General features: G+C 51.5%; 2 protein-coding genes across 2 annotated transcripts; one reads left to right on the forward strand and one right to left on the reverse strand.

Annotated features, from left to right (window-relative positions):
* Window positions 1–10,824: 10,824 nt before the first annotated feature.
* On the reverse strand, window positions 10,825–72,094 carry USP31 (ubiquitin specific peptidase 31). The gene is made up of 16 exons (XM_056138773.1): window positions 71,435–72,094; window positions 41,711–41,848; window positions 39,744–39,832; window positions 39,564–39,656; window positions 38,541–38,676; window positions 35,086–35,230; window positions 28,060–28,240; window positions 26,879–26,990; window positions 26,388–26,482; window positions 25,870–25,947; window positions 25,184–25,313; window positions 23,038–23,157; window positions 21,730–21,955; window positions 15,906–16,064; window positions 13,538–13,690; window positions 10,825–12,383 (listed from the first exon to the last, which is right to left on the reverse strand). Exons 1-16 carry the CDS (start codon window positions 72,059–72,061, stop codon window positions 10,840–10,842), a joined length of 4,026 nt encoding a protein of 1,341 aa, XP_055994748.1. The 5' UTR covers window positions 72,062–72,094; the 3' UTR covers window positions 10,825–10,839.
* Window positions 72,095–106,489: 34,395 nt separating this feature from the next.
* Window positions 106,490–130,925, forward strand: SCNN1G (sodium channel epithelial 1 subunit gamma). The gene is made up of 12 exons (XM_056138909.1): window positions 106,490–106,806; window positions 108,509–108,806; window positions 110,942–111,132; window positions 112,244–112,347; window positions 116,003–116,166; window positions 126,096–126,194; window positions 127,088–127,205; window positions 127,692–127,770; window positions 127,848–127,905; window positions 128,060–128,121; window positions 130,196–130,271; window positions 130,545–130,925. Exons 1-12 carry the CDS (start codon window positions 106,490–106,492, stop codon window positions 130,923–130,925), a joined length of 1,947 nt encoding a protein of 648 aa, XP_055994884.1.
* Window positions 130,926–143,134: the final 12,209 nt, after the last annotated feature.

Here is a 143,134-nt window from a genome sequence, read left to right on the forward strand (position 1 = left end):
ACGTCACGGGTAGCTTGCCAGGCTTTGCCGTGCAGGCGAGATACTCTCAGTAGGTTGCCGGGCTCTCCGAGAGGGGCGGAGGAATCGAACCTGGCTCGGCCGGGCTGGCTGCGCGCAAGGCAAACGCCCTACCACTGTGCTATCACTCCAGCCCACCACTAGAATAGGCTAGGAAAATAAAAACACTAAAGTAATACTTCAGGTAGACGGGAAAATGGCCGTAGAGAGAAACACTGACATGCAGGAAGAACGAGAGACAATGTGAATACCACAAAATTGAACATGCTGCTATCATCAAAGCTATGTCATATGCATTTGATATTACTTTCCCTTCTGTAACTACATACAATGTAACTCACAGATAACATTTTACTATATGTACACACAAAGGAATGTACAGATGCATGTATGCATATATACACAGAGTTAAAATGCCCTGCATTAGCAAATGAGGCAGGGGAATAGAATCGGAGCTTCTTAGGGCCCAGGAAGGGTAACATTTACTCTTTTTCCCTTCCGTTCTTTGGTGCCAGGAACTGAACCCAGGGCTCCACACATACAACACAAGTGCTCTAGTCACTGAACTACATCTCCAGCCCTTCCTTCTGTTCTCATCAATCAAGAAGATACGCTGAAATCCCCAGGACTCCCTCCCCATTAACCCTGTCTGCAAACGAACCGCAAGGGTCGGGACTGGGGCTCCGTGAGGGAAAACAACCCAGCTAACACACACGGAAAGCTAGACTTGGTAAGTGCTTAATTGGTCGGAAAGGAAAGTCGGAAGAGAAAAAAGAAACACGAAGCAGCCGGCCTCCATGTCAGAGCAGCAGTCAGATCGCAAAGTCAAATGCATGCGTAATTACGCTCAATGTAAATAAACCAGCTGCCCCAATTAAGCTCCCAACTCCCCAGAGAAATGGAGAAGAGAAACGGAGAAGAGAAACGGAGAAATGGTCTCGGCAGGAGCAGCCTGCTGGAGCCAGAGCCGAGCCCGGCACGCCCTCAGCCTGCCGCTCCCCAGCTCCTCTCCTCTCTGCCCCCAACACAGTTCCAGGTCAGCCCCCTCTGCCCAGGCCGCCCCCAGGTCCCTGCACCCGCTGTTGCCATGGAGACCAGGTGAAGGCACAGACTGCCCGGATGAAACATCCCCTCTAGGTTCCCAGTCAGTCACTCCAGGACAAGCGACACAGACCACTCACAGAGGATCTCTCTCGATGAGGCCTCTGAGGGGTCTCCCCACCCTCCCCTTCCCACCCCTCCCCTTCCCTCCTCTCCAACCCTGGAACCAGCTTGACTGCTCTGCACCCCAGGAGAGTTCTAGAGAGCAGCAGCTGTCTTCCTGCCTGGGACCTGGGTTCTAGGCTCCGGTAGCCCCTTGCCATCCCCACGCCCTGTGCATTCTCTGAGCACCAGTTCTGACCTGGCCCCCATGTTCTGCAGTTCATGTACCCCCCACCACTACCACCAACACCCTCCCCCTCTGCGCTGCAGCTTCTAGGTAGAAAGTTGAAACCAGGCTGGTGGCAGGTTACCCAGGAGCTGAGACGGGGCAAAGCAGGCCGATGCCCCTACACCCCTGTCAGCTGCCTGGGTGGAAGCTGAAGCCAGGGGGCAGGAAAGAAGGGGAGGGAGTGTGAGAGTGGGGGATCAAGGGTCGGAGGATGGTCAGGAAGGGCTTGCAGAGATGATCTCGGAGTCAAGCGTGTGGGCAGTGGCTGGAGCGATAGTACAGCAGGCAGGACGTTTGCCTTGCACGTGGCCGACCCAGGTTCGATTCCCAGCATCCCATAGGGTCCCCTGAGCACCGCCAGGAGTAATTCCTGAGTACAGAGCCAGGAGTAACCCCTGTGCATCACCGGATGTGACCCCAAAAAAGCAAAAAAACAAAAAACAAAAAAAAACGAGATGTGGGCAGCGACGGGAGCAACAGGACAGTGGGGAATACGTTTGCCTTGCATGGAGCAGCCCGGGTAGATCCCCGGCACTCCATCTGGTGCCCTGAGCCCAGAGCCAGGAGGAAGCCCTAAGCATGGCCAGGTGTGGCCCCCAAATAAAAACAAATTAAAAAGACGTGTGGCCAGGAAGGGTGCGACCAGGGGGCGTCTCAGAGCCAGATCCCCAGGAAGTCCTCCAGCAGTGGGGCAGTGGGGCCTGAGGGAAGGACGCGAGTGACAGGTGTGTCCTGAGCAGCTCAAGGTGTATCCGACAGCCTGATTCCACACGATCAGCCACACCCTGGCATTCACACATGCATGCCAAGTGGGCTTCAGTTCCGGACAAACAGGGTCTTCCCTGTCCCACTCTGGGGCACCGTCTCGGGCCTGCACCGCACCACGTCCCTGGCTTCCCTTCCTCGTGCAAAGGTGTTGAATCCAAGGCCATCCCCACATCTTGAGAACCAGACTGGTAGCCTGTGGGCCTCTGGAATCTTCCAGAAGCTAGTGGCTGGCCACGGCACTGGGGTCTCATGCACACCATCTTCCACGTCCCCAGAAAACGGGCGGCTATAAATCTGGTCAGCGCCCATCCCACCTGAGGGCACCGAGGACGGCCGTGTGTGGCTGCAGGTCCCCAGCGGGCCATCTGCCTGTGGTAAACATTTGGCAGGGGTGCGAGACACACATGAAGGCCAGACAGAGTCGATACAAACCACCAGAGAATGCTTTTCATTATTTAGGGTTTTTTTTTCGGCAGGGGCGTGTCACAGCCGGCAATGCTCAGGGGTTACCCCTGGCTCTGCACTCAGGAAACTCTCCTGGAGTTGCTCGGGCACCAATGCCAGGGATCAAGCCCAGGTTGGCCACGGGTGAGGCAAATGCTGTCTCCTCTTCTGTACTATTGCTCCAGTCCCTGCCAGCGAATTTTTTTAAAATTTTATTTACTTATTTTGCTTTTTTGGTCACACCCAGCGATGCTCAGGTGCTACTCCTGGCTCTGCACTCAGAAATCACTCCTGGCAGTGCTCGGGGAGTCCTATGAGATGCCAGGGATCTCAAACCCAGGTCGGCCTCGAGCAGGGCAAACGGCCTCCCCGCTGTACTATCACTCTGGATCCTCGCCAGGGAATTCTTGACGTTGCCACAGCCCCACCAGAGGTGAAAGCTGTGTGGGGCTGCCGGAATCACAAACACACAAAAAATGGAAAAGCTAAGCCCGGGCCTGGGAGGGGAAGTTCCATTCACCAGCTGTGGGCCGGAGGGCCAGAGTCTTTCCTGGGCACCCAGGAGAGGGCACGTCAGAACAGGGGGACTCATGCTACCTGCTCCCTTCCCAGGATGCCGGCACTGAATCAGTCTTAAAAGCTCCAAGGGAAAAGGCAAAGTGGCCCGTCTCTGGCTTCGAGTAGCTGTAGGAGAAAAGCGTCCTCCCGGGCGGGCAGACACGGAAGTCCCGTCCTTTGCAGTGAGGGGGATCTGTAAGTGCCGTCGCCCGGGGTTTGTGGCACGTGGGTCCCTCCGCCCTGGGTGAGGAAGAATCTCTGTCACCACTCCTGATGCTTTAGGTCTGGCCTGTGACAGGGAGTCACGCGTGGGTTAGGGGTGTCTGCTCTGCACCCACAGCCCCGTATTCAGGGGAGGCTGAGGGCGTGCACGCCGGGAGCTGACAGTTGGTAATTTGGTCTCTGGTGCCACCCAGTGGTCCTTGTATGATATGACACCCCTCAATAGGAAGCCCTGTCCAGCACCTGGAGAAGAGAGGTCAGACCAGGGTGGGTTTAAACATGCCAAAGTAAAAATAGGGGGCAAAAGGGAGGAGAGAGGGCTACAAAGAATGGCTCCTTCCACAGAAGAAACAGCACTGACTACGAAATGCACACTGGGACCAAGTCAGAATCTGAATTTTTGTTTTGGGGCCACACCCAGCGATACTCAGGGCTTATTCCAGACTCTGCACTCGGGGGTCACTCCCGGAAGGCTCGGACAACAAAGAGGGTGCTGGGGATCAATCCTGGGATGACTGCAAGCGTCCTCCTCGCTGTACTGTCACTATGGCCCAGACAATGAGACCTTGGACAGCTCATAGTCCCACGCAAATTGCTTTTTTTTTTTCTTTTTGGGTCTCACTGGCATGCTCAGGGGTTAAGTCCTGGCTCTGCACTCAGGAATTACTCCTGGCGGTGCTCAGGGGACCATATGGGATGCCAGAGATTGAACCCAGGTCGGCTTCATGCAAGGCAAGTGCCTTACCCACTGTACTATCGCGCCAGCCCAGCAAATTGCTTCTTGAAGAGTTGAGGCCAATGTTTAGTTGTGGAAAGTTCACATTGCTTGACTGCAAATTAAATAAAGATGTGATTTTTTTGTTCTGAAAAGTCAGCAACTGTATCTCTCACTGCTTTTTTTACAGGTGGGGGTAGGTGGGATGGTAGGGCTATACCAGATAGTGCCCAGGGGTTACTCCTGACTCTACTCAGGGATCACTCCTGTAGGGCTTAGAGCAGTGCTGGGCATAGAACCCAGATCTGCCACCGAGAAGACAAGCAGCCTACCCGCTGTACTAAACTCCAGTCCCTTTCTCTCTCTCTCTCTCTCTCTCTCTCTCTCTCTCTCTCTCTCTCTCTCTCTCTCTCTCTCTCTCTCTCTCACACACACACACACACAATACAGGCTGGTAAGAGGAAGAAGGAGAAGCATGTCTTGAAGAGGGCAGCAAGTAATAAATTTATTATATTTAGTTACATTTTCCACTTTTCTCTTAATTCCAACGGTAGACTATAATAATCAGCTGCTGTTCCAGAAATAAAATGTTCTCAACATAAAAATATAAATTCTGCTTCGTAAAAGTGCATACACCTGGAATAATAAAACATACAAATAAATAACCAAAAAGTCTGTGACGCGCCTCATGCACTTGTTCTGAAACCATTTGACCCCCTTTCCTTCCAGCCCCTGGAGACATCCTGGTCTCACCGCACAAAGGAAAGAGAACGCGAGACCAGAGCAGGCAGTGTGAGCAAGGCCCGAGCACTTGGGGGACAGCGGCGGGACGGGCAGCTTTCAAGACGCTTCTAAGACGACAGAAATTCCAGTGTGAAACCTGAGGTTTCCAGCAAGCGGTTGTTTTTGTCACGAGCCTCAAATCCCCTTCTGAACCACCAGTGAGGCAGCGTTGGCAAACCTCCAGCAAACCTCCTGGGATCAGCCGATGGACATCCCAACGCTCCAGCCTCAGAAGCGCTGTGACCCCCCTTCCCGAACAGGTGCCCCCACGCGCACCCCTCCCCACGACTGAAACCCAGACCGAGGATAGCACCTAGAAAGTTCATATTGCATTTTCACGGCCACGGGTGGCCATGGCCGGGGTGGCCCCACCCAGAGCATTTCCGACTCAGATTCTTCCAACCCTGCTCGGCTTCTCCGTGTAGGCCTGACGCCACCCTGGGAGCATGGCGACAGGCTGTTCTGTCCACGTGCTCTTGGACAGTGGGGCAGAACAAGCCGCCCCGGGTGACCAGTGTCTGCCAACGCTCTGGGTCTCACTGAAGTTTTTCAATGACATGATAAAATACTGTTACCCAAAACAATCAGAAACAAAGAAACACACACACACACACACACACACACACACACACACATACATACACACACAAAAAAACAAAACCCACAACTCCCAACTGAATTGCTCCCATTCATGCTAACACGAAACCACAAAGGGTGTGAGCGAAGAACGAGGTCACGAGGCTGTTCTCCCGTGCCCGGGCTCCTGGCATCGCTGCCCCCCAGGGCGAGATCCCCAGTGGCAGCTGGGGAACACAGAGGCAAGGAGACCACCTCCCCACCAGCCCGTGGGGCCCTCCCTGAGCTCCCCTCTGGCAGGTGTTGGGCCAGTCCCCACGACACAGAACTCCCAAGAGAGTGGGACCCCGATCCCAGAGGTTGACATGGGTGTTTCCCCATGGGGGAGGGGGTCATTCCCTGCTCGCTCCCCCATCGCAGAGGACCGGGGTGCCCCTGAGCACTTGGGAGACAAGAATTCTGGCCACAGTGCTCAACCAAGTCGGAGGTGCTCCAGAAGGCCCGGCCACCCCAGGAAGTCACCCTTGCCCAGACTGGACCAGAAGCCGAGGAGTAGAGCCCGGAAGTTTCTGGAACTTCTCCTGATGTGCCTGGAGCACTCACTCAGCAGAGGATGAACAGAATATAAAAAACAAAATAAAGTGTGGGGGCGAGCGGATGTGTGAGACCTGGAGTCCCCCTCAAATGGGCCTCTGGGTCCCCCGGGCCCCCCAAACAGGAAACGCCCGCCTTAAAGGAACATGGGGCAGATGTACGAGCCAGCCACTACTGCTACCCCCAAGCCCACCGCTGAGTCTCCCCACAGAGGCTGGAAGGCTCCCGAGACTTCCCAAACAGCGCGATCGCTACAAAAGCATCTTAAAATCGTGAGCACTAATTAGAAGCCACATTCTTGTCTTGTGACCACGATAGAACCCCTAGGAGATATAAAAAATTAAAATCTATAGAAAATGGCAGGTTATTTTTAGAACAAAATACTTTAAGAAAGTCTTCAGGCTAAATACAGTATATAAACCCGTGTGCCCCCCACATAATTCATTCCACTCCTGCTCGAAAAAATACCTATTGTACATACACTCCTGCCACAAAGGGGGGAGGGGGGAACTGACAGAGAAACATGTGCCAGGCAAAACAAGAAAGCACAGTCATGTTTTTCTACAGATGATTAAGCCACATTTTAAAAATTACAAGTTCAAAAATAGAGCTCCGTAATAGAAGTAGCTTTTTTTTTTTAAGAAAAACTTGCATTTAGTGTCGTCTATCTCTTTTATCAGTTGCTTGCATAGGTAGTGAGCATGCTTTCTGGGTTAGAGAGAGGCCATGCAAAAAATTGCTTTCATAACTTGGCAGGGAGGAAAAAAAATCTGGTCACGCTCAAAATGCAGCTGCAAAAACAATACTTTGGGGGTTGATCAGAAGGCAGAAGGAGACATCGGGTATTTACTGAAAGTTTAGGATTTCCCCCCAAAAATATGTGGCCCGGTTTGGCTATACAACACCCATGAAGAAATGAAAACCAGCCTGCGGAGGACCTGCCACATTTTTGCGTTTGCGTCTGAGGCAGGCCCAAGGCAGCCGCAAACGCAGCCCTGCATGGCCCCCGACACAAAGGGCAGCATGCGTCACAATTCAACTGTGCTTAGGATTTGCAGACGATCTCAAAAATCCAACCCAGAAAGACGAGTTTCGTTTTGTTTGTTTTTAACCCAGGAACAACAACCACTTACATGAAGATAAAAAGAAGTTCTACTGTGTAGCCAAGTGTCAGAACGGAAGGTCAGGTCGGAAATCCAGCTCCTTTGGAAACGTTTATTTGAAATGGATGAATGTTGCTCGGGGCTCCTCTCCGCTCCCTCTCCCTGGAAGGCTGCTGCCGTCTCCATCAGTCTCCATCACACGTGGCTCTTTCCCACCCCCACCCCCCGTACTTCTGTTAGCGGGATGGCAATTCCCCTCTCATCCCTCCCCCAGGTCGCCACCTCCAACTCTGCAGAAAGCCTGTTCCAGTGCCGTGATCTCATCGTGGATTCCTAGCCCCCATGCAGTGAGCAAGACGGCCCTGTCCGGGAAAGTGGGTGTGAGAGCGAGATGTCTCCAAAGATGAAGAAGGGCACTTTTGGTTTCCAGGACTGACGCACTCGGAGAGAGCCGCAGGCCTTAGCCCATCCACCAGCATCCGGGAGCTGGCGCTCCTTGGAATGGCCGCGGCCTCCCGGGTCCCTTAGCGATTCTCCCAGGGGGCTCTGTGTGGATGTAGCAGACTCCGAGAGCAGGTGACGGGTCCAGAGTAGCAGCCTCCACTCAGCCTCGCAGGATGGAGGGAGGGGTGGCAGAACGTTCACCCATGTGGGGTGCATGGAGGCGGACCCCCACCCCACCCCATCCAGGGCTCACGTCCCCAGGGCCAGGGCAGCACTGCTGGGGGGGAGGGGGGTGATGAGGCTTTGGGGGGGCAGGGGACATGGTCTCCGGGAGAACAGGAGCTTACAGTTTCTTTGTGCTTCCACCGCCTGAGAGGCGAGGTGTCGGGCTGTCTTGGGGAATGAGACCGAATGTTCCCAAGGAAAGAAAGGGGTCAAGAACAGGACATACGTCACTGGTGCAACACGACTGCTCTAAGGACTGCTTCGGTCAATTCCAGAAACCCAAGCCTTGCTTGCCTCCTCTTAGCAGACAAACGGACGGACAGACAGATGGTCACAAGGACAAACGGCCTTCACCAAAGGCCAGCAGGAGAGTCTCGAGAACACACACCACGTTTCTGGCTCAACCAGAGAACGGACTTGACCCGGGTAACCATTTCCCCCTCAGGTGCTTGGTACTTCCACTGCGGGGCATACCGCCGCTTCCTCAGCTCAGCACTAACGCGATGTGGAGCGGCTGGGGACAAAGGAAGGACTTGGTGTGTTTTCCCAGGCACAGAACAGAAACGTCCCAAGGTCGGTGACAAGGCTCGCAGTGCGGCCTGATTATTTCTTCATCCCATTTACACATGAAACAAGGAATGGATCCCCTACACAGGCAGCTTACAGATACTGGAACTTGATTTCTAGATCCCGTGGGAAATGGACAGGATCGGTGAGAGTTGATTTTTAAAAACACCAGACATAATGGGGGAGGGGGTGGAACCATTCCTGGAGGACTCGTGAATTAAAGAAAAAATTAACCACTGCAGAAAGAAAATCAAACTAGTTTCTACCAATGATTAACTGACCACAGGGTCCCCTGCCCCTCACAATGGTCCTGTGACCCTTTGTATAGTCAAATTACAATTCTAAAGATGGCTCCTGAGAGATTTCAAATGAGATACACCTATTAAAGAAAAAGAAGTAGTCCAACTCAAATGTTCACTTCCTGATATTGATATTCCCATAACCCAGTACCACTCCCCCCCCCACCCCCCACCCCCCAGGAAATAAAAGTGACACAAGAAAACTAGCAGTGGCTAAACACTGACAGGGCCCTTAGAAGTCACTGTGCCAGCCCAGCAGAGGGGCGGGGTCACTGCTTTGGGCCACCAGAGGCTGGAGAGGGGACGAGGACAGACACCCAGCGATGTGAGCACCGATCCGAATGCCAGGGGCCGGCGGCTCAGGGTCCACGAGTTCTACAGAGCACTGCAGGAACGTTGGCAAGACTGAGAAGTTAAGTCTCCAATGTTGCAAGGGTCGAAAATTCCAGCTACCCTCAACATAAACGGTCTCCAGGCTTGCTAGTTACCTGCTAACGCTCCAATTAGCAGCAAAATTAAATTAAGTAACTACACTACTGAAAACATTTCCCCACAGGAAGGGAGGGAGATGGGAAGAAGGATGAAAGACCGGAGGGAGGGAGGGAAGGAGGGAGGAAGGGAGGGAGGGAGGGAGCAGGCAGGGAGGGGGGGGAGGGCAGGCGAGGCGGAAGGGGGTGCCAGGCAGTGCAGAATTCAGAGCAGTGCGCGTTCCAGTTACTCCCCAGCCAGCAACACTGCCAAGGGAGAGGACAAATGGATTTGTGCACCAAGAATTCAGGAAGGACTTGCAGTCTATGATCAAAAAAAAGTCATTATTTACAAACATACAAACTTAACATGCTGTTATTTCATGGCAAAGTGACAAATGCTACCCTAAGACAATCAGGACTGTCCTGACATCCAAAAGAAAAGAAAAAAAGGGAGGGGGGAAAGAACCAAGAAAGGAAACGAAACACTTAAAACGTGTTGGGACACCTGCAACAAGCTCAGAAAACGACGGGACTTCTCTGTGAGGTTTGTGGGGACGCCCCTGCTCTCCACCCCCAGGCCCGGTTCTTTCTCCCGTGATGCAGTTGCAGGAGCAGCTCCAGGGGGAGCGTGCGCACCCGGGGTGCCCGGTGAGTTCGGGGTCAGAGAGTCGCTGCTCGGAGGGAGGGTCGCGGCAGGGTCCCCCAAGGCCCAGCAGCCTTGGAGGGGGGGTGCCCCATGCCCCTCCTCTTCGGATTACACCTTGCAAGCTCCCCACGGCGCTGCCTACCAGACGGAGAGGCGGACTTGACCGCTTAGAGTCGGGTCCTGCCCCGAGGAATCTTCCGGGGGTGCCCCCCCCGTGCCTCCCCGGTCAGGTTAGGAGCCACGCCTGCCCTCACGATGGGTCAGCTCCTGAGCTCTCCAACCTGCCACCCGGGGAAGGCAGCTTAGGGGACGCGCCTCTCCGGAGACTGAGAAGGGTCTTGAAAGACTCGGACCGCCCAGGAATGCCAGGAGTGGGGGGAGGCGGGAGTGGCTCACGGCCCCCACCGCCCGCCCCACTCCCCTGACCCACACCCCCCGCCCGAGACTAGCTGAGTAGATATACCTGAGAAACGTTAGTGTGAAAATATTGCCCTTTACAAAGACTGGTAGGAGGGGCCAAAGTGCAGAAAGCAGAGTTTTTCCCTCGGTTTTTCACGTCGAGCGGCCACAGGTGTCGGGGGCTCCTGCCAGCGGGGGAGGCGCTGCCGCGTGGGGCGGGGACGCACCGAGTGGGTGCGCTTCACCGGGTCCCCCAGCCCCCGCGTCGGCAGGAGGCCTCGGGGAGTGCGGGACAGACCCTGCTCGGGGCCCTCCTGCCCGGGGTGCGCCGCCCGCAGGGGCTCCCGTCCACTGGGCCGTGGTGCTCTCGCCGATGGCTGTGATTTTGGTTCAGAGACGGAATAAGGCCACACTTGGACCAACCTGCACTCAGACTCCGCGCGCCCCCCTGCGCGCACACAGACTCGGGCACGCGACCCCGAGAGAATACAAAAGCGGGGAGCGGGGGGCGGGGGTGCGGGGCTCTAAATAAATAAACCAGCGTCTTCACGGAGCAAGTCCCGGGCCGCGGGGGGCTCACTGAGGTTTCTGAGAGGAGGACCGTGCAGAGGGTGGCATGCTCTTCGAAGACACCTTGGCGGCCGGCTTCTCGGCCGCCACCGCCCCCGGCCGGGCGCCGGGAGCCGAGGGCGCACCCGCCTCCAGCGGGGAAGACCTGGACCTGCGGCTGGACAGCAGGGAGTGTCTGCTGGGCGTGGGGTCCTTGGGGGCGGGCTGCTCCCTCCCGCCGGCGTGCGGGGGCTGGGAGGCGGGGGCCGGGGACCCCCGCTCGGCCTTGTCCTCCCCGGCGCCCTTGCCCGCCTTCCTGGACAGCAGGGCCGTCTTGCCCAGGTCGGTGGAGCGGCGCGTCTCCTTCTGCCGCAGGGCCGACTTGAAGAAGGACAGCCCCTTGTCCTCGGACTTGCTGTCCCGCTTGAGGCCCGCGCGCGTGCCGGTGCCGGGGGAGCGCAGGCTGGCCATGGAGCTGCTGCGCACGTGCCGGCCGTCGGGGCGGCCCTCGCCGGCGCGCGCCTGGCTCCCGCGGGGCGAGCCGGGCTTGGAGCCGGGCGGAAGGCTGCCCCGCTCGGAGGCCAGGCTCTGGCGGGAGCCCTCCCGGCTCAGGGTCCGCTCGGAGGCCCGGCCCTTGCCCGGCGGAAAGGGGCCCCTGGGCGCCGGGCCAGCGCCCTTTCTGGCCGCGGAGGCGGACGGCGCGTGCGCCAGGGACGACGCGGACCTGGGCTTCTGTGGGGACGGGGAGGACGCGGGGTCCGGGGTTCTGGCGGAGGGCTCCTTGCGGGGGTGGGCGGCGGCGGGAGCTGGGTGCCGGCCCCCGGCCTCCTTCCTGGAGGCGGCGTCGGCTCTGCTCCGGGGGCGGGAGGGCTTCAGGGAGGCCTTCACGGGGACCGGCGAGGACGGGGAGGTGCTGGAGAGGGACGAGTCCTGGCTGGCCAGCACTGGCCGCCCCTTGCGCAAGCTTCTCTCGGGCTCCGACGCCCGCTTGGCGCCGGGGGACCTCTTGGCGGTGCTCTCGGGCTTCTTGGCCGGGGGGGTCGCCTCTTTGACCGGAGAGCTGTCCACGGAGTCGCTCTGATCCACATAGGCGATCTGGTTGTTGTTGTCAAAGGGGTCCGAGTCAGCGGGTGAGCAGCCCCCCGGGGCTGGGTTCCCGCTAGGCGCATCCAGGGCGCCGGGGTGCCCCGGGCGCGGGCCCGCCTCGTCCTTGAACACGCCGTCCATGACCGCCAGCGGGGCCCGGCCCCCCGCCCGTGGCTCCCGCCGCCCATGGCTCTCGCCCGCGTCCTGGAAGCTGCTGGAAAGGTTCCTCAGGCTCCCGAAGCAAGAGATGGAGACCTTGTCGTCGGCCGCCTCCCCGATCTTCTCCAGGGTGGAGGCGGACGTGTGCAGCGGTGAGTCCCCAGGGAAGCGTGATGGGGAATTGGAACGCATCTGCAGCTTGGCCGACAGGGACCAGGATGGCCGGATGCAGCTCTCGGGGACGGCCAGGGGACTGGTGACCGACGACCTGGACGACAGGCTCTGACGCTGAACACTTCTCACAAAGGGCCGAGTGGAGAAGCCACCTGGACACAGCAGAGAGAACCGTGTTATGCTGGTCCCACGTGAGGGCGAAGGCAGGACAAGAAGGGGGTGGGGCCCAGAGGCCAGCAGGCGTGACTGCAGGGCCTCTCCGTGGGACATCAGGGCGAGTTACATGCCCACCCCCAGCACCACCCGGGAGCCCACCCTCACATGGATGGAGCCATGGAAACAACGCAAGAGACAACACTCTGCTGCTGAGCAGCCCACAACTCCCACGGAAAAGTCTGCAGAAAATCAAAACGTTTTCAGAATGTTCTAGACCGGGTTTAGAAGCGTCTGCAGCAAGTATTCCAAAAAGGCTCGTGGAAAACAGTCGGTGGCGTTCTCTACAGAATGCACGGTGTTCCTGAAATCCCAGCCCAGATGCCAAGAGGGGCTCAGTGGGTACCACCCAGCCCCGCAGGGGGCTTGGAACTCACCAACTTCCCTGCTTGAAGCGGGAGGCCCAGTTGTGCAGTCTGGGCTGCACAAGCCAGGGCCTGGGGCGGCTTCACACAGAACGCCGGGAGCAGGCAGGCGGGCACCGGGATGCCCACAGCAGGGCTGGCACTGCTCTCTGGCGGCCCTCGTCCATCCGAGAAGCAGCCCCAGGCGCCCTGCAGCCCAGAGCAGCTCTCCCAGAGGCTGAGGCGGGGCTCACGTTCCTCCTGTCCCTTCGGCCACTCCTCCTCACCCTCCAGCTGCCTTACCCCATCAAAGACCAGAGAAATGGGGCTGTGCACCCCCGGGTTCAGCTGGGACAAGGTCAGTGCATGGGGCTGGGGCTTCCTCAGAACCTCAGAACCTGGCGTTTCGCAGCCCCTAATGCAGAGGCAGTGGGGTGCCCACAGGGGAGAGAAGGGAGCACGCCAGGGAAAAGGGTGTGCGGGAGGGGCCGCACTGAGAGCTGGGAGACATCCCCCGGCCGGGCCGGCCCAGCAAACTCCTCACCAGCTGCCCCGCGCTGGCCACAACCTCACAACTGTGTCCTTTTCAGCCCCGCAATTGGAAAGGGAAAGGAGGCGTCCTGATGACCATGCCTAGAGCCCAGCACGCAGCCTGGTCTTGGGATGGGGAAAGCCCCTGCTGGGGGGAACGTCCTGGACACACCCGCTGCTGCCTGGGACCCACCCTCAGAGCACCCAAGGGTACACACCGTCATCTTCGCTCCTCTCCCCCGTCATCTCCACCGACTCGGAGAGCGAGGCCAGGGAGGTGCGCCGGGACGAGGCGGCAGAGGTCACGCTAGCCTGCTTGCTGCCCGGGAGCCGGCTCACCCAGTGCTCACACAGGGAGGAGCTCGTGGAGCCTGCAGAGAGGGGAGCGGGCGCTGGAGTGAGGCCAGACCGGAACCCGCGCCCCCAGCCCCGCCCCACACCTGCTATCCACACCCACCCTCCCATGGGCCCACGCCACGCCAGGTCAGGGCGGGTACCGCAGTTTCCATGTCCCGACGCCAAATACAAGTCCGAAGCCAGAGCAACAGAGGTGACTCCGGGCCACAAGCTCACTCACACACTCACTGGGGGTGCCTCCATGCCACAAGGCATTCTGACACACACACACGCACACACACACACACACAGCACTGCTCCTCTTCTTGGGCGGCTCTTCTTAGACACAGACAGACAGACAGACAGACAGACAAACACACACACACACACACACACTGCTCCTCTTCCAGGGCAGCTCTTAAGACACACACACAGATACACAAAGATACACACACACGCACACACACACACACACTGCTCTACACACAGATACACACACACGCACACACACACACTGCTCCTCTTCCAGGGCAGCTCTTAAGACACACACACAGATACACAAAGACACACACACGCACACACACACACACACTGCTCTACACACAGATACACACACGCACACACACACACTGCTCCTCTTCCAGGGCGGCTCTTCTCTTAAGACACACACAGATACACACAGATACACACAGATACTCAGATACATACACACACACACACACACACACACACACACACACACACTGCTCCTCTTCCAGGGCAGCTCTTCTCTTAAGACACACACACAGATACACACACACACACACACACACACACGCTCTGCTCCTTTTCCCTGAGGTCTGACGGCGTGAAGCGGCGGTCAAGGCTCAAGGCGGCCTCAAACAGTGGGATTCCTCGGCAGGGTGGGACACCAGAGGACCATGAGCTGCCAGGGATGGAACCAGCCCGAAGTGAGATTCCACGTGTGTGACAGGGATCAAAGGCAGGTCCTGCAGATAAGCGGCCCCTAGGGAGCTCTGTCCAGGAGGGGCCCCTCCGGGCCTAGCTGGGCTCTGGGAAGCAGCGAGGCAAGGTAGGAGGGCTGGAGGGTCCACTTAGGGAGGCTGGAGGACCCACCTTAGGTAAGAGGGCTGGAGGACCCACTTAGGGAGGCTGGAGGACCCACCTTAGGGGAGCTCCAGGCAGAGGCCGCCCACTCCAGGCTGGGCTGCGGCTCCCAGGAGTGACTCCGCAAGGTGCTGCCAAATAGCCCCCTTGCAGACTCCGAGGGGAGCAGGGGTGAATACCGCCTTCGCTGGCCGGGGAGACAAGACAGCAGCCAAGGGGCCAGGCTAGACCTGTACCCCACCCAGGTTCAAGCTCCAGGCACCTCGTGGTTCTCCAGGCTCGCCGGGAGCGACTCCAGAGACCCCCAGCACTACTGGGGTGATTCTGGCAGGGGCATCGTGGCATCGCTGAACCCAGGTGATGAGAACTGCTGGTGGGGTCCAAAACTTCCTGGACTGCGAGGCCCAAAGGCAGGGAAAAACACCCCAATCTAATCCCAGGTTACCAAAAGTTGGCCCTGAGAAGCACGCACGTCCTTGTCTGGCACATGTGGCTCTCCCCACCAAGGATGGACACCAGCTCTAACATTTCCCACACACAGCAGACCCCCTGTCGTCCCCCCACAGCACGTTTCTTTTTTTTGCTTTTTGGGTCACACCTGGTGATGCACAGGAGTTACTCGTGGCTCATGCACTCAGGAATTACTCCTGGCAGTGCTTGGGGGACCATATGGGATGCTGGGAATCGAACCAGGTCAGTCGCATGCAAGGCATATGCCCTACCCACTGTGTTATCACTCCAGCCCCCCCCAAAGCATGTCTTTACCCTTTAGGGAAGACATCGAGGAGCGAACTCCCACCCGGAAGGGGAGGGGCTCACTCCACCCAAGCCACAGCTGCGCTCCCCAGGGACACGCTCGGGTCAGCCCACCAAATGTGGCAGCCCAATCTCCATCCTGTGTCCATACCCCACACCCCTGCACCCACTGCACTCACTCGTCCATTCCGTCCGTGGGCAACCAGCACACGCAGCCTCACACTTGCACACCCCTGCCCCCCACTTCCCAATTTCCCTGACCGCAGCAAACTCTGACTCCTGGAGAGAAGACAAAGGTGGGGATTGATCAGATCCAACTACCCGGCATCCCCAGCCATCCCTCACAGCCGCTGGCCCCGGAGCTCCCCAGAGCAGAGTGGCCCTTACCCGCCACGGAGCTGTTGGCCGACCAGGACGGGATTGCCGTGCGCCGCTGGTAAAAGAGGATGTATGCTGTCTGCGTGCACACCTCATCCTCCGAGAGCTGCTGCACGTCGCTGTCATCGAAGCAGTACCACAGCCCGTCCACTGAGTTTTTGCAGTAGGCTGTGGGGGTGGGGGTGGGGGGGGACAGAGTGAGTGGCGGGCACTCGGCCAGCTGCCCCTGCCCATCAAGACACCACCACGCATGCTCCCAGGACTAAGCCAGGAGCTTAAGGGGCGTGTAGTAAGACGAAGGGGGGGGGGGGGGTCTGGGGGAAGGAGGAAGGGTCTGGCTTCCAAAAGACACGGGCACAGTGTTTCAGGAAATTCTCAACTAGCTCTGATGGATGAAATGCAAGTTAACCTTAGGAAGCACAGCTAGCCCATCTACTCGGGGGGCAGGGAATGGGAGGGTCTCAACTGGGTGTGATGTGAGCCCGTGGGCAGCTGGCCAGGACTGGAAACATTTCTGATCCTCAGCGTGATGAGGGGACACAGACTCCAGGCATGCACGGGAGAGCCCCCATCCCGGTGATCCTGCCACCTAACAGTGCTGTGTTCAGAAACCCTGGCTGAAGCATGTCCCAACGCATCTGGCAGACAGGAAATCACAGAACCAGAAAACAATGGTTTCCACACCAGTGGCAGCCAGGATCGGTGTGCACATGTGTGGCCAAGCATCTGATTTAATCCTGGGATTGCATCTATCATGATCCCTGTCTCACAGGGGCTCAGAGAGATGAAGCGGCTGGCCCAGGGTCAGTGTTTTGAAGGGCAAGGCCTGGCTCCATTCAGGCTGCTCGAGACCCGGCATGTGCACTGCCCCTGGGAAGCCCCCCAGGAAGGCCCCTGGACACTGAGAACATAGTGAAGGCTGAGAGGGAAAGAGCGCCTTGAGCACAGACAAGAATCTGTGCCAGAGGCCACCAGCCCTGTGGGACAAGATAAACTGAACCCAGGACAGCACAGTCTTATCGTCCTTTCTAGAAACACTCCCTTACAGAGGGCAGACAACATCAGAGCCCTTCGCTGACTGCTGGAACAGACTCTGGATGACCAGAGGGGCAGGGAACATGAGGCGAGAGATCCCGAGAACACAGTGCCACTCACTCTTGTCAGGATGGAGACCCAAGACATAAAAAGCAGACAGAGGCACTACTAAGAAAGAAAATTTCAGGGGCTGGAGCGATAGCACAGGGGGTAGGGCATTTGCCTTGCACGCGGCCGACCCAGGTTTGATTCCCAGCATCCCATATGGTCCCCTGAGCTCTGCAAGGGGTAATTCCTGAGTGCAAAACCAGGAGTAACCCCTGTGCACCACCAGGTGTGACCCAAAAAGGAAAAAAAAAATTCCCTGATGTCCACAGACACAAAAATCCTCAACATCTTAGCACACCAAAAACAAAATCCTATTAAAAAAAAAAAAAAACAACACCATAACCAGGTGAGACACATTCCTGGAATGCCCGGGTAGTTTAACATATACAAATCAAGTCTACCACATAAATACATGGAAAGACTAAAATCATATAATCATATCCATCAGTGAAGAGGAAACTACTGACAAGATGCAAAATCAGGGGGCTGGAGTGATAGTACAGTGGGTAGAGCATTTGCCTTGCTTGTGGCAGACCCGGGTTTGATCCCCAGCGTCCCATATGGTCCCCTGAGCACCACCAGGAGTAATTCCTGAGTGCAGAGCCAGGAGTAACCCCTGAGTATCACTGGGAGTGACCCAAAAAGAAAAAGAAAAACAGATGCAAAATCACTCATGATAAAAACCCTCAACAAAACAGGAGTGCAAAGAACCTTTCTCAGGACAGTCAAAACCATCTATAACAAGCCCTCGGAGAGTTTCATTGTTGGCGAGGACCTGAAAGTACTCCCTCTAAGATTAGTCCCAGGCAAGGATGTACACAGTCTCCACTTCTATTTAGTACAATATTAGAAGTCCTTGCTACAGCAATCAGACTAGGAAAAAAAAAAATGAAAGGAGTTCAAATTGGGAAAGAAGTCAAATTATCACTAACTTCGGATGTCACGAAAATATATATGGAAGAGCCTAAGGAGTCCACTAAAAGCTCCTAGAAACAATGAATACAGCAAAGTGGCCAGCTGCAAAGCCAAACACAAAATCTTGTTGTACTCCTATATGCAAACAATGAATCTGAAGAGAAAGCAACCCAAGAGTCTATCCCATTCAAAATAGTGTACACAATCATCAAGCATCTAGGAATCAACTTAACAAAAAGAGGCAGGAGTTAACATTATGAAAATTTTATGTCACTTAAGACAAAGAGAAGGCCTTAGGAAATGGAAAAATATTCCATGTTCCTGGAATTCACAATATCAAAGTGACTGTCTTTCCTAAATTATATAAACAGGTTCAACGTATCCCTATCCAAATTCAGATGGCATTCGTCAAGGACTTAGAACCATCAGTAATTGTTTGGTACCATAAAACACCCCAAATTGCCAAAGCTATGTTGAGAAACAGGAAAGTGAGAGGTACTGCACTACCTAACTTCAAACTACATCGTAAAGCTATAGTGATCAAAACAGCACAGCACTGGAATAAGGGCAGACTCTCTGATCAAGGGGTTAGAACTGAGTACCCAAAGGCAACCCCAAAGATCTATGGTTAACTAATTTTCAACAAAGGAGTTGGGTGCATTGAAGTGAAGACATCTCTTCAACAAATGGCACTGGGAAAACTGGGTAACCAGACGTTAAAAAAAATAAAGCTAGATCCATATCTCATACCTTACACAAAAGTCAATTCAAAGTGGATCAAAGACTGAGATCAGACCAGAATCCCTAAGGTACACTCTGGAAAATATAGGCAGAATACTTCATGACTCAGACCTTGGTGTTTTCAATGGTATGATTCCATTCACAAAGGCAACTGAATAAAATATATAAAAATGAGACTATATTAAATCAAAGAGTTTCTGCATGGTAAAAGAAACATGGGCTGGGGTTGGAGAGACAGTAGGGTGGATAGGACATTTGCCTTGCACGCAACTGACTGGGGTTCAATCGCCAGCATTCCATACAGTCCCCTGAGCACCGCCAAGAGTTAATCTAACTGAGCGCAGAGCCAGGAAGCCTTGAGCATTGCCCAGTGTGGTCAAAACAAAAAACTATCACTATCACTACCCTCCCGTTGTTCATCGATTTGCTCGAGCGGGCCCAGTAACATTGTGAAACTTGTTACTGTGTTTGACATATCGAATACTTCTTGGGTAGTTTGCCAGGCTTTGCCGTGCGGGCGAGATACTCTCAGTAGCTTGCCAGGATCTCCAAGAGGGGCGGAGGAATCGAACTCGGCTCGGCCATGTTGGCTGTGTGCAAGGCCCTACCTGTTGTGCTATCACTCCAAAAACAAAAAACAAAAAATAAAGACCAGATAAAAGGAGGAAAAGACACATAAGCTAAAAGTATGGGATATCCAACTTAATGGGAGAAAATATTCGCATCCAACACACCAACTACAGGGTTGATAACCACACTACATAAAGTACTCACTGAGTTCAACAATAATCAAAACCCTATCAAAAAATGGAGAGAGAAAATGAGCAGAAACTTCTGAAGAAGACAAAAGCTAAGAGACACAAGAAGAAGTGCCCATCATCTCTTACAATCAGGGAAATGCAAATCAAGATGACAATGAGACGCCATCTCACACAGTAAGAATGACACACATCCAAAAAACTGAGAACAATCTATGTTGGTGGGGATGTAGGAACTCTCAACCCACTGCTGGTAGGAATACATCTCATTCAACCTGGTATGGAGATTTCTCAAAAAAGTAAGAACTGAGCTGCCATACGACCCAGCGAGTCAACTTCTGGGTATCTAGCCCAGGACAGAAAAATGTCCATTCACAAGGGCACGTGTACACCATTATTCATTGCAGCACAACACCTGAGCTATGGAATCTGCAAGGCGTCCAACGGCAGAAGGGTGGATTTTGAAGGCACGGGGTGAACACAATGCAGCTGCAAAAATACTGAGCTCATGCATTTCACTGCAACTAGTATGGAACTGAACCAGAGACTATTTATGTGAAGTAAGAAAAAGGACAAACACAGCATAACCTCACGTATCTGTGGTACCCAGAATAACAAGTCCAGAGAGTACAAGGTTATTAAAGAGGATACACCTAGAGCATCCGTGACCCTACAGTACAGGAAGAAGGACAAGAAAGGAGAGAAACCACGGATGGAAGTAATAAGAGGCAGGTGGGATAGACAAGGGCAGGGGTCTGGGGTGGTGGAGCGGTGAAGTATATGAGTGTGTCGAAAGCACAGCAACAACACAGAGAGGAGGCACCCAAACTACAACCACCACACTTAAAAATGTGCCTGTCAGAGAGGCCTCTGTGCATGTGTATGTGTGTGTGTTTGTGTTAGAGGGAAACTGACATGGGAGGCAGGATCAGCACTAGACACCAAACACCTGAAACTCAACTATGTATGACTTTGTAAATCACAGCACCTTAAGAAAAAAAATTTAAATAGAAATAAAATAAAATAAAAAATAGTCACTGAAGTTAAAAAAAAACAGGAAAGAAAACCTAAGTTGACTGTGTTGGGGGTGTGGAGATGGGTCGCTGGGACATTAGTGAAGGGAAGGGGACACTGGGGGTGGGTGTGATATCGGGACAATGCACACATGAAAGTGTGGTTAACAGTACATTAATCACAGATCCTCAATAAAGATGGGGGCGTGCATCAAGGAGACCCCAGCAGCCCGGGATCTTGCTGATGGGAGGCAGTCCATGGACCTGCTCGGAGGAAGCCTACAGAAACCAAGCTGGTGCCATTCACCGGAAGACGAGACAAGCAACCAACACCCAGACACCCGCTCCCAAACTGAAGTCCGAGCAAGAAGGCACACAATCCACGGGTCTCTCCAATAACCACGAACATCCTCAAGACGGGCAGAAGAGGTAAGCATGCAGAAAGTGACAGGCAAAGACTAAAGTGGAGGACAGGAGAGACAGCAGAGCCTCTGAAAGAGGCACTTTTACAAATGAAAAGGCCAAGTTAACCTTTATACAAAAAAGAAAAGCCCTTCAGTTACTTAGAGGTTCCTTCTCTACCCCAGCTGCCTTTTCCCCCAGCACATGAGAACCGCTTCCAAGCCAGGATGGGAGATGCGTGCTGAAAGTAGACTATGGACCAAACATGATGGCCACTTGGTACAAGCTTGGTACAATATTGCAAACATTAACACCCCAAAGGAGAAAGAGATAAGAGGGAATGTGCCTGCCACAGAGGCAGGGTGTGGGGAGCGGTAGGTGGGGGTGGTGGGAGAGATACTGGGAACATTGATGGTGGAGAATGGGCACTGGTGAAAGGATGGGTACTCAAACATTGTATGACTGAAACGTAATCATAAAAGTTTGCAAGTCTAAGTGTATCTCACAGTGATTCATTAAAATAAATTTTTTTAAGAAAAAGCGCTTTCCAGTCACACTTTGGAGGTGCACTGAAAAAGCGACTCCTTTTCCCAGAGTGGGGAGCAGGCCCTGAAATATAGGGGGTGCAGGAAGTGGGCAAAGAATGCAGCATAAACCACCCCCCACCCCAGTTCGACAACCACACAGTGACCTGAGGCAGGAAAAGGGGGAGGGGGGGCCAGAATTCTCCATTCTCCACTCCTGGCCAGAGGCGCAGGGGTAAGGCCCACCCTGGCAGCCGGCCGGGCGGAGGAAGGAAGCGCCTAGCAGCCTGCCCCTAGCACGGCAGTCAGCACACACGCGGCCCCGCGCGCTGCAGACCTGTGTAGTGCCCCCCTTGCATGGTGCCGTGGTGATTGCACACAGCATACAGGTCATAGACGCAGTCCTCGGGGTCCCTGCCGAGGCCGTAGGGCCGTCTCCACGGAGACCAGTGTGAGGGCAGGCTCCAGCTGCTCTGGCTCCTCTTGACCACGTGAGGGGTCATGTCCAGGCCGGTCAGGGGGAACTTGACCATGTTCTGGAGTTTCAGTCGCCGGTCTCCTTCCTGCCGCGAGAAGACAAACGACGAGGACATTTTCATGCTAGCCGATGGCCCATCTGAGTAAGGTGGGGCCCCCTCGGCTAGAGTGGCTGGTGTTGCCTTAACGCAAGTGCCCAAGACACTGACTCAAGGGCGGGAACCACCTGCAGGAACGGGCCTTCACGTCCCGTCCCTGCACCGGGACCCGGTGAGGGAGGAACTGTCGGAGTCTCGCCGTTCCCCTTCTTTCCCCCAGCTGAGTACACACAGACGAAGACAGCACACAGCCCTGGCCCGGAGCACAAAGCCCTCACTGAGCCGCTTCTGGCCCGGCCCCGGCCACCAAGCCCATCACAAGGTTTCTGTTTGGGGGCCACACCCGGCGAAGCTCAGGGGTGACCCCTGGCTGGCCGCAGACACCACCGCACAGCTGCCGGCACACACCACGAGTTGCAGGTGACAGTGACAGCACTGCCTGCGCAAACACTGCCGTGACTCCAGGCCCTTCACAGCTCCAGAGCCACTGGGGCGGGCTGGGGCCCCACAGAAGCCTGTCCCCGGGCACTGCCCACCCACTCCCCCTAACCCCGACTCCCGGGTCTACACAGACACCTGCACACACCTGCACGCGGAGCCCAGGGGGAGCCCGGGGGCTCTCACTGGCCCACCTGACACCAGGGCTGCAAGGGACAGCGCTGGCCCTCGTGTCAGGCCGGGAAGCCACAGCCTTTCCAGAAGCATGACTGGAAGGAGTTTGTCTTTGTATTTCCGACTCAGCTATCCCCCTCCACACCCAACACAACACACCTCAAGGGACGTCACCCCCCCCCCCCCCAAAGTCCTAATTTCCCTTCCCGGTTCCCAAGCACACACACCAACATCTGAAGGCATTTTCCTACCACAGCAAATCCCAAGAACCAAGTCCAGCTTCTGGGCTAAGAACTGAAACATGGAGGGGCCAAAAGGCCCCAGGAAGCGCAAGGACAAGACCTCACTGGGCACACGGGGCAGAGGTAGACGGGCCCTGACACGGGAGACTCGTCCAGCCAGCAGGGTCCCCCCCCAGCGCACCCACCGCCACGCCATTCCCCCCAGGGCATCCTGACCTGTCGGAAGCGCTTCAGGTGGATGATGAGTACATCGGGCAGCGTCCAGAGGCTCAGGGTGATGCTGCCCTGCTGCAGTTGCTTGCAGTGTGGGCAGCGCCAGGCGTCATCCGGGGCGAGCTGAAACACGGGCATGCTTCCGCTCAGCGTCACTCAGGCTAAGACCTCAGTTTCCCGAGGCAGGAGGTCCCACGCGGAGCTCCCGAGGCCTCGGCCCACTCCCAGCAGGACTCGCCCACCAGGCTGGCAGGCCCGGGCCAGGGCCGAGAACCCAGGGCAGCGGAGACACTGGTGCTGGGGGCCTCTGGAGCTCCAGCCCGTGGTGCTCAGGACAGCCACCTGGTGCTGGGGACTGAATCCTGGCCCACTGGCATGGGAGGCCTGTTCCCAGAGGCCAGCGGACATGGCATGGCAGAAGCCCACAGAAAGACACGGTGACAGGCTGGAGAGATAGCACAGCGGGTAGGGCGTTTGCCTTGCCCACGGCCAACCCGGGTTCGATTCCCAGCATCCCATAGGGTCCCCCGAGCACCACCAGGAGTAATTCCTGAGTGCAGAGCCAGGAGTAACCCCTGTGCATCGCCGGGTGTGACCCAAAAAGAAGGAAAAAAAAAAAAGACACAGTGAGAGCGGCTCCCGGCAGGGGCTGACACCCACATGCCCAGAAAGGAACAAGGAGAGGCACAATGCACGCAGAAAAGCAGCTACCGCATGACCCCTCTGCCTCTCCTGGGGGGTCACTCGCCAGCACCCCCAGAGCCAGCACATGGAGGTTCCCCCAAATCCTCAAACCTTCCCATCTTCTTCCTGCTCCCTGCCTCTGCCGAGGACACTATTCTCCCCCCGACCCCCGCTGCCCCTCCCTCCTCTCAGGTCTATCACCACCTCACCCCAATACGGTACAGGCGCTAAGCCATCGGGAAAGATGGGACATGAACGGTCCCCTCCAGCCACAGAATGGCATTATTCCCTGAACACAAGTGAGCGGTTAAAACTATGACCCTACACGTCAGTTGATTCAGAATGAAGTGGCCTCCAGAAATCTGAAACTGAAGAGGTGCCAGGTGAGGCCACAGGTCAGAGACAGAGCAAAGGATTCACATACAAGAGGTGCTGGGTCACACACAAACTCGCACGCAAGCTCAGGGTTTCCTCCTGGCACCACACACATACACACATGCTCAGGGCTTCTTCCTCCTGGCACACACACACGCGCGCACGCACACACGCTCTCCGGGCTTCCTCCTGGCTCAGTGCTTAGGGACTTCTCCTGGCGGGGCACTAAGAACCATGTAGTGATGAGGATCAAACCCGGCTCTGCTGCATGGAAGGCAAAAGCCTTCACCCTTGCACTATCTCTCCAGACCCAACTGGAGAAATCTCAAGCCACACAGGACTGGAAGCCAGAACTTACTCATCTATCTGCTCAATTATATCCTAGGTCCTACTGCCTGCTGCCGCGTGTGAAGCAGATGGCCTGAGAGAATTTCTGTATCGGCAGCACTGTGCAGGCAAGAACCACAAATCATGCACAGGGCGGTTACCCAAAACCTGCCTAACGCAACTGAGACACTGATTCTTCATTGATTTTCATTAAGTCCAAGGGTTTCTAGGACCTAGACCCTTAGCACCAATACCTGGCAATCACTGTTCTAGCTACTAAGAGAAATTATTAAAATTTTCTAATTAGAAGAGTCCCGTTAACTGTTAGAAATAATTAACCATGGAGCTTGAGAGCTAGTATAGTAGGGAGGACGCTTGCCCTGCACTCAGCTGACTTGGGTTTGGTCCCTAGTATACCATACGGTCCTCCGAGCACCATCAGGAATAATTCCTGAGCGCAGAGTCAGGAGTAAGCCCTGAGCATTGTCAGGTGTAGTCCCAAAACACCAAAGGAAATAAACAACCGCAGGAGTTCATTTCTTCCTCAATCCAGTTTTTCTAGAATTTTAAATGAATTTTTTTTAATTTATAAAATATCTTCACTAAGCTGCTCATTACTGAGTACACAGAACATTAATGAAGACGCCAAGACTCGTGGGAGCTCACCAGGGCTCACTTTGCTTGCAAACACCCGACCGCCCCTCAACCATGCCCTGGCCCCCTCTCCTCCTCCCCCCTTCACCCCGCATCCCCAGCCACCTACCCGCTCCTCCTTGGTGTAGAGCTGGAAGCACTGGGACAGGGTGCAGGTCTGCGGCTGGTGGTGGCGTTCCTTCTGCAGACGCACGCTCTCAGCATCGGGGATGTACTCCTCCTCGGTGCTCGCGAACAAGCTGGGGCGGGGAAAGCGAGCACTGATCAGAATGAGGGGGTCACATGGACGCCAAAGTCTCCAGGAGGCAAGCTATGAGTCTACCAGCGATGGCAAACATGAGACGACAGTGTTGGCCAACCTTTCCCAACCCAAACTCTTCTTCAGACGCTCTCAAGGAAAGATAGAAGGAGCAGGTGTCTCGGAAGCTGGCACAGGCACGCCAGTTAAGCCCCACCATCCCGTTACCTACGGGCATATGTCTGTCCAGACAGCTTTCTGGGGGCTGGTGGGCTTGGGACAAAAATCAAAGCCAGCACAGCTCCACTCCGTCAACCACGGCAGCCAGTGACTATTCTGGGGTCTCAGGGCTGCCCCACAGTGCACAGGAAAGGAACTGTTTAAGTGGAGGATGCGTGGCTACACACCTGATTATTTAGTTGAGAGAAGGGAGACCGCTATTTCGGCTAGCTGGGAAGATCAAAGGGACACGACCAGAAGAGAGAGAAAGAAGACAGAAGGATACACGACTAAAGAGAATCAAAGCAGCGCCTCGCCAGCACGCATCAGGTACTCACAAATCTTTTGTCTCCTTGTCCCATTCCACCACCAACTTCACATGCGCACTGCCACCCGGTCCGCAGGATTTTAATGCCCTGTGAAGCGGGGAGGGAAGTCACGGATTAGTCTCTGTTCTGCCTTCAATACCACCGTGTCCTGCCTGAAGCAGAAACCTGGTGGCCTTGAACCCACATCACTGCCCTCCGGGCGGCTTCCGGCAGTGCCCACCTTCCTGCACTGTAACTGACATGACTAACACGAGTCACTGTGCAGCACTTAATAATCAGACTGACAGACTCTTAACCCAAATGTCCTACCCAGAGAACAAATGTCCTCAGAGGGGACAGAACCCTCTGGAAGGCTGCCTGGTCACTCTGGCGTGCCTGAAGACAGTGGGCGATTCTGTCCAGTTTCCCAGACACAGCGACCAGATGGCAGCCGGCCTGGGGCCTGAGTCTACTCCTGTACCTTGTGACCCTGACATATCTATAAAATATAAATATATATATTTTTAAAAATCCACGTATTTTTTTACCTTTCCACTGTCGGGTGGCACAGGGGCTGCTCCTCCTGCGGCAGCAGGTACGTGATTCCCACCACGCTGACCACGCGCAGGCTGAAGGGGCACACCTGCGTGGATGGGGGAGGAGGGCCGGGCTGCGTCTGTCCGGAAGGGCACGGCCACGCGCAACCCCACGCAGCAGAGGGTCTGCAGGCTACAGCACGGCTGGACACGCTTCCCACGAGCCTGAGCACGTAGCTAAACAGCCTCTTCCCAGAGCGGGGATCTTGAACTCAGGCTCACTGCCCCCCTGGATGCACCTCCCTGGGCGGATCACATGGGAGGCAGGGGTGGGGGCCGGAGGGGCCAAGGGGGAGCCTCCTGGGGGTCTGAGACACAGGCGCTCCTCGACACTCGACGGCTTCGCGGGACAGTGCCGAGCAGGGCCTCCCCGGGGATCCAGAGGGCGGGGCAGGGTGATGGGCCCGTCTACCCGCAGCATGTGGAGCCGGAACACCCCCCACCTGAATGCAGACGGTGGGCCGCAGGAAGTACTTCATCTTCTCCAGGATCTCCTTCTGCAGCAGGTCCCAGGCGATGGTCTTCTCCAGGTGCAGCACAAAGGGCAGCCCGAACCTACGACACAGGCACACCGCAGTGGCAGGACGGCAACGCCCCGACTCCCCAACTCCCCAGACGGGGGCGGGGAGTAGGAGAGGGGGGAGCTGGCACTTGGGATGAAACTGGGACTTCGAGAGCGACTGTGGGGAGCGGAGGCTACTGCGGCGTCAACAGAGCGGCCTGGGGTTTCTGGGTGGGACTGCAAGGCTCGGACACCAGACGGCCTTCCTGGAAAGCCTGACACCGGCACAGGGTGGTGACCAGGGCACCAGGGACGGGGGGATCTGGGGAAGTGGCCCCTCTGACCGGCATTCAGCTGGGTCATGCGGGTGAGGGGCGAGTGCCGGGGGAACAGAAAGAGAGCACGGGAGGGCGGGCAGGCAGCCTCCTCCTGGCGGGACAGCAATGGGGAAGGAGTGGCAGCAGGGGCCGGCGGGCGTGAGTGCCGGGACGGCAGGAGGTGGAGGTTCTGTGGCGGGAAGTACCCTCGTTCTCAGCTGGTACTCCGGATGCCTGCTCAGTGGCCTGAGCACTGAGAGCTGCTTTATAGGGCTCTGCAGCCAAGTGGCTCTAGTGGGCAAGACCACAGCCCCACCTGCTGCTGACCCGACCGGCCCCTCGGAGCTCTCCATGCCCAGGGGGCCCTGCTCAGAGCTGAGTCTGTGCCGGCAGCACCCCCAACCCTGGAAGCCCCTCCCGCCCCTCATCCTTCCCGAGTGGATGCCGCCATCCCCAGTGATACACTTCCTGTTTGCTTAAAGGAGCTAAACTTGGAAGAGGGGGGATTCAGGGGGGGTCACAGAGTGACTTTTTTTCCAAATGGGGGGGAGCAGTAGGACAAGCGAGGCGGGGAGCGTCAGTTCTGAGACATCAAGACCCCATGGAGGGTTCTTCCCTGGGGAAGATGCTGGGGGCTGTCCCCCGATGCCTCTAAACACGTCCCCGGGTCTGTAAGTCCCCACCCCCAAATATCAGACCCGAAGTTAACTGCTGGGAATAAGGACCTGGCACCCCTATTTTTCAAGGCCACTTACAAAGAGCGACATGAAAGCCAGGGCACTGGCGGGCGAGCAGCTGGCCTTACCTCTTGCCCTGCTGCCCGCTGCAGGCTCGGTTGCACACCAGCAGGACAATCTTGCTGCTGCCTGCCCGGGCAGGGGGCACGTCTGCCTTCCCCTGCTTGGCGGCTGTCTGGTTCACAGAAGAGAGCCGAGGGTGATCCAGGTCGAACTTCAAGTGGTTCAGATTGTTGTTTAAGTGGATTCCTGATGGCAGAACAGAAACCTTCTTTTTATCTCTGGGGTCAGATTCTTTTCACTCATTTATTAAAAAGCAATGCATTCAACAGAAATAGGGAGAGGTTGCCCTGACGCTAACTGCGATCAGAAGAGGCAACAGATGACATTCTTGGAGATTTCTCACCAGCATTTCTCTGGCGACCATTATTTCCTTTGCCTTACCCACCTGAAAACTCAGAACTGAATGTCTACACTTCGGTGAATACTAAATACAGGAGAGAAACTTGCAGAGGTGATGCCCCAAGAAAGATGTGACGTGTGCCCACACATCCAGCAACCAAATACCTATTTCTTTTTTTAAATACTCAATATTCCTCTAGAAGCTTCTTCTCCTTGATCAAGTTTATAAGAAACAGAAGAGAAGCGACACTCACTAGACTCAGACCGTGACAGAATATGTTCACTTCATTCCAGCCAGCGAGCCTGGAGCCACCTTCATTGAGGGAAGCAAACCCTACATTTGACAGAACCGGCCGCTGAAAAGCTGGTCCTGACGGGTCACGAAAGCTCAGCTGCGCATCAGCCACAGCAACTAGACAGCCCAGCAGAGGCCTGTGAAATGCCGAGTCCCTTGGAATGGCGCAGAGCTAAGGGCCAAGAAAACGAGAGAACCAAAGACTCCCCTCCGCTACCATCACCGCCGCCAAGCACAGAGAGAACACGGCCAGAAGGAGGACAGAGAAGCCCTTTACACAGAAGTATTCCAGGAATTCTGACAATAACCTGAAACTCCTGAGAGATGAAAAACCAACCAAGGTACAGCTGCGTGACAGCAGTTCAAAAGAACAAGCGTGGACTTAAGTCCCAAATGAATTCCAGATGAGCCGAGTTTTAAAAAGCACACAGCAACTAAAAATTAGGAGCAACTAAAAATTAGGAACAAAATCCTTAGTGAGACAAAAAGTTTTTATTGAAAAAAAAATTTAGAGATGAGGGAGGGAGCGAGAGAGAGGAGAAATTGTGAGAGGGAGAGATGAAGGGGGGGAGAGAGAGAGAAAGAGAGAGAGAGAAAGTTAGTTCAAGAGAACACGAATTTCTCCAGAGTAGAAAAAGCCATAATAAAGTAGTTCATTGTTTGGGGGCCACACCCAGTTGTGCTCAGGGTCTACTCCTGGCTCTGTGCTCAGGAATCACTTTGTTTTCTTTTTAAGATGTTTAAGCACAAAACAAAACAAAAAAATCACACACACACACACACACACACACACACACACACACACACACACCCAAAAAACCCAAAAGCAGAGGAGAGTACATGAGGCCTGAACCTGATTTGTGGCAACCATCCAGAAATCAAACTAAAAATGGAGAAAGGATTTAGATGGACATTCCTCTCTGAAGGTCAGACAAATGACGGACATCATTTATTAGGAGGGAAACATATGAACAACACGTGACAAACTACTGGCACCAGACCTGGATAGCAACAGTCAAGGTCAGGGGGCCGGGGGAAAACGAATGTTGTCAGGGATGTGCCAAAACCAAACCACTTGCTGGTAGGAACAAAAAATAAAGCAGCCACTCTGGGAAAGTTCGGCGTTTCCTCGCACAGCTACACAGAGCATCACCCTGCCATCCAGCATTCCAACTCCGAGGACAATATCCCACCACAGACCTGCCAACGGGAATTACAAATTATGTGTCCCTTAACACCCACAGCAGTGCAGCCTCCTTAACACGCCCAAGGCAAAGCCAGGGATGAAGGGCTCAGGGAAATCCTCCACAGGGACCCTGTCGCTCTGGAAGTAGAATAGTCCTATCTGGTCTGACCTGGGAGGACTGTGCGCACAGCAACTTTTTCCAAGTAATGAATGGCCAGAGGAAGGAATCCCAGGACTCAGAACTACGAACTTAACTGGCCCTAACGCGGCTTCTGTCTTTCCAGCTTTTCCGGAGATTCCGCTGTGCTGTCTCGACCAGCGGCTGTCCTCCACAGAAGGCTCCCAGCCACCATGGATGATTGGCCACTCGAGATTGAGTAAGACGGGGACAATTAAAGAACTCCCAAATCCAATCAGCAACTTCCGAGGGCCTGGGTCCTGTCAGCCCTACTTTCCGCCCCTGATCAATGGTCTGCAGGCGGCTCTGAAACCCTGTTTACTCTCAAGGGCCTTGTCTGCTTCATGTCTGAAAATAAGACTGGGGCTGGAGCACAGCGGGGAGGGTTTTTGCCTTACACGCGGCCGACCCGGGTTCGATTCCCAGCATCCCACAGGGTCCCCCGAGCACCGTCAGGAGTAATTCCTGAGTGCATGAGTCAGGAGTAACCCCTGTGCATCACCGGGTGTGACCCCAAAAGCAAAAAAATAAATAAAAATAAATTAAAAATATAAGACCCACCTCCCAAGTGCAGGTCTGCGGGGGGGAGTCAGTCCTCACTGTCCCCATCACTGCATCCATCAGAACAGCCCCAGCAACGTCACGCGAAGGGGAGACCATCAGAAGTCTTCCTCTGCAGGCCTGATTTTTAAGCAATCTTCAGGCACACCCTCTAAGTACATGGACTTACATCTTTATATAATCTACATTTTCTAGCTCATAATGTCCTGTGTGTCATACTAAAATATCCTTGTGTTTATTTGGGGGCTACACTGGCAGTGCTCGGGGCTTTCTCCTGGCCCGGCACTCAGGTATCACCCCTCGGGGAACCATATGGGGGAGTCGAACCCTGGCTGGCCACATGCAAGACTAGTGGCCTTCCTGCTGTCTCTCCAGCACACCATGCTGGAGAGACATTTCTAAATCTCAGAATGTAAGGCATAGCCTCCCCTCAGAAAAACCATCGTTTTTATCTTTGCATTCTTTCAAGTTTTCTGACTCCCTTCATTGTAGTTTTTTTCCTCCTTCAAAGGACTTTGCCGTTTATCCGTTCTAGTTTTCTTTTCTTATCTTAAATCCATTTTGGAATGCCACACTCATCATGGGACACCTGGCCAGAATATGCAAACTTTAGAAGGGGCTTAAGCGGTCTTCGAAGAGGAGGGAGCAACTGAGCTCTCTGCCCTCTCCCTCCCCCTCCCCCTCCCACTCCCTCTCCCTCTCCCTGTGTCACTAGATAGGTGAACAGTCACCACACCTGCACCGGAAGGGCCTCAGCGCCATGTCCAGGCAGTGAGGAGTTACCACCTGGGGTCCTTCAGCAACCAGGGAAAAGGAGACATGAGTGAAAGCAGGAAGCAGAGAAGATGACAAGGATCGGAACTGACAGAACCAAGACCCAGCAGCGGCTTGCCACTGCGAAGTGAGGGGAGGAACCCGGGGACACCACTGTGAAGCGAGGGCCCGGGAACGGGCTCAGGGATGGGGCCTCTGTCTTGCAGGCCTGAGGCCCTGCGTTCCATCCCCGGCCACAGCCCACAGGCGAGGTGCGACCCAACAGCTCCGCTATTTGTGACCCCTGGTGTCATGACAAAGCACGGGGTCGCCAGTGCCCCACAAGCTCGTGACAGCCCCCGACAAGCACCACAACCAAGGGCGCCACTGGGGTCCTCAGGGCGGCAACAGCAACAGGAGGGACAGGAAGAAAACCCACCCCAGGGCCTCTCACCTTTACTCTCCCTCTCCTCCTCCTCTTTGTGCGGGGTAGAAGGCAGCTTTTCTCCCAGTAAATGCTTAAGGGGGTTTCTCCTTTATTAGTTTGATTAAAAAAAATGTTTATTTTCTGGTTTGTGGTGGCAGACCTGGCGATGCTGAGGGGTCCAAGTGTGATGTCGGAGATCAAACCGGGTCAACTGCATGAAGCCCTTTGCTACCTCTCCAGTCCGAGACACAAATATCTAGGCTCTGCCGTCATCTCAAGCATCAGCCTGGCTGTCATCGTGAGGATTTTATTGTATGCACTTTTAATTTCTCTTGTTATCTAAAATAACTTTCTTGGATCTTTATTTAGTCTTAGTTTTGGTTTTCTGTGGGTTATTTATTTATTTCTTTTTTGGTTGGCAAATCGATGAACAACGAGAGGACAGTGCAGTACAGTGCAGTTGGTTTGGCTGGGGTTTTTTAAAATTTTGTTTCGGGGTCACACCCAAGAAGTGCTCAAGGTTTACTCCTGGTTCTGCACTCAGGAATCACTCCTGGCAGGGCTCAGGGGATGGGGTAAACCGGGATCTAACCTGGGTTGGCCACATGCCAGGCAAGCACCCTGCCACTGTACTATCACCCTAGCCCTGCTTAGAATCACTTTAAAATTTTATTTTCACTTTCCCTTATTTGGTCTTTAATCTATTTATCCTAACTTTATTCAAATATTTTTTAATTAACTTACCCTAGCCACTAAAACTAGTATCTGTATTGATCTATTTTAATTGTCTCATTCATATCCTGTCTTTAATTTTAATCTAACAGTAAGCAAGGGCAAATTTAAGAAAATAAGAACTACTTCCACCCAGACCATTTTGTTACAATTTCTGATTTTTTTCTGAATCATGCATTTTTCTGTTGTTATTAAATTTAGAAATTATTTTATAACCATTATGAATATATATCGCATAAACCCCAAATCCTCCTTTGGATTCCTAGGCATGACAGCAAAAACAAAGCCAAGGAAAAACTAGAGAAATTGAAAGTTTATCCAAATTCAGTCTTTTTGTGTTCAAAAGACATTACAAGAGAGAGAAGGCAACGCAGCGAGCAAGCGAGACAGTCATCTGATAAGGTCAGGTATGCAGCCTGCATGAAGACATCTCAAACTCGAGAGCGAAAAGACAAAAGCCGCAACTTGAAAATGGACAAAGGACTTAAGACATTTCTCCAAAGAAGATTTAAAATGGCCAACACACATATAATAAAATGATCATCATTTTATATTGGCAAAATATAAATCAAAGCCACAGTGAGATATCTCTCCCCATTCACCAGAACAGTTAAAATGTTTCAAAAGGGGGGGGGGGATAAAAAAGGTTGGCGAGGATGAAGAGAAATCAGAACTCTTATAAAAATGCTGGCAGAGGAGACTTGAAAAGTACAGGGGCTATTTTTTATTTTTTTTATTGATTTTAGAGGCCACACCTGGTGGTGCACAGGGCTTACCCCGGCTCTGCACTCAGGGATCAATCCTGGTGGGCTCAGAGGACCCTCTCAGGTGCTGGGGACCCAGCCTGGGCCAACCATGTCCAAGGCGGGTGTATTACCCACTGTTTTATCTCTTGATCCCCAGCCCAGGGCGTTAGGTGCTTGTCTTGCATCTGACCAGCCCTGGCTCCATCCCCAGCACCGGATATGATCCCCTGAGCACCTCCAGAAGTGAGCTGAGTGACAGCAGAGTCAGAAGTAAGCCCTGAGCACTGCTGGGTGTAACTCCCCTAAAAACAACAACAAAAGCACTGCTGGCAGAACTATAAAGTGCGATGTATAGACCCTCAGGCAGTTTGATCGCTCATCAAATGATTAAATACACTATCACCTAACCCAGCAGCTCTACCCTGAGACATACATGTATCCAGGAAGTGAAACATGCCAACCGAAAACCTGATGGGAACAAGCAGGAAACGCCCTGGGAGAATGGACGCACCCCACGGGCCTCCCTAGGGCAGACTTCCTTCCAGTGCTGTCTCACTGCTCCCTGTGCAAGCTTCCACAGGGGGGACTCGAGAGAGACAGAAAGTGGCGCCTTAGGACTGAGAGGGATGGAAGAACCTGGGAGCGACTCAGGGAAGCACAAGGCGGGACCTAACGAGACAGGAGCTTGCCAGGTGAGTTCTCAGCCGGAGCAAACCCACGGAAAGCATGCGAAAGGAAGAGCAACTAGGAACGGGGTCTGCGAAGGAGGAGCAAGACAGAAAACTTCCTGAAAGGCACAGATCCTGTCCTGAAAGGCCACACACTCTCCCGAGGGCTCAGGGTTCATTTCTGACACAGCAGCCACCGGCAGATCCAGGCTGGTGGGGCGTGGACAGACCGGGTCAGGCCGAGCCTGGCCTGGCCGTGGGGAAACAGCACACGCAGAGAACGGCAAGACTCCAAGGCAGGAGGCAAGAAGCTCCAGCCACGGGCAGCAGCAGCAGGCGGGAGAAACGCACTGTGCCCACACTCTTCGTGAACTCCGAGAAGGGACCCAATAGCCGACGGGGAAGAGCTGGATCCAGCCCGGGCAGGAAAACGGCTGGCAGTGTTCCCACTCCAGAGAGCACACAGGGGAGGGCAGCATCTCAGGGGGAAGGCTGAGAGCACAAAGCCCTGGCATCCCCAGGGCAGCACAAAGCGCTGCCCCCTCCCCCAGGCTCTCGGGGGCTCCTAGGACTGGCCTTTCTCGCCAGTTCCCAGGGGCCAGGGAAATTCTGATTGTGGCCGAAGAGGCTGGCCAAGCCCGTGAGGTGCACTGCAGCCAGAAGCCATCTCAGAATGAGACGCGGCCGCAGGGCACGACCGGGAGGGAGGCACAGCCCGGTCCGACGCCATCACATCACTCGGTCCCACGTCACATCGCTGAAGCGATTTCCAGAAAATGGCAGGGACAATCTCTGAATCCTGAGATCACCCGTCAGAGGTAAGGAAAGGAAACGGAAAGGAGAGCAAGGTAGGCCAACCCAAGGTCACCTCCTAATACCACACAGGCCACGCAAGAGCAGACACGTCCACCCGCGGCCTCAGGAAGGAGGTCCAAGTGTGCACCAAAGCATTCAGGGAGTGAAGAGCCTCGTCTCCAGCCGCACCTGCTCCCAGGGCTCAGGGTCCCAGCAAACGTGGAGCACAGTCCCAGATGGAAAGGCAAGGCTGCTACCAGGATTTTAAAAGCACGGCCCCATCCCTCTGCTAGGGTGTCAACCCACAAACCCAGGTGGAATTATGAAAACCGATTCCAGATACTCCTTTACCTCTCTGACTGAGAATTCCTTCGGGCCGAAATATTTCTGGAGTCTCAAAGGCAAAGATGCAGTCACTTTCATGGACGGTCTCCAGGTCGTCTGTGTCACAAAAGGAACGATGGAACCCATCGTAGTACATTTCCGTTAACACGATCTAAAAATAGGAAAGACGGAAGGCAAGCAGTTGGATCACTGAAGGGTCAATGCAGATCGATCTCCCGACTAGAGCAGGAAGTGCTCTGGGACACAGAGCCCATGGGGACCAAGAAGGCTCACAGATGCCTCTCTGAAGCCTCCACTGCTTGTGATGAGAGAGTCTTGGAGCAGGACCCCTCGGGACTCGCGGAATGCCCACTCTGAATCTGGAAGCTTACGGCACTAGACCCAGAGCTCCTCTAAGCCCTGGCAAAGCGTCTCAGGCCATTTTAAAACCTAGACCCTTTGGTTCCACTAGGGACAGAAACTAGGAGAGCCACAGGGACTCTGACATACACCACTACTGGGGCTCCTTGAGGATGAAGTCCTCATCAGGCTCCAACACGAGCCCCTACAGCACTGCAGTTTCTTCTTTCTGGGCTAACACTGGATGGCCACACATACTTTCACTGCAAGAAAATTAAATCAACTCAATGTTCAACATGAAGAAATAAATTATATTACGGCCCTACTGGAATTACAAAGCTATTAACGATAAATGTACAAATATTTGCATTAACATGAAAAAATCCTGAGTAAATGAAAGACATGGTGGGTGGTGAATCCCATTTTTATAAAATAACGAATGTAGAGTATGCACAGGAAAAAGTAAATTAATACATAGCCTAGTTCTGAAACTAGTAACCCTCACTAGAAAGATATTCCACACAGTCTTTGTGGGGTTTTTTTAGGGGGGGAGGGCTGGAGGTTTTTGTTTTCTTTTCTGTGAAAGCAGTGCTCAGGGCTTATTCCTGGTTCTGTGCTCAGGAATCACTCCTGGCAGGGCTCAGGGGACCATATGGGGGTGCCAGGGATGAAACCTGGGCAGGCCATGTGCAGGCCCAGCACCCTGCCAGCGGCTGTGCTACGACTGCTCCAGCCTCCGAGTTACTTTCATTTTCTAAGTCATGTGGAAACTAGTTGAGTACTTGACAAAGAAAAACAAAAGATGGGGAGAAAACGTTCAAAGCCGGCAGGCCCCAGGCCCCACCTGTCACCAAGCCATCGTCTGCCCAGAACAACACCCACAGCTGTGCTGGGCCTCCTTCAGGCTGCGGGGCTGGCCCGGACATGGCTACAGCAAACACACAGTGAGTCTGTGAGGTCAAAGGGCCCGGTGGCATGCTCCACGGGATGACTAGGAAAAGCATTTTCGGCACAACCCCACGCCACCGCTAACGAACGTGATGACCACACTGCATCCCAAACTTTCGATCCATCAGTTTGATATCAGCCTCCACTTAAACCACAGGAAAAAGAACCCCTGGGGACTAGGGACCGGCAAGGTGGCTCAAACGTGTCTGCCTGCTCCGCATGGCCAGGCTGAGAGTTCAGCCCCGGCCCACCCCCGGCTCTGCTGTCGGGGCACCCTGGACAGCCCCACAGTGTGTGTGCAAGCGTGTGCGCAAGCACAAGGAGCCATGTGCTGGCAACGGTGCCGGGAACACAGCCCAGCACAGTGAGTCCAGCAAGCACTACAAGGAAGCCACTGCCCCCCCGCCCCCCCCCACACACGCCCCAGGTGCCAGCACCACAGCAAAGTGCAGAGTACCAGCACACACCATGGCCAAGCACGCAAGCACATCCAGCCAAGCGCCCCCCAGGTGTGCAGGGAAACAGTCATCACGGACAGGGGAGAGAAGGAGAGGGGGAGGAGGGAGAAAAGGGAAGGGAAAGGAGGGAGGAGAGGGGAGGGGCAGAGGCAGGCCGCACCAGAAACCTGGAACATACAACCAGGTTTGCCTCCTCTCCCTCCCCTTGTGTTCTTCCCCTGATCCCAAAGCAGGTAAGAAGAATCCCTGAGGTCTTCCGAGTCCGAAAGAATGTGAACACGTTCCAGGCGCGCCAGCACTTGGCCCGTGACAACGTGAGATGCTGCTGCCTGCCTTCAGGTATCGCTGCCGGCTGCAACTGGTTTGCTGTGGCAGCTCCCAAACGAGGCCGCATGAGGACAACGCACAAAACACCGTATTATTCAAGTGATTACACAGCAGCTCCCAGAGAAGAGGACTATCTAGGGACAAGTTATTCAGCCACTGAATCACCCTGCCTCAAGTCTACCCTGACTAGGGAACACTTGTTCAAACAAAACTGCAATGGTGAATGGAAAGTGTGTGTGTGTGTGTGTGTGTGTGTGTGTGTGCATGTGTGTGTGTATACACACACATATGTATGTATGTACATACATACACACACACACACATATATATATACAGGTAATACAGATACAACAATATATTTAAGTCACAATAGGCCAAGAGCGTTTAATTATAACTGGAAATATAACTACTTATCAAAAATGTGCCCAAAAAAGAAGGGTGATGCTCTAGAGACACAACTTTCTTCTGTCATTTCAATAATGCAAGAAACTGTCCAGATTTCATTAGAAAACAAACCCTTTTTTTTTCCTGGGGGAGATAGCGGTGGTGGTGGTGGGAAGCCCGCGGTGATGTTCAGGGTGTTACTCCTGGCTCTGCACTCAAGAATTACTCCTGGCAGGACTATATGAGGGATCAAGGAGCAAATCTGGGTTGGCAGTTTGCAGGGCAAGCACCCTACCTGCTGTACCAGCGCTCCGGCCCTCCTTAGAAAGCAAACTTAATTGCGCATTTATTACGTGCTGTTCTAGCAAGAAGCTCATCTTTATCACCATAATGGGATGGGCTTTTCAAAAGCCACCGGCTTAGTTTTCTGAACTTCAAAGCCTCTCTGAACTTCAAATCCTATGGGGCGCTCTTCCTCCTCCTGACACAGGAATCCATAAGGGTGATTTAAGAGATGTAAAGCAATTACACTTTATAAACAAAGCTTACGAGAGAACACTGGTGTCAAGTCATAGCTTCCGTTTTTGGGGTTTATTTTATGCTTTTTGGGTCACACCCAGCGATGCACAGGAGTTACTCCTGGCTCTGCACTCAAGAATTACTCCTGGCGGTGCTCAGGGGACCATATGGGATGCTGGGAATCGAATCCGGGTCAGCCACGTGCAAGGCAAACACCCCACCCACTGTGCTATCACTCCAGCCCCATAGCTTCCATTTTTAACTACACATACACAATGAAATTGAAAAAAAAACATTATTTTTTCAATGACAGGAACCAAGAGCAGGCCTCATACTTACCCCAGCCTGCATCTCCTCTTGGTACTGAAAGCCGTGAAATATTTAGGTCTACCCACCCATTGTGGGCAGAGAAGCGTTAAGCGGTTCCAGAGGAAACCGAAGCAACATGGTCACAGCGCGTGCGTGATGGGCCGCACAGCCTCTCACCTGCTCAGTGGGGATTTTTGTCTCCATGGATACTGCTTCCCGGAGCCTAGCGACGGTCCCCGACAGAGGCACGGCCACCCCGATCCTCATGCAATGCGAGCATTTCCCTTGATACACTACGGTGACATAGAGAGGCCTGTGCAGATCAAAGTCAGATCTCCTCATTAGTCCAACGCGCTTCCACCGAGACACAGAAGTCAAACACACACGACTTGAGACCAAGCACAGCACCCAACACCAACCCACACCGCGACCTGGGAGCCAAAGGGAAGAATTTCCTCTGAACATACACAGAACCACCCCCCCCCGCTGTAATCAAGAGCACTCTGGGAAGGGCAACGTTAGATTCTGTGCTAGATGCTTCCTTCAAGGCAGCCTAACTGTTGGGAATGTGGAGAAACAATTAAAATCAAGCAGCAATTTTTATTTTCTTTTTGGGTCACACTGGCGATGCACAGGGGTTCCTCCTGGCTTTGCACTCAGGAATTACTCCTGGAAGTGCTCGGGGAACCATACAGGATGATGGGATTGAACCCGGGTCGGCCGCATGCAAGGCAAATGCCCAACCCACTGTGCTATTGCTCCAGCCCCTCAAGCAGCAAATTTAAACTGCGACATAAGTTCTCTGGAGTCACAAAGGCACGTGATCACCCCACATCCTGCTTTAAGGTCAGCGGCACAGGGCTGAGTCCTGGCTCTGCAATCAGGAATTACTCCTGGCAGGGCTCAGGGGAACCACAAGGGATGCTGGGGATCGAACCCGGGTCAGTCACGTGCAAGGCAAACGCTCTCCCTGCTCTACTCTCACTCCAGCCCCAAGATCAGTGGATAACCAACTCACAAACTACACCTGAACTCACTGCACACCTGCCCACCCGCCAACAGCAGGCACACACAGTCCCACAAGGTGCTAAGTGCCCACAGTACGTGACACATCCATCACACAGCTACCCGCCTCACTCAGCAACCCAACAGGAACACGATCGGATTACATGGTCGGGACTTCACGGGCTCTGATCTTACCTTGTGTGCGGCAGAGGAATTGGCAAAGAAATGCAGAGGAAAGGGTCAAAGGTGTTGCTCTGCTTCTGACAGTGAGGACATGTCAAAGAGGATCTTCAGAAACAGAGACGAAAAGTGCGTTAAGGTCTTTGCGAACTCGGCCGGGCAGGCGGAGGCAGAGGAGACCCGACGGGCGCATACCTGTACTGGGCCTGGAAAAGCTCCTGGACAAAAGTGCTACAGACTGGAAAAGATGGTCCTTCGGGCATCAGGTCAGTCTCCGACGGAGGCTAAAAAAGAGGGGAAAGAGGGTCTGGAGCGATAGCACAGCAGGTACGGCATTTGCCTTCCGTGTGGCTGACCTGGGTTCGATTCCCAGCATCCCCTATGGTCCCCCAAGCACTACCAGGAGTAATTCCTGAGTGCATCGCCGGGTGTGACCCAAAAAGCAAAAAAAAAAAAGAGGGGAAAGGTGGGGGGAAGAATATGGATCCATTTCAGATCGGAAGCACAAACTCCAGATCCAAGATGGGCCTGAAGCAGCCACAGGGCGGGTGAACAAGTGCCAGGTCTGGCTGCCTACCGGCAGGTCCGGGCCGTGCAGATTCCACCTGGTCAAGCTCTCTGCTGCTCAGTCTCTTCTGGAAACAATCCCCAACCCTGCGGTACACGCCGGCTGCCCTAAGCCATAGGTCTGATAGCAGCGCTGCCCAGAAACGCTGGTGCCTGATCTGGTACTTCAAATTTCACACCTCTCCCACTCTCCACCTACTCGGGGCAAAGAAGCTGCCACCTTGCGCAGTGTGCACCTTGGGGGGTGGTCAGACCCACAGGTAAGGCACAGGGCCTGGCCCTGAGCGAACTCGGGCTGGCAGGAGTCGCCCCAAGCACACAGCCCCACAGGCTGGTGACAGCACAGAGCACTCGGGCACAGAAGCACCTTAAATCAGGAGAACGCAACAACTTACTGAAACCAGACACATCAAAGTTAAGTCGGGGCGGAATGACCCACAGCTTTAAAACCAGAAAAGGAAGTGACTCTCCAGTCTGAATCCTTTCCCAAAAAGAAACCCTTTGGTCAGGCTGGAGCAACAGCACAACGGGGAGGGCGTTGACCTCGCACACAGCAGACCCAGGTTCAATCCCCATCATCTTACATGGCCCCCCCAAGCACCACCAGGAGTGATTCCTGAATGCAAAGCCAGGAGTAACTCCTGTATGTGGCTGGATGTGATCCAAAAGGAGAAAAGAGAAAATCCTTTTGTCTTCAGGTTATTAAGGGCATATGCAGGAACACTGAAAATGAACCAGATTCTCAGAAGAAATATTCTCAGACGGGATGGAGAGTCCTGTCTACAGTCCTACGGTCCTGCTCTTGCTACATGTGGCCCACCCAGACTCAATCCAGGCACCCAACCTCCACTCATAGAGTGATCCCTGTGCACAGAGCCAGGAGTAAACCCGGAGCACCTGGGTTCAGTTCCTATGTTCTATCCAATCCAAATAACAGAAACATGCATAGGCTTCCTTTAAAGAAAAAAAAAGTATCAATTCCTGTGATCAATAAGCTACTTGTCTCCTTGAAACAGAAAGGAAACTTCTACTTTATAAACAGCTGGAAAGAAATCAGGTGTTTTTTTTTTGGGGGGGGGCCAGGGGGTAGCGAGGGGTGGGGGTGATTTTGGCCACACCCAGCGGTGCTCAGGACTTACTCCTGGCTCTGTGCTCAAGGATCATTCCTGCTGGGGGTTGGGGGGCCCTATAGGATGCTGGGGATGGAACCCAGGTTAGCTGCATGCAAGGCAAGTGCTCTACCTGCTGTACTACGGGCCCCAGTATCACTTTGTTATAGACATACCTGTAAAATATGATCCCTCTTGTTAGCGAGCGCCTTGCATCCCTAGACACTTACACCCGGCAGGAAACAGCCAGTAAGCATTTAGGGAGCTGATAATGTATGATAACGTAGTCCCTTGCCTTGCACGCCACCCAACCAGGTGCAATCCGGGCACCCAAGTTCTGGTCAAGGAGTGATCCCTGAGCACAGAGCCAGGAGTAAACCCTGCACATCTACCAAGAACATCAATTTGGGGGTAGGAACCAACTGCGAACAGTAACATCTTCCGCAAGCCCACGCAAGCCCCTCTCCTCCCAGTGCCCGCGCTCACCTTCAGAGGCGGCTGGCCGCTCGGCTGCACTGCATGGTGGAGGTCTTCATGAACCCGGTCCAAGAGCCACAGCAGAAACTCCTGGGCATCGTGCTGAGAGTTTCCCCGGTACTGCAGGGCGTTCTTTGACACGATGCTCTGCACAGATACATAAAGCAGCATTTATAGACTCTTGCTCTTGACTCCAAATACGAAGCGTTCATGACTACTACCCAGACTCCAGGATCTCTGGGGTGTCGAGGATGTTTTAAAAAAAAAAACACGCCAGAAACATGCACCAAGAACTGGCACACGCCTGCCAGGCGCTCCTGCTCTCGGAAGGTATCTCAAGGAAACCATGGACCCAGCAAGCCCACACATGACTACGTGTTCAGTAACAGACACGGTCCTGGCTCCGATACCAAACCTTAAAATACAGTCGTCTGAGCTCACAAAATACACGAGGAAGTTACCTTCCCTGCAGGGAGAGGCCAGAGGGAACAGAACAACTGAAGGTGACTTGAGGTGACCCAGCTGAGTTAGGGAAGGGAGATGCCGCCATGGTCTGGAGTTACACAGCAAGGGGACACCAGGCTCGGGGAGGCAGAGGAGGGTCCCCTAGTGAGGCAGAGGTATTGCCTCCAACTGGCGGGGGGGTGGGGGGAAGTGAAACCCCAGGAATCCAGACACATCCTCCAGTCACCACGCCAGGAAGAGAGAACTTATTTGTGTTTTCTGTTGTTTTGTGCCAAAAGCAGAAGCCGATGGCCAAGAGGAAGTCTCAGCAAAGGGAAAGACCAATCTAGCTGGTGGCCTTCAGGGCCACCCCTGTTCACTGCAGTGAAGACTGGGACGGGGAGACAGACACACACACACACACACACACACACACATACACACACACACACACCAGCAGCCCCCACGTCCAGAGTGGCTGAAATCTGCTCCTCTGTGAGGCATCGGAGCAGAGGCCTCCAGCCAGCAGGTGTCACGCCTCTTGGGTAAGGCGCGCATGTGACTGCCGCGTCCCGTCCTGTCCCTCCAGCTCAGCCAATACTTCTGCTCCAATCTGCCTGCAGGAGCCAACAAGGCTGCTTGCTGGGGCTTCTGCTGGGCCTGAGCAAACAGGCCACAGGACGCCCGGAAACCTGAGTCGCTGGGGCAGAGCCCACCCGCAGTTACATCGCAAGTGGAATTGGGCGGAAACCGCCCCCCCACACTCCCCCACCTCAGCCGCCTCCTCCTGCTGGCCCCTGTCCTGTGGTGACGTCCTCTCACAGCTACACCAACTCTTTCCACCTCGTGTGCAGATGACAACAGCCATCCGAGTATGGTCCAGAAGGAAGAAACACAGGACCCAAGACACCAGGTTCCAGCCCAACTCTACCATAAGCTGGCAGCTACCTATACCCATGATTCCTGGAGTCTGGGCTGGGCCCGACATGAGACCCCCCTGAACCCCCAATGTCACCCACACTCTGCCTCAGAAGCCACGTGGCTTTAACCTGGGGCTGCGTCTGATGCGACTTTTACCTTGAATGACTTTTTCATGATTAAACTGGATTTGAAGTCCTGAAATTGATGATCCTTCTGCTTTTTACAGGATTGTTGGTTCCGGGGCAGGGTGGGGGGAGCAGAGGTGGGTAGGAGTGGGGGCTAGGTGATGCTGAGGGGCTATTCCTGGCTCTGTGTGAAGCAGTGACCCCTGCAGCGTCTGACAGAACTGGGCATAAGACTGGGGTCATGGGGAAAGCAGCCACATGCAAGGCCCGTGCGTCACCTCTTGTACGACTGTCTCTGGCGCCTATAGTTTCAGAGTTTTTAAAAGGCTGATTATCACTAAGAACTATGTCACTAGGAAAGCAAAATCACAGATGTAAACTGAAGAATTGTTTAAATGTGTCACCGCTAAGAACCCTCTTAAAACTCACCTTACATGCTTGCTTTGCATGCAGCTGACCTGGGTTCAATCGCCAGCATCCCTACAGAACCTAAGAACTGCCAAGAGCAATTCCGGAGTGTCGAGCCAGGAGTGATCCCTGAGCATCATCGGGTGTGACAACCCCCTACACATACTGCTACCCCATAAAAAAAAAGTTTTCTTCTCTAGGGATCCCAATATAGATATCAGATTACAATGTGGCACACCTGAAACCTAAAGCAATGTTACTTTAATAAAAAGAGACAGAAAGGTGGGTAAAAACAACGACAAAAAAAAAATGACTTTACAAATTTATGCCTATTTTACAGAACTGGGGTGTGGTATTTGTTCAGGAGGATATTAAACTGAGTCTACTGGCTTAAATCTAACCATTTATTATTCTAGAAGAGTAACTCGGGTACTGGTGGCGTGCTTGATCCAAGTACTCACCAACTAAGTTCATTAAAAAGCACTGATCATTATCTCAATCATCCCCTTCAGTAAGGATGATTCTTTTTGTTCTGTTTGGGGGCAACACCAAAAGCGGTGCTCAGGAGTGCACTCAGGGATCGGGCCTGGCAGGGCTCAGGGGACCGTATGGGATGCCGGGGATCAAACCTGGGTCAAGCGCATGAAAGGCAAACACCATGAGGAAGGGCGATTCTTAACATCCACCACTTACCAAACATAATACAGGCCAAAAGTCAAGTTGTAGGGTTTCCAAATTTCGATAAAATCCCTTTTCCCCTTCAAATTACACCTCAAGATCTGAAGCTAGGGAGAAATCTTTTTTTCTCATTAAAGGAAAAAAAGTAATTAGAAGCCTAACCCAAAAAAGCTAAAATCTACCCAGCTAGAGGTGAAAAATTAGATATATGGTTCCTTCTTGCCACTGAAACTCAGTCAAGAACCAGCAAAACCACAGACATATAGGGTTCCAGGGACCAAACCCAGGTCAGGCACCCCCCAGGAGTGATCCCTGAGCACTGAGCCAAGAGCAAGCCTTGAACACCACCAGCTATGGCTTCCTAAAATCATCATCATCATCATCATCATAATACAAACCATGCATATAGTTCAGTCAGATGGAGAGTGAGCAAAGATTTACTAACAGACCCTAAAACGATCCAGATGGGGACAATGTAAGCTGGGCTTGGACGTCTGCTAGAAAGGCTGGTTCGGAGGGAGAACCCAGGTTCAAGTCCTCTGACACCACCTTCACCTTAACGTATGTTTTCGCCAGGCCTTGACTAGGTTCTCTGCAATGTGAGGATAAAAACACCTTTCTAAAAGAATTACAGGGCTTTAATGAGATCATAAAAGCATTTTATAAATGCTGAAACTCTATAGATGCTATTATGTGTTTCAAAAAAATCAAGGGAAAAAAAAAAGAATTACCTTAAGGTCCTCTATAATCCTGGAAAACACCCAAGAGGAAGGAGAAAACCGAGCAGAGGCTCTCAGAGCTAGCTGACTCTGAAGCCGTGGGGGTTGGGGGGTGGAGCGGGGAGGACACAGCTCCCTCCACGAGGCAGAGGCAGTCGGGGCTGTGGGCTCAGAGACCATGGGGGCTGTGGGATCACCTCAGACCCAGCGCCTGAGATTCGGTTCCTGGGTCAGCGCTTCCCCGTCCCTCAGCAGCTGTCAGGGGACTTTCTGGGGCCCCACCAGGAGTGCTCCCCGCAGGCACCAAGGCTGGCACCCGTGTTGCGCCACCGCCAAGAGTTTTAAACCACCAGGCCACCTCGCGGCCCCACAGCTGGGAAGATTTTGAAGAAATCAAGTCCCCACATCCTAGGAGCAGCCCCGAGAGGCCGGTTTCACTAGCGGACGGCAGGGCTTGACCAGCGCCAGCGGCTTCCTGGGGTGGTTCGCCTCTCAGGAAAGCCGAGAGTGGACACAAACAGGGCCACCCGGCAATAGCTCTGAGATTTCAGCCCTGAGAGCATGAACTCAGAGAACGATTAGCATATGAATGATTAGCTTATGCCCATCATTAGACTGCGCCTCCGTCACATCCCTTTCTGCAGGTCACAGCCCTTTCTGCAGTAATTTACCTTTTTTCCCCATGACTGAAATGTGGTGCAGAAACAGGCAAAACGTGGCTCCTTTTTGCCGGGAGGTTAGCTCCAGAGGAGTGAGGGGGAATGTGGACGCCTCAGAAGACCGAGCCGTGACACGCCAGGCCATCCTGCCGGCCAGTCCTGTGAACCCAGCGCAGAGCACCTCTCCCTGAACGACCTGGGATACCATCTTCCATCTGATGCTCCCGGACAGTGACCCCGAGTGTCTCAGTATTCCTGAACAGGACGGGACAGGACACAAAACCCCACAAAGCAAAACAACTGGAATGTGAATGCCTGTAGTAGCTCAGACCTTCTATTCATTTTTACAGGTGGTGCTGCCCATAAAATGGATGTCTAGAAAATTCCTTTGGGGCTGGAGACAGAGCAGGCACAGGAGTGAAGACATCTGACTTGCAGTGCCAACGCCTGGTTCGATCCCCGAGCATCACTGGGAGCAGCCTGCGGGCCCCTGAGCACTGCCGGACTGTCCCGGGTCACCTCCTTCTTGTTGGAGGAGCATCAATGAGGCGGCCCTGGGCCTCCTGAGTATCACGTGGGAGGTCCCCAAATTCCCTGTGCTTTGAATAATTATTCACTCATTACTGTTAACAGATAACAAAGCTTGGATTCAGGGAAATGAAGTCAGTTGTCCAAAGTTCTTATTATTATTCTTTCATGTATCTTGACTAATCTCCCCCCTTACACACAACTCAAGATGGGGTTCTCCATTGGTCAATGAGACAGAACACATGTGTGGAGACAGGAACGCCACAGCTGTACCAAGCCTACGGCATCTGGACGTCTATTTGCTTTTCAATAAATTCCTATTGATGAGTGCTTGCTATTTGCAGTCATTTACCTTTTTTTCCTATGACTGAAATGTGGCACAGGTAAAACACAGCTCCTCTGGCCAGGAGGTCAGCACTGGACGTAAGGAATGTGGACGCCTCAGAAGACTGAACTGCGATACATCAGGCAATCCCGCCTGCTGGGCGCAAGGCACCCAAGAGCGCAGGATGAGCCCGTGAACTCAGAGCAGGAGCCTCCCCCCGAAGGACCGAATGTCATCATCAGACTGTTATCCAGCAAGTTGTCTAAGGAACAGAGGATTCTATCGTGCAGGAAATCAAAGAAATTCGTGGGGCGGGGAGCAAGAGGGGGTAACCAATAAAATGCCATTCTCCACTTTCTATCAACTTAAAAACTCTTGGGGGGGGGAGGTTGTTTTATTTTTCGTTTTGTTTTTTTTACAACAGTGGGTATGGCTTTTTTTAATGATTATGCCAAACACAGTAACAACAAGTCTCACAACGGAGATGTTATGGGCCCACTTGAGCAAATCGATGAACAATGGGAGGACAGTGCTACAGTGCTATTACAAGAGTTTAGGTCACATGGTTACAACAATGTTAACTGAGCCTTCATCACCGCTGAAGTGTCAGACCCCAGCCTACCACGGACACCAAACTGGGGCAGAGGTGAAGAATCTGCATGATCTAAGGCACCGGGCCCAACACTGCTGTAAACAGGGAACCCAGCGGGCAATAATTCACCTTAAAAATGTGCCAGCCAGGGAGGCAGGTTGGGGGCGGCGGGAGCCTGAGGACACTGATGGAGGGAAGTGGACGCTGATGGTGGGACAAGGTTGGGACACTGTATTATGCCTGAAACTCTGTAACAACTTACTCTCACGGTGCCTACATGAAAAGAGGGAAAATAAAAAGGAATTCCTTCATAAATTTAAAAAAAAAAGTGCTCACAATCCTCCACCCCCATCCGCAGGTCATTTCTCATCGGCATGGACCCCATCCCTTCCATCCTCCCCACCACTTAGTCATCTCGGCTTTTTTAATCAAAGTCCATGTGTGGACTCTTACGCATAGCCCCAAAAGAGGCCCCAAAACCAAGCAACAAAACAGAAACAGGTAGGTTAGGGGGCACCTCGGGCTGGGAAGCCGAGCGGTCTCTGTGGGATAATAAAAGTGTTCTGACACTGTGACGGTCTCGCAACTCTGAGTACACCAGAAACCACAACCGTCTGACTGATATAGGCGACTTATACAGCAGGCAAGTTCCGTCTTGGGGAGGCTGCATCAGGAAGAATATATTCCTTATCTCCCCAGCAGCAAAATTCCGAACAGGGTGAAGAGAACTGCAAACTATGAGGTGAGGGGAAGAGATGGAGCAAACAAGGAAGCTTCCAGAAGGCTAGTGGCCGCCGGCACAGGTTGATCTGGCTCTCTTTTGAGATGACGTTTCAACTTTTCAGGCAGTACTCTAAGTGACACTGGCGTTCTCCTGTGTATGCCATACTTCATTTCAAAATTAAAACAAACAGGGGCCAGAGAGATAGGACAGCGGGTAGGGCCTTTCAGGAGACCCTGTGTTCAACCCCCAGCACCCCATAGGGTCCCCCGAGCACCGCCAGGAGTGATTCCTGAGTGCAAAGCCAGGAGTAAGCCCCGAGCAACACCTGGTGTGACCCCAAAACAACATCAAACTAAATTTAAAACACGAAAATCAGTTGGCTTCAAAAAGAAAAAATACTAAGGTTTCTTTATGCCGACTCCCAACTCCCAGGGCCCAACTCCTTTTCTTTGGTGAGTCTGTTTGTCCGGTTACTTTACTGGGAGATTACAGAACACACAATCCAAGAATGAGGAAGTAGGAGGGATCGGCTACTAGGACAGAGCAAGAAAGGATTTAGGACCGTAAGAGGAGAGAGTGCTGTAAAAAGACAGAAACAAGACTCCCAGCATCATTAATTCAAATGTGGCAGAAACAATAGGTCCTGTGTGTTCCCACCACACCCAGGACATTCCCTTACTATAGGGGAACACCAGATGCCACAAAACTCACTCTGTCTCTCACTCTTTTTCCAACCCGTAGCCCCTTGACCTTGTCTCCTCCTGTGGTCCCCATCCTATGGGTTGGCCCCCAGTTCCATGCAGTATCTCCCTCCGCCCCACCCAGATGTGCTAGCTCTCCACCTTTGGCCCTCCTGCAACATTCTTGGGGGATCCACCGAGGCCAGAGGATTCCCCCAGAGGCACTGCCCTACATCACCCAGAAAATAAGGTAGGCCCAAGATTTCTCCCTGGAAAGTGTGTAAAAACTAGCTCTCAAGTCATTTTTTTTTTAAAAAAAAAAAGCAGTTCAAATAAATAATTAACCTGGAAGTACTTTACATTAAAAGTCTGATTCTCTCCCAAGGCAAGATGACTCAGTTGCCATTGTTATTGAAAAGACCCTCAGACTAGCCAATGCACAGAGGGGATATACCACACTGAGAAGGACCGCACAGATGCCTGGGAGAGATGAGCTGTCCTCACCATTCTGAAATGTAGAGCCCTCTGACCCCCGCCATCAAAACCCTTTAGGTGCAGTTCCAGCAATGCAAATCACAGGACTGCAGGATCATCAAAAATGCTCCCTTTGGTTTCTGTGCTCACTCCAAAAGGGCTCACGTTAGTTGCTTGCACGTTCTCCACAATTGATGGGCCTTCACCAAATGTTTTGTGAATGCAAAAAAAAAAAAAAACTTTAAGATTGGGGCGGGAGCCTCAAGCACACGAGTGCCAGCAATGAGCTGCAGCTGCAGGACCACAGCAACAAAGCAGTCATAGGGCCGGATCCAGAGACCACCTGTCTGTGGGGCCGGGAGCCCTCAGCCCTTGGCCTCCTGCTCTCAGAGGGGGTGGGCACCAAGCCTGCTGGGGGAGCCTTCAGGTTTTCAAGGCTCGAGTCTTTCTGGCACAAAGGAACCCCGCAGCGGTTAAACATGCACCAATCTGCAAAAACAACCCAATGAGGCAACGAAAAGGAAGGGAAGGCCACTGAGGAGTCCCGGTGCTGATGCCGAGTAAGCCGCACAATCTGCGGGCTCACAGACTTCCCAACAGGAATGAACAGCCATAGCCCCCAAAGACCCTGGGCCCAGCAGGCGAAGCTTCAACAGCCCAACCTGCTGCCAATCCAGTGGGCAAGGGGTGGGGGCACCCTGTCCTGCCCACGGGGAAGCCAGGCCACGCTCCTCCTCTCCCGTCCCGGCACTGTGAAATGATGCCCCCCCTCCTCACCACACCCCTGTCCCCAAGCCACAGCCAACAAGTTCTTTGCCTTCAGTCTGAGCTATTTGTTTTTTTGTGTTGTGTTTTGTTTTGCTTTGTTTTTTTTTTAATTATTTTACTATTAGAGATAAGTGCCGGCCTCACGTGCTGGGGTTTTGAAAAGGCAGCTCAGAAAGAGAAGGGATCACCAACTACAGGGTGTTCAGAGAGCCCACTCGGGATGGGAGATGTGTGCCAAAAGTAGACAATGGACCGACACGATGGCCACCCAATACCTCTATTGCAAACAACACCCAAAAGGAGAGAGAGAGCAAAAGGGAGTGCCCTGCCACAGAGGAGTGTGGGGTGGGGTGGGGAGGATGGGGTGGAGGTGGTGGGAGGGATACTGGGATCATTGGTGGTAGAGAATAGGCTCTGGTGGAAGGATGGGCACTCAATCATTGTATGACTGAAATGCAAACACAAAAGTTTCTAAGTATGTAACTACCTCATAGTGATTCACTAATTAAAAATCACCGTATCACTGTATCATTGTCCTCCCGTTGTTCATCTATTTGCTGGAGCGGGCCCAGTAGCATTGTGAGACTTGTTACTGTGTTTGGCATATCGAATACCTCAAGGGTAGCTTGCCAGGCTTTGACATGCAGGCGAGATACTCTCGGTAGCTTGACAGACTCTCCGAGAGGGGGAGAGGAATCGAACTCGGGTCGGCCATGTTGGCTGCATGCAAGGCAAACACCCTACCCGCTGAGATAAATTTACTATTTTTGTTCGGGGACCACACCCAGCAGTGCTCAGGACTTACTCCTGACAGCGCTCAGGGATCACTCCTGGCGGGACTCAGGGAACCATCTGGAGCATTGGTGATCAAAACCAGGTCACCCACATGCAAGGCAAGCCCACTGTACAATCTCTCCAGCTGAAACTTGTTAAGTTTTAGCTTTTAAAGGAGTTTCCTTTTGCTTTAGCTCTATTATAATTACAGCGAAATAGAGACTCTAAAGGAGATGTGCCAGTGTGTCACAGGATGGTCTTACAAAGGACTCTTGGATAAAAGAATAGTTGGAGTGAAGGGACAGGTGTCATTATAATCATTGGGAGTGACTCTGGTCAGGAAAAACGTCCTTGCTCTTACTCCAGCTCTAGAGCACTAAAAACCCCAAATAAAGGTTTAATTTCTTTTTTCTGCATTCATTAGTGCCGGAAGTGAAGCAAATACAGAAGCTAGAGTCCAGCTCAGATGGCCACTGAGGATGTGCTCACGCAGGACAGGAATAGTTAGTTAATACAGAGGATCAATGCCTGTTTGTTCAGTCGTAAAATGAATAAATGTATCTGCCTTACGATGTTATAAGCAATAAATAAAACAATCCATTATGCAGTGCATATGGCAAGCACTATAGGCTAGCTACAGGGTTTGGAAAAGATGGGAAAATTACACAGTGTGCCAGCTATCTAAGAAAGAGGGTAATCTGAATACTCACATACATATTTGCTTATATTAAAAGCACAAAGAACAGTCTGAACACTCACGATGAAAGGGAATTGGGTACAGAGATCTGAGACAGAAACTAGACTTCTTTGAATAGAACTGATTTTCTGTATGTGACTTCATACCACTTATTTCACTCTTACATGATCAAGCAACAAAGCTCAATTTTAAAAGAAAACAAATTAAATATACATCCAGTTGGTAACAAAGCCACATTGGAACTATTCCAAGTAACCTCAAAACATTGTAATTAGACTATCCTATACTTCAAGCAAGAAAATTAGCGCCGCCCCAAACACACACACACACACACACACACACACACACTTACAAATCTTTTCCAAATACTGTCGTTGGGTGTCGGATGACATTGCTTTGTCCTTCCTCCCTTGCCACATGGAACTCAGGTTTCTTACAGTGCTCCTAAGGCACGTCCACTCCATTGTGTTTATCTGTAAACTCTTCCCTACGCTCTCCTCCCTAACCAGTTAATCAGCTTTTTCCCCCTAATCAGACTCCTAACCTGAAAGATCAGATTCCTCAGAAATCTATGATTTTATATGTATGAGTGGAGAGCAAAGCAGTGCAGAGATGCGATCAAGGAAGACCTCAAAGAGAGAAGAGCAGAAGTACTGGTAGATGCGGCAGAAGCCGGGAAAAGTATTCGTAACGCCCGCCTGTCCTTCGCCAACTATAAGACCAAGATGACTGCCCTCCGACGTCCTGATGGATCCATCACATCCTCCAGAACGGCAATGGAGAAGATTATCCATGACTTCTACTCAAATCTCTTCGATAGCCATGTCCACTTGCCGACATACCAAATTCCAGAGGATGGGTATGTCGTTCCCAACGTTCTCCCCTCCGAAATCCGACACGCCATTTCGTTGGTAAAGAAGCAAACAGCACCCGGCCCAGACAAGGTCAGACCTGAACACCTGAAGAACCTGCCGTCAGTACTCATCAATACACTGGCTCGGCTCTTCACTCGCTACCTGTCTGAATGCAAGGTTCCGTCCCAATGGAAAACCAGCAGGACCGTACTACTGTTCAAGAAGGGAGACATCCATGACATTGGCAACTATCGCCCGATCTGCCTATTGTCTGTCATCTACAAGCTGTTCACTCGAGTCATCCTGAATAGGATTGGCAGAACACTAGATGAAGGACAACCATGCGAGCAAGCAGGGTTCCGCAAAGGATTCAGCACCATCGACCATATCCACACGGTAAAAGGTAAAGGTAAAGGCCCTCCCGTTGATCGTCGATTTGCTCGAGCGGGCCCAGTAACGTCTCCATTGGAGACTTTGTTGTTACTGTGTCTGGCATATCCAATACTCTCGGTAGCTTGCCAGGCTCTCCGAGAGGGGCGGAGGAATCGAACTCGGGTTGGCCATGTTGGCCGCTTGTAAGGCGAACGCCCTACCCGCTGTGCTATCGCTCCAGCCCATCCACACGGTAACCAAGCTCCACACGGTAACCAAGCTCATTGAGGTTTCTCGGGAGTTCAAGATGCCGCTCTGCTTAACGTTCATTGATTTAAAGAAGGTCTTTGATTCTGTTGAGACGGAAGCGGTCATTGAAGCCCTAGCCAATCAGGGCATTCAAGCCCAATACATCAGGATCCTCCGTGAGCTGTATTGCGGATTCACTACCAGGATCTCACCATTCTACAAAGAAGTGATCGTTGATGTCAAGAGAGGGGTGCGGCAGGGTGATACCATTTCACCGAAACTCTTCAGTGCCACCCTCGAGAACATCATGCGACGACTGGAATGGGAAGGAATGGGAGTGAAGATAGATGGTCGGCAACTACACCACCTCCGCTTTGCTGATGACATTGTTTTAATAACACCAAACATCAGCCAAGCGGCACAAATGCTGGCCGACTTTGACCGTGAGTGTGGAAAGGTAGGACTACAGCTGAATCTTACGAAGACAATGTTTATGAGAAACAGCCTTGTTCCTGACGCCCCATTCGCTCTCAATGGAACGACCATCTCCGAATGCAACAGCTATGTCTACCTAGGTCGAGAGGTCAACATGACAAATGACCTGGCACCCGAGCTGCGCAGGAGGAAGAGAGCGGCTTGGAACGCCTTCAAGAACGTCGAAGAAATAGCTAAGAGGACGAAGAACCTCCGGCTCCGGGCACATCTCTTTGATTCCACTGTTCTTCCTGCATTAACATATGCCTCAGAGACCTGGGCCCTACGCAAACAAGATGAGAACGCCATTCAGGTCTCCCAAAGAAGAATAGAAAGAGCTATGCTTGGAATATCACGTTTCACTCAAATGAGAGAACGAATCCGGAGTTCTGACATCCGTCGACGATCAAGGATCAGGGACGCTGTCTCATTTGCCAAGGTGTCGAAAATCAGATGGGCTGGTCACGTAATGAGATTTAAAGACGACCGTTGGACTAGAGCTGTTACTGATTGGATTCCACGGGATGTCAAGAGACCGCGTGGCCGCCCACCTACCAGATGGTCAGACTTCTTTGTCAAGATCATGAACGATCGGTTTGAGGCCCTCCATGTTCCCGGAGCGAAGAGATGCCATTGGGCTACACTAGCACGCGACAGGGACAAATGGAGACGTTACTGGCGCCCGCTCGAGCAAATCGACGACTAACGGGAAGTTAAGTGATTAAGTGATTAAGAGTGAAATATTGTCTTTCTCCTCTCCTTATGTCTTATGAATAGTCTGCTTTAAAGCAATGTCCTTTTTGTATAGGCACAGGAAAACAGTTAATATTATGCTTTTGTAACTTGGGGTTTAATTGGCTTCGAATATTATTCACTCCCGGGCATCTGCTTTCTCAACTTAAGCCTCAGTTGCCCTTAGTTCCTAGCAACCCAAAAGCAGGGTCCCGAAGAGGGACTAAATGGACCCAGGGCAAGCTGTGAGCTACCCTGGCATCGAAATGGGCCAGGCCAAAGTGCCACAATTCTTAACTCTAAGAGTTTGATCATAGACAAATGCTGTCATGATCCAAAAGTAATGATGAGACTAGGACCCTGCTAGGGAGAGGAAACACTATTTGGCCTGAGCACTGTAGTCTGAGATCGAGATGGCCCTAGGAGAGCAATTCTATAAGCTTAAAGTATCTCTTACCTTGTCCATACAAAATGATTAATATTATGAATGTTCGTGTTTGTTGGACAAGGAGAGGAGAAACACACCCAGGGGATTCAGCTCTTGGGTGGGTCATCCTGCGGAGAGGGTATCTGTCCTAGAAGTACCCCCTGAGGGAAAGAACTTTACCCCTATTGATTGTGACCACACCTATGTGTAAGCCCCAACCCCTCATGGTTTTGGGATTTAACTAGACTGTAAGAGTGGGCTGGCGGATCCAGATTCCAGAGCCAGAAGGAGGATGAAGGGGGATCGAGAAGGAGAATGAAACAGCATGGGGGAGAAGAAGCAGGAGGAGAATCAGAGAATGGAGATGGGAATGGAATGAACTGCAACTGACACCAACCAGCCTGGCCCGCGTTCCTTCCTTCGCCTGCCCATCACCATCGACCTCCCCGAGCGGAGGAAACTGCGTGACACTACCGAACGCAAATGGCGGGAAAGAGAGACTGCTGCTGTCCTTTTGAGTTTACACAGTTGGGAGTAACGTGTGATTACTTGCCCCCCTTCCCTGCACTGCGAGCGAGACGCCTGGGGGCCACACCCCAGGCCATGGGGCCTGTACACTTCTTGTGGCCAGATTCAAACAGCAAAGCTGCCAGGATCACACTCGCCAGGGATCAAACCCGCAGCATTTCTCTGCCAAGGCAGGTGCTCAAAGTCACTGAGCTGCAGGCCCGGCCCCTCGGCGTTGGATTACGGCCACGAAATGTGAGTGCACTGTGGGAGGATGGCAGTGAGAATTCACAGGGGTATTCTGTGCCGAATATTCCCATTCCCTGGCATCACACGTGAGGCGTGCGGCTGGGGAGGAAGGAAGGAAAAGCCTGTGGGGGCTAAGAGACCTACGGTTAAACACCTCAGAAGCCCCAAAGCACAGGACTGGCACAATGATCCACATCCGGCCTGTTTTCTCGCCCCCCCCCCCGGGGGGCAGGGAACAGCTCCTGGGGGCTGTATGTGGGGGTGCCAGTCTTGGATCTGGGGAAGTTCATGGGGTCTTGGCCTGATCTGCCGTCTCGTCTGCTGTTCTATCTCTGAACTGTTCATTCTGGCACTGAAAAGACAGTGGTTGGAAGTTCAAGCCCCAGTGTCGTCCCCATGCTGAGGTGACCACTTCTGTCTGTGGGCCCAGGGAGCAGGGCCTGGAGGAGAGCTTGGCCGTCTCCAGAGCTTTCCATGCATGCCCATGCCTGACGGTCCCTCACTTCTGCTACTCTGTTAGAGGGAGAGACAGATGGACGGGGCCGCCTGCTAGTCCAGGCCTCCACCTGGGGAGTGCAGCCCCACTGGCTTGGGCAGGCTGCAGGGACTCCCCCCGCACTCAAGGCCGCAAGAACAAACCCTGCTGCCACCTGCAAGGCCTGAGGCAATGTGGGGACCCCGGGGGGGGGGGGGGCAGCTAGTATCGGAGACCCCGTTGGGAAAGGGCCTGATATCGGGGACCCTGTAGGGAAGGGCTGCCATCTCCACCAAAGTAAAAAATAAAGACGAATCAAAATGAAATGCTGAATTGGGATTATCAATATGAAGCCATGCTCATCCTTTAAAGAAATCACACGTTTCCTGTCCACCAGCTCAGAGGACACCAAAATCGCCCTCCATGCTGACAGACACCAACATCTCCTTGCCTGCTGATGGGCACCAACATAGCCCTGCCTGGGGCCAGACACCAATGTCACGCCTTCCCTGTGCCCGGACTATGGCCTGTCATTGGCCACCACAAGGAACCAGAATTCCTGAAAGAAACGACTGATTTCAATACACACAAGGTGAGAAATAACTTCGTGCTATGCAGGATTGACTTCAAAGACCACAAGTGTCACGTCAAGAGAACTCGGGAACAAACAGGACAGAAACCTGTGGCAATGTGAGCGTTGGCCTAACGACGACGGGTCAGAAAGCCCTGAGAACACGCATGCCCATGTTCAGAAGCCTCGCGCAACACACCAGAGAGGCGAGTGTTTTTAACAGAGGGGGCGGAGGAGGAGGAGGACCAAGTGTTCCTCTTGTCTTCCTTCCCCAGATTTAGGAAACCAGGTAATGAAGACGATCAAGCATCTCTATAGAAATGTTCTAACTAGGGAGAAAAAGATCGGTACAGTTCTAACATTAGCTTTTTCTATTAAAAAAAAAAACTAACAAACCAAGGAATGATCACTAATGACCATCAACATTCCAGGAGATACACCCAAGCCTTACAGGTTTCCTGATGGAAGTATACAGCAGTACCCACAAAAATTTAAAACAAATAAGTTCATTTTAAATTCCACGTAATCTCCAACTAGGAGTCTACAGGAAATGAAGGGAACACTCAAGTGAAACTTTGGGATGATAAGCAAAATCTACAGTGGAGTCCTTCCAGGTACAATTCACTCAGGGGCCCAAGCAGAAGGTTCTGCCACCAGTCCACAATAGTTCCATATAGAAATGAACAAAGCTGAGACCAAACCAGCAATAATTTCATGCCCAAGACTCTAACAAGTTTTAATGGGACTGGCTTATACATCGGGTGGGGGGGGGGGGTGGTTTTCTTTTATTTCGATTTTGGGGTGCTCAAGGGCCGTTTCCGGATCAGTACTTGGGGGTTTTACTGGGGGAACATATGTGGTGCCAGGGATTAAACCCAGGTCTCCCACATGCCACACATGAACTCCAACCCCATGAGTTTTCTCTCTCTGGTCTCAGGCTGTACTTTGTAAATGATCAGGCTCTACACAAATCAATGATATTTTCATTGTTTCTTAACTCTCCTGAGAGTCAGGTGGCTCTGATCTGCTCTGGAGATAATACCAAATCATAGGGGAAAAAATTGTCGGTGTTGTTCTTACTGAGCTGGTGATGAACTCCCCCAAAGGTTCTTCGTGGTCGGCATAGACACCAACAAAGGCATTTCCTGAGCCGTGCGTGAAATCTTGGAGAGCACAAAGTGCCCGCTTGCCACCACCCACACTCCACAAGTGCAGGGAAGCAGCAGCAGATGCCCAAGGACCGGCCAGTTCCTTGGGGACTGCCCCTCCGCCGCATGCAACAGCGACTTCTGAGCGGAGAAAGACCACGATACGGACGAGCGCCACTGCAGCGAGCGTTTGTGTCCAACATAAAAGGTCATTTGAGAAACGGCCAACGGCCGCTTGATCAGTACAAACAAGAATACTTTTGCAGGAAGAAGCAGCAGAGAACAGAACTTCAAATTGGTCTGTTTTGAATGATGACTTTTCTGCTATTCTATATGAAAGGGGGTTTTTTAGGGCGGAAACTGTGAGGTCATTGTTTTCCTTCATCCTTACTATAGGAAACAGCTGTGGGAGCTACGCAAACAGAGAACACTGGCCTATTTAGTGGTCCCTTGCTGGGACAAGTGGGTAGACGGGGGACAGGAAAAATTCATCAAGCCACCCACTGAAAACAAGTGGCCGAGTGAACCCCAGAACCTGAACCTGCACAGCAGAGCGACGACGCGAGGCAGGCTTCAGCTGAAGAGACGTCCACGTGAAGACCAGCCAGCTCCTTCCTACATGGGCCACTCAGACCTGGAACGGCTCCCCACACACGATGGCTGCACCAGGGCCTGCTCGAACCCTTGCGGCCCCCTGCCTCCCGCGTGGCTGTCCGCTGTGTGCCTGCAGGCTTGTCTCACACAATCAGCTCTGCTTCAAAAGTGCATTCTGCGGGTGTGTTTAAAACACCAGAGGACAGGAAAGGAAAAGACGCCAAGAAATAACTGAACTCGACCAAGTCCAACAGAGCTAGGTAGGTACCTGACTGTCTCATATCACCCCCACAATCTGCTTAAACTATCCATGTAAGGAAGGAAAAAAAAAAAAAGTGTAATGAAGGCGACTTACTCCGCTTTTGGAAAACTTGCTCCAAAAAATTTCTCCCAACCGAGCTGTTGAGAGAGCTCAAAGGCCACAGGGCTGGGGCACATGTTTCGCCTCCAGGAGGCCAGGGTTCAATCACAGGCACCACACGGTCCCCAGCACGAAGAGACCTGAGCACTAAGCACGCAGTAGCCCCTGAGCACCACAGGGAGTAGCCCAAAACCAAAACGGACTTCTCTATCCCGAGCTCCACCAACCCTGTTTCAATTCTCTTCTCTCTCAAATCTTCGCAGCCTGGGGCGCTCCGTCCCCGCAGTGCTGGCCAGGACAGAGTCCCCGAGACACGCGCTCTCCCACGGAACAATGCTGCCTCACACGGCTCGCTGCGAGGACCACGGGGAGTGGAGGAGAGATTTGAATCACCCCAGGAAACTGAATCCTCTTGCCCTAAATGTTTTCTCTGCTTTGAGCAGTCAGACAACACGGGAACTATCTGATCCTTGAAGAATGTCTGAGTAAACGCCATCCAACCCCATTCTCTTGTGGGGGGAGAGGGAAATCTTCACGGACTCTCTGTGCCTTCCTCAGACAGCAGTCGCCTCAGGCTTCCTGACTAACATTCGAAGGTTAGCGTTTTTTAAGTTATTAGTTTTATCAGGAATAGGCACTCAGTAAAGATGACTATTTCTCCCAAATTAATGTAATTGGGGCGGGGCGGGTGGAGGCAGAGAGAAAAATATCAAACCCAGGGTCTATCGCTGGCAAGGCATATGTTCTTCCATGAGTCACTTCCCCATGCTCTAATGTAAGTACTTCACCTAAAATTCAGGGATTTGGGGCCAGAGCAACAGTACAGCAGGTAGGGTTCATGGGCTGCCTTGCATGGGTTCAATCCCCAGCACCCCATATGGCCCCCTGAACCCTGCCAGGAGTGGTCCCTGGGCACTGCCAGGTGTAGCAAAAAAAAAATAATAATAAAAATAAATTAAAATTCAGTTTCAGTAAACTGAAATGTTGTTGGTTTTTTTAAAATGTGTGAAAATGGGCACTTCTGCACTACAGTTCACCTCCAATTCAATATATCTGTACTTTCCTGGCACATTTTACTCACACTGCAAAATGTGTTTCACAGTGGGAAGGAAATAAGCGAAAACAATGCCATGCGGTGCCAGTAACTGACAGAACCTGAAACCCAGAAATGGCTAGTAAGTCCCAAGCGAACGCAAAGTCCTTTATAAACACACAGGGATAAGGTAGAGCAATTGCCCTACGCGAATGTCATGTCGGGGTCTGCTCCATGCCAGGCTCTGCTCCGAGTTTCTCTTCTTTGTTTTTAAACTATCAAAAGAGATCACTTTTCTCTTAGTCCCATCTTACAGGTGAGGAAAGTAAATGCAAAGAATTAAGAGGCCCACACCCCAGTGGTGGCCAACCAGGGTGACCCAGTCTTTGCCCACAGCCAGGGCAGGCTCTCGGCCACCCTCCGGGAATCTCTCTCAGGCCTTAAAATGAATACCCCCTCCACATACAAATCATGTTGAGAAAAATTAAAAACATCCCATTTCATGGGGTGGAAAACTTAATAGAGCAACTGCTGGGAAAATCCTAACAAAGCATTTTCCAGTAGGCAGAGAAGCCCATCCTATCATCGCATGGAATCTCAAGTGACTCCGAAGCCAAGAAGCATTTTAAATTTTTTTATTCAAATGCCCTAATCTCTTAACACAAAGCTACAGTAATCACAAGAGTGGAGCTGATATAAAGACAAACATACAAATCAATAGAACAGAGTTCAGAGGTAAACATACATATTGATTTTTGACAAAGGCACTAAGGTCAATAAGGAAACAATAGACTTTTGAACAATCGCAGGGAATAACTTTCATATACAGAATTAAGCTGCATCTCCAACTTCCCTATATATAAAAATTAAGCAAAATTTTTCAAAGATCTAAAGTTTTCTTAGTAGAAAACATGAGGGGTTAACTATGAAGCTGGGTTTGGTACTGTTTTCTTGGTTACAACACCAAAGACAACAAAAGGAAAAACTCTTCAGGGGCCAGAGTGATAGTACAGCGGGTAGGGCGTTTGCCTTGCACACGGCCAACCTGGGTTCGATCCCCGGCATCCCATATGGTCCCCCAAGAATTGAGAGGGGTAATTCCTGAGTGCAGAGCCAGGAGTAACCCCTGAGCATCGCTGGGTGTGACCCAAAAAAGCAAAAAGAAAAAAAGAAAAAAGAAAAAAGGAAAAACTATTTAAACTTAACCAAAAAAAGTTTAATCAAAAATAAACTCTTTGCATCAACAGAGAGGAACAACCCACAGAACGAGAGAAAAGATTTGTTAATCAAGTAAAGAATTTTTAAAAATCTAGATATGTATATATAAACTACTACAACTCGGGGCTCTCCAAGCGATGGCACAGCAAGTAGGATGTTTGCCTTCCGTGTGGTCAAGTCCGGCATTCCATATGGTCTCCTGAGCACTGCCAGGAGTAATTCCTGAGTGCAGAGCCAAGAATAACCCCTGTGCATAGCTGGGTGTGACCCAAAAAGAAAAAGAAAAAAAAATTATACATAGAAATCAAATTCTACTACATGCTCCAGCATGGATGAATCCTGAAACCATTATGCTAAGTAAAATGAGCCTGACACGCAGAATGCTGAGTATTAAAATAGGACAATTCCACTTATAAAGGGTACCCTGAATAGACAAATTCATAGAGACCAAGTAAAAATAGAGGCTCACTGAGGACTAGGGGACTATTACTGCTTAACACAGAGAATTTTTTACAAGTTCTGAAAATGCTGCTGGGGAATTAGTACAGGAGAGACAGCACTTGTCTTGCACGAGGCAACATCAGCCAGCCCTGGCTTGCATGAGGAGCACCACGTATGATCCCCAGCACTGCCAGGGAGCACTTCTGAGCAGAGCCAGGAACAGGCCACACACTCTGAAGATGGAGTAGTGGTAATCCATCCATCATTGCTAATTCACCCAACACTGTGTTTTGTTTTGTTTTCCTTCTTTTTTGCGGGGGGGGGGGGGGGGGGCGGGAGTCACACCCCACGATGCACAGGGGTTACCCTGGCTCATGCACTCAGGAATTACTCCTGGCAATGCTCGGGGACCATATGGGATGCTGAGAATTGAACCCGGGTCAGCCACATGCAAGGCAAATGTCCTCCCCGCTGTGCTGTCGCTCCGGCCCCTTCACCCAACACTGTGAATGTACTTACATGAACCTGTTCCTTAAAAAGTTAAAACGGTAAGCTATATGGTCTTACACAATTAAACACAGAGAGAGGCAGACAAGAATATAAAAATAAGTCGAGGATCAAGAAGATACCCACAAATAGTACTCAATTCGGAGAAATAATGAGATCCTGCAATTTTCAACCACGTGGATGGAACTGGAGGCATCAGAGGGAACTTGTCGGTCGGAGGGAACAGACAAAACCAAAGGAAAACCCCTGGATTCTGGCCACTGCTGAGGCTACCAAGGAGGGCGGTCATGAAACGGGAGAGAGAACAGGGGTATACTGGGGTGGGGTGGAGGGACATTGGCATTTTGGTGCTGAGCAAGATGTAATAACACGCACTTGAAGAGGTGTGAAATCATAACCCCAAAACATAGTCTTGAGCTGGAGCAACAGTACAGCTGCGAGAGCACTTACCTTGCACGAAGTCGACCTAGGTTGGATCCCCAGTACCCCATATGGTCCCCAGACCCCCCACCAGGAATAACCCTGGGGACAGAGCCAGGAGTAAGCCCTAAACCCTGCAGGGCATGGCTCCTAAAAATAATGAAATAAAGATGTTAATGCAAATACACAGCCCATACACCAGGATTACCTCAAAATAATTCCAATTAAAATAATGAAATTAAAACTGAACTGGGGAGAAACAGATGGGCAGAGCATTAGAGGCTCAGAAGAGGGGCTACCCTAAACAAGCAATATGACGAAGCAAAAAGCTGTACCCATGACTCATGTTTATTATATGTAAAAAAAAAAGAGTTTGGGGGGGAGGGGCGTGGGTGCCCAATAAAAGAGGGCTGGCTGAGTAAATTATCCCTTGCCATGCAGTGATGCCACATAAACCGTCAGTATAGTATGTGAGTACTATTTGGAAAGTGTTTTAGAAGTTGCATGAAAAAAAACCACAACCCAGGAAGACAGCAACTATGCAAAACCCGCACACAGGCAAACAAGAGGACCCAGTGCAAATGGAGGGCAGCTCAGGGCAAGGTTCCGGGTGAGAAAACATGACCAACACTGTGTCGCCCTGCACTCAGACTCGGTGCCTGCTTATGTCGCGAGCTGGGAAGGATCTTTGAAAGCCTCAGAACTGGGACTTTTGTGGCAAGTACAAGTCTCGGGGCAAGGTCAGAACATAGTCCAGCAGTCATGGCCCAGGCCTGGAGGTGCCCGAGCTGGACTCGATTCCCAGCACCACAGGGTCCCCCAGTATCAGAGAGAGCCCTGGGGACCTCAGCAACACCCAGGTTGCAGGGGAGCCTCAGACCGCAGGGCCCATGTGCTGAACGGATGGCAGGTGGCCGAGAATCGCCAATGGGGCCCCAGACCTGGCAGGAGGCCCCCCTACCCCCGTCAAAGACATCGTGCTCAAGTACTCCACGAGATGCCTCAAATGCCATGAGCACCTGGAAGGTTCTGGCTGCCTCGGCTTCCCCAAACTGGCCAGACTCAAAAGAGGCAAAGGTCTATTACCCTCTCCCTGGCTCCTTTCTCATCATCCCCCCGCCTCTGCACGCGCGCGCACACACACGCGCACACACACACACACACACACACACACACACACCATCCTCACTGCTCCATGTACAGCCGCCACCACCCTTTCCTGAGCAAGCACTGAAGAGTCTGACCCAGTCTCCCCACTTCCAGCCAAGCCCCTACTCGGCACCTGGACAGACCATTTCCCAGGCGAGATCAGGCCAGAGCTCTGGGGACAAACTTACCACCTCCCTACACCTGAGCTGGCCGGGCTCCAGGGGGCCTCCCTGGGCCCACCTGCCCTACCTTTCAGCCTCGTTGAAACCCACTCTCCACAGTGCTCTAAGAGGGCCAGTCAAATGTTCGAAACACTCTGAATAATGTGGCCCGATCTCCATGATTGTTTCTTGGACACTTTTTCTTTCCTTAAATAACCACTCTGTTCAAGGAACATGGGATTTTAGCTCATCATTTTAAATTTCATACGCACGGTGTTGGTATCCGCCTCCCCAATGACCACAAAAGCTCCCTGAGAGGAGGGACCATGTGTCCTGGTGCCATCGTGGGGTGCGAGTAATCTATAATTATGTACTTAATGACTGGCACCACGTGTGGCACAGAGCCGGGAGCTAAACTGCTGACAATGAACGAACGGAGCATCTTAACACTCCAGCCCACAACGACCGGACCCTTCTCTGAACTTCCCTGGTCAAGTTTAAAATCGCTTCCCCAGAAGCAGGGAAGACCTGCGGACAGAACTGGGTCCTATCATCTCCGCACAGAATCCTTTATTCCCACTCCACCCCTAAACAAAGTCTCTTTCTACAAAACAATTGTCCAGCAAATGTGGTTCCAATGTTTGGCAAACATAGAATTCCATAAGGCTTCGTGTTTTGGAAAATGAACAAAACAGTCCTTTGGGAAAATCCTGAAACGTTTAGGTTTCTCCCTTTTATCACCTGGTGAAAAAACTGCTGCACCAGCTCAACCCTTCCTGGAGGAAGATCTGTATTTAAAAAGGACACAGATGGGCCTGGATTATGGCTTAGCGGCAGAGCATTTGCCTCACATGCGTGAGGCCCTGGGTTGAATTCCTAGCACAGCAAAATTAAAAAAAAAATAACAATAAGTTTTGTATTTTTGAGTCATACCTGGAGATGCACAGGGGTTCCTCCTGGCCCATGCACTCAGGAATTACTCCTGGTGGTGCTAAGGGGACCATATGGAACGCTGGGAATCGAACCCGGGTCGGCCACGTACAAGGCAAATACCCTACCCACTGTGCTATCACTCCAGCCCCCAGTTTGTTTTAATTTTAAATAAAAAGTGTAGAGCAGGCATTCTGAAATGAAAACAATTTTAAGTTCAAATGATGATTCAGGACAGTCCCAAGTAAGAGGAAGCTCATGCCAGGTACCAGGCCCAGGACTACACACGGACAAGGCGGACAATCCTGTGCCATACACCCTTCTGCTGGGGCAAGCCGCGAGCTGACTCGTGTGCAACTCACAACCCCGCTGACGGACTACTGAGACTGCGAAGGTTCATGAAGAAAAGGGGACTTGACTGGCTCTACTCATCCAAAACTTGAAACAGCAGGGGCTGCAGAGACAGAACAGCGGGGGGGAGATAGGACAGTGGGCAGAGACACAGCAGCGGGCAGGGGACTTCTCTGGCACGCAGCCAACGGAGCCCCACCAGAAGGGATCCCCTCAGAGCAGCGCCAAGAGTCAGCCCCAAGCACCAGCACCAGGTAGGGTCCCAAAATAAGCAAACCAAAAAAAAAACTTTAAACAACAAATACGCCTCAGTGAACTTCTTTCTAGAGAACTGTTTAAAAAAAAAAAAAGAATGAGGTGGTCATGGGTACCTCTATGAAAAACAAAAGAACTAGAGCAGGCATCTGAAAGGGCTAGAACATATGTTTCAATGGGACAGTCCTAGGTTTAATCCCCAGAACCGCAAGGTAGCCCATGGTCGCCAAGCACCACATCAGCACCTCAGGATGCCCCTCCCCCAATATAAGAATGTTTTATGTGTCAAAAGGTCTGAAGAGTACTTCCATAATATATGTAAAAGTCTAGAATAAAGGCCAGGGAAATAAAGTGTAAGAAAAGTGTGCTGGGCCCGGAGTGATCACACAGCAGGTAGGGCTTTTGCCTTGCACATGGCCAACCCGGGTTCGATCCCCAACATCCCAGTGAACTTCTTTCTAGAGAACTGTTTAAAAAAAAAAAAAGAATGAGGTGGTCGTGGGTACCTCTATGAAAAACAAAAGAACTAGAGCAGGCATCTGAAAGGGCTAGAACATATGTTTCACATGGGATAGTCCTAGGTTTAATCCCCAGAACCGCAAGGTAGCCCATTGTCGCCAAGCACCACATCACCGCCAGGAGTGATTCCTGAGTGCAGAGCCAGGAGTAACCCCTGAGCATCGCTGAGTGTGATCCCCCCCCAAAAAAAATGTGCTACAGAACTCTATGTAGAGGAAGGGTCCAACAGTGGACAACATACTGTACGTTTCTACACGCATTTAAGTGGTCTCCAGGGATCGTAAACTTTCCAAAGTATGGACACTTAAGTGCAGGAAGCTGGCCACTGGGGACCTTACTTCCACTGCAACTCGGCACCACCGCCTCAGAGCAGAGAAATGCTGCACGTTCCAGCACGTCCGCCCAGCCCAGCTTCTTGAGACCTGTGATTTCAGAGGTTATGGCACTGATAAGGTACCCACAGCTGCACTATGACGTGTGTGTGTGTGTGTGTGTGTGTGTGTGTGTGTGTGTGTGTACAGGCCAAGCAAGAATGGAAGTCGGAACCCAGCTTCTTCTGAGACCTGTGATTTCAGAAGCTGCGGCACTGATAAGGCACCCACAGCCACAGAACGACATAATGACGTGTGTGTGTGTGTGTGTGTGTGTGTGTACAGGTTGAGCAAGAATGAAATACCTGTCCCCTGCTCCTCCCAGAAAGGCTGGCGGTCACGCAGCTCACACCCAGGTCTCATTCATCTAAGATTTCATGATCTCTAAAACCCAAGCACAAAAATTTGTAAGTCTACAACTGTACCTCATGGTGTTTCACTAATAAAAATTTAAGAAAAAAAAAAAGACTTCATGATCCTATCAATCCCCCACCCACCCCAAGATCTGGGAACTTCACTTATGTGACAGCATTTGGCAGAGAAGGCCACTAAGCAGAGAAACGCTGGACTTTTCTGTTGCGGGGGCCACACTCAGGGGTTCTCAGGACTTATCTCTGGCGGGCTCAGGGACCATACGGGATGCCAGACAGAGATGGAATTCGGAGTCACCGCGTCCGAGGCGAGCACCCTGCCTGCTGCACTAGCACTCTGGCCCCACACTGAATGTTTTTATGCCATTGTAAATCTAAGTGCGACCCATACGACTTCTTTGTTTCCTACTTTGCAACGAACTCACAGGATGCCCTGAAGTCCAAAGCATTTCTGGGGGGCCATTAGCACTATCCACTCTCCATGGAACAAAATTTATCTCCTAGGTCCGTGGGAGTTCCCAACCAGTTTCCCTCTGGAAAAGGAGGGTGTGAGGCGGAGCCCTTAAGTCCCTAACTGCAGTGCCCTGACCGGCTTGCTTGTACATGTGTGTTCCCTTTGTAACCTGACAACTCACACAAGGCACACAGCACCAGGGGAGAAAACGCACAGGCAAGGAAATCGACGCTGCAATGGCTTTTCTGCCGGACTGCAAAGCGGGAAGGAACCCACAGCTGCATTTTGTCTTTTCTTCTTTAATCAGTGGATCACTCTGTGCTAGTTCTTTGAGAACACGATTTTAAAACTGCTGTTAGCAAGCTTATCTTGGTGACTTGAAAGATGACTATCAGCCTCTTACTGCAAGAGGATGCTGAGTGCTGTAATCACGGAGCATCTGCAAGAAGCCGGAGCCTGCGCGCAGCCCTGGAGAGGCACGAGAGCGGCCTTCCTCTCACACCAGCACATGGCCCCCTTCCAGGGCGATGCAGCGTCTCTGGTGATCCTCCTACAAACACCATCGCCTGCCGGGAGAACCCCAGGTGTACTCAAGGAACCCAATCCCAAGGCAGGAGTGGGGAAACGCCCCCACTGGTTTCTCAACCTCAGCACCATCCTCGGAGGCTGGAAACACCCCCAACAGTTTCTCAACCTCAGCACCACCCTGGAGCTCCCGCCACATGCCACAAGAACCGCCCCCTCCCCAGCTGCCACCACCAAGTATGTCTTCAGACACTGCCGACGTCCCGGGGAAGGAGGCTGGGGTGTAGGGGGCGGGGGCGGGGGGTAAGCATAACCAACACGCTAACAGGAGGAAAACTGCTTTGTAGAGAAAGGAGAGGGGGCGACTGGAGAAGTTCCCGCAGCGGACCAAGGTTGGGAAGTCAGCTCATCACATGCTGCAAGAACAAACCCCAACAGTAACAGCCCCCTGGCTCTTCCAATACCCCAAATCCATTTACCTGGCAAGCTTCTGAAAGCTTTAACCAATGTGGGGAGAAAGAAAGGGTTCTATTAAGGACAAAAAAAAAACCTTACAGAGAAAACCATTAGTAACTTAAGGAATTTTAAGAGAATAAAAGCACAAAGATGCACTAAGTGATTTTGGAGACCTCCAGGCAAAGCATCTCAAATTGGTTTTGTCTCTTCTGCCAACTCCAGTGAGGTGGCAGTGGCGGCCTGGAGCCCAGACACCGGCAGGATGCTGGAGTGAGAGCTGGAAGAACTGCATCCAAACCAGCATTGGCCGCCACCAGCAAGGTGGTGTGGTGACAGGTAAACCAGCATGGCCGTCATTCAACATTTACATTTGGGGGGGGGGGGGATGAAGCAAGTAATTCTCTTCACCGCCACCAGCCTCACTAAAGGGGGAGGGGAGTGGGAGAGAGAGCAAGTCTGACCCCAGGCTCCTCCCTCTTGGAAATCTAGCCCCAGCATCTCAACTTCCAGAGGATCCAGTCCAACAAGGGGACTACCAAGCCCTTCCGGGTCGGGTCACAGCACACCTTGCTCCAGCTTCTCCACAGTATAATCAGCCACCCAACCACAGCCCCCAAACCACTGGCCCTTTCAAGCCACTCCACTACTGTCAGCCCAGGAATTTCCTTCGGTCTTTAGAACACATCTCCTGGGGAGTTTTCCTCTTCCCTGGAGCCTGTTATCGCACGCATGGTCCCCAAGCCATGGCACTGATGTCATCTGGGCGCTTTTCAGAAATGCAGGGGCTGGGACCTCTCCACAGCTCTGTGTATTCCTAACGTCCCATGGAACCAGCCACCCAGGTGTGCTCCACGCACAGTCCAGGGTGAGAGGTACTGACCAGGGCCCCGAGGCTCAGTTCTGCATAAGCAACCCAGTGTCCATCCTCTCTGCAGACCCACGTGCACGGCACAGGGAAGCTGAGCAGGTCAGAAAGAGGCAACCCTCCCTCCCTCATCTCCATTCCAGCAGGAAACCCCGGGTACCCAGCCACACTCCAGCCCAAGGGGCTCCCAGAGGACCAGAGGAACACCAACTTCCGTCAAGAATGAGAGAGAGAGGGAGAGAGGAAGAGGGGGGTGGGGAGAGAGAGAGAGAGAGAGAGAGAGAGGTGCCTGCCATAGTCAGCCTGGGAAGTGCGGTGGAGGGAGGAAAATTGGGGACGCTGGTTGTGGGAAATGTGCGCTGGCGCAGGGATTGGGTGCTAGAACACTGTATGACTGAAACCCAACCCTGAACGACTTTGTAACTTTGTATCTCACAGTGATCTCACTGTGAGTGTATCTCACTGTGATTCAATTAGGGGGGAAAAAGGAAAAAGAAACTCCTATTACCACTGTGCAGAAGACTGCCAGGCAAGGAACCGGAGGACAGAAAGCCAGGGAAGCTATAGACTGGGACAGGGCTCCACTGGGCTAAGACCCCATCTCCTAAAGGACAGCTAAGGAGCCATCCTTAGAACACTCTTTCTCCATGGCAAGCTTCCTAAGCCGGTAAGAAACAGAGTGAAATTTACAAAGGCTCAGAAGTTACATTTTTACCAATGGGGACCTGCCAGTATGAGAGCACAGCCTCTGCACAACCAGCATTCAGGGCACCTGCCCACCTGGAACCCTGACACCCCTGATCCACAGAGCCGGCCAGGAATGATCCCAGGAATGATCCCGGAGTTGGCAGAGCCAGGAAGGAGTAAGCCCTGAGCACCAGTAGGCGTGGCCCCAAAACAAAAACAAACAAAAAGGACCTCTAAGAATCTGTTCAAGTTTGCCAAAATGTGCCCATACAATCAGTCTCTGCGTTTCTAGAACTATTGACCCATTTCCCTTCACAGCTTAATGTATACAATGGAAGCATCCACACGGGAAGATGCTGTAGAAATAAATTAACTGTCCACATTTTGGAAAAGAAAACCAAATTTAAAACACTGGCTTCTAACCTTGAAAAACGTTTGCAATGGCTGCAGCCAGCACAGGAGAGAAAGGAGTGCCATTCTCTCTCCGACACAAAACCCACTCTAGTATTTCCATTCACAGTTCCAAGAGAAAACTGTGACCATTTTGTCTTATTTGATAAAAACAAGCCAAGAGCACCACAAACAAATACAAATAAAATGCAAGCAAAATGCGCAAGAGGGTAGACGCCCTGCCAGTGGGGTCCAGAGAAGCGAGGTGCAACTGGAGACCATCATCATTTTATATTTTACTCAAACCATGGACTTTCGCCTAAATGTTTCAGAAACTTCACAGCACCAATAAAAAGCCGGTACCACTTTGCCATAAATAGAAGATAAATATAAATGCACACCCAAGGGAAACATAACCTTATTAAATTCCAGCTACCGCTACTGCTGCCTGCGAAAGCCTCTGAACCAGACACTTGTTCTCTTTTTGTTTAAAAATTTAAAAAAAAAAAAAAAAGAGTGTGGGCGTGAGCAAGAGGTGTTAGAACTTACCACCAGCTGAGACTTTCTCCTGAGCTTGTTGTTGGGCATAATCAGGACAGGAAGAGAACAGAGAAGGAATTAACTCTCTCCCTGTGTGACTTCATTCTCTTTTAATACCTCCCCAAGTCCAACCCAAGAGGATCACCCACACAATCCCAAACCATCTTCCTCTCTGCAGAGATGGACAGTCGAAGCATAGATGGTCCAGCACCTCAGACCCCAGCCAAAGACCCTTCCAGCAACCCCAGCAGGGAGCGGTGATAGCCCCGGGGTCGTAAGTCCACTGTCCAGAGCAGATAGGATTCTTCACAGGGTACAGCCAATTTTGAACTCTGCTGAAGCCAAACACATGCCCTCCAGATAGTCCTATTCTCAGGAGAACTGTCCAGCAGGGGCCAGTGAGATAGCACAGCGCTTGCCTTGCATGAGGCCAATCTGGGTTTGACCCATGGCACGGCATGTGGTCCCCTGAGCCCCTCCAGGAATGATCCCTGACACAGAGCAAGGAGTAACGCCTGAGCACTGCCAGGAACAGCCAAAACCAAAATTAAGATCTGTCCTGATCAACTCTCGTTGAGTTCTATCTGGGTAACATTTGGGGGAACTTTGTTTTCCTGGGGGTTGGTAAACACCTAAGTTGGTACCAGCCTTCATCTTGCACCCCGGCTGGCACAACCAGAGACAGACTCCCAGCGAGCCAGCCGAGAGACACGTTTCTCAAGTGCACGAAGTTCCTCCCCATCTCTCCCATGCATCCCTTCAAGGGGGCACCTTTCCCCTGACAGGGTGACTCAAGACTCCGCCGCTATCTGCTCTTCCCAGGGGGGTGAAGCTCAACTGCCCTGGCCCCCAGTGAAGGGATCCAACCTCGCTTTCTGGTTTATGGCCACACTCTCCCACGCTGCCTGGTTACTCCTGGTGCTACACTCAGGAATCACACGAGGAGGTGCTCAGGGGGCCATATGGACATATGGGGTGCAAGGGCTCTAACCCGGATGGAGGGCACACGCCCCACCACGCTGCGCCAGTTCTCCCACCGGGTGTTCCAACAACGCCTGGGTAGAAACCGCTTGACTCGGTCAAGCCCTCCACGCCCAAAACTCCAAACGGCAGCTGCCGATACACCAGGTACCGGTGCCCACGCTGCCCACGCCACTGCGCTGAAACCCTCTCCAAGGACCCGTCGAGTCGACCACCCCGAAGGGGGACCCTTCCTCGACACTTTTGTCGGCACGTTGAAAGAAAGACCCCCGGCAAGACACCAAACCAGGGAGACCCCCCAGAGGTGGAGTCAGCAGCCCCGAACCCCACAGCAAGCAGCGCACGGCAGGAGATGCAAGGTGCAGAAAGTTTGGGGCGCGCCGTCCCTTCCCAAGACCCAAGCAACGGGGGTGCGGGGCCCTGGCACCGAACTCGGACGAACGCACAGGAGGCAGGAAGGCGGGAGGGCGAGCGCGGGGGGACCCCCGCCTCTCCACCGGGGGCGTCCGCCCCGAGCCTCGTCGCGGCCCGCCGAGGACCCCGGCCGGTGCGTGCGCCCCCGCCCCGGCGAGCGGCCCACCTTGAAGTCGCGGCTGTGCTGCGGCGTGTACTCCAGCGTCCAGAGCGCGCGCACCAGGTGCGCCAGCTGCTCGGTGACCTCGCCGCGGCCCGGCGCGGGCGGCTCGGGCTCGGGCTCGGGCTCGGGCCGGCCCGCCCGGTACTGGCCGAGCGCCAGGTACTCGGCGAAGAGCTCGGTGTTGCTGAGGCACTGCAGCGTGGCGTTCATGAAGCACGTGTTGCCGTGGTTGCGGAGCCCCGCCACGCCGGGCACCGGCTCGGCGTGCGCGCAGGCGGGCGGCGCGGGCGCGGCGGGCGGCGGCGGGCAGGCGGGGGGCGGCGCGGGCGCGGCGGGCGGCCCCGGCGGGAAGCAGCCGCGCAGGCCGCCGCGCTCGGGCCCCGCGGCGCCCTCGGAGCTCAGGTGCGAGAGCGTGGACAGCGTCTTGAGGACGCGGCTCATGAAGCTGCCCACCGAGCGCGCCGACGACGCCGGCGAGGCGGGCGCGGCCGGCCCGGGGCCCCCCGCGCCGCCGCCGCCCGCGCGGCCGCTGCGGAACAGCCGCTTGCTGAAGGAGCGCTTCTCCTTGCCGCCCGCCGCCGCCGCCGCCGGCCCCGGCCCGGGCCCGGGCGCCGTGACCCTGGTGGACATGGCGGCGGCCGCCGACGCTCATCCCCGCGCCCGCCGGCCCGGCCCGCGGCCCCGCCACGGCCGCCGCCGCATGCCGCCGCCGCCGCCGCGCCGCGCGCACCGCCGGGGGAGGGCCCGACGTCCCGGACGAGCTCGGAGCGCCACCGGGCCGGACGCAGAGCGAGCGGCGGCGGCCGGCGGCGGGCGGGCGCGCGGACCGCCCAGCTGGACGCTCACGTGACCCGCCGCGGGCGCCGCCCGCCCCGCGCCGAAGCCGCCCGGCGCCATGTTGAGTCCGGGCAGGCGCGGCGGCCCGCGGCTCGGGCGCGGACCCGCGGCGTGAAGCCCGAGGGAGGCCATGTCTAGTGTGGGCAGGGCTGGCGCGGGGACGGCGCCGGGCGGTGGATCGCCGCGCCCGCCCACCCACCGCCCCCGTCATCCTCGCCCCCCCGAGCCCCACTGTCGGCGGAGGCCTGGGGAAAGGCGGGCGCGGAGAGGCGCCTTTGACGAGCCGCGGACGAGGGGGTGGGCTGGACGCCGACGGCCCGGCTCCACCTGGCTCGGAGGGATCCCGCCCTCCGCGGGCGCATCCCCGGGCCGCCGCCCGGCCTCGCGGGTCTTCTTGCAGGAGGAGCCCTGGAGTCGCAGTGCAACGAGATGCCCGATCGCCGTCCTTTCCAGAGCAGCCTTGCCGTCCCACCGAGCTTTACTGTCCGTCATTCATGCGTTCGGTCGTGCGTGCCGCAAACACCGCGCCAGCTCCCGGGACCAGGCACAGGATGACACTGCCGCGGGTTCCACCTGAGCCTCCTTCACTTCCAGCGCGTGCTGGAAATAGCTGCTAGGCACCCAAGCGTTTTGCTAGCCTTGCAGTTCCCCCCTTGAGTCTTCAGTGCCTTTGAGACGAAATTTACTAGCCGAGCCCAAGTTTGTTTCAGAGCCCCTGGATGGACGCTCCAAATGGAAGGCTCCCAGATGTCACAGGTCCCAGCGGTCCCTTTCGTGAAGGATTCAGTATTTCGATCCTCATGTTTATTCTATATTGAAAGGGCTTGGCGCTCGGTGCTGGGGGAGGACTGTGAGAAATGGTGGGACTCGAGAGGCGGCAAATCACCGTCTTTCTGAAGAGTGTGACAGCTGCTCAACTCCAATTGTTCCCAGGCAGAAATGAGGGCTCGGTGTTGCCAGATCATCTGATTTTTAAAGAGAAGGTGGAAATCCTATTTTTAAATGTGGGTCCAATTTTAAAAGAAGGAAAAAATAGTGCCAGGATGGTGAGGAGGAGTACTTCTTGGGGCCGGCCTCAGCCTCCAAACCCCAGCTTTGGAACTTCTCTGTCCATTTTCCTCTTGCCAACCCTAAGCCTGGATGGATGGAAGGAAGGAAGGAAGGAAGGAAGGAAGGAAGGAAGGAAGGAAGGAAGGAAGGAAGGGGAGAAGGAGGGGAGGGGGGAGGGAAGGCGAAACTAGGGAAGGGAGATCCCTAACTCTTTTAAAAATAGAAAGTCTGCCTTCCACCAGGTGTCAAAGTTGCTGACTTTTGCCTCTGGGATCTCACTCCATAATAACCTGACCTCACAGCTGAGCACCCCACACACACCCACGTCACTCCTGTGCTCTGCTAACCATTCCTACCTGCTGATAGTCCTAGTCACATCTGGGAGGGCTTTTTGTTTTTTAGGTTGGTGGGGGTTTTGTTGGTGCTTTTGTTTGCTTACTGGGGGATGGGGTAAGGAGGCAGGAGCCCTTGGGGGTCACAGCCGGTGGTGCTCAGGGGCTCTGTTCATAGGCCAACATGGAACTGAGGTTGGCTGCATGCAAGGCAAGCCCCTTAACCCCTGCACTATCTCTCTGGCCCCTCACAGCACCTTGAGCTCATCCGGACATCAGCGAGAATGCATATTGATAAAATGATGGTTCTCAGTCTTCATAAAAAAAAAAAAAGTTTGTATTTTTTCAACTATGAGAAACCGGGAAGGAGGAATGTGACTAAAAAAGGGAATAGTTTTGGGTGGACGTTCAACATTTTGATGAAATGTTATCATCATACCCAGCCATAATGTGGGAGGTATTTTGAGGAAGTGGGAGGGGTCTCTTGTGGTCCCCTTAATTGTCTATAACTTGGAAGTTATCTCCCAAGGTTCCTTTTCCTAAGCAATTTTTCTTTTTCCTTTACTGCTGTTTTGCCACTTCTTCATTTCTCTCTTGGAAGTTCATAATTAACCACTTGAGTTTGCTCGAAATCCACAAAAGACTGAGGGTTGATTTGGGTTCTATTTGGTTGCTTTGGGTTTTTGCTGGAGGGATGGTATGACACACCCAGTGGTGCCCAGGGTTTACAACTGACTCTGCTCAGGAATCATTCCTGGTGGTTCCTGAGGCACCCTGTACATGCCAGGGTTCAAATCCAGGTCTGCTGCATCCAGGGCAAGCACCTTAACCCCTGTACTAGCTCTCTGTCCCTGGACTGTAAGCTTTTTTTTTTTTTTCTGTTTGGGTCATACCTGGTGTTGCACAGGGGTTACTCCTGGCTCATGCACTCCATGAGGAATTACTCCAGGCGGTGCTCGGGGGTCCATATGGGATGCTGGGAATCAAACCCAGGTTGGCCATGTGCAAGGCAAACACCCCACCCGCTGTATTATCAAGACTGTCAGCTTTTAAGGCAGAGACTCAATCTGTTTTTGCTATCCACAGATGCCCAGCACCAACCATGGATCTGATATGTGTCATGTGGATGAAAATGCTGTCTTAGAAAGAAAATTGAGCATAGAAATACTTTTTATCCCCCATTATGTGTTCTGAGCTCATCTTCAATTGCAAGCACAACCATGAGCCAATGCATGTGCTAACACCCCCCACACACACACACACATACACTTGTCACATTGTTGATCTCTTGGTTTTTCTGATTCCAAAGTAAGGAAATTCACTAGTGGGAATGTAACTAGTAGCTACAGTTACTCCTTCCCCCACCAAGACTACCCCCAACCAATAGAGCCACCAGCTCCCAACCTTCAGACAGATAACTGAGGTACATCTAGCAGGGTTCTTCAGAGTCCCCAGTGGGAGTGAGTGCTAGGGAGTGATAACCAGTGAGTTCCAATGTGTGGCCACCAATTCAATAATGCAGCCTTTTATATATGTTCTACATGGACTATTTCCTGTGTTCCTCTACCTATGTTCTCACTCTTGGTAAGGACCTCTCAAACTCCAGTCCCCATAGCAGACTCTGGGCTATTTTATTTTTAAAAAACACATTTTTTAAAATTTTCTTGCTCTTTGGGTCACACCTGGTGATGCAGAGGGGTTACTCCTGGCTCATACACTCAGGAATTACTTCTGGTGGTGCTCGGGGGACCATATGGGATGCTGGGAATCAAACCTGGGTTGGCCACATGCAAGGCAAACACCCTACCCGCTGTGCTATGGCTCCAGCCCCCAGATTCTAGTTTAACAGTAATCCAAACTAGACTTGGAAAAAGCCCTTCTTTGAGGCTGGGGAAAACTAACCCCAAATAGACCTGCAATTGGTCAGGAGCTGATTTATCTGACCTTCACTGCTCCAAACAGTCCTTAGTCTTGCAGAGTCTCTCCATTTCCAAATTCTAGCAAGCAGTTTGGAACCCCACTGCTGTTGAAAGCTTCAAAGAAACGAGGGCTAATCTCCGCTGACTTGGACTCCCTTGATTCAGCACCCCTCAGAGACCAGCTTGGTGTCACCACCCCGTCTTGAATATCACCTTCTTCTCCTTGCCCAGTTCATCCAGCTGCTACTTCCAGCTTCGAAGCTGAAATGCAAAATGTAATTTGTATTGTGTAGCAATAATTTGGAGGGTTGTTTTTCAGCCATCAGTGTTCAGTAAAATGCAATCCTTTGTGGTCTTCCTCGCTGTCTGTGTATAAGCCAGAATCATGAATCACAACCATCCTGTTATTCGTCGATTACCTTACCTTGAGCAGGTCCCAGTAACGTCTCCTTCATCCTAGCCCTGAGATTTTTAAGAAAGTGCTATATTCGAGGCTCTTTAGGAGAATGAGACCCATCATTGTTACTGGTATTTGGCATATTGGGTATGCCACCGGGAGTTTGCCAGACTCTGCCATGTGGGCAGGTTACATTCGATAGCCTGCCAGGTTGTCCAAAGTAGGAATGAGATAATAAGATGTCATAATGCGGCCGCGCGCTTCCGGGAGCTGGGTTTTATAGTCTCTGAGTCTTGGACGTTGATGGGATTACACAGCGCCAGGGGGCCAGTTGGTGGGTGTGACCCCCGCCTACTGGAATTCGGAGGATCTGGTTGGAGGATGCTCAGCCCCGATCCGAGTAGGCTTGGAGATCTCAGCCCCGGGACCTGCATGCCTTTGTTCCTCTGCCGGTACCTTCATATAAGCCAGAATTACAGAATATTTTATGACGAGCTAGGGAGACCCACACTAGAAACAACAGTGGGACAAAGAGAATGAGGAATAAACAGTCCCATACCTGCAGCTCTCCTTTGGCTGACACTGTGAAGGAAGGACTAGGTACGTTTTAGGTTTTGACACCTGATGTCCAGCTGATCTTGGAAAGATTTTACCGGTGAATGTGCTGGCATGGAGGTTTTATACATCTCCCGATGCCTGGAGAGTGCTGAGTTTTGTCATCTTTTCCACAATGACAAAAGCAATGGCTTATTCATGGGTTTGAGTGAGAGAAGGGGAGTACCACGTGCTGGCCCCTCAGCTATCCGGCAGGAACAGGCTTCCCACTTGGAGGGGATCCAGATTGGGCTGGACAACTGCAGTTCCTCTTATGGAAACTGACATTTCCCCACCCCTGAAAGCAAGGATGGGGAAGACAACCCAAGGACGTAGCTCTGGGCCTCTGGTACAGACACAGTGGGCGACGAGTTAGAGAAGATAGACACTGTTGTCTGTAGTGTGACAGTGAGGGTCCTCAGAAGTGACCACAAATCCAGCTGGTACCTCAAGAAACAAGTTCTGGCTGGTGTCTGCCTCCCTGGGTTTCTGCCCAAGCCTGTTTCTCCTGCTCTGTTTATTCTAGGAACTAATCTGATAGGCTTCCTATAAATTCCTTTATTGCTGAAACTAACCCATGGCAGTTTCTGTTGCTTGCAATAAAGAAAAAAGTGACTAGTAACGCCTTTTTATTAGCAATTTGTACTTTTTTTACTGGCCTAATTTGCCTGTGTGCATCATTTGTTCATTTTTCTTCTGACACTTTTTTTTTTATAAACGGCCACTCATAAAAGTACTTTGTATCTGAATTGTACTCTTCTTTGATCTACTTAATTCCATTTGGCTATTAACCTTTTACCATAGTGACAGTGTGTTCGTATCAGAGAACACAAGACTCAATTATTTTATAGTCAGAATGATCTCTCTGGATTGTTTCTTTTTTGTATAAAGATTTATAATTTTTCTTTTGATCTGCTTAGGTGAACTGTAATCCCCAACTTCAAGATTATAAGAATTCTCATCCGTGCTTTTCATTTAGGATGTTAATGACTTCTATTTTTTCTCCTTTGTTCTTGTATTAATGTTGGTTCCATCTGGAATTTATTTTTGTGTAAGAAATGAGGCGGACGGGGAGCAACAGTATAGCAGCTAGGGTGTTTGCCTTGCATGTGGCCAACCCAGGTTTGATCCCTGACTTCCCATAGGGCCCCCTGAGCACCGCCAGGAGTAATTCCTGAGTGCAGAGCCTGGAGTAACCCCGGGGCATCACTGGGTGTGTTCCCCACAAAAGAAAGAAAGAAAGAAAGAAAGAAAGAAAGAAAGAAAGAAAGAAAGAAGAAAGAAAGAAAGAAAGAAAGAAAGAAAGAAAGAAAGAAAGAAAGAAAGAGAAAGGAAAAAACAAAAAGAAATGAGGCAGAGCTTGCCTTTTCCCTATCCTACATTACTAATCAGTTGTGTCAGTACCATTAGAAAAAAGCTAATACTCTGTTCACAGCACTTTAAAATGCCTCTTTGGGGGGTCAGAGTGATAGCACAGTGGGTAGGGCATTTACCTTGCATGCCGCTGACCTAGGTTCGATCCCTGGCATCACACATGGTCCCCCCCAAGCCCTCCAGGAGTGATTCCTGAGTGCAAATCCAGGAGTAACCCCCAAGATCTCCAGTTATAGCCTCCAAACCAAAAACCTAAAACAAAATAATAAATAAAATTCTGCTTTGGAAGGACGGGGGGTGGGGGGTACAGGGATGATCTTCTTTCCTAGCATGCAACCACCCCTGTCTAGTCACTGTGCAACCCCCCCAGTACCCCCAAGAAGTGACTCCAGACCACAGAGCTAGGAGTAACCCAGGAACACCATCAGGGCTGGAGGGGGGTGGGGTCTTACGTTGTGCCAGGGATCAAATCCAGGTTGGCTGAGTGCACAGCAAGCCCCTTATCCATTATACTTTCTCTCTAGCCCCTAAAACATGTGTTTTAAAATATATATAATATATATAACAAGGGTGTTTACTGTCCCTCAGAGTACCATAGCCTCATCCCATAGGACTTGGGTAACATTAATGAGCATTTTCTATTTCATTGCTGTCACAAATGGGTTTGGATGGGTCTGAGTATTATGAAGTGATATTCACTTGATCACTTGATCACTTGACTTCCCATTAATTGTCGATTTGCTCGAGCGGGCGCCAGTAATGTCTCCATTTGTCCTTGTCGCGTGCTAGTGTAGCCCAATGGCGTCTGTTCACTCTAAGAACACAAGAGCCTCAAACCGATCGTTCATGATCTTGATGAAGAAGTCTGACTATCTGGTAGATGGGCGGCCACGCGGTCTTTTGACATCCCGTGGAATCTAGTCGGTAACAGCTCTAGTCCAGCGGTCGTCTCTAAATCTCATTACGTGACCAGCCCATCTGATTTTTGACACCTTGGCAAATGAGACAGTGTCCCTGATTCTTGATCGTCAACGAAGGTCGGAACTCCGGATTCTTTCTCTCATTTGAGTGAAACGTGATATTCCAAGCATAGCTCTTTCAATTCCTCTTTGGGAGACTCGAATAACGTTCTCATCCTGTTTTCCTAGGGCCCAGGTCTCTGAGGTGTATGTTAATGCAGGAAGAACAGTGGAATCAAAGAGATGTGCCCAGAGCCAGAGGTTCTTCGTCCTCTTAGCTATTTCTTCGACACTCTTGAAGGCATTCCAAGCTGCTCTCTTCCTCCTGCACAACTCGGGTGCCAGGTCATTTGTCATGTTGACTTCTCGACCTAGGTACACATAGCTGTTGCATTCGGAGATGGTCGTTCCATTGAGAGCGAATGGGCGTCAGGAATGAGGCTGTTTCTCATAAACATTGTCTTCATAAGATTCAGCTGTAGTCCGACCTTTCCACACTCACGGTCAAAGTCAGCCAGCATTTGTGCTGCTTGGCTAATGTTTGGTGTTATTAAAACAATGTCATCAGCAAAGCGGAGGTGGTGTAGTTGCTGACCATCTATCTTCACTCCCATTCCTTCCCATTCCAGTCGTCGCATGATGTTCTCGAAGTGGTATTCAGGGGATATTATTACTGGCTCTGTGCTAATGAGTCACCCCTGGCAGTGCTTGGGGACCTAATGGAGTGCCAGGGATCGAACCGAGGTTGGCTGCATACAAGGTAAGCACCTTAGTCCCTGAACCATCTCTTGAACATTGGATGGGATATTTTGTGCCATTATGTTTGCTGCTGCTCATCTCTTAGACAAAATTATTTTATTATTATTATTATTATTATTATTATTATTGGCACTGCACTGCACTGTCCTCCCATTGTTCATTGATTTGCTCAAGTGGGCCCAGTAACATTGGGCCCATTGTGAGACTTGTTATTACGGTGTTTGGCATATTGAATATGTCACAGGGAGCTTTCCAGGCTTGGCTGTGCAGGTGAGATACTGTCGGTAGCTTGCCAGGCTCTCCGAGAGGGGTGGAGGAATCAAAGCTGGGTTGACTGGGTCGGCCACACAAATGCCCTACCGCTGTGCTATCGCTCCAGCCCATTATTATTATTATTATTATTATTATTATTATTAAATTGGTTCTTGGCATAGCCTCTTTATTTTTTGTTATTACTTTCCCCTCTTCCCTTTGTTGTTGTGTTGTTGCGATGACTGGGGATCAAACCTTGGTTGTGGTGCTCAAACACTTCAGTGGTGCTGCTTGCCAGATAGTCGCACATTATAGGGGTGGTGCTCAAGTGTATTTTGGTGTACTTGGTTGTATACTTGTTTGTTTCTTTAAAACACTTGTTTGTGGGGACTGGAGCAATAGCACAGCGGGTAGGGCGTTTGCCTTGCATGCAGCCAACATGGCCGACCCGGGTTCGATTCCCAGCATCCCATATGGTCCCCTGAGCACCACCAGGAGTAACCCCTGAGCATCACCAGGTGTGACCCAAAAAGCAAAAAACAAACAAACAAACACTTGTTTGTGTAGTAGGACGTATACTTTGTATACTTGGTTGTATACTTGATTGTGTACCTAGTTGTATCCTTTGGTGTACTTGGTTGTATGTTTGACTGTACTTGGTGTACTTGTTTGATTTCTTGGTTGTATACTTGGTTGTGTAATTGGTTGTATACTTTGTTGTACTTGGTGGTACGTCTGTGTACTTGTTTGTATACTTGGTGTACTTGTTTGATTTCTTGGTTGTATACTTGGTGTCTCTGTTTGTGTACATGGATGTATAGTTTGTGCACTTGGTTGTATACTTCATGTACTTGTTTGCATACTTGTTTGTACTTGATTGTGGTGCTCATCAGGGGCCACACACCTTCCAGTGCCCCAGGATCACATGTGGCACGTGGAGAGTTACCAAGGACCGAACTCGCAGCCTCGTGCCTACAAGACAGACACCCCCCAAATTATTTGTAACCAATCATCTTGCTGTGTTTTTATTCTTTCTCACAATTTCCGGTTGATTCTCTTGGGTTTTTCAGGAATCTGAATCAATACATGAGATAATAACCTGGTCTCTTCTTTATTATAGCTCTCCTCGTCTTTCCTTCTCTTCTCGTCTAATTGCCCTTCCAGAAATCTGTTGAGTGATAGTAATGAGAAGAAGACATCCTGCAGTGTTCCTGCTGTTAATAGCCCTGCTCCTAGAGCCTCCCCATTAGGGAGGATGCTCGCTGTTGGTTTGAGATATATATTATTTATTGCATTAAAGTGGTAGCCGTTTATTCCCTGCATCAGAAAGAATCATTATCGAAATGGAGCTTGAGTTTCATCCGATTCCTTCTGAGCATCCACAGAGATGAGCCCGTGACTCTCCCCACCCCCTACACTCAGCCTTTTGACCTACATGTCCATCGTGGGTTCAAACTAAAAACAACATGAACTCCTTTTAGTTCAGCCACAATGGTGAAGATGAGTCAGTGAAGCCATGGGGAGGTCAGAGCAAATTCCTCATGTAGAAAGTGTCTTCTCATGTGGCTAGTGATGTGGCTTCAAGATTGCCCTCCTGTCTCACATGTGTGAGGCCCTGGGACCGAGGGAAGGCGGGATCACTCCCAGCAATGCTTAGGGAACCATGTGCAAAAGCCTTTAGGGAAGCACATGCAAAAAGTATAAACTCCAATTCTCCGAGTTACCTCCCTCTGTCTCTCTTTTGGGAATTTCAGGAATGAATGGGGCTTGGCCAGGTGGGAGTGACAGCGTGAGGAGGCATGTCCAGAGTAGCAATAAAGCAGGCAACACTTTATCATTACAAAGTCAACATGTACTAAGTGAATTCGGTGTGTTTGTTTGGGGGCCACACTAGGCCGTGTTCAGGGCTTACTACCCCTGGCTCTGCTGTCAGTCAGAGATCACTCCTGGCTGGCTCATATGGGGTACAGGGATCGAACCTGGGTCAGCAGCATGCAAGACAAGGGCCCTAGCTACAGTACAGTCTCTTCGGTCTGCCCCTGTACTGAGTGAACTTGGGAAGCTGAACTGGTTTCAGAAACACCCTAATGCGACTGATTCACGAGGATAGAATAAGCAAAAGGTTGCTCTTGCCTTAGGAATGGAGATGGGTTAGGAAGAAAAAATGGGGAGATTAAATAAGGAGGTTCGTTGGGGGGGGGGGTAGCCTCAGAAGGGAAAGGCACATCCATAAAGGCACTGGGTAGGGAATGGCATGTGGGTCCAGGAGTTAAGATGGCGGCACTGATTCCGAAGTACAAGTACATGAGCTTCATGTTGTTGTCGTTCTTTGTCCTTGAAAGTGGCCGTGTGACACTGGTGTATCACCAACCTCTCCGCCACTTGCTAAGAACTTCCTCGCTCTCTCAGGGCTGGAGTGATAGTACAGCAGGTAGCGCTTATGTATGCAGCCAACCTGTGTTTGATCTCCTGCACCCCAGATGGTCCCCCAAGTCTGCCAGAGGTAAGTCCTGAGCACTGCTGGGTGTGGCTCAAAAGCCAAAAAGAAAGCAAAAAAAAATAAATAAATAAACAAAAAAAAGTTTCTTGCTCTCATTTATTTATTTGTGGGCTTTAGAGGGCATGCTTGGCAGTGCTCAGGATTTACTCTTGGCTCTGTGCTCAGGGATCACTCCTGGTGGTGCTCAGGGACCAGAAACGGTCGATTGCCTCGAGCAGGCCCCAGCAACGTCTCCTTCGTCCTAGCCCTGAGATTTTTAAAAAAGTGCCATATTCAAGGCTCTTTCAGAGTTAGGAGAATGAGACCCATCATTGTTACTGGTATTTGGCATATTGGGTACGCCACGGGGAGTTTGCCAGACTCTGCCATGTGGGCAGGTTACATTCGGTAGCCTGCCAGTTTGTCCAAAGTAGGACAAAAAACATAAAACAAACACACATTCAGGTCTCCCCATATTCATTGTAGCATTACTGACAACATATAGAAAATCTGGAGGAGGTGGTTTCATTTGTTATTTAGTTGTTTATTTTTTTATTCTTTTCTTTTCTTGGCTTGAGGGCGGGGTCATGCCCAGCTGCGCTCAGGGCTTTTTCCTGGCAGTTCTGTGCTCAGGGATCACTCCTTGGCAGGCTTGGGGGATCACATGGGATACCAAGGATTAAAAAACCTGGATCAGCGGCACACAAGGCACTTTACCCATTGTACTCTCTCTTTGGCCCCTTATTTCATTTTTTTAAAAATTTCTCAGTGTCAGAGTTAGAATCTGTGTGTAAAGAAGACAGAGGGAAGAGGTAGGGCAAAAATCCTGAGCTGGGGATAGATTTGCATGGTCCAGAGGACTCTGCATGGCTGTCAGATTGAGCCAAAGAGATACTGGCTAGATATTCAGTGAAGAAGGGCAAGGAGTCAGATTAATGTAAGACTTTGGCCACAGCAAGCACATTGAAGATTGTAGTTGGCATGAAAATGCAGAAGATGCTGTCTGTTGTAATTCAATATGAGGCATTGAGTAATGTAGCAATCATTATCCAAATAATTCAGAATTCTGTAAAGGTGAGGATAGATGTATTTCTAGAAAAACCTGCAGATTATGTACAGAGAATTTTATTTCCTCTACTCCATTTCAAAAGCAGCTAAGACAATGAAAGAAATGAAAAAAAAGACACAAATTCACAAAAGAGAGAGCAGAAAAGGTAAATAACTGTGATGAGAGAATGTATAAGCCAGGGTGCTGTCAGGAGAAAATAAGGCTGTTCTGAGTATTTTGATCAGAAGAGGAAAGTAGAGGCTTATCTCACTATTGGACAGCTTGTGCTGTGCCAGAGTTCTCTCGGTCACTGTCACTGTCCTCTCTTTGTTCATCAATTTGCTCGAGCGGGCCCAGTAACATCTCCATTGTGGAACTTGTTACTCTGTTTGGCCTGTCAAATATGTCACAGGTAGCTTGCCAGGTTTTGCTGTGCGGGTGAAACACCCTACCCGCTATGCTATCGCTCCAGCCCAGGGGTCTCAGTGGAACCTCCCAATGTTAAGTGGCCACAGCCTGAGCTCAGCCGCTGACTGAGACACACAGAGACAAGACAAATACTTCAAGGTTTTATTCGCCCACCAAAAGGCACTCGTCCAAGGGACTCAGTGCTGAAGGTTCACAAGACTAAGAGACTCGGAATCTCATTCACCCTCCAGGAAAGGTTTTTTCTCTTAATTTATTTATTTATTTATTTATTTATTTATTTATGCTTTTTGGGTCACACCCGGCAATGCACAGGGGTTACTCCTGGCTCTGCACTCAGGAATCGCTCCTGGCGGTGCTCGGGGAAACCATATGGGATGCTGGGAATCGACCCCAGGTCGGCCACATGCAAGGCAAATGCCGTACCTGCTGTGCTATTGCTCCAGCCCCTCTGGGAGAGGTTTTTAAGCCCCCTGCCTCTTCCCCCTCCCCCCCCCACCTACGTGCCTGGGTGCCCCCTGCCTGGGCCATGCTCACAGCCTTGAGCAAGCAAGCAGAGGGGCAGAAGCGAAAAAGAGCAGTTAACACAGATTCTTACAATTACTTGATTCATCCTTGTTATCTGTGGTCAGATGTCTGGGCATTTGTGCCCATGCTCTTGGGGTCTGACATGTGTTTTTTTTTTCTTTTGTAAACTCATGACCCTAAGGCACAAAATAGAGTTTGGCTTTCCGAAATGGAGTTGCAGTGGTTCTTTCAAACTCAGGAAGAAAAGACAGGTTAGCCACTGTTCCAGTATCATCCTGAGCTCCAAAGTCAGTGAAATCAGTGAATCAGTGAATCACGGAAGTGACCCCAGAACTTCTATGCATCCAAGGGGAGGGAGATCCAGGTGGCTGGGTCTGGTGAGGCTGCTGTTGGGACATGAACTTGAAGAGTAACAATTCACTCATGTATTAGTCAAGGTCCCCCCCCCCACACACACACACATGCACACACACACACGCACACACACACACACGTGCGCACGTGCACATACACAGAGAGACAGAAGGGGGGGGAGAGAGAGCGAGAGAGAGAGATTAAAATGGGCCCATGCGCTACGGTTGGGAGATGCATGCTGAAAATAGACTATAGACTGAACATGATGGCCATTCAATACTTGCATTGCAGACCACAACACCCTAAAGGAGAGAGAGTAGAAGGGAATGAACCTGCCACAGAGCCAGGGGAGGGAATGGGGGGGCAGATGGGAGGGGTACTAGGAACATTGGTGGTGGAGAACAGGCATTGGTGAAGGGATGTGTGATCATTGTATGACTGAAACGTAAGCACGAAAGTTTGTAAGTCTGTTACTGTACCTCACTGTGATTCATTAAAAATTAAAAAATTTAAAAAAAAAAGTAAAACGGGCCCATGCAATTACAGTGAATTCCTATAATCTGCTGCCAGTAGGTTGGAGAACTAGGCAAGTTGGAAATTCAGTCCAAGTCTGAAGCCCGAGAATCACCGGGCCAGGATATAACTCCCAGTGTTAGTCCAAAGACCAGAGAACCAGGACCACCAATTTTCAAGCAGAGGAGAAGAGATGTTCGTGCTGAAGTAATAAGTAAATGAATTCAGCCCTTTATGCCTTTTCATTCTCTCCAGGTCCTCAAGGACCAGTATGATCTTTGCCATATTGGTAAACTCTATCTTTCTTTAGCCAGTCCATCAAGTATGCTAATCTCCTCCAAAATCAGACACCCAGAAATATTTTACCTACTACCTTGATCTCTTCATTTATGTTCACATGTAAAGTTGACCACAACAGCTCATTCATATCACAAAATAAAAAATAGGGCTGGAGTGGTAGCACAGTGGGGAGGGCATTTGCCTTGCACGCGGCCAACCCGGGTTCGATTCCCAGCATCTCATATGGTCCCCCTGAGCACAGCCAGGAGGAATTCCTGAGTGCAGAGCCAAGAGTAACCCCTGTGCATTGCCGGTGTGACCCCAAAAAGCTAAAAAAATAACAAAAAAAATTTAAAAAAATATTTCAGGGCTGGAGAGAGAGTACAATGGTTAAAGCACTTGCCTTGTGCACAGCCAACCCTAAGTCCATCCCTGAAACCACATATGGTTTCCCCAGCACTGCCAGAGGTCACTTCTGAGCGCAGAGCCAGGAATGGTCTGGGCACCAAAGTGATCCCAAACTTACCATTCCAAAAAAATTTTTTTGTTTGTTTTTCTTGTTGTTGTTATTTTCGTTTATGGACCACACTCAGTGTCACTCAGAGATCACTCTTGGTGGTACCCAGGAAACCATCTGGGATGCCAGGGATTAAACCCAGGTCAGCTGTGTTCAAGGCAAACACCCTTTCTGCTGTACATTCTCCCCAGACCTGTGAAAAAAAGCAACATTTTAATGTAAAAAATTAATGCTAAAAATGCATGATAAATAAGATGTCAAAGGTTTAAGTGAAAACATAATTGGACAAACCCCCTCTTCCTCACGCCCAATCCCAGCCCTCCATCTTCAGAACTAGTGACCCAGCTAAAATGAAGTTTCTCAGGAAGGAGCATGCCAGGATGGTAATGAGAACCTCAGACCTGCTGGCCGCCCACACAGCCACCAGACAATAACGACGTCTCTAGTATCTTCCAAAGTCTTTGCTCTCATTAGCAAACTCTAAAAGATTCTTGGAAATGGAATTCTAGGCCTCTGTCCTGTGAGGCAGAGGAAAGGATAGAATGGGGAAGTCCGTCAAGTTCTTAATAGATCATCTAGCAGAGAGATGTCAAGAAATTTCAAAAGCTGTCCGTCAGGCCAATCAGAACTCAGAAACATAAATATCAAAGAGTTGTGAAGGGTAGAAAACAAGAGAACCAATGTGGAGAGTACCCAGAGTTCAGTGTGAAGGCTTAAACTGTGTTGGCACCCCTCCCCCATCTTCAAATTCAAATATGTTGAATTTGCTAATTCATGGAAGTGTTAATTCTCAGCACTTCAGAGGTTTTTTTGGAGAGAAGGTCTTTAGTTAAGGGATCAGAAAGATAGGATAAGAGGGTTTTTTGTTTGTTTGTTTTTTGTTTTTTTTTTGTTTTTGGTCACACCCAGCAATGCTTAGGGGCTCCTTCTGGCTCTGCACTCAGGAATTATTCCTGGATGGCTCGCTCCAGACTCAGATAGAATAAGAATTAAGGTGCTTGAATTGCCCTCAGCCCAGCGTGTTTAGTCTCCCAAGACCAGCAGGAGGGATGTCTAAGCACAGAGTCAGGAGTAAGTCCCAAACACTGCTGGGTGTGGTCCAGAACGAAAAAGAATAAATAGGTAATTAGGTTAAATGAGGTTATTGGAGAGTGTGGAGGCAAATCAACATAACTGGTATCCTTAAAAGAAGTTAGAACACAGAACACATGCCCTCCCAGAGGAAGGTAAGGGAGAAGATAGTCATGTATAAGTAAGCGAAGGAGTGAAGCGTCAGAAGAAACAAATCTGTCAATATCTTCATCTCAGAATTGTAGCTTCTAGAATTAGGAGAAGCTACTTTTCTGTAGCTTCCTTCCCATCTGTAGTAGTTAGTTATGGCAAACCTAGTGAAATAGTAGAACCAACATTAACCTAATACCCAAGCATTATTAAAAAAATAAATAGATAAACAATAAAGACAATAGCTTCTAATTATAGACGAGAAGATGTTGGAAAACTGAATTCAACAATATATAAAAATGATCATGGGGGCTAGAACAATAGCACAGCGGGTAGGGCATTTGCCTTGCATGCGGCCGACCCGGGTTCGATTCCCAGCATCCCTTATGGTCCCCTGAGCACCGCCAGGAGTAACTCCTGAGTGCAGAGCCAGGAGTAACCCCCTGAGCATCACCAGGTGTGACCCAAAAAGCAAAAAAAAAAAATTATCATAGATTGTGATTAAGGGGGATTCATTCCAGAGATGCAAGGATGGTTTGATCTATGCCAATCGATTGATGTCATATACCACATCAACAAATGGAAAGATAAACATCACATGGTTATACCAATAGCTGCAGGGAAAACTTTTGACAGAATTCAACAGCTATTGATGATAAAAATTCTCAACAAAAGGGAGATATAGATATAAGGGAGTTATTTCAATATGGTAAAGTCAAATTGAAAAAGTTAAAGGTCCATATGCAGTGCCATCTATGATCTGAAACAGATGGCTGGGTCCTATTTGAACATCTTGCTATGCAGCTCTCTAGGTTAAAAGTTCACCTCACTGGGGCTGGAGTGATGGTCCAGTGGGTAGAGAATTTGCCTTGCACACTGCCAACCTGGGTTCAATCCCTGGCATCCCATGTGGCCCCTGAGCAATGCCAGGAGTAATTCCTGAGTTCAGAGCCAGGAGTAACCTCTGAGCATCACCAGGTGTAATCCCAAAAGCAAAAAAAAAAAAAAGTTCACTTCACAGCATCACATTTTAATTTCTCAACGTTGCAGATGAACAACCACGTTCAGAACATCAGACCTTATAGGAAAACCTCCAACTTTGAAAGATGAGCAAACCAAACAGAAAACAGAAAAGGAAATGTAAAGGAAATTGAGACAAAGATGAAAGATTTTCTTGGGGGAGAGGTTGGAGGACCTATGTGGTGGCAGGGATCAAACTAAGGGTCATCTGCACATAAGGCAAGTGCCTTAACCCTGTACCCATTTTTTGTTTTTGCATTGTTTTGTATTGTTTTTAAATTTTACGCATACATGCCTGGCTTGGAAGCCACACCCACTGGTGCACAGGGCTAGTTCCAACTCTGTATTCAGAGGTAATCACTCCTAGCCCCAGGCTTTCTGCATGCAAAGCATGAAGTCAGTCTACTGAGTTATCTCCCTGGTCCTGAAAACATATTGAAAATGGAACTTAATATGCTCAAAGATATTTAAAAACACACATCATTCGAAATAAAAGGCCAGAGAGACAGTACAGTAGGTAGTGCACTTACCTTACACCTGGCTGACCTGAGTTCTATTCCTGGCACCCCATATAGTCTCCTGAGTACCACCAGGAGCAATTTCTGAGTGCAGAGCCAGAAGTAAGCCCAGAGCACCACTGGGTGTGGCCCCCAAGCCAAAAATAATATCAACGGATTTTGGAAATTATATAATAAAATTAATTTCACATCGAACAAATTGTAATGTTGGATGACAGAGTTGTAGGAATCTAGAAAGTAGGGGCTGGGGAGATAGTACAGAGCTTAAGGCAATTATTGTCTTGCATGCAGCCTACCCTGGTTCAGTCTCAGCACGGAATACTGTCCCCTGAGTATCACCAGGAACGATCTTTGTTCATAGAACTGAAGTTCACAGAACCTCAATACCCAAACTAGTTTTTTAGTTTAGGTGTGGCCCCAAACTAAAAAAAAAAAGTAAAGAAATGTTTTTTAAAAATTTTAATGAGAGAAAGATGGAAATATAGGGAAAGAAAAGATAATTAAATTAGGGAAATAATTCATTGAAGCTCAATGATCAATTAGTAGGAGGCCTACAGATTGAACACTTATTTATTCAGGAAATAAATTAAGGAATTGCCCAGAATTGAGGAACTGAGCATTTTGACTGAATGTTCCCAGCACACTGTATCTGACAAAGATCCCCACCCAGGCATGTGGCTGGAAAATTTTATAACACCAAGAACAAAAATATCCTTCAAACTTTTGTAGTGAAAATCAAGCCACAGAATCACAAAGAAGAAAGAAGGAAGAAAGATACAGTGAAAACCATAATCTCATCAGATCTTTAAAAGTGAAACAAGAAGCTAACCACAAAGAAGTAATGCTTTCAAAAGAATGGGGTAATATGATTTTTCTACCAAAAACCCTGTTTCTAGACAGGGGACCAGAGAGATAGTACAGTGGGTAGAGTGCTTGCCTTTCACATGAGCGACCTGAGTTGAATTCCTGGCACCTCATATGGTCCCCGAGCCCACCAGGAATGATCCCACTGGGTGTGGCCAAAAAAAATCCTACTCTCAGACAAGATAGAGTAATTATGTCTAGGAATGAATTGGAAGCTTGCCTCAAGTGCTAGAGGAGGGGGCAGTTGGGATAGAGAAGGGACCACTATGACAATGATGATTGGAGGGATCGTTTCGGATGGGAGATGTGTGTTGTAAGTGCATAGAGGACCAAACATGATGGCCTTTCAGTATCTGTATTGCAAACCATAATGCCCCAAAGCAGAGAGAGTAAGAAGAAAATTGCATGCCACAGTGGCAGGCTGGAGGAAAGGGTGGTGGAAAGGGAGAGCAGGCAGGATACTGGGGACATTGGTGGTGGGAAATGCACACTAGTGGAGGGTTTTAGTACATTGTATAATTGAAACCTGATCGTGGAATCTTTGTAACTGTGTATATCATAGTGACTGAATAAGAATATTTAAAAGTAAAAGTCAGCTTCATGTTGTTAAAAAAAAAAAGAATGAACCACTCTCATATGTGGGATATAAAGAAGCACAGTAAGTAAATTACAAATAGCTCAAAGCAAGAGTCTGTGAACCCAGGGCCTGGAGGACAACAGATAGAGTGCTTGCTTGCTTTGCACACGGCCAACCCAGGTTCAATCCCCGGCTTCCCTTTTTGTCCCAAACACTGCCAAGAGTGATTCCTGAGTGCAGAGCCAGGAGTAAGCCCTGAGCATTACCAGGTGTGACCCAAAAGACAAAAAAATTAAGAGTCTGTGAACCCACCTACCAAACTGAGCTTGCTGTAATGGGGCCAGGAAGAGGGTGTTTGAAGTGGAGATGCGGAGAAACGGTGAAGGGAAATGGACACTCTGATGGTGTATTTTTTAATGGAATAAAGACATTTCATGCAATGCCTCAAAAATTCTACTTCTCATGGCTTCTTTGCCAGGATGCTATTAAAAACATAAGCAGCCAAAACAAGGGATCAAATCATAAAGAAAAATAGACAGTCTGGATGCAGAAAACCCAGCCCAGGAAGAAGCTAAAGAAAACTTCCAACTACTCAGAGAACCACCAGTTCATACTGGGCAAGAGAACCAAGGACTCTGGGAAAGATGTGTTCAACAGAAAGGAAAAAAAGGAAACGTGATGTGTCTAACCACATAAGGAAAAAAATCTTTTTTTAACTGGAATTTTGCAATTTTGCTAGAGAAAGAATTGGAGACAATGATAGACACAGCTACTCAAACAAAAACAGGAAGCCATAACTCCTAGGAAAATGCAAATGTAGGCCAAGAGGAAAAAAATGTAATCATAGTTCATGGCACAAAGCAGTATGTTATTGCATTGACGTAGTAGGAGGGCATAAAATACTAAATTAAGTACAAACTGTGCCTTCACCACGTTGAGAGGTTGTAGGACCACACAATGCTCTAAAAATGTTGAATCCTAGGGAAGGGAACAGCATGACAATAATAGTTAGGAATGATCACTTTGGACAGGAACTGAGTTGAAAGCAGGTAAAAGGATATCCCTGATAACCTTTCAGTACCTGTACTGCAAACCATAATGCCCAAAAGGAGAGAGGGAGGGAGAGATGGAGGGAGAGAGGGAGTGAGGGAGAGAGGGAGTGAGGGAGAGAGAGAGAATGAGAGAGAGAAACTGCCATAAAAGATGGCAGTGGGGAGGGAGGTGGATGGTGCCAGAGAGAAACTGAGGACATTGGTGGTGGGAAATGTTGACTGGTGAAGGGAAGGGTATTGGAATATTATATGACTGAAACCCAATCCTGAACAACTCTGTAACTGTGTATCTCACTGTGATTCAATTGAAAAAATAAAAATAATTAAAAAACAGATATAGCTTGAGGTGGGAATAAGTGGGGGGGGGGGAGAAAATGCTGAATCCTTGTCTATATTGTAGCTGTTTATTACGACTTCCCCTCCTGATATCTAATTATCTATTTTCTAGTAATCACTGAATAGGGCAACAATGTAACCAGCTGAAAAATTCTGTTTTCAGGCCAAAAGAGAGCTCACTGGGCCAAGTACATTCTTCACCTGAGAGAAGCTCAGGTTGGACCCCCAGCACTGTAGGGACCTCCAAGCACCTCTAGGGGCCATTTCTGAGTCAGGAGAAGTCCCTATTGGAGTAGCTGATGTAGTTCTAATGACTCGAGTAGAAGAGAAATCCAGAGTAGTCTCTAGGAAGGTTTTCACTTCAGATCTGCATCCGCTTGCTTCCCCTTCAACCCAAGAAAGAAGATTTAAGACCTAGAGATACAGTCGATATCCTGGAATGCTGAGATGCTCTGAATGATGAAAGCAAAGCCTTATCCTTATTCATGTCCCAAGAAGTTGTGTTAAATGTTAACAACAAATGGGGTGGGAGCCATAATACATCAAGTAAGGCACTGGCCTTGCATCCAGCAGATCCGAGTCTGTATTGTAGCTGTTATGCCCCCCCCAACCCCTGCCAGAAGTGATCCCTGAGTGTAGAGTCTGGAGTAAGTCTGAGCACTGTTGGGTGTGTTTGTGGGCTCAGAGGACCATATAGGATGCTGCAGATCAAACGCAGGTCCACTGCATGCAAGACAAGTGCCCTATCCACTGTACTATGTCTCTGGCCCTAGAAAATAAAATGCAAAGACCACTTATAACACTACCTGTATCCTATATCTGAAAATAAATATGACGTGAAAATGCCGCCTATAAAAATTGCTGAAAAACATTAAAAGAATATAAGTAAATGAATCTGATACCATATAATGCTGATAAAAGCTTATTATTATGTAGATAATATTGTCATGCTAATTCTCATAAAATTGCTCTATAGATTCATCAGAATCATAGCCAACTTTTGAAATTTAACAAGCTAATTTAAAGCTTTCTTCGTGCATGCATAAGACCTAGAATAACCAAAGTAATATTAAAGCATGAAAAGTTGCAACAGCAGAGATTAAGACTGTATCATCCCTAAATAAGTCTATTTCCAATGAGTACAGGACCCCCAAAGAAACTTTTAATATAGGCCATAAAAACAAGTCTAGGATATTCAAATTTTTTCTATGTGTAATTTTTAAAATAGTTGTGATTATTATAGATTCCATGATTTGAATTCATAAGCGAAACAGTGCTTTAGTGTCCTATTAGTCCAAAAGCAAGAAAGTGTTAAGTTTACAGTTTACTGGCAATGTGTTCTTTCTAAGGAAGAAGGACATAGTGAGATGGATCATGCAACACATCACTATGATACTTCCTATGTATACAAATACATGATAGAACAAAGATTAAAAACAAAGAAACAAAAAAGACTAAATGAACTTAGCTACCCTTTCCTTAGTGTCTGCTCTTTTCTTCTTCTCAATTCTTTCTTCTGGTTTTAATTTGCTGTTCATGTTCTCGCATTTTATTCTGTTTTGTTTTTGCTTGGGGGCCATGCCCGGTGATGCGCAGGTTGCTCCTGGCTCTGCACTCAGGAATCGCTACTGGTGGTGCTTGGGGGACAGATGGGATTATGGGGACCAAACCCAGGTCAGCCATGTGCAAGGCCAATGTTCTCCTTACTGTACTATCTCTCTGCTCCCCTGTTCTAGCCTTTTGTTTTAAAATAATACTAAAACCCTTAGAAGAGGCTGCAAAACCAGGGCATAGAACTCCTTGGACCCTTCACCAGGCTATTACCCATGATGATATCTCGTAAGATGAAGTAAAGGGCTGGAAACAGTCAGAGGTTAAGGTGCTTGCCTTACACAGGGTTGACTCCTGTTCTACCCCTGGCACGGCACATGGTCCCCCAAGTAACATCAAAGGTCACTCTAGGACAACCAGGAACAGTCCCCTAGCAACTTTGATGTGGTCCCTACTTCCCTCCATGTCCCCCTCCCCCAAAGTACAATATTAGAACTAGAAAGCTGATATCAATGCAGAATTACAAAAGAGACCGGATTTGATTTTCTTTTTTTGTTAGTGCCAACCCACCTGGCAAGGCTCACGGGTTACTCCTACCTCTGTCTGCACTCTCACTCCTGGAAGTGCCTTGGGGAACATAGGGAATACCAGGGACTGAACTCAGGTCAGCTACATGCCAGGCAAGCACCCTACACACTGTACTATCACTTCAGCCCCAGACTGCATTTGGTTTCCACCAGTTTAACGTGCAGTCCTTAGTGGGAGAGAGGCGAGGCTCCTGTCTCAAGTGTGCCTCCAAGTCAGCACAGGATAACCGAGACGGAGCAGACCTATCAGCACCCAGGAACACCCCTGTCCCCCTCTTCACACTCCCACCCACCTTCTCTTACCACTCCTTTCCCTTAGCAAACGCCAGCCAGTTCTCCACTCCATATTTTGTCACTTTGACAATGTTTTATAAATGGACTAGGATCATGTTTAAAACAGTTTTCGTAAAGCAGTCACTTAAATAATAGCTTTTCTCCTCCCCCCACAAATAATGCCCTTGAGATCCATAGAAACTCTCACATTTCTCAGTATTTTTTTCCTCCTTGTTGCTGAGTGGCACTCCATCCCACGAATGGATCCATTTGTTGAACTATTCAACTGCTGAAAAATATTTGGACGCATTCTAGTTTGGGCCCCACACAGCTAGTTCCCTTCCCCTGGCAGTTTCTTTTATAACCAAACATACACTTTCCAAAAAGCTCAACAACCACATTCTTGGGCTTCCCCCCAACTCCCAGATAAATAAAAACAGCTGAGAAAAATACTTGTGCATAAACTTCCAGGTAACTTTAGCTGTGTGGGTGAAGAGCATTCCTGCATGCAGACCTGAGTTTGATTCTGGTATCACATTGTCCCCTGAGCACTGTAGGGAAACTGTAGGGAACCTAGTAGTTCCCCAAGCAGTCCCTAGGTCTCTTGGTGGTCCCCAGATCCATTAAGCTAAGAGGCATCAATCCCACACACCAGTCATCAACCCGATCCACTGCACTATGGTACCACTTTCTAGAAGTTGCCCAATTTACATTTCTACCAGCAATGTATGAAACAGCCAGTTTCTCTCCTTGTTTGCCAGGAAATAATCTCTTCATTGTTTTGGTTTTTTAGTTTTAGTCTGGGGGCCTCATCGAGTGGTGCTCAGTGGCTATTCCTGGTTCTGTGCTCAGGAGTGAACCTCCGGAGTGCTCAGGGAACCATGGGCCTGGGGATTCGAACCTGGATTCTGGTGGCTGTGGCTGCCTCCAAGGAAAGAGATTTCCTTCCTTCCTTCGCTAAGTCTTGGCATCAATTCCCTTAACATACACGGAGTGAAGGTATCAATTACTTCCTCAGCTCTGCTTGATTTTTATCTTCCAGAGTCTGTTGTTTAAGCTGCCGCTGATTCTTTTATAACCAAACATACACTTTCCAAAAATCTAAGCAACCACATTCTTGGGCTCCCCCCACTCCCAGATAAATAAAAATACTGGAGAAAAATACTTGTGCATAAACTTCCAGATAGCTTTATTTGTAGTAGCCCCAAACTAGGATGCGTCCAAATATTTTTCAGCAGCTGAATAGTTCAACAAATGGATCCATTCATCTGATGAGACCCAGAGGAGAAGGAAATCTTACCCGTGCACTTGCCAACACTATGGCTTACAGTTCTGTGAAACATTTGGAAGTTTCTTTTCAAAAACATTTCAAAGTTTCCATTAGGTAGTTTAGATTTGGTTAAGAGAAAGAAACCAGGTCATCTGGACAAAATCTGAAATACTTTAAAATATATTTTAAAAATCACCCAGGAATTATCCCTGGCAGTGCTCAGGGGACCATATGGAATGCTGAGAATCGAACTCAGGTTGGCCACATGCAAGACAAATACCATATTCACTGTATTATTGCTCCGGCCCCCAGGAGGTGATTTTTGAGCAAAGATCTAAAGGAAATGAGACAGACAACTGGATGGATCTTAGACAAAAGAAGATTACAGGCAGAAGAAAACACAAAAGAAAAGCCTTTGAATTAGGACCAGGCCTAGATATCTTTAAGAAATAAACAGGAAGATCAGGATGGGAATATAAGATTGAGAAGTGAGAGTGACTATTAGGTTAGAGAGGAAATAAGCTTTCATTCTACTGAATTATGTAGTAACCTCGTGTGGACCAACTGATATACCATAAAGCAAGTCTCAGTACACTGAAAGGAACTGAAATTGTAGGATCAGGAATGTGGCTGAAAGGAAAGTCACCTGGCACACATGAGACTGGGGCTCCCTCTCCAGCACTACATGAAAAAGGAAATGGTACTTAAAAAAACTATAATGGAATGGAATTAGAAATTGGTTACCAAAGGAAATGTCTGAAAGCTAAAGAACAAGATTCTCCATGTAATCAATGGTCAAAGCAGGAGCCACCTGACAAATGAAAATACTTTTGAGGTAGTGGAAATGAAGTCGCATTAAGTCAAAACTTATGGGATATGGTTCAAGGAGTTTATCAACAGATGGGAATGCAGGGCTATGGACACCTCCATTGGCAAAGAAGAAAGGCCTCAAGCCTAACCCAGTCTTCCAACCTACAACACAAAACAAGGAAGATCAAATGAAATCATACAGGGTCATGTGAGATTTGGATTTTATAGCCTTTATCTTTTGTCCTGAGATCAGTCATAATGGTTGCTTTTGTGGCTCACCTTGACTAAACGTTGTGTCATTCTGTAGCATCTTTTATTTTTATTTTTATTGGCTTTTTGGGTCACACCTGGCAATGCTCTGCGGTTATTCCTGGTTCTGCACTCGGGAGTTACTCCAGGAAGTTCTCAGGGAACCAAATGGGATTCTGGGGAGCAACCCTGGGTTGGATGCATGCAAGGCATATGCCCTACCCACTGTACTATCTCTCTGGCCTTTTTTTATGCACTTTTTTCCTATTAAATTCACTATCTTATATGAACCTGGATAACAGCACTCTAAAGAATCAGAAAATAACATCAAAGATTACTGATCACAGATTACCAATAGTAGATATAATAATTAAAAAAATTGAAACATCATGAGAATTGCCAAATTATGATATAGAAATACAAAGTGAGTACATGATGTGGGAAAATGGCACCAGTATGTTTACTTGATGCAGGCTGATCACAAAAATTGAATTTGTGAAAACCACTGTTTTTTGGGAGAACAAAAAGATGAGGTGCAATAAACTGAATGAGGTCTGTATAATCTTACTAAGTACATTATTTTAAACTCCCATCTGAAATACAATATAGGTCTATTAAAATACACGTGAGATAGACTATTTGTATTTTTATGTACGTAGCAGTGTATTGCATATAATTAATTATTTGGAGTAACTACTTCATTTAGTAACAGACAGGTACTGTTAATTTTACCCATTCTGTAGGAACTCTGTTAGGGACCTCCTTTGAGAACCCACCTCCTCTGCCACAGTCGCTGTCCGCGGTGCTGACATCTTATTTTCCTGCAAGAAATATCAGAAAGTTAACCTCTCAGTAACACAATGTCCAAAAGGAGGGGGAGGGGGGAAGGGAGTTCCTGCCAAAGAGGCAGGCAAGGTTGGGGGGTGATGGGAGGGAACCTGGGGACATAGGTGCTGGGAAATGTACCCTGGTGGAGGGATGGGTGTTGGAATACTGTATGACTGAAATTCAATCATGAATGACTTTGTAATGCTCAAAAAAATTCAAAATAAAAAAAAGATTTTGAAGGGTAAATAAAAGAAATATCAGAAAGATCTTTTTGAAATTCACACATGTGAATATAAGGGTCCCGACCCTCTACACACCACTGATAACATGAGAAAACTCCCAAAAAGATTGGGCTAATGAGCTTGCATAAAGAGAGTGTCTCAGTCCTATTCTGATGCCAAGAAACATCTGTAAGCACCAAGTCATCCTTCCAGAACTCTGAGTCCATGAAAGATCCAAAACTGGGAGCAAACTTAAAGTATAGCCACAGGTTCTCACAATTAGCTAAGTCGTATCATTCTACCAAGTCTTCTAAAATACTCTGTGATTTTTAAATTAAAATTGTATTGATTAACCTTTGGTTTATAATACTATATATGTACGAGGAGCACAATTTCATACCTCCATGTGTATTTAAGGCTCACCACCAAAATTCTAGTATTATTCCAGTTATCAGGTGACCCCCTTTACTCTTTCTTTCATTCTCTCCCCTTCCACATCTTGAAAGAAAATCTTTCCCCTTCCAGAATCTAAGAGTTATTTTTGTTATGACTTTTTTTCTACTTTCAGTTGGTTTGATTTTTTGGCCACATCTGGAGGTTCTCAGAGACTGTTCCTGGCTCTGTGCTCAGCACTGATCCCTGGTGATGCCTAGGGGACCAAATGCAGTCCTGGGAATCCAACAGAGGCTGGCCATGGGCAAGGTATGCTCCTTACCCTGTCCTATCCCTCCTTAAATAACTGTGTAGTTATTTATACCCACATAAGCGAGAAGGTGTTCTGTAATTGCCTTTCCCTCTCTGACTCATTTCACATAGCCCAACCACCTCCAGTGCCATGTATATTGTTGCCAAAGGCATAATTCCATTTTTCAAAATAGCTGAATAGTTTTCCATTGAGTATATATGCCTGGACTTACTTATCCAGTCAACTTCTTTATCCAGTCATCTACGAATGGACATTTAAATTGTTTTTACGTCTTAGCTACTGTAAATAATATTACTATGACTATAGGGGTGCACAGATATTTTTCATTTAGTATTTTCATATTCTTTGGATAAATACCCAGGAGTGGAATTTCTGAGTCCTGTGGATGTATGTGCGTGCTTGTTAGTTTGGGGCCTACACCTCGCAGTGTACAGGGACTACTTCCAGCTCAGTGCTCAGGCACCCCTGTAGTACCAACAACTGAACATGTGCCTTCTACATGCAGCACATGTGTTACAGCCCTTTATGCTATCTTCCTGGCCCTGTTTTTTAAAATTTACTTGTTTACAGTTTTGAAGAAATATTCATATTTTCCATGAGACTCCATTTACATTTCCAGTAAATTTACACTTACCAGTTTTACATTCCCGCAAAAGGTGTGGGGCTGGAGCGATAGCACAGTGGTAGGGTGTTTGCCTTGCATGCAGCCGGCCCGACCGAGCCGGGTTCGATTCCTCCACGCTTCTCGGAGAGCCCATCAAGCTACCGAGAGTATCTCGCCCACAGGGCAAAGCCTGCGCAAGCTACCCGTGATGTATTCAATTATGCCAAACACAGTAACAACAAGTCTCACAATGGAGATGTTACTGGGCCCACTCGAGCAAATCGATGAACAACAGGAGGACAGTGCTACAGTGCTACAAAGGGTGTACAAGAATTCTTTTAAAACTTCTCTTTAGGGCATCATGATTTACAAAGCTGTCAACATTAGAATTTCAGGAATTCGGTGGGCCAGCTCTACTTGTCATCTCTGTTAATATATTTCCGGTCTTTTGGTGTTTGTCATTATTATAGATGTGTGGTGATACCTCATGGTGATTTTAATTTGTGTTTTCTTATAAAAGTAAAAAATTTTTTGTTTTTTTTTTTGGGGGGGGAGGCCACTTCTAGTGGTGCTCAGAGCTTACTCATGGCTCTGTGCTCAGAGGTCACTCCTGGTGGTCTCTGGGGACCATACAGGGTGCCAGAGTTCAGACCCAAGCCTGCCTCACACAAGGCAAGTGCACTACCTGCTGTGCTATCTCTCCAGCCTCAAAACTGAGAATTTGTATGTGGCTTTTGACTACCTAGATGTCTTCTGTAGAAAAGCATCTATTCATAACTTTGACCCAAAGAATTGGAAGATTTTGTTGCTCTTGTGATATTCATAAGCAACAGTTTGCATTAATCATGCTACATAAAAGTAGACAATAGAACTGAGTGTTGAAAGTAGGTAAAGGGATATGCATGGTGACCTTTTAGCATCTGTATTACAAACTAGAATGCCCAAAAGGGAGGGAGGGAGGGAGAGAGAGAGAGAGAAAGAAAGAGAGAGAGGGAGGAAGAGAGAGAGAAGAGGTACTTGCCATAAAGGCAGATGCTGGGGGGTAGGGGTGGGGGGTGGGAGGGAAACTGGAGACAACGATGCTGGGAAATATACACTGATGGAGAGATGGGTTTTGGAACACTGTATGACTGAAACCTAATCATGAACAGCATTGTAATGCTCTGTCTTACAGTGGTCCCATAAAAAAGTAAAGTAAAGGCCCTCCCGTTGATCGTCGATTTGCTCGAGCGGGCCCAGTAACGTCTCCATTGGAGACTTTGTTGTTACTGTGTCTGGCATATCGAATACTCTCGGTAGCTTGCCGGGCTCTCCGAGAGGGGCGGAGGAATCGAACTCGGGTCGGCCATGTTGGCCGCGTGTAAGGCGAACGCCCTACCCGCTGTGCTATCGCTCCAGCCCTATAAAAAAGTAAATAAATAAATAATCAAAAAATAAAATAGACACTAAGGATCCCTCTGTATTCAGTGATCACTCCTGGTGGCACTTGGGGCACCTTACATTGTCCTGGGACCGAGCCAACGTTGACTGTGTGCAAGGCAGGAGTTTTGCCTTTTCAACCACCTCTCGGGCCCAACTCTTTCTTCTTTTTTAAATGGTGGTTTCTTTTGCATCAAAAAAACTTTAGTTTGAGAGGCCAAACAGCATAACAGGGAGAGTGTTTGCCTTGCATGAGGCTGACTCAGGTTCTCAGGCTCCATCCCCGGCATCCCATGTGGTCCCCTGAGCACAGCCAGGAGGAATCCTAAATGCAGAGCCAGGAGTAACCCCTGAGCATGTGTGAAGTGTGGCCAAAATATAAACACACACACACACACACACACACACACACACGCAACCCCCTCCCCCTCTCCCCAGGCCCCTACTGCTTTTGAACCTGCACTGGAGTCCCTTGCAGGTGAGGGTTGCCCCTGGGTCTGGGGCACATTCAGCTCTTGCTGCTTTATTTTTCTTTTTTTACTTTTCTTCTTATAATTACACGGCTGAGATTTACAAAGTTGTCCATGATTCAGTTGTTTCAGGCCTCCAACGTTCCAATACCACTCCCATCACCAGTGTGACCTTCCCTCCACCAATGTCCCCAAATTCCCTCCCACCGCTCTGCCTATCCCCTTACCAGGCACGTGACAAATTTATCTTATATTGCTTGCTCCAACAAAATTTAAAAGAATGACAGATGGGATTATCAGAAAACAAATCAATAAAAGTCCATTTGTGATGATTGATTGCTACCTGATTTTACTATCTAAGTAAAGACATTCAAATCATTGGATAATGTCTATTCTCATTTGCGTAAGTGTTTTTCAACTCTGGCATGGAAGACACGCTGCATTGCATTTTATTTTGCACTTGGGTCTCATTGTGGCGGTAACCCTATCTTCCCTGTCATTAATAAAATTTAAAAACAATTATTTGATAATTGCTTTTGAATTTTGGAGTATACATGGAATAGATAAAGCCTACACACGCAAACTTCAGTATGAGTGAGGAGAATTAAGAAAATCCAAAGGGAAAAATTTGTACAGACCTATCATTTCATTTCATCATCCTGTTAATCGTCGATTGCCTCGAGCAGGCCCCAGTAACGTCTCTTTCATCCTAGCCCTGACATTATATTCACGGCTCTTTAGGAGAATGAGACCCATCATTGTTACTGGTATTTGGCATATTTGGTACGCCACGGGGAGTGTGCCTGACTCTGCCATGTGGGCAGGCTACATTCGATAGCCTGCAAGTTTGTCCAAAGTAGGAATGAGATGATAAGATGTCATAAAAAAAAAGTTTTGATAAGATTTCGCGCGGCCGCGAAAGTACAGTTTTATCCTAAGAAAGGGACTGTTGGTTTTTATTCTAGAAAGCCTGGCCTGTTTCCGAAATACTCAAAGGGAGCAAGTCAGGCACCTTTGTACAGTTGATAACTCCTGGGAGTGACGTTCTAAGCTCATTACTGTGCATTGGTCCCTGTAAAGGGGGAGTTGAAAAAAGCAAAAACAAAAGAGCACCCAAGGGGCCAGAGAGACACTACAGCGTGGGGAAGCGTTCGCCTTGCCCGCAGTCGACCTGGGTCGGATCCCAGGCACCCCGTCCTCCGAGTCCCCACCACCAGGAGTGACCCCTGAGCGTAGAGGCAGGAGTAAGCCCCGAGTACTGCCAGGTGTGGCCCAGAAACCAATCAATCAATCCATAAATATTTCAAAACACACCCAAAATGTAAAGGACGAACGACAACCTCTGCGACCCCACAGCTGGACGCGGGTGGGCCCTGAAGTGGCCTCACGCTGGGGGTGAGGGGTGGTGGGGACCGGGCGGTTGCAGGCAAGAGGCTGCAGAATTGGGAGTCGGCTGGACAGCGGGGTCCTCTGGACCGGACTGGAAGGCTCCGGGCAGAAAGCGGGCGGCAGGAGGCGCTGCGCGGTGGCAGGGTGCAGGGCGCGGGGTGGCCTCGGGGCGGCAGCAGGCACCTGCGCTGGGGGTGGGGTCCCCAGGAGCGCCCCGGGCGGGGCGGGGCGGGGCGCAGCGCGGCCTCGGGACGGCAGTGGGCGCTGCGGAGTTGCGGCCGACTCCGGGCGGCCTCCCGTCCCCGGGGAGACACCTGGGCAGGTGGGGGCGGGCCGAGGGGCGGGGTGCTGGGGGCGGGACCAGCGCGGCCCACAAGAGCCGGTGGCCCCGGCAGCCGGGGGATGCTCGCGCTCGCCCCAGAGCAGGACAGGGCGCGCCAGGACCGGGCGCACGCGAGTCCCGCACCCGTCGGCACCGAGCGAGGTGAGCCCCGCGGGGACAGGCCGCCCCGATCGGTCACTCCAGGTCCCCGAGGACCGTCCCGGGGCTGGCCAGTCGCCGTCCGCGTGCGCCGGGACCGTGCGGGTGCCGGCCCTGGCATTGCCCGGCGCCGGCCGGGATGCTGGCACGCCGGCCGAGTGGCACTGCTCGGAGACGCAGCCCCGGGGAAGGGGGGCGGTGCGAGGTCGCCGCTGGGTCCCGGCTCGGTCCCCTCGGCGGGCCTTGGCGAGACGCGCGGACGGAGCCGCGAGTGTCTAGAATGTTTCCTCTGGGGGTGACTGTGATTGCGGAACGGAGCAAACACTTGAAGCGCGTTGGTTGGACTCCCCAGATGGCCTTGGGGCCGCTCCGGCCTCTGCGCTGTGGCAGGGGCTAACGCGGGGCGGCAGAGGGACCGAGGCCACTTGCTGCCCAGTGGGCGAGGTCGGGAATGGGGACGGAACCTAGAAGGAGGTGGGGGGCGGGGGGCGGGCGCGCTGCAGGAACGCTCCGTCCTAAGCCAGGCCCCTGGTATTGGAGAAAATGCGTTGAATCCTTCCTAGCTGCATTAACCTTTGCCGCGAGTTTCCTAGCCGCACTGTACCTTAGTTTCCCCGTCTGTGAAATGAGGGGCCGGGTAGTGCTTCGTATAATTACAGTGAGCATGAAATACGGTAGTGCAAGTAAATATGGTAATGCGATTGAATAAGGTAAGGCATATAAAAGGCTGAACCAGGAATTGACAAATGGGAGAAAAGACTTCAGTGAGAGCAAGTATTACCTATCGCCTTTGTTGGTGCTAGTATGGTTGTTATTTTGTTGTCTCTATTCCTTGAGGAGCATCTTTAAAGGTATGGACCACTCGGTCCAAATTCCACACTTTCTAGCATGACCTTATGTCACTTATGTAAACTCTTAGCACCAGAGTTTTTTGGGTTCGATTTCTCCGCCCCTCTCGGAGAGCCCAGCAAGCTACCGAGAGAGAGTATCTCGCCTGCACGGCAAAGCCTGGCAAGCTCCCCGAGACGTATTCGATATGACAAGCACAGTAACAACGTCTCACGATGGTGACGTTACAGGGCCTGCTCAAGCAAATCAATGAACAACGGGAGGACAGTGACAGTGACAGTGACCATGAGGGCATTAGGATTCCTGCCTTAGAAGATGAGGGTGGAAATTCAGGGGTGGGTGTGCTCAGGAGAGTGAGCTCCTTGTCACCTTCTCCATCTCATGACAAGGGGAGCAATGAATGGAGCAGCACCCGGCTGCACTTGACCTGGCTCCGCGTTAGTGCCACGTGCTGACTTGTTTATGTGGGGGCCACATTGGCAGTTGCTCAGGGGACCATAGGCCATGCTGCGATGGAACACTGGGTCAACCACATACAAGGCTGGTGCCTCAACCCCTGTGCTCTCTCTCTGCCCTTGGTTTCTGTTTAGGGTGAACGCAATGGTTCCCTTCTCTCCCCAGTGGCTGTTCCACCACTTGTCATTCCCTGTTAGGGGACAGGCCAAAAGGCCACTAGGATCGGAGGAATCTGTCTCCAGTGAAAAGGCTGTTGGGGAGAGGATGTCCAAATTTTTGTTGACCATTTGCAGAGGAGAAACCCTCCCCCCTACTTGCCCCCAAGTTTCCTACTTGCCAAGAAATAGAACCTAGATATAAGCTTGAAGAACAATAGCAGCAAAATAAATAAAAAACAAACCACAAAACTAATATTTGGGTTTTGGGAATTGTGGTGAGAGAGAAGGTACAGACAGGAGAGAATGATGAAATCAATTGCCTCCAGATAGTCAGGAAGCTACCTATAACCTCCAAGGTCAGGGGTGTTTCATTCCTTCCCAGCCAAGATCAAGGTGAGCTCCGTTGTGCGGTGTTTGCAGATGTGGCGGCCTCTGTGTGTTTTACTCTACCGTCGCCCACAAAATCCTCTTACTTCCTTGATCTCATAGACCTGAACCCCACTAACATCAGAGATCTAAGGCTTCCAGCTGTGCCTGGCTCCTGCTTGGGGTCATTTCTCTCTGGGTCAGGGGGAGTAAAAGTAATGGCTTCAGTCCAGATCCCACCTGAAGAATTTGAAGGATGGGAGCTGGAGCGATAGTACAGTGGGGAGAGTGTTTGTCTTGCATGTGACTGACCCAGGTTCGAATCCCGTGTAGTCCCCTGAACACTGCCAGGAGTAATTCCTGATTTCAAGGCCAGGAGTAACTCCTGAGCATCGCTGAGTGTGTGTGACCCAAAAAAGCCAAAAAAAAAAAAAACTAAGAATTTGAAGGAACCCACTGAAGTCCTTGTTTCAGATACAGCCCTCTGGGACCTGGGGACCACCCTGGTACCTCTGATCATGCAGTTAGTTGACCTGTATCACCTGTGATAAGCATAAGAGATCGTTTTCATCTTGCCTTCCCCCAATTCTCTCACCGCTGCTTGATGGTGGTCACAAAGCCAGAGTTTAGAAATACCAGCTCACAAGGTCATCTCCTGCTAGCCTCAGAGAGTTTTAATTATGGGCCTTGGGGCGTGGGATACACCTAACACAAAACCAGGTGCCTCCGAGGCATCACCTATGGTGGTCAAGGCTTTAAGCAAGGCTCTCACCCAGCCCCTATTTTATATAGCTGCGCGATCTTACACAAGTTACTCTACCTCTCTGAGCCCATTTTCCTGCTCTGCCAACATGGAGCTACTAAGTGTGTGCCTTTCTCCTGGGATTGAAGCATAAAATCAAATTTATAGAGACAATGTGTGAGTGAAAGAGAAAGTATGTGTGTTTAGGGTGTTTGCCTTGCGTGCAGCCGGCCTGGCCGAGCCAGGTTCGATTCCTCCACCTCTTTCGGAGAGCCTGGCAAGCTACCGAGAATATCTCGCCCACACGGCAAAGCCTGGCAAACTACCCGTGACTTATTTATATGCCAAACACAGTAAAAAGTCTCATAATGGAGACATTTCTGAGCCCACTCAAACAAATCGATGAACAACGGGAGGACAGTGCTACAGTGCTATATATATAAAATGTTAGTTCATCTCTCAAAAGAATGTGTCACCCATCCCAGTTTCTGCAGTGGAGATGTACCTCATATTCTGGTCGCTTGCTTTCCAACGCTCAGCCCCAGAGCTGTCACCAAAATCAGCGGATTCCTTGAGTCACTGGGATCTTAAATCAAGGAAATCTGGCACAGCGCCTGGAATATATTAAGTGGCCCATACTCAGAGGCTCCCATTGTATCTGATGGTAGAAACAGTAAGGGCTTGCTTGACTGGAAAGAGAAACGAAAGGAGAGAAAAACTTTCCACCTGCAGGAAAGCACCAGGAAGAAAATAAAAGTCTGGGAAATAGGGTGAGGGAGCTGGGCCCCAGTGGGAGGTGTCTGTGGGGAAATGCTCCTGGCAGATTGGATTGGCCGGAAGTGATCTCTGGGCTGGAGAGACAGTCCAGGCTGGGGGAAGGTACTGGCTTTGCAAACGGCCAATTGCAGTGGTATCTCCAGCACCCAGTTTGGTCCCCTGGGCCCTGGCAGGCTTGATCCCAGAGCGCAGAGCCTGGAGTGAGCCCTGAGAACAGCGGTGTGTGGTCCCAAAACAAACCAAAAAGAAGTCTGTGGGTGACTTGATCTATGCCCGGCTCTGTGCTGACACCAGAGGGCAGGACCACACGGGATGAAGGTGTCTGTGCTCCAGGCAGAGATTAGATAGGTGGGGGATAGGTAGGGGGTTGAAGTGCTTGATGCTTCTCCTGGGTGCCTGGGAAAGGTCCTTCCCACCTGTCCAGCAAATCACAAGTTCAGGATCACCCAGGTTCCCCACAAAACTTGGCCCCCGGGGTTGTCCAAGGAGACCACTGCTGTAGTGAGGCCCTGATCAAACATCCTGCCACCGGGCTGTGGGTGGGCAGGGAGAGGGAGGAGGGGCTGCTCTGTGCAGCCCCAAGCACACTCACCTGAGGACCCCCCCACCGTCTCTGCCCCCGCAGCCCACCCGGACCCACCCTGGCCATGGCTCCAGGGGAGAAGATCAAAGCGAAGATCAAGAAGAATCTGCCGGTGACGGGCCCGCAGGCGCCCACCATCAAGGAGCTGATGCGCTGGTACTGCCTAAACACCAACACGCACGGCTGCCGCCGCATCGTGGTGTCGCGCGGCCGCCTCCGCCGCCTGCTCTGGATCGCCTTCACGCTCACCGCCGTGGCGCTCATCTTCTGGCAGTGCGCCCTGCTCGTCTTCTCCTTCTACACCGTCTCGGTCTCCATCAAGGTTCACTTCCAGAAGCTGGACTTCCCAGCCGTCACCATCTGCAACATCAACCCCTACAAGTAAGAGGGCGGGGAGGTGGGCGCGGAGACTGCCCACTGCTGCCAGCCCCGGTCAGTGGTGCTTTACCACCCTGGAAATCTGTGCCAAGCTGGGGCTGGAGTGATAGCACAGCGGGTAGGGCGTTTGCCTTGCATGCGACCGACCCAGGTTTGATTCCCGGCATTCCATATGGTCCCCCGGTTCCTGAGTGCATGAGCCAGGAGTAACCCCTGTGCATCACCAGGTGTGACCCAGAAAGAAAGAAAGAAAGAAAGAAAGAAAGAAAGAAAGAAAGAAAGAAAGCAGTGCCAAATTTTCAAGCACGCGGCGACTTCCCGTGAAGGCAGGGTTGGAAGGTGGAGCCTGGAATGAGCTCTCAGACACTCATATACACAATACTATATATACACACGCACAACACACACTCACACACACACACAACACTCCATTCATGCCCTCAGCTTTCCAGATTCACACCCTCACACTGAGCCTGAATGTGATTCAGAAGTGACGCCCAGGTGACTTACGGAAGTGCCACATCTGTCCCCTCCTCTGAGCCAGCCCAGCCCCACTAATTGAGATCCTGGGCTGGCTCACCCTATGGTGCTCCCTGCTGACTGTCTGCTCTCATGGGGGGAAGCGGGGGTGCAGGGCTGACTCTGAGCGGGCAGCAGGGTCAGAGCCGGGGTGGAGCGGGGAGAAGGGGAGCGCTGGGGAGCAAGAGGCGCTAAGGGCACTCACTCATCCAGCTCACCAGGGAGTCGGTGGCAAAGCTCAGAGTCAGACTCAGAGGCGAGTCTCTCCCTCCCGTCTGAAGCTCCTTCCGCCTTCCCTCCCTGCTCCCTCCTTCCTCCCGCCCATCACTGGCTCTTCCACCCGCACATTGGCACATGCAGTCCTAGGGACGGAGACCCAAACAGCCCCAAGCCCCTCTGAGTCCCGGGGAAGGCATGCGCTCCCTTCCTTCATGGGCAGCCAGGGTCCAGAGCTCCTCGTACATCTGAATACCGCTTCTATGCCCGTACCCACGGAAATAACAGAGCTAACGAGCTGGCTGGAGTTCAGAATAATGCACGGGCTTTTCCCCAGTCACCCCATTTTACAGAGCTGGAGACGGAGACCCCCAAGAAGGTCAAGCGACTTATCCCAGGTCACCTAGCCTAGAACCAGGCGGGGCGCATGGGGGGACCACAGGTCCTGGGGGAGCCTCTGTGCCCCTGGATGAGGAGGGAGCCCAGGACTGATGGGGAAATGGAAATGCGCAGAGGCACCTCAGGTTTCCAGCTTGCCCTGCACCTGCCCTACCCACAGCCCTTGGCGGGGCTGGAGGCTGAGGGGATGCAAGCTCCCGAACTGGGGGAGCATCGAGGGGCAGGGCCCCGCGTGCAGGGTGGAGGCAGAGCCTGCCCCCTGGGAGCCTGGGGGGAAGGGGGAGCTGTTATTTACTCATGCGCACCAGGGCTGGTTTATGGGAGGCACCTGATAGTCACCACTCCAGAAATGCTGGTTGGGGCGACCTCATCCACACACCCCGAGAGCAAGAGGCACCGGCGGTGGCGGCTGTGAGGCCGCGAGTCACCCCAGGGTCACCCAGGAGCCTGCATCCAGGACGCAGGCCCCGGGTTTGCCCGCGCAGAGGAAGGGTGGGTGGCGAGAGGCGAGGTGCAGTGGCGGCGCGCAGCCAGCGGGAGGCGCTCTCTCTGATCCCGCCCAACCTGGCAGGTACAGCGCCGTGCGGGACCTGCTGGCTGACCTGGAGCAGGAGACCAGAAGCACCTTGAAGAACCTGTACGGCTTCCCGGAGACGAAGGCTCGGAGGCGCCGCGAGGCCGAGACCTGGGAGGACCCGCAGCCCAAGTTCCTCAACCTGGTCCCGCTGCTCCTCTTCAAGCAGGGCGAGACGCACACGGCCCGGGACTTGCTGACGGGCCGCAAGCGCAGGGTGGGCGACCGCGTGATCCACAAGGCGGCTGACGTGGTGCAGGTCCACGAGTCCAAGCAGGTGGTGGGCTTCCAGCTGGTGAGACCCCCGCCCCCACCACCGCCTGGGTCCTAGGAGCAGGGTGGAAGTGGGGGGCGCCTTGCGGGAACCCCTGGCAGGCCTCTCCCTGGCACCTGAGCCCCTCTCTGGTCCAGCCCCTCCCCGGGAACGAGTTGCAAGCAATGAAAACAAATGCAATTAAGCAAGGGTGGGGGGCACCCAAGGAAGGCTTAGCAACCAGGCGCTCGTGGGGACCCGGCCAAGAGCAGGAAGAAGGGAAGGTCCCTTGTTGGTGGCAGGGAGAGGGGATGGGAGCTTATCTCTCAGTCACGGCCGAGATAACAGAAGGGGGCCATTCCCATTCTTCTTGGTGGATTCCTCCTGAAAGATGGGTTTGACATCCACCTGGAGGTTGGCAGGCTTTGAGTCCAGTGATGGCTCATGGAAGAGGAGGGCCCTCTTTTTTTTTTAATTCCCTGTGGGTGAAGGGGCTCCCAAATGTAGTTCAGGGGATCTGAGGAGGTCACTTCTGATGATCGTACCCAGACATGTGAGGCCTGCAGTTCAGTGCTTGGGCCTGGCAGTGCTTGGGAAGTATAGGGGTCCATGCAGCAGTTCTTGGTGAGGAGGCCGTGGGGTGCCGGGGAACTGGCACAGGGCCTAGGGCATGAGCACCAGCCCGGCGAGCTCCTCCCAGGCCCAGGGCCTTTATGAACAGTGCCATCACTGAACTGTCGCCAAAGGAGAGGAAACTCTGGCCAAAGAGGAGTGCAGACCCCGGATGTGTCCCTCTGTGCCTCCCTTCATGGGCAGCCAGGGTCCAGTTCGTCTCTCCCTCCCTGTCTGTTGGAAGGGCCTGGAAGTAGCTGCCATTCTCTAGAGGTGACGTCGACGACCTCCATGAGCACCCCCCCCCACCTTCAGCTCCCCCCCTCCACCTGCCCTCTCGGGGTCAGAGCTGCCTCTTGTACACAGAGCCCTGTCAGAGGGCAGAGACGGGGCCCATCGCCAGTCTGCTCCTGGGAAATCAACCTATTCCTTTCTCTTCTTTACCAAGACTCTCCCAGGTCCCCCCTGGACCTGTGCCTGAGGGTCCCACAGCAGCAATAGCCCTGTGATATGTGTCTTTTTTTTTTTTTGGTCACACCTGGTGATGCACAGGGGTTACTCCTGGCTCTGCACTCAGGAATTACTTCTGGTAGGGCTCGGGGATGCCAGGGATTGGACCCGGGTCTGCCATGTGCAAGGCAAACGCCCTACCCGCTGAGCTATCGCTCCAGCCCCTGTGATGTGTGTCTTTAGGAGCATTTCTGAGTCCCCTGGTGATGAGAACTTCTGAGATGCCACAGTTTCCCTCTGATGCTCTTAGGAGCCGAGACTTTTGTTTTCTTTTGCTTCTGGGGCCACTCCCTGGCAGTGCTCAGGGGGCCAGTCCCAAACTCTGTGCTCTGGGGGCATTTCCAGTGCTTAAGGGAATCCTACAGTGTTGGAATTTGAACCCAGGCCTCTTACATGTAATGCACATGCCCCAGCCCATTGAACTTTCTCTAGTCCTCATTATCCTAGATTTGAAGAGTCAGTGTCCCCCCGAGTCACCGAACAAAATTGAGAAGGAAGGTATGGGGGCAGGGAGCTAGGGCCACACACAATGGTGCTTGGGGGGGGGTGGCTACTCCTGGCTCTGTGCTCAGGGGACCATGGGGTATCAGGGATTGAGCAAGGGTCAGCTTCATGCAAAGTTGGCACCTTACCCCATACTTACTGGCCCAGGAATGAGGGCATCTTCCCCATTGCGTAGGTAAAACCAGGGAGACAGAAGACCTTGTCTTGACTCCTGCAGAGATTCAGTGTCACTTTCCGGCTAGAACTCTAGTATTTGGGACACTGGAAAACAGTGTAGGTGGGGGAGGGGAACACGTAGTCCGTGGCAATCACCCCCTCCCCCTCCCCAGAGTGGTTATCTGGGGGCCCTGATAAGCTGGCTTTTGAGCCAGTCCTGGGCACGAAGCGGAGAAGGCATCGCGTCCTTCCTTGCTCAGCCCCTCGGTGGTCCTCGAGGCTGGGGCAGGCTGCATCCGTGGTCCTGCCCTGGCCGAGCCTCCCTCTGACCCTCCCGTCCTCCCCGACCCTGCGGGAGAAGCGAGGACCTCACCGCCGTCCCCTCCTCCCCACAGTGCTCCAACGACACAGCCAACTGTGCCATCTACACCTTCAGCTCGGGGGTCAACGCCATCCAGGAGTGGTACAAGCTGCACTACATGAACATCATGGCGCAGGTGCCCCTCGAGAAGAAGATCGACATGGGCTACTCGGCCGAGGAGCTGCTGGTCACCTGCTTCTTCGATGGGGCGTCCTGCGACGCCAGGTGAGACCCCCCCTTCACCCCGGGCAGGCGGCTGCCAGGCATGGGGGTGTCCGAGGGCCGGGTACAGGCCATGCCCTGGGGCTCGGCTTCAGGGTCCTTGGCAGAGTTGAGGAGTGGCAGAGTCGGGTGGGTGGCAGAATGGCAGCACAGCCTCTTCTGCGTCAGCATCACACAGAGAAAACGGTCCCTTGCCGTGTGTCTCAAACTTTGTTGCTCGCTGTGACTCGCTCCAAGGATTGGGGAGCATTGATGGGGCACAGAAGAAGGCGGCAGGTCCTGTGCGGTGAGCCAACCTCAGACCCTCTTGGAGGCAAAGTTCCCTTGTCGGGTGGTGAGCCGGCACTTTTGGCCTTTGCGAAGGGCAGGCCTCATCCTTTCCTCTCCTGAGTGCTTCTAGCCTTCCCCCATGGGAGAGTCAAGATCCTGGTTCTTGGGACTGGAGAGAGTGAGAGCGCAGAGGGAAGGCACTTATCATGCATACAGCCAGCCCTGGTTCGATCCCCGAGCTCCACCAGGAGCGATCCATGACACAGGACTGAGCTGCAAGCACAGGGTTGTGTGGGCATGAAGGGTTTATCCTCCCAGAGACCAAAGAAAATGGAGAAGAAGGAAGGTATTGGGGCAGGACCACACCCCATGATACTTGGGGGCTATCCACCCCCCCCAAAGAAAAACAGAGCCAGAAAATCGAAACAGTCCTCATGAAAACGGCAGCTAGATAGAATCAAGTCCCTTAGGTGCTTAGCTTCCAAGGTAAGGGGAGCAGTACCCAGACAATGAGGGTCCCACTCTTGGGCTGCTTCCCAGGACTGGATGTGGGAGCAGGGAACGTGTCCTGCAGGGGCTGAGAGACTCAGCAGCATAAAAGGGGGTGAGGGGGCTCTGCTAGTGCTCAGGGATCCGGAGAATGGGGGAATATGAGGGGGACACCCCCAGGAGAGAAGCACAGACTGTCACGTGTGTCCACCTGGACATTTATCCGTGGGAAGGCATGCAGGGGACTCCTGTCTGCGCCCACAGTCCACAGAAGGGCTTGGGCCTCTCCGCAGTGCCGCGGGGTGCCCAGTGGGGGCCGAGTTTGGTCCCATCTCGCCGTCTCCTCCTTCCCCAGGAATTTTACTCTCTTCCACCACCCGATGTACGGGAACTGCTACACATTCAACAACAGAGAGAACGAGACGACACTCAGCACTTCCATGGGCGGCAGTGAGTATGGTGAGTGCAGGGTGCTGGGAAGGCTTGGGGGGGCTCCAGGCCCACATTACCTCAGCACCACCTGAGCACCAGCTCAGTACCTCCTGAGCACTACCTTAGTACCATCTGAGCACTAGCTCGACACCACCTGAGCACCACCTGAGCACCACCTCAGTACCACCTGAGTACCACCTAGTACCACCTGAGCACCACCTTAGTACCATCTGAGCGCTAGCTCAACAGTATCTGAGCACCACCTCAGTACCACCTCAGCATCACATCAGCACCACCTGAGCACCACCTGAGTACCATCTGAGCACTAGCTCAGTACCACCTGAGCACCACCTCAGTACCACCTCAGCACCACCTCAGCACCACCTCAGCACCACTTATGCACCATCTCAGCATCACCTAAGCACCACCCCAGTACCACCTGAGCACCACCTTAGTACCATTTGAGCACTAATTCAGTACCACCTGATTAGCACCTCAGCACCACCTAAGCACCGAGGTTGATTTCCCAGGAGCAGGGCTGATGCCTGGGGGGCTCTGGCAGGTGAGCTGGAGATGCTGGGGGGGGGCACTCCTCCATAGGCCCAGGGCTCCAGCTCCCCTGTTCAGGGGCCTGTGCACCTCCGTGCAAGTCTCTCCCTCTCAGCGTCTCTCTCCTTCTAAGGGCCGGGGACGGCGCGGTGCCCCTGCTTCTGGGAGCCAGCTCGGGAGTGAGTAATCAGGCAGGTGGCTTCCAGCGGGGGCCCCAGATAAGCCGCCTGGAGATTAGGGAGACAAACACGCCTTTATCTGGGCTCCGTAACAGCTTGGGAGCTGCCTTGGCTTCTTGGAGTGAGCCCCGGCTTCTCTGGCCACCAGGCTCCCAGGAAGACCGGACACCCGCTGTGTGGGGCCCCGGGACAGCCAGCAAAATGCAGCGCGGGGCACGCGGGGCATGCCAGGGCTGCCAATGGTGGTGGTTTCACCCCGTCAGGGTGTGGCACGCAAGGCCTCTGTGGGTCCACTCGTCAGCCACTTACTCGTGGCGTCCTTACTTGCCCTTTCCTCTGCACCTGGAGACAGACACAGCCGCCAGAGACAGAGCGAGACAGAGACAGAGATAGACGAGACTCAGCCACAGACAAGAGAGGCAGGCAGAGTGTGAGCGTTCTGGAGGCTGTGTGGGGAGGGCCTGCCCTCGGGAGCTTATTTCACCAAAATACACTCCTGGCCCTGGCCCCAAATATTGTCCCATGGGGGGTGAAACTTTTGCCATAAATATGGGAACACCAGCCTAGGCATCAGAACTTTTTTTTTTTTCCTTTTTGGGTCACACCTGGCGATGCACAGGGGTTACTCCTGGCTCTGCACTCAGGAGTTACTCCTGGCGGTGCTCAGGGGACCATATGGGATGCTGGGAATCGAACCCGGATTGGGCGCGTGCAAGGCAAACGCCCTACCCGCTGTCCTATTGCTCCAGCCCCCGGCATCAGAGCTTTTATCAACATTTTCACCATTCCTACATGACACCTTAATATCATTCCTGTACTCCTCAGTGCCATTCCTGTATGCCTCAGTACCAGTCTCCTACTACCTCAGTACCATTCCTGCACCCCCTCAGTACCACTCCTCTACCATCTCAGTATCATTCCTATTTTATCTCAGTACTATTTGAGCACCACCTCAGTACCAGTCTTGACCACTTCAGTACAAACCGTACACAACCTCAGTACCAGTTCTGACCACCTCAGTACTAGCCCTGCCTACCTTAGTACCATCTGAGCACCACCTCACCTTAGTACCATGTGAGCATCATCTCAGCACCTCCTGAGCACCACCTCAGTACTATCTGAGCACCACTTCAGTACCAGTCCCATATTACCTCAACACCACCTGAGCACCATCTTAGCACCACCTGAGCACCACCTCAGAACCACCTGAGCATCACCTCAGTACCACCTGAGCACCACCTCAACACACCTGAACACCACCTGAGCACCACTTCAGTACCACCTCAGCACCTCCTGAGCACCACCTCAGTACCATCTGACACCACATCTTCCTCTGCCACCACTGCACTGGCTCCACCAAGCACCTTTCTCTCCCTTCTTCCTCCCTGAGCACTGCCCCGCTTTGTAGGAAGGCAGGGACTCAACATTGGTCTGGCTTTCCCATGAGAGAATCCTCAGGCAGTCCTGAGCCGGTTGAGCAGACACATTCCCAAACCAACCCCCGCCGTGTCTGCCACAGAGCATGCTGGTACTCAGTGGCTGTGTGGTCCGTCTTCTTCCCAAGACAGCAAGAAACTAAAGGTGCCCGTCCTTCAGGGGGGCACATCATCCGGGGACTGAGTTTGACTCTGCTTCCCATGGGCTGTGTGGCCTTGAGGAAATCACTCCCACTCTCTGGGCTGGCTGCCGCGTGAGACAAACTCTCAGAGCGCTTTTCTGTCCTTCACATCCACTTGACGCTGTGGCTCGCTCCAAACATGGACTCTCTGCGGGGTAGGTGGGGAAAGAGCCAGGCACTGTCTCTGCCTCCAGAGGACTGGCATTTTAGGAGAGAGATTCAAGAAATCAGCACCTGAGTACAGAGACGGCCTCCAGAAAGCGCCATGCTGGGATGCTCTGAGGGAAAAGGAAGGGGGAGTGACAGCCAGGGGTAAATGTCGGATAAGAGGTCGGGAAAGGCCTGGAGGCTCTTCCAAGGAGAAGATCCGAGTTGAGCTCCACGGAGGAGCAGATCCAAAGGCCGGAGCGGGAGGCCAGGCCCGGCTCTGAAGGTCAAGGTGCAGACTGGGCTGATTCTCGCCACTGCATCGTTCCCCGGGGCCTCTGGGAGTGACCCCTGAGCACCACCGGCGTCGATCCCCAAAGAAATTAATCCAAAGTACCCAAGACACAGAAAGACGGCTGCCCTCGGTGCTTGTGCCGTGATGGGCAAGAGGGCAGAGGGATGGACCATTGAGATCGGGACAGCCCTCCAGGCGAGCGTGTCACACCCCCTGCCGTCCCCATGGGCCAACGAGGCAGCTCCAGAGGGTTTCCGGTCCAAGTCACTAAATCCTGGGTCCGGGAGCATGTGTCTGGGATGCAGAGGTGCCGAGTTCAATTCCAAGCACCGCGTGGTCCCCTGAGCCTGACGGGGTGGCCCCCAGCACTGCGGGGCCCTGGGCAGCGCTGGACCGACTATTTCTGAGAATGGTGCCAGGCTCCCTGAGTGATGCTTGGGAAACCCCCCAAACCCCCTGTCCCCTCAAAACTAAAAAGCCTCCTCTGGGTGCTGGGTGCAGAGTGAACCACTGCAGGGGCTGGCAGGGGGATTGTGGGGGCAGGAAACAGGGAGAGAAGTAACGACTGTGGTTGACATCTCTGTGGGTGTCTCCCCAGAGCTGTGAGGGCCTTTGGGGGTTGCGCAGAATCTGGAGGTACGTGTGTTGGGCAGGACTCGTTGGAGCCTTAGCCCCCTAATTCTGTGCTGAGTTGGGGACACAGCAGCGAGACGGGAAAGCACAGCCTGTCCTGGGGGCCCCTGTGGGAGGGGACAGTCTAGGCCTGGGCCACTTTTCATTTCATGGAAACACCTGGGGCTGAGTCCTGAGGCTCGCAGAGCACAGTCTGCTGGGTGAGTAAATCCCAGGGAACGTTCCAGCCTTTGACCCCGCCGACTTGCTTTCTGCCCCTAGGGCTGCAGGTCATCCTGTACATCGATGAAGAGGAGTATAACCCCTTCCTGGTGTCCTCCACGGGGGCGAAGGTGATTGTCCATCGGCAGGACGAATACCCCTTCATCGAGGATGTGGGGACGGAGATCGAGACGGCCATGGCCACCTCCATCGGGATGCACCTGGTGAGAGAGACTTCCGGGTTCGCGGGCAGGGCAGGGCAGGATGGTCTTTTATTTTATCTTTTTTTTGGGGGGGGGGTCACACCCAGCGATGCACAGAGGTTACTCCTGGCTCATGCACTCCTGGAAGTGCTCAGGGGACCCTATGGGATTCTGGGAATCGAACCCAGGTTGGCCGCGTGCAAGGCAAACGCCCTACCCACTGTGCTATTGCTCCAGCCCCTATTTTGTCTTTTTTCAAGATGGATTGATGAGGTGTAGCATAGAGCAAAGGGTGCTGTTTTCAAAGGAGAGCGGGGCCCTGTGTTTGCCCAGTGATGACCCCAGTGGCTTATTCTATTTGTTCGACTGAAGTCTCTTTCTAGCTCTGGCGTGATCGGGCAAATTGGGTGGAAACTTTCTCGTTCCAAAGACAGATGCTGGCTGTGTGGGCTGGTGTGTGTGCTGGGAGCAAGGCAACAGGGACCACCCACCCATCGGGAAGAGAGGACAGGCAAATGCTTACTTACTCTCTGGGATGTATGGAGGTCTGGGGGGGGGGTGGCTAGGAACCCACTGCTGAAGGCTGGTGGGCATCACCTGCCCTCAAAGCTCTGCCTACACCCTCACTTCCATAATTTCACCTCGTTCACCAATAGCCCCCTCCTCCCTCAAGTCATTTCTGCTGACCACAGTGGTGCTGCCGACACTCGGGCCTCTTGAGAATCCTGTTGCTGACTCTAACCACTGAGATACCAGGCCAGGGGTATGATCTGATGCCCCGAGTCACACTGTGACTTTTTAAATTTGGCTTTCTGGTTTGTAAGTCTAACTTTGTCTCTTCTCTCTCTCTCTCTCTCTCGCTCTCTCTCTCACTCGCACTCTCTTGCTCTCTCTGTCTTTCTCTTCTCTCTCTCTCTGTCTCTCCCCTCTCTCCCCCTCTCTTTGTCTCTCCGTCTCTGTCTCTCTCTCCCTCATATACATGCTCTCACTCTCACTAAGAAGAACTTACGTAGAGAGCCAGAGAGATAGAAGAAGGTTTAAGGCACTTGCTTGCACACCACAGGCCCTGGTCCTATCTCTGGCATTGCGTATGGCTCACTTTAAGCACAGCACTAGGTATGGCTGCTGACTCTGCACCCCCAACGCTATACCCACAGGTATACTAGGTGCATGCATCTCCCTTCCACCCCTCCTTTCTCTCCACAGCACCGTCATGACACACACACTTCTGTGTCTCAGGATATTGGTCCTCTCCAGGGACTTAAGTGTAATGATGAGCGTCTCTCCTCCTGTCTAAATACTAGATACGACTATTCCCATCTTCCACTGGATACCATAGCTTGAACAGGCTCCCTAAATGGTGCGTAGAGCAGCCTTTCAAAGAACCACAGCATTTTATCACGTGAGCAGGTTTCTGAAGCTGGTCCCTGCGTGCCAGAAGGCTGTGATGGTTGGGAGAGGTGTTACGCCCCAGTGGAACCAGCAAGCCACCCTTCCAGGAGGGATTGGAGCAACTCATAGCTTTAAGAGGAAGCACGAGGAGCTGTCATCCCACCAACAGGGGAGTTAGCCTGCCTGTAGCCTTCTGGAGAAAAATGCTCTGGATTCTCACCCAGGGTCAGAGAAATAGTACAGTGGGTAGGCGCTTGCCTTGCATGCAGCTGACCAGGGTTTAATCCCCCTTAGGGTCCCCTGAGCCCCACCAGGAGTCATCCCTGAACTCAGAGCCAGGGTTAATTAAGCCTTGAGCACTGCTGGTTGTGGTCCGAATTATTTTTTGAAAAGTAAGAAAAGAGACTCCCCAAGAACAACAGGAAACACGAATATGGACTAAGGAGCCAGGGTGACACAGTACAGCGGGTAGGGAGCTTGCGCACAAATGACCCAGGTTCAATCCTTGGGAATCCCATATGGTCCCCTGAGCCCTGCCAGGAGTGATCCCTGAGCACAGAGCCAGGAGGAAGCTCTGAACACAGCCAAGTGTGGCCCCAAAACAAAACAAAGCAAAACGGAGCACCCCTCCCCCAAAATAATTTCAGTGGATGGTCCTTCTTCATGGCGTTTCCTGTGCTGTGTGTAGGGAGAAATTTTGTGGACTTCTACCCCGCACCACCGTCATGTCCTACAGAGCTGCCAAACCTCACAAGTTTGCCCTCGAGGGCACTAATACCTGGGTGATCGGTGTCAGCCCCCCCCCCCCCGCCCCCAGTCCAAGCCTCTGAAAGATGAGCCAGAGCATCTGTGCTTTGGGCAAACTCCAGCAGTCTCAGGAGCCTCGGATCAAGGCAGGAGTTATTCAGAACGAGCAGAGATACAGTCTGTCTTTTCAAGGGAAAGTCACATGAGAAGGAAATGACAAGTGGGGCACAGCCAGAAATGGTGACTTCATAGTGCATGACTATGAAATAGTGCCTCACTCAGCCGGTGTTGGGGGCTGGGTGTCTTTAGGTGGCCAACATTCTCCCAAGTCCCCCCTTTAAGTTAGACACTAGGACAGCGTATTGGAAGATTCTGCCCCTTGTCCTGTTGGAACATGAGAGTCCAACAGTAGGTCTGTAACAAGCCGGACATTGCCCAAAGGTCTAGTGATGGTGGCACTAAGTGCAAGGAAGAAGAAATCCATCTGTGTGGGAGCAGCTTAGGGGGCACCCAAGCCAGAGTTTTTAAATCTCAGCTCTTGGGAAGGTATGTATAATTCTGGGAACTGCTTCTCTGAGGAAGTGATATTTGATTGGAGATAGCAGGAATGAATAAGTGTTCCAGGGGGGATTGATGGCTTCAAAAGCACCTTTTACCCATCAGAGTCAATTTGATGAGAGGAGAAACCAACAGTCTAGTGGTCTGGGGACCAGGGGTCCTCCCAAAGACTTATTGTGGAGGGTCTTCGTCCTCATGTCAGAAGCTTGCTTCAAAATGCCAAGTGTTACATCCCAGCATGGGCTCTGTGAGTACTGATTGCCCAAGAAAAAAAAGATCCTGAGTCCCAACCTGCCAAGACTGTGGTTAGAGAAGATTTGGGGCTGGGACTGAAGTGATAGCACAGTGGGGAGGGCATTTGTCTTGCACGAGGCCGACCTGGGTTCAATTCCCAGCATCCCATATGGTCCTCCCAGCACCGTCAGCAGTAATCCGGAGTGCAGAGCCAGGAGTAACCCCTGAGCATCACTGGGAGTGACCCAAAAAGAAAAAAAAATTTAAAAAAGAAAAGAAAAGATTTGGGGATTATCACTCCAGGATCTGATTGATTTCTCTGCTCCACGGCAGATCTGACCCCGAGCTCAGATCAGAAACATTCTGATCTCACATTTCCCAAGTGGTTGGGACTGAAAGGAACTCCCTGAGAATTGTAACGTATCCTTCCCACCCATCCTTTTGCGCCTCCGACCCTTCTGCTTCTCCCAGTTAGCCTGTACAGTTGGATGGCTTACAAGAGGTCAGAAAAATACAAGAACTAAAGGAATTCTGGCCTCTGGCTTTCTTCGGGGAGCTTAGAAATACCCAGCTCATGATGAAGCTAATGTTCTCTTTGCCAATGGTGGGTCAACAAAGGCCTGGGTGGGTTTTCCGCTACACCTAATTTGAGATAGACAAAAATCAAAGCCACAAAGCAGGACCAGTCAGCGTTAGTCCTGATTTATGAGCATTTAGAACAACAACAAAAACGGGGATTACTGCAAGGTCATCAGGGGGTCACTAAGAATAAGTCCAAACAAACTAGACTTCCTTCCTTCCTTATTTATTTATTTATTCATTCATTCATTCATTCATTTATTGGTAGGCATGTTAAGCTGGTAGACTTCATTGGCAAAACGTGGTCAATAAATTCATTTTTCATTTCTTGAGGGACTGTGTGTCCAAAGTGCTCTTTACGCAGAGTTGAAAGAAGCTCTGCAGCTCCCTTCAGAGGTTTCAACTTGGAGAGCACACGCTTTGCAGTATGTTTCCCAGCTCTGCTTCCAGCTTCTTCCCAGGCTCAGTTCTTAGAATGATAGTAAGTAAAAATTGTTAAGTGGATGCATGGATAGATGGGTGGGTGAAGGGATGGATGAATAAGTGGGTGGAGGAAGGGAAAGAATGATTGGCTGTGGCATGGATGGGAGGATGGATGGATGGATGGATGGATGGATGGATGGATGGATGGATGGATGGATAGGTGGGTAAGTGAGTGAACGAATCAGTAGATAGATGAATAGGTGGATGGATGGATGAGTGGGTGGGTGGATGGATGAATGCAGAGAAAGAAACTGTGGAACAGTCTTTCTAACTGATAGAGTTTTGAAGGACAAGTGCCAGATGGATTGTATCAGGCAAGACTAGTCCAAAGAATACACGGTACTTATAAGAGGGTCACAGAAGGGATTTAAGCCATGTAATCGAACCTTTCAAGAAATCGCCTTGGTGGAGTTACAGTCAATATATTGGAAGCTAGAAGGAAATGCTGAGGCCGTGGGGGTGGAGATGAGCACAAGTATGACAACATGGGCCTGACAATGAAGTCATGAGAAACAGCCTGGGGAAGATGAACTCATATGTAAATTCTGGCATGAGCAGTCCAGTGGATGGAGGCACAAGGCAGAATTGGGGGACTAGAGAGAACAGGTAAGTAAGGGGGAAGGACAATCACGTTAACTGGGTTGTGGTTGTTAACATACCCAAGTCGTACTTTTAGGAAGTGCAGGGAAAATGTCCAGCAAGCAGATGTTATGACTTCGGCACTCAGAAATAAAGTTGGTGGTGGAGAGGGGGACCATGAAGCCTAAAAATTCTAGACATAAATCCCATCCCTCAAGATCTGAGACAAGAAGATGCCTAAGGGCTGAGCAGAAAGACAGTGGAGAGATAGCTCTCTCCAACCATGATGCTTTAAAAATGGGAATGAATCAGAAATGGAGGAAACACTTGGAAATTAATCCCCCCATAGTGTTTTTCTCAGTCAAAAACAAATAGAAAAATCCAAACTGCAAATAAAATGTGGTTTTGTTTGTATGATAAAAAAAAACCTCAAAACTATGAGTTTAAAATTCTTCATGAGTGAAAGCAGTGTTAATAATCCAACATACCCTATCATGATAGTCCACCTAGCTAGCATCTGTTTCTTTCATTTGTAATACCTTAGTGTTGGGGTAATGGTGGAAAATGGAGTTAATGGAGTTGAAACAATAGAGGAACGTTTGTAGTAATTATGGGCCGGTCATTGATGCATAAACCGTTTTTAGTCTAAAATTGACTTTTACACAATTGAGTTCTTTACCCCTCAAGTTGATTTCAAAATTTCTGTCTGAAAGACATTTGTGTGAAGGGGACAAGAAAAGACAAAGGAGAGTTAGGGACAGGAGAGAGAGAGAGAGAGAGAGAGAAAGAGAGAGAGAGAGAGAGTGTTGGCATGGAATAACTAGATCAAGGAAAGGAATTTCAAGCAAGGTGAACGCCATAGTACCAAATGTAATTGAGAGGTCACGAAAGATAAAGGGTGAAAGGTGTTCCCTGGGCTTGGCCGCCAAGAGGTCACTGGTGTGGTGCTCATTGCGGGAAGTTTTCAGTGGAGGAGGCGGAGCAGAAACCACAGTATAATAGCTTGGATCATGAGTGGAAGATAAGGAAGTGATCGAGGGTGGATGGCTTAGACAGCGGAGGCAGGGGGTGGAACCAGGACCTGGAGTAGGGCAGGGGGAGACAGGTTTGTCGTGGTCATACCCACTGTATGCTTTTTTTTTAAATTTTGTTGAATCATCATGAGATAGTTACAAACTTTAATGTTTTGGTTACAGTCACACAATGGTGAAACACCCATCCCTCCACTAGTGCGTTGCAGCACTGTTCACAATAGCCAAAATCTAGAATCAACCTGAATGCCTGAGAACAGATGACTGGTTAAAGAAACTTTGGTACATCTACACAATGGAATATTATGCAGCTGTTAGGAGAGATGAAGTCATGAAATTTGCTTATAAATGGATTGACATGCAGAGTATCATGCTAAGTGAAAGAGAGGGACAGACATAGAAAGACTGCACTCATTTGTAGAATATAAAAATAACATAATATGAGACTGACACCCAAGGACAGTAGACACAAGAGCCAGGAGGATTGCCCCATAGCTGGAAGCCTGCCTCATGAGCTGAGGGGAGAAGGCTGCTGGAACAGAGAAGGGATCACTAAGAAAATGCTGTACACACAGTCTTCTTTCGCTACACACGCAGACCATAAGAATTAAGACTCTTAGGGCCAACCACCGGGATTCAAAACCCAGCGTGGTACTTTGTCTGATCTCTCAAATGTAAACTGACCTCAACTGTAAAGTGGGGATGACAAGAGCAATGTGGCTTCAGAGGCTGATGAGGATTTGATGACTTGATTAGGTGCCAGGGGTAGGGCTCAGGGGTCCAAAGCACTTGCCTTGCATGTGAGAGGCCCTGGGTTGGATTTCTGGCACCACAAATACCGCAAACAAACAACACCCAGAAAATCCACTGAGTTCATTGGTGGAATCACGTAGGCCAGTGGTAAGTATGCCAATGTTATTTTATATTTACATATGTTTTTGAGAAAAGAGGTGTAAAGAGAAGGAAAAAACAAACATGAAGCTGAATCAAAAGGGTAACTAGGGAAGGATTTTCTTGCCCTTTTCCATGTCCTTGTCCTTTAGAAGTCCAGCACTGGTCTCTTCCTTATAACTGCATAAATAAAAAAGTATTGGAGTTGGGACAATGACTCAAAGGACTGGGGCATAGACTTTGCATGTGGGCGCCCCAGATTCAATCTATGGCACCACAAGGTGTGAATCCTGAGCGTCACCAAGCTAAAAAAAAGTCCCACCAATTTCTATAGATATTGTGCATAATTGTCCTAGTTTGTACTTTCTCTTTCATCTTCTTTATGTTACCCTTTTTGCATGCAAAACCACCATGTATTTACATAGTGAAAATCTGTTTTCCTTTATTGTCATTGTTTTTATTGTGGATTTTCCCTCCTAGAGATCAATATACGGCGCTGAGTTTTCTTCTAGTTATTTTATTTCATTTAATACTTGAACACACTAGAATTTCTTCCTGCAGGATGTGAAGTAGAGATAGAATTTACTTCCTCCAAGTAGTGAATTTCCTTAAGTTCATCCATTTTGTCATTCTTCTTACAACCTTAGATATAGACTTTGTCATACACAAAGTAGTTTCTATAATTACTACAGTATTTTTTTTAAAGAATATGACTGGAGAGACAGAACAGGGGTTAAGCCAGTTGCTTTGCATGGGCTAACCCTGGTTTGATTCCTGAGAACCACCAGGAATGACCACTGAGCATGGAGCCAGAAGTAAGCCCTGAGCACTGTTGGGCATGGTCCAAGCCCTCACCCTCAAAGAAAACAGAACAGAAGGAAGAACAAGTTATGAGCCCCCATAATCTACCTGCATTGGGAGGGAGCTCAGACAGTCACCTGGGTTTGAGAGTGGACTGACGGAGGCTAGGGGGTTGCGAGGGTACCCACACCTTCCAGGGGTGAGCCATGGTCTTCTGAGAAGATTCTCTCCTCCCCAGTTCTCATAAGGCAGCAGATAGGATCTGCTTTGATGGAAACAGGTTCTGCTCTCCACACAGACACCCACATACTACGTACTCGGCCACGCACATTTAACCACACCTGTGCATACCCACGCAGATGTGTGTGACATCGCCACACAGTTATATACATGTTCTGTGTGTGGACAGACTGGTGTGAACAGAGGTAGCACACACACACACACACACACACACATATACACTGTGTCTCTAGGGATCAGCAAGGCAATCAAAAATGTTCAGAGAGAGAGAGAGAGTGAGAGGGAGGGAGGGAGGGAGAGAAGTTTACTCATCATTGTGGCTTTAAGAAGCTAAAACACCTTTATCCTGTCCACTACTGCCAAAAAATACCCATTTGTCCACATGCTTTCAGTGTCCTCCATGCCCTGGGACTCAAGGGTTCCACAACCATCATTACAGAGTACCAGCTCACTGGGTACTCAGAAAGCATCAAAATCAAATCCATTTCTCGCCATCACTTCCCTGGGTCTCAGTGCAGAAAGATCCCCCGGCCCGACAGGTGTTCCCGCCTGGAGGATTCAGTCTGCTGCCCGGGCTCTAGACTCTGGGGGACTCAAAGGAACTTTTGCCCAGGGAGCCTACCTGCTGCTGGGGTCAGCTTATGGGTGGGGGATCCTAAACTGGGGAGCCCTGGAGGGAAGCGGTGCTTGGAATCTGTGCACCCTCATGCCCAGCCCCACCCTGGCATGTACTCTGTGATACCAGTGACATGAGGCAGGAGTGGGTGTGTGGGTATCTACACACACACCTGTAGATGAGGTGGGCTGTTCCGGGGCGTCACACGCTGGGACCTGGCAGGGTGGGTGGTGTCAGAAGCGTGGGGACCAGGTGGCCACTTTCCCCTTTGTTTGCACCCAGAGTTTCAGTGCTCTGCAAGCACTGTCAATTGCCCTTGAGGTACTGGCAGTTAATTGAGGGAGGCTGATGGGCAGATGAATTACAATGCAAACAGAAAGAGATTACTGCCACTTGAGATGTTGACACTTTCTACCTTCATGGGAATTCTTGATTCCTTTTTTTTTCCCCCTCCAGCTTTCTCTTCCTGTCTATTTTTGTTAGTTGTTTTCTGGGGGTTGGGCTGGTTGGTTTGTGTATTTGATGAGGGTGGGGGGCTTCCCGTAGTGCTATACCCAGCTGTTTTGTGCTGTCAGGAATTGAACACGGGGCCTTGTACATGCCAGGCAAAATCTTTCATTTTTTTCCCCTTTTTTTCCTCTTTTACGGTTTATATTCTTATTCTCCCTCAGAATTTGTGGTTCGCCTCCCCCCCCTTTCTTTCTTTCATTTATTGGGTTTGTTTGGATTGGTTTTTTGCAGTAACAAATCAGCCAGAGCTGAACTCAGCAGAATATAGTTTAATAAGGTTTCAAACTCTCTGACTCCCGGTGCTGCTCCCCTTCTACCTGCTGGGCCTTCTGTGCTCTCTCTCTCTCTCTCTCTCTCTCTCTCTCTTAGAAAACTCAGATTTTCCAAGTTGATTTCTGGAGCCAGAAAGCAGAAATCTTCTGGGTAGAAAGGCTGGGGGGTGGGGGTGGGGTCCTTTGCCAAGACAAGTGCCAGTCAGTACTACGGTTTGAAGCCTCCCTCCTCCCATCAGGCGTTGTGCTGGAAAGCAATGCAGATCTCCTGTTCAGCTCAGGAGGTGATCTGATGGCGCTTTGGACAAGCCATGTCACTCTCCAGCAATTCACTGCCCTCTGCCATAGCCCAGCTGCCCAGCCCTCTCCTGCCTCCAGCCTCTGAGGCTCTTGCCACCCAAATTCTCTTCCCCCGGTTCTTGGCAAGGCCGGCTCCTCCACAACGCCCCCCTTGATCACTCTCTCTGGGAGACTGCCCTGTCCTCACAGCCCCTCCAGTCTGCTGTCTGTCCCACTAGAATATAAAGTGTGTGTGTGTGGGGGGGGGGGGGGTGGGGTGGGTGGTTGAGTTTGGGCCACACCGAGAGTTGCTGGTCAGGGCTTACTCTTGGCTCTGTGCTCAGGGATCACTCCCAGTGGGCTCTGGAGACCTTTGGGGGTACCAGAGAGTGAACCAGGCTCAGCTGCATGCTAGGCACGTGCCCCACCTGCAGGACTATGGCTCTGGCCACTAGAATGTCACTTGCATGAGTACAGGGCCCTTGTTCATTGTCACAGCTGCTTCCACAGTCTCTGTGGAAGTACCAGAGACCAAGTAGGAGCTCACTAAATCTGTGTTCAGAGACTGGGGGAGTGGTCTATCAGCAAACCCTTGCATGTGAGAGCCCTGGGTTCAGTCCCCGACCCCTGAAATAAAGGGTGGGGGGATGGGGAGAGCCCTCCCTGGCACTCAGCTCTCAGGGGCTGCCTGGGGTAGGAAGCAACTCTCTTCTGGAAGGCTGTGATCTGTGCTTGCAGACGGAGTCGTTCAAGCTGAGCGAGCCCTACAGCCAGTGCACGGAGGACGGGAGCGACGTGCCCATCAAGAACATCTACAATGCTGCCTACTCCCTCCAGGTAGGGCCGGCTTGCGGCTGGGACCCAGGACACGAAGTTCTGTTCGGCCCGGGTGTGTCTGGGAGCAGGAACTCCTCCCTGGGGCTCATCCAGAGGCCTCGGGGACAGCTCCGCCGGCTGGTTCCAGTCCCGGTCAGTCTGTCTGTAACAGGAGCTTCTTGGAGACTGTGAGGTTGTCTGGGGCTCACCATAGAGCTGTCCCGCCCGCGTCCCCTCACCCCCACGCCTCCACTGGATTTGGACAAGTGGTTTCCGCTCTGCCCCCCACCCCAGCCCGCAGGGGGCAAAGGAGGGTTGACCAGGGGCCCCCGGGGGCATTCCAGATTTTTCTGGCTCAGATGATGTAAACAGTTAGGAAAACCCAGGTGCTCAGCTTCTCTGGAGAGACAAGGTCTATGTCATGAGAGTTTCTGTGGGATCAGGGACAGGGTTTGGGGGCATTCGGCATCCTAGTGCTCACTAGCCCCATTGATCCTCGGGGGCACTTCTGGGCCCTACCACTCACCTCTTCCTGGATACCTAGTGGAATCAAAGGACCAGGACGTCCACTGCATGAACCCTCCAACTTACATCTGAGCCTCGTTGAGGGAGGTCGGGGTATGAAAACCAAGGGACAAGGAACTGCTAGTCAGAGAATGTCTGGGAAAGAAAGAAACCAAACTGGCTTCAAAACCGGGGTCAGAGAGGCGCGGGTGGTAGAGTGCTTCCTTTGCCTGTGGCTCCATGGGGTTCCTCAAACACTGCCAGGAATGAGCCCTGAGCATTGCTGGGTGGGGGCCAAAATAAAAGACCCCACTCCAAGATATTAACTATTTAGAGGGGTAGCTGTGGTGAGGGGCTGGGGTAGTTCCTGGAACCCCCATACAAGGCGGCTCTCGGACCCCGTCCTGCAGATCTGCCTGCACTCCTGCTTCCAGACCAAGATGGTGGAGAAATGTGGATGTGCCCAGTACAGCCAGCCTCTGCCCCCGGCAGCCAACTACTGCAACTACCAGCAGCACCCCAACTGGAGTAAGTGGCAGCCCCCCAACCCCATTCTGCCCCACTTGTCTTTTGTCTGTGGGGACCACTGGGGAGAGAGGTCCCCTTGAGTTTTGTCTTTATTATTGAGCTGGGCTTTTTCTGTTTCCCAAACCAAATAAATGCTCAACCTACCACCTGTGCTAAAACCTTGACACGCCCCACCCGGACCCCCACGCCAGTCAACTTTAGGAGGTGGGAACAACAGCTAGGACCCTTCCCCCAGAAAATATAGGCATTAGAATGGGTAAACAACTTGCCCAAGGTCACACAGCCAGGAAGTCATGGAACTAGACGCAAACCAAGGTCTAGACTCAAGCCAGCCTGCTAAGCCCCTGCTGCTGACTACCAAAGAACTAGTGTCTGGAGAAAGTAGACCAAGCAACCATCTAAAGGGGGAGGGGAACCATTGGAGACCCCTCCAGGAAGGTCGCTGTGACCCCCACACCCATGCTGCCCATCTGCCTTGCCCCTCAGTGTACTGCTACTACCAGCTGCACCAGGCTTTCGTCCGGGAGGAGCTGGGCTGTCAGTCTGTGTGCCGGGAGGCCTGCAGGTGAGTGCCGGGGGGAGGTGACAGGCGGGGCGGGGCCTGCCCAGGCTACCCACTCACGCACCCCTGTCTCCCCTTAGCTTTAAAGAGTGGACACTGACCACCAGCCTGGCCCAGTGGCCCTCTTTGGTTTCTGAGGTAAGTTCTCCCCCTCCCCATACTCCCTGCCCTGCAAGATTGGACCCTCACCATCTCCTGGCCTTGGGGATCAGCCGCCTCTGCGGAGGGTCCACGGGCTGGCCCCAGTCACTCCAGGCTTCTCCACAGCCCTCCTCCTTTTTCTCAATCACAGAAATGGTTGCTGTCTGTTCTCACTTGGGACCAAGGCCAACAAATCAAAAAAAAGCTCAACAAGTAAGTAACTTTCCTTCCTCCGACGGCCCAGATGCTCACTGTGGTCCCTGGGCCAAACCCTTGCCTGCCTTCATTTTTGCTTTTTGTCTGCAAAGATTTATTTATTCATCTCATGAGTCAGGCTTGGGACAACATCTGGGGCCACAGTACGAACGTACCTTCTCATTGGTGGCTCAATGAGTATACAATAGCTGGAAAAGTGGGGTGAAGGGGCGCCTCCTTTAGGCTGGAAGCTCTGAGACTGGTTGGCACCTGGGCTCCCTGGCATAGCTGCACTCACCAGGGGCCTCTTGGCGGTCACTCATTCCCACCTGGCTGTCTCCCGGGTCCCCGGCAGGGAGGGTGGGGGTGTCACTCTCTCCGGGATGCCAGCTGAGCTTTCAAGCAACCATCCTGTTTCAAGAAGGTGCCAAGCACAGCCCTGTATATTCCTTCAGGACTTCCTCAAGGATCTTGATGACTCTGAGTCTCGCCTCTTCTAATCCCATTTGAATTTTCCACCTCCCAATTTGTTGCCGAAGGATTTTTCTTTGGGGGGGTGTCACACCCGGCGATGCACGGGGTTTACTCCTGGCTTTGCACTCAGGAATTACTCCTGGCAGTGCTCGGGGGATCATATGGGATGCGGGGGGATCGAACCCGGGTCAGCCGCATGCAAGGCAAATGCCCTACCCACTGTACTGTCACTCCAGGCCGGTCAAGGGGTTCTAAGTAAAAAACTCAGCCAAGTTGGAGTTCAGGACCTCAGTGAGATGGAGACAAAGTGGGAAGAGAGTGGGGGTGACCTCAGGAACTCGCACCTCTCTGGCCAGGCCCTCCCCACCATGCCTGGTGCAGGCCTGAGCCCCCCTGCTCAATGACAACCCACCAGCCGTGATGGCAAGTGCTGGGCTGGGGAGCCAGGGCTTACGGAGAGATGTGGCCCTGACACCACAGAGTTTATAATCCAGCGATAAACTGTGGTTCAACAAAGGCAAATGCTTATGCTGAATTTTGCCCATGGGTGGCCCCTCGATCCAACCTAAATTCCACCAGGACTTGGACTATCAAATGCCTGCGACAAATGCATCGTGAACAACTTTGTAAGCAACGGTGTTTGAATAAAGTAGAAAGCAAAAGATGAAAACCCCGAATTCCACCAAAGTCAGCTGTGATGACCAAGTGTTCCGAAGACCTAAGTCAGGGCAGGGGGGCCTAGAGCAATAGTGTAATGGGTATAGTGTAATAGTGTAATGGGTGCTTGCTTTGTATGCGGCCAACCCATATTTGATCTCTGGCACCCCATATGGTCCCCAAGTACAGCCAGGAGTAATTTCTGAGCTCAGAGCCAGGAGTACCGCCCTGAACACTGCAGGGTATGCACCCCTCACCCCCCACCGTAATAAAATAAACCAGTTCTGACTTTAAAAAAAGAAAGAAAGAAAAAGTAAATTAGGGCAACAGCAAGGCTGAAGACCAGCTATCCCTTTGGCATAAGTGTGGGCTTCTGGAAACTGTTTCAGCAGTGTCAGCCAGGGATTTTGTAGCTGGGCTCCAGCAATGTTCAAAATGGCTCTGTCAATTATGAACTGAGTAGTCTTGGGCAAATGTCTCCATCAATTTGTGATGCCATTTCCACATCTGTCCTCTAGGGAGGATTAAGACATAATCCTTGCGGGGGGGCGGGGAGGGGGAGAAGCAAGTGAGTGAATTTCCAGAAGGTTCTTGGAGCAGTGACTGGCAACAGGAAGTATCCAATAAAGACGAGTTGCTATTATGGTTATTATTGTGATTACATTATGCCCAGCCTACCTTGCTCGTTTACCTGGCCTGCCTGTCTCCTGTATGTGTTTGAGATTGTAATCAAGACACCACAAATGTCAAGGTTTTGTGAAGAGCACGGGAGGGGAGGTGGGTGGATTAACGAGGGCTCGAGGCAGGAAAATGAATTTTGAAAGAATAGCCTGAGCGACCAGGCTGGGAGTATCCCCCGGCCTCCAGAGCTCGAGCGTGGGGTGCCCAGGAGGCCGGAGCGAAACCACCATGCACAGGGGCTGCCTGTTCAACCCACCTGGGCCCTGCCTCTTATCTGCAGGACTGACTTGGCCAAACTCTTGATATTCTACAAAGACCTGAACCAGCGCTCCATTATGGAGAGCCCTGCCAATAGCGTGAGTGACTCTCTGCGGGTGGGGTGGGGGTTGGGGGGGACCCAATATAAAATGACCGTCTGCTGGGCGGGGTAGGGGTACAGCATCTGCTTGTGGGAATCCAGCCTGTGTTCAGAGGGTGGCCGTTGGCCGGAGACAGCAGTGTCTGAGGGGTCGAGAAGTTTGCCCATCCCTCCCGCTAGAACGTTCCTCGCCAGGGCTAGCTGACAGCTCCCCGGGAATCGGGCAGGGGAAGGTCCATTTTTGACACTGTTGGCTCGTCCTGCCTGGCAGATTGAGATGCTTCTGTCCAACTTTGGAGGCCAGCTGGGCCTGTGGATGAGCTGCTCAGTCGTGTGCGTCATTGAGATCATCGAGGTCTTCTTCATCGACTCCTTCTCCATCATCGCCCGCCGCCAGTGGCAGAAAGTAAAGGAGTGGTGGGCCCGGAGACAGACGCCCCGCTGCCCCGAGGCTCCTCCCGTCCCCGGTGGCCAGGACAACCCAGGCCTGGATATTGACGATGACTTGCCCACCTTCACCTCTGCCCTGAGCTTGCCTCCAGCCCCGGGGGCCCAGGTGCCCGGCACCCCGCCCCCCAGATACAACACCTTGCGCTTGGAGAAGGCCTTCTCTCACCCGCTCCCCGATACCCAGGTATCGGCAGAGTCCTGAGATGGGGCCGGGAGCCCCAGCCCTGGTCTGAGAATTCAAGACTGTCTCCTGGTTGCCCCAGGGGACCCTGCACGCCCCGTTGGGGCTTTTCAAGAGACATGGACCAAAAGTCCCTGCTTCGGGGACTGACTGGTACCTGGGCCCATGCAGTGATGACCCAGCAGCCCCTGTAGTCACTCTTCCCGCTGCCTTGGAGCAGAGAAACTCCGATGGCTCAGAAACCCAGAGCACCGCCAGGGAGAGACAAGGCTGAGACATGGTGGCAGCCAGGACCGAGGCCGGAAGAGAAGGCCCATGGAGTTCTTGGCTAAATCCTGAGGAAGAAAGACTGTGAGCCCCCAGGGGTCCTCACTGCACCCCCAGCCCTGTGAGTGATGTGATTCAGGCGCCCAAGGCTGGACAGCCTCTGCCAGGCGCCTGAGGGGGAATGTGAAGCCTGGTGAAGAAGCCGCCCCTGGGGTCTGTGTTGGAAGCGGCAGGAAGTTGACCCAGGGTCTTTGTGGAATGGGGGGCGGGGGCAAGAGAGTCTGTGAGGGGAGACCCAGACAAAGTGGGGTCACCCCAGAGGTGGGGAACCAGGTCCTGGACGGGGTGCCTAGCCAGAAGACAGCAAGTGAAGGGCATTCATTGCTGCCTGGGCATCTTGGCACCAGGCAGAAAGCACGGTCTCTGGGTAAACTGCCCCTGCCGCACCCCTGGGGCCTGCCCCTACCCTCCACCCAACCTTCCTATGCCACCAACATAAGGAGCGTCCGTGTGCCGCCAGGACACGTGGGCAGCCCCCAGCCTCAGGGCACAGATGCTCACAGCGGTGCCCCACCTGGGTGCTGGGCACTGAGGGACACCTGAGAAGCCCCTACACTCCCAGCCAAAGCCCAGTTTTGAGCCCCGCTGCGTCCCCCACCCCCATCCCTCAACCCCACCCCAGAACGGGTCAGCTGGTTGAGTTCACTTTTAAGTGGTTAAAAAAAAAGTCCAAGAGAGAGTCTGTAACTCAGGAAAATGATGGGAGATTCAAATGTTAGCATCCATCAATAAAGCTTCGTGGGAACACAGCCTGGGCCTGGGTCCTTCCCCACCGTCTATACCCCAGCTGGCCAGGCATGCACTGGCCCCCGGACCTCAAGGTCCCCCCCCCCCCCACTCCACACCCTGCCACACTTAACTCTGGGTGCCGGGGAATCCTGAGCGCGTGAAAAAACTCTTCATTGTCCCGTGTGATCGTGTGATGGGGAGGCAAGAAAGGGCCCGGGTGGAGCCCGACCGCTCCCTCCTCTGGCCACCAACCAGAGGCCAGGAGGGGTGAGGTGGGGTGGGGAGGGAGGACGAGCTAGGAGGGAAGAGGGAAAGGAGTGACCTCTGGGGGTGGGGGGCTAGGGGACAGGTGGAGGTACTTCGGCGCGAGAGTCCGGCGGGGTGCTGGTGCATCCTGGTGGGGGCTGCCCGGCCGGCCGGCCGCGTTTCGGGGTGCTGACGGGTGCAGGGAAGTGAGGAGGTCACTGTGACCCCGGGCCGCGGGTCCCCGGCCTGGCGCTGCAGCTGAGCATCGGGTTACTGAGCGCGCGCGCCGGCCGCTCCCCGCGCTGGCCTCGGGTGGCTGCAGCCAGCGGCGACAGGGAACCGGCTGCGGCCGCCAGCCCGGCGGGGCGCGCACCGCGCTTCCTCCTCCTCCCCAGGGGCCCGAGGGGTGGGGCGAGCGGCCGAGATTCGGGGAACCCGGCGGCCCGGGGGTTCCAGCGGGCCGCGGCCGCGCCAGGGGCATGGGGCGTCCGCAGCCAGTCGCGGCCCGGAGCGCCGCCCCCGGCCCGCTCCCCGCACCTGCGCGCTCGCCTCGCGCTCCCCCCAACATCCCACCCCCGGCTCCCCGCCTCCCCGGCACCCTGATTCCTGGACTTGTGTGTCTACAGTGCCAAGGGCTGCCGTTTATTGTCCTCGTCCCCCGCTCCTCTCTTCTCCCTCCTCCCTCCTCTCATCCTTCTAGCTCGGGTACCAAGGCCCCCTCCTGTGGGGAGGCTTCCCTGATTCCTCTCTGGCCGCACAAGGTCAGGACGTCATTAGAGAGAGAAGCAGAAGCTCTCAGCCCTGCGCGAATTCTTCCCCCGTCCCCGCCCCCTGTTTCCCGGGCCGTACTCTGAGATGCTGCACTCAGGAATCACTCCTGGTGGTGCGCTGCGCGGAGGACCCTATGGGATGCCGAGGACCCAACCCAGGCCAGCTGTGTGCAAGGCAAGCACCCTCCCCGCTGTACTATCTACCTGGCCCCTGGAATGCTTTATTGTTGTAGGAAGCCTCCCAAGTGGTGGCCAGGAGGCCCAGGCACCCCAACAGCATTCTAGAACCAACTGTGCTGACAGTTCAATGCAAGGACCCAAGGGTACTGTGCTCCTTGGGATACCCAGGCCAACTCGGCTGTGCTGGGGTGGGGACCGAACCCAGGGCATGCTAGGCCTGCGCCCCAATTGCAGTGCTATCTCCGGGCCTCCTGGTTGAATTCTTTATCCCTCACCTGATTAAATGGTTCCTCATTGGTCCAGAGAGATAGGCCAATGGGCTGATATCCAGATTTAATCCCCAGCATCACACGAATCCCCTCAGGAATGACCTCTGGAGCACAGAGCCAAGAGCAGCTCCCTAGTACTGCTGGGTGTTGTCCGAAAACTGAAACAACAAATGTATAGACGTTATATATATATATGTATATATATAGATAGATGAATAAAAAATAAAGGGAGTTCTTTGAGAATAGCCATTGTGCCTTGCCTCCGTGTTTAGATTGGCAGTGGCCAGAGTGGAACTTCTCAACAGAAGGGAGTTAAACCCAGACAAACCGATCCATTAAGTGGAAACTATCTTAAGTCAGATATCTCCTTTAACTAAAGATAGTTCAAGTTGAATACACCAACCTGAGAGCCACACTGTGCGGCCCCGCCCACCCAGGACTTAGCCCCACCCACACTCCAGGGACTCAAAGCTCTGCTGATCAAAATCATCCAACAAGAAGCCTGTTGTAGGAATGTATTGATTGGCTCATGTCATTCATTGAACACTAAGTGTGACAAAAGCTTGTGACTATCCATCAATTGCCTGGTGCTCTGAGACCACACAAATCAAGGCACCCCGGTGCCGGGGAAATAGTGCCCAAATCCAAATCCCAAGGAGGGCTGGAGCGATAGCACAGCGGTAGGGTGTTCGCCTTACAAGCGGCCAACATGGCCGACCCGAGTTCGATTCCTCCGCCCCTCTCGGAGAGCCCAGCAAGCTACCGAGAGTATTCGATGTGCCAGACACAGTAACAACAAAGTCTCCAATGGAGACGTTACTGGGCCCGCTTGAGCAAATCGACGATCAATGGGAGGGCATTTACCTTTACCTTTGCCTTTACCAAATCCCAATACATCTCTGCCTAACACATGTCATGCCCACACCATCGGAACGCAGGGGAGAGGGCGATGTAGTTCCATCCTTCCTTGAGACTCAGGCGTCCAGAGATGGCACAGAGCTAAAGTGGCGCCTGCAGGCCCAGTCCCCCTCCAGTGGCTGACAGTTTTTGCACACTCATTGTTTGCCAGGGATCCTGCTGAGCCCTTCACACACAGCTCTTATCATTCACCAGCTCAAGTGCTCTTGCAAATAAGGAAAGGGAAACACAGTGAGTTCTCCTGGGGGCCCCACCTTGAGTAACTGGTGAACCAGGTTCTGAACCCGGCACCTGTGCACTGGTCCCTGGCCCCGGTGCATGCTGCCTAGCACAGGGAAATGGTTCCCAGAGGTGGACCACCTGCCCTGAGCAAGTCCCCTCCAGGTTCCTGCGGCCACAGTTGCAACCTGCTCAGCCCGGGGCAGAGTCAAGAGCTGGAGGGAAGTTCTCCCAGGAATACCCTGGGAGAAGCTCTCCAGATGGGAGTTAGATTCCAACAGTGGGTCCCCTCTTCCCGATCCTCTGACTTCTCTCTGGACTCCCAGGGCCAGTTTCCCAGCTGTCCCATTGTCTCCCAGAACATCGCCTGGCTGCCTTCTGTCCCTGCACACAGAGAGCAGAGAAAGACTCCAAGTCCACCTGGGGCAGAGACCTGGATGCCGAGGATGTGAGGACTTGAAGGGAAAGACAGCAAGAGAAGAGAGGGCCAAGGGGTCCACATGGGGGGCTCTAGAATTCCCTAAGAAGCCACCAGATGGACCAGGAGGTGGCCCCGGGGTCTAGCACATGCTCACACGTGTGGGGCCCTGGCTTTGTTCCCAGCTCTGCCAAAAGAGGGCCTCTGGGAGAGAGGTCAAGCATCAGAGCACGTTCTGTGTCTTTGCTGGTATCATACACACCCCAGCACATCCAGGTATGACCCTGGGCACACCCCAAGTGCTGCCAGCTCAGGCCCTGTCAAGTGTATCAGGCTTCCCAACTCTCATGTATCTCCCCACTTTCCCATCTCCCATCCCTCGTGGAAGGGGCGCCAGCAGGCTGTCTTCCAAGGGGCAGTGGCTGGCCATCACCCCAACTACATTTATCAAGTTGCAGGACTCACTCATCAAGTAACCACAGGTGCCTCCTCAATTGTTCATTGGTTTGTTTTTCTGGCTACGCACAGCAATGTTCAGGGCTTACTCCTGGCTCTTCACTCAGGGATCACTCCTGAGGATGTTCAGGGGACCACCTGGGATGCTGAGAATCAAACCATATGGGTCAGCTATATGCAAGACAAGCACCCTACCCATGTACTGTCTCTCTGGTCCCAATGGCGATGACCCCCAAACAGGTCAGGCAGCCGCCACCTCTGTACCTCCCCTTTAAGGCCACCCCCAGATGTTTCCATGTCTGTAAAGTCTAAACCCCAACCTGGCCCCGGAAAGTTGGAATGAAACTGTCCATCTGCATCCTACAAAGCCCAGGTGCCCGCTGTTGGCATCTGGGCCTTGACCACATGTGGTGTCTTTCCTGGGCTGGGCGGTGACTCAGTGGCAGAGTGTATATTTGTGTGCCATCCCTGGAACCGCATACAAAGTGGCGTTGTCCCCTGAGCCCGTGCTCCCTTGCCATTAGCCCACACTGAGCCTCTCAGAGGACTCAGGGGTGTGTGTGAAGGAACCAGGGCTTCCTGCGTTCTAAGCATGTGCTCCCGCCACCAAGCTATCTCCCCAGTTCCTACTGTCTGCTTCTTACAACAACTTTGGGGGCTGCAGCAGGCACTTATTCATTCAACAAACATTTCTAAGCACTGTACCCACTTCCCATTGCTGCTGTGACAAATGGTCACACATTTAGTAGCTTTCAGTCAGAAATGTGTTTGCTAACTCATTCGGAAGCCGGAAGGATATGGCAGGAGGCGGGTAAGATCAAGGGGTGAGAGCGCCTCTGGAAGCACCAATGGAGAATCCAGATCCTGGTCCTTTCTGGCCTCTAGCACAGCTGCCTTAGCTCCTGGCTCTTTCTCTATGTTCAGGGCCAGCCGGCAGGCTACCATCCTGCCTCGCAGTCACCTTGACCTTCAGGTGCAGCCGGAACCCGCTGCTTCTGTTCCGCAGAAGGACCTCCATGGCAGTAGAAGGACCTTCCCTTCCCCCCATTATCTCTAAGTTCACTCCACCTCCAGGTTCACCAGCATATCAGCAATCTTTGTCTATTTTTTGTGCCACAGATAGGATCCAGGGATGAGGAGATGCATGAGGAGTGGGGTGAGGGGTTCAGACTCACACAAGTGCTCGCTCGCTCTCTGCCGAATGCACTCTATTCGCTAGGATGCGCCTGTGAGCTGAGTAGACAGGACCGGTCCACATGACAGGGAGAGAGACAGACACGAAACACTCCAGAGAAGTAAGACAGGCTTGGAGAAGTGCTTCAGAGAAGAGAGAATGGGGAGGGAATGGCCAGACGGTGGGTCAGGCCAAGAGGTGGGTACCCCGACAGTGGTGAGGGCAGGCAAGAGCCTCTTGCTGGGTTGCTATGGAGACAGCCTAGGGTAGTTCGTATAGGTCCCTCTGGGAGGAGAATGTTCCAGACAGAGGAAAAAGCCTGCAGGAGAAAAATTGTCTCCTTTTAAAATAAATGTATTGGCCAGAGAGATAGCACAGGGCTAAGGTGCTTGCCTTGCATGTGGCTGACCCTAGTTTCGACCCCAGCCTAAGTGTCAGGAGGAACCCTAAGCACAGAGCCAGGAATAGTTCCCGATGTGCCAGAAACATGGCACAGTGGGTAGGGCACTGGCCTAGCATACAGCTGATCTCAATTCGATCTTTGGTACCACATATGGTCCTCCAAATCCCACTAGAGTGATCCCTGAGTACAGAGCCAGGAGTCAGCCCTGAGCACTGCCAGGTTTAGCCCCAAACTACTACTTCCTCTCAAAAAAAAAAGGGGGGGAAACTCAAAAGAAGTCAGTTAAAGAAACTAAATATATTTGCCAGGAATGTTACTCAGGTGTTTTTAAAAAAGGATCAAGGGATTGATATCTGCTAAAGCAAGGATGAACCTTGGAACCATGCCGCCAGGTGGAGAGGATCAGGCACGAGAGGAAGGATGCATTCCGTATGATTCAGTTAGATTCTGAGGCAGGAAGCCCTTTGGGACAAAGTGGGTGGGTTGGGTCTGGGGTGGGTGGGTAGGAATAATGAGTAACTGATTCCAGGTAAAAGACTGAAAATAAATAAACAGAGCTAGAGTGTTGCTCACAGAGGATGGAAGCACCTAATTTGGCATTGGAACCCCTGGTTTGATCTGGCACCACACGGTCTCCTAAGCTCTGGTTTGAAGGAGAATCTCAGCCCTCCCTCATCCCCCATCGTAAGCACTGCTGGGTGTGGTCCCCAAACAACATAAACAACAAATCACCATGTAAAAGGACTGAGTTGGGGGTCATAGGACAGGACCAGAAAGTTGCCTTGCGGGCAGTTGACCCGAGTTCAGTCCTGGGCACCTCATAGTGTCCCCCAAGCACTGCCAGGAGTGATCCCTGTGTGCAGAGCCAGGAGTAAGCCCTGAACATAGCTGGTTTATACCAAAATCAAAAGAAGGAAGGAAGAAAGGAAGGAAGGAAGGAAGGAAGGAAGGAAGGAAGGAAGGAAGGAAGGAAGGAAGGCAAGAAAACGAGCTAATTCAAAGAAAGTTTCTATCATCAGGATGGAAACTTCTAGAGGCCCGAGTGTGGACTATCAGAGATGGCTGGACTTGTGCATTATCCCAGGGTGATTATTTCTCATCTTCAGTGAGGGTTCAAACAGTGGTGTGGGATTCCTCGGCTTTTCAAAGTATCCCCAGTTGCCTTATGAATTTCCCTGGCATGCATGATCTTGCCCCAAATTTGAAAGAGCATCAAAGAAAGAGGATGATGGGCTGGAGCAGCAGTACAGCAGGTAGGGCACCTACCTCCTTGCATGTGGCTGACCCAGGTTCGATCCCTGGTACCACATATGGTCCCCTGAGCCCCTCCAGGAGTGATTCCAGAGTACAGAGCCAGGAGTCAGCCCTGAACATAACTGGATGTGACCAAAAAAACAAAAGCAAAAGGGAATGTGCTGGGTAGCTGAGAAGAGGCTGTTAGCATCCTGCGGGCAGCTCTCTCTGCTCGGTACCTCAGCAGGGAGCCCCTGGGATGGGCCCCTGGGAAGGTCCCTGGTCAGTCCTACTCAGCTTCCACAGGGCTCAGCAAGCAGAGGAAACTTCCAGCTCCTTCTCCCCTGAGGCTGGAGCAGCCCAGGGAGCTCCCTGGGTGAGCAGGATTCCAGTGACACTCGCCTAATTACAGCCTTCACTCAAGGAACCGCATTGTACATGGCTGGCCGCTGGCAGGAGTAGCTGCCAGAGAAGCCCGAGTGTTTGTGGAAGGTTCCCTAGGCTGGTGTTTCTGGAAGGTTTCCCTGGCCTGTGATTCTGGAAGATTCCCTTGGCTTCCACCACTTTTGCTCCTACTGGAGCGTCCCTGCCTAGTGATTCACAGACACAGTGGCAGGTGTTGGTCAGACTGTTTCTGATCATTGTCTTTTATTCTTTTTTAAAGACCATTACTAAAACTTATGTTCAGGCATTTTGTCTTAGACTTGCCTGCATCCCCACTTGGGACGAATAATCGAGGAAGTCCTTTCTCATACATTGTCAAGTTTTCTTCTCTCTGTCTCTGTCTCCCTCCCTCCCTTCTTTTGTCTCCCTTCCTCCATGTCTTTTTCTTCCTCTCTCTCCCTCACCCTCTCCTCTCTCTCTCTCTCTCTCTCTCTCTCTCTCTCCCTATTTCCTAAATCAAACTTTTATTTGAATCAAAACACATTTTCATTTGTAGTCATTCAAAAATAACAGGGCAGGGCCCAGGAGATAGTACAGAAATGAAGACACATCCTTTGAATGTGGTCCACCCCAGTCACATATGGTTCCTTGACCACAACTGGGAGTGATCTCTAAGCAAAATGCCAGAAGTAATCCCTGAGTAATGCCAGGTGTGGCCCAAACTCACTCCCAAACCCCTTTTCCCACTCAAAAAAAAAAAATATATATATATATATATATGCTCGAGCGGGCCCAGTAACGTCTCCATTGGAGACTTTGTTGTTACTGTGTCTGGCATATCGAATACTCTCGGTAGCTTGCCAGGCTCTCCGAGAGGGGCGGAGGAATCGAACTCGGGTCGGCCATGTTGGCCGCGTGCAAGGCAGGAGCGATAGCACAGCGGGTAGGGCGTTTGCCTTGCACGCGGCCAACATGGCCGACCCGAGTTCGATTCCTCCGCCCCTCTCGGAGAGCCCGGCAAGCTACCGAGAGTATTCGATATGCCAGACACAGTAACAACAAAGTCTCCAATGGAGACGTTACTGGGCCCGCTCGAGCAAATCGATGATCAACGGGAGGGCCTTTACTTTACATATATATATATATATATATATATATATATATATATATACACGCATACATAATAGGGCATGTGTCAGGAATTCTGTCTGCAGGTGTCAGAAACTGAACTCTTTTGGATTCAAGTGAAAGAAGAGCATTTGGGCTCTGGAACTGGAGCTATCTCTCTAGCTTCAGATCTGCTGGGCCCCTGAGATTTTAGAAAAAAGAACAGAGCTTCGATTTGCTGCCTCTTCTCTGTGTGGGCCTCAAGACACAGTCACTTTCTGCACACCTCCCACAGAGAGTGTCTGGATGGATCCATCCATCCAAGAAATATAATAACCCACTGGGCCTGCCTTGGTTAGGCTCCTACACCCTGTCTCTCCTGAAACAAACACTGTGGTCCAGGAGATGAAACACGATTGGCCAGACCTGGATCCTGTGCTCATGTTAGCAGCTGGTGGGGGCCACAGAGGGCATCCTCCTGTAAAATCACAAGGAAAGAGAAGCCAGTAGGAGCATGGCAGGAACCTCTGGTTGCTTGTCTCACTGTCTCTCCAAAATATCTTTTACTTTTCCTCTCTTTCTCATGCCCTTTCTGGACTTGCTACCTGTTCCTGGACTGGGTCATCCACTCATCCATCTATTCGTACACTAATCCATTCATCCATCCATCCACTAATCCACCCACCCATCCATCCATCCATTCATCTACTCATTCATCAGTACATTCATTCACTCATCCTTCCATCTACCCATCTACCCATCCATTCATCCACCTACTCATCCATTCATCCACTCATCCATCCACTCATCTACCCATCCATCCATGCATCCACTCATCCATACATACATACATACATCCACTCATCCATACATACATACATACATTCATCCACTCATCCATCCACCCATCCATTTATCCAGCTATTCATCCATTAATCCACTCATCCATCCACTCATCTACCCATCCATCCACTTATCTACCCATCCATCCATTCATCCATCCATCCACTCATCCATCCATCTGCTCATCCACCCATTCAGCCAGCCAGCCACTCATCCATCCACAGACCATCCATCCATCCATCCATCCATCCATCCATCCATTCATCCATCCATTCACACACTTATCCAATGACTGCATTGGCTCTAAAGCAAGACTCCCTGCTCCTGGAAGCTGATTCAGATTCTAACACTAATCAGCTGAATAATGTCGGGCAAGTTCTTTAACCAATCTGTGTCTTATTTCCTCATCAGAAAAGGTTTCTGCTGCAGACTATCATTTTTTGTTGCAGACATTATTGTTTGAGGGTGCCTTCCCCTTGGGACTGGCAGTCTCCAGGGCTACATCTGGCAGTAGCTAAAGGAGACCATGTGGTACCAGGACTGGAACCTAGGGGCATAAGCCATCTCTCTGTGCTATCTCCCCAGTCCCTCATGGAATTCTTTGAAGGATGACAATGAGATACGATAAGCTTTAAGAGCTTGTCTGAGAATTTGACTCATGAAAGATGCTCAGCCGAGTTTTCTAGTGTTGTATCACACAAGGCATGAGTTAAAGATATAGCAGGACTTTGTTCATCAGTAAATCTGATAGAACCATTTCTGGAAGACCTAAAGTTCTCCATAGCCAGAGTCTTTAACTCTATTGTCTGTATCACATTAGGCCTTTTCTGCAGTCGCTAGCCAGGCCTAGACCAAATGGCTACAGATGGGGCCAGGCTGGCCAACTAGTTTATCTGCCTGTGCTGCCCGTGAGGCAGATTGTGGCGATGGGGAACTGTTAGGCCTTTCAGAAATGGTTTGATCAAATTTACTGATGAACAAAGTCCTGCTGTATCTTTAACTCTAAAAATAAAGGCACCTCTGGCTTTATAACTTCTAAAAGTCTTCAAAGAACTTGAGAAATCCTCAAATTGAAGTGTTGGGGGGGGTCCCTCATTTTTCTGCAGATCTGAGAAGCAAGGGAATGTTCTGGGTCTGCCCTTCATGTCCTTGATGGACCAATGATGGAAAGAGACACCGGCTTCCCAGAGGTTCCCAAGATGCCTTTTGTTTATTTGTTTGTGGACCACGACTGACGATGCTGAGGATTACTGCTGGCTCTGTACTCAGGAATTGCTGTTGATTGTGCTGGCAGGGGCAGGGGAGATTAATCATATGGGATGCTGGGATGCGAGGGATCAAACCCAGGTGGGCTGCAACCAAGGCAAGCACCCTCCCCACTATACTATCTCTCCAGTTTCTCCTCACCACTTCTTCCCCTGGGGCAGAGATATTTCAAAAGAGGAGGACCCAGGTGGCCCCTCATTGGCTCGCCAGGTGGAAAACAGGATTTGGATTTCTGGGTGGTGGCTGCTGATCTCGGAATTGGGTTCCAAGCCCTCGAAGGAGGCAGATGCAGCTCCTGACATTGGGAGAACATCATTGTCCTGCGCCCACCTGCTAGCTCCAGGAGCTTCATAATGTGTTCTGGAGTCAGAGAGAAAAACAGGAGATGCACTGGGCACAGGGCCTGAGTTCAAGGGTTAAACCATTGCCAGAGGAGGGGTCCGCCCATACTCGGGGTCAGGGCTCAGTCTGTGGTTAGGATCAGCGCCAGGTGCCCATTCAGGTGGCCCATTCAGATGGTCCCACTATGCTATCAGGTTTGGGGTGGAGGCCACTTCCTTGCTCTCAGGCACTTCTTGAGGTGGACCTGGCCCCCTCCTGGGCCCTCTCTGAGTGTCTATGCTCTCTGTCAGCCCTTCCCCTCTCTCCTGGGCCCCCACCCCTTCATGCCTTTGTTCATATCTTAAAGAACACCCGCTGCTGGGGGTTGCCGTAGCAGTGAGTGTTTCAGCTCCCCCTGACTCTGGCAGAGGAGTGGATGGGGTGAAGATCCTGGTTGGCAGAAACGCAATGTACATACATGTGCCACTGCAGGAGGGGCCACCTGACCGTGGAGGGAGCCCGTGGGCCGACATCCTCCTGCCCCTGTCCTGACCTCCCTGTCTTTACTCTTCCATAAGTGCAAAGAGGGTCTCTGACTCCCACCCCTGTGCTCCACATGGCGAGATCTGATCCATGGTCCATGCCCAAGAAAGTGAGAACTATTCCCAGGTACCCATGCGGAGAGTCATTGTGGTCAGAGGGTGAAGGACTCCAGCTCTCCAGCTGGCCAAGTTGGGGTCACATTCCCATCTGTGATAAGGGCAAGTCCCACCCAAATCACCTGGATCCCCGAAGAATAGGGACTGAGCAAACAAGCCCAGATCCTCTCCCTGAGTCAACTAAACTTGAACTGTGGTTGACCCGCACGGCCAGGCCAGCTGGTCCTTCCTCAAGTTCTTCCCCTCCACGGCTTCTGTCTCCACTCTGAGACAGCACCCCCATTCCCACCCCCACCCTCCCCACCCCT

This window comes from Sorex fumeus, unplaced genomic scaffold (genome assembly GCF_029834395.1).
Source record: "Sorex fumeus unplaced genomic scaffold, SorFum_2.1 ptg000130l, whole genome shotgun sequence".
Taxonomy (NCBI): Eukaryota; Metazoa; Chordata; class Mammalia; order Eulipotyphla; family Soricidae; genus Sorex; species Sorex fumeus.

What these genes read in the sequence shown, in the direction of transcription:
- USP31 (XM_056138773.1), bottom strand. Translation starts at nt 72,061, where the DNA reads ATGTCCACCAGGGTCACGGCGCCCGGGCCCGGGCCGGGGCCGGCGGCG. An exon ending in AGCACAGCCGCGACTTCAAG is followed by an intron (nt 41,849 to 71,434) that starts GTGGGCCGCTCG and finishes GTATCTGTGCAG; the next exon opens with AGCATCGTGTCAAAGAACGC. An exon ending in TCTACACCAAGGAGGAGCGG is followed by an intron (nt 23,158 to 25,183) that starts GTAGGTGGCTGG and finishes CCCGTGTTTCAG; the next exon opens with CTCGCCCCGGATGACGCCTG.
- SCNN1G (XM_056138909.1), top strand. Translation starts at nt 106,490, where the DNA reads ATGGCTCCAGGGGAGAAGATCAAAGCGAAGATCAAGAAGAATCTGCCG. An exon ending in CATGGGCGGCAGTGAGTATG is followed by an intron (nt 112,348 to 116,002) that starts GTGAGTGCAGGG and finishes TTCTGCCCCTAG; the next exon opens with GGCTGCAGGTCATCCTGTAC. An exon ending in ATGCTGCCTACTCCCTCCAG is followed by an intron (nt 126,195 to 127,087) that starts GTAGGGCCGGCT and finishes CCCGTCCTGCAG; the next exon opens with ATCTGCCTGCACTCCTGCTT.